This window comes from Haliotis cracherodii, unplaced genomic scaffold, assembly GCF_022045235.1.
Source record: "Haliotis cracherodii isolate W230 unplaced genomic scaffold, xgHalCrac1.p SCAF_22, whole genome shotgun sequence".
NCBI lineage: Eukaryota > Metazoa > Mollusca > Gastropoda > Lepetellida > Haliotidae > Haliotis > Haliotis cracherodii.
Window position 1 is genome coordinate 8,538,177 of NW_027266278.1, and position 144,179 is coordinate 8,682,355.

A 144,179-nucleotide genomic window follows, 5' to 3' on the forward strand; every position below is an offset into this window, starting at 1 on the left:
TGGTCCAGACCCGATTGTTTACAGACCGCCGTCATATAGCTGGAATATTGCTGAGTGCTGAATGTTTTCTGACATGACAAATTCAACCAAGCAACTTTTAAAAGTAAAAAGGGTTACCATGACCTTGAAAATCGAAAATGGTGGAATTGGCTGCACGAAGAATTGTCGTGCTTCAGCAAAGTCATTGGAAACAGGATCCTTGGCCAATAACGCATGGTATTAGCAATAAGTATTATTATTTGTGCGATATATGATAATGGACAAAATGTTTTGAAAAGCTGTTATTGTTTCCTATCAAGGAGGCAGATCATATATGATACAGTCAGAAGCATTAGAACATTACGGTGATGGCATCTGTATCCGAGGAAGTGTTGAATATTACATGTTTATTATCATTATTGACGACAATTACTCGACAATTCAGGTTTAATGTTGGAAACACTGAAACGCGTGATTGAATAGTGTTTAATTATGGTGGATATATATTAATATAGCAAAAATTGGTATATAAAGAGGTCAAGTTGCAAATGTCAATGTGTTTATGAATATTGGCAGCTAAATGTACTTTAGGTACATATTAAGTACTGAATTAAGCTTTTGCGAATGAATGCAAGTCGATACCCCGTACAGCGTTATGTTCTGCTTTAAGTATTAGATGAGAATTGAAAATTCAATTGGGCATCGTATGTGAGACTAATATTAATTTATAGCGGTTTTGCGTAGGTGTGGCTATTCCAAGATGTTGGTGATAAGAACATGTTTTGTCTGCATTTAGAAGACGTTAAATATATATATATATATTTCCAATCATGGTACCACAGTTTGGAGTCGTCTACGTTTTAGAGCATTATGTTGATATAAAATCTCTTCGAATCACACATAACAGTACTCATCAACAAACAATTAGTTAGTGCAATGTGGACATTTCGTATATCTCTTTCGAGTCAACATTATTTGTAACATATCATTGTTATATATATCTCATACAGAATCTATATGTATAGAATGTGACCTTCATGTAGTAGGGGACGAATACCATGCATGTTTTATATGTAAGAAATATGTTCACTTGAGAAATAGCTTTTTTACCTTCTGTGATATTAATGTACTATGCTTGATAGCTTTGTAGCCTTATGTAGCCTTAAGTGCGGACGATCCACCGCAAGATATGAGAGTTTCAAGTTCCTTTAGAACCATAACCAAATCCGTAAAAATAAAAAATCCTCGAATATATTGTCCGCTAGAAAATTTACCGACTCTTATCAGTGTCCGAAGGCTAATAATGACGTATGGAAAAGGTAATGGACTTGCATTAGAGCTGAAGAAAGTGATTTGCCATCAGAAGTGGATCAATGCCTGGTTGTACCTTGAGTACAGTGGTTTTGGCTGGTACATAGTGAAAGACATTTATTGGAAGTGATGTGATGTTTGTGGCATGCTATCATCGTCAATTTTTATTACAATTTGCGTATTACAATTTACGTCAAATTGTATTACAATTTACGTTGTTATTACAATTTACGACAAAATTATTACAATTTGCTGCAAGTATTACAATTCACCTTTTTATTACAATTTACGTCGTAACGGCAGTTAATGTTCAATCACTGTAACACAAAATGTGTTTTGGTTTCTTTTCATATTTTAGTTATTAAAGCAGTTTTTGTAATAACGTAGAAATAACTATGGACCATGTAAAATGTATGTCTTATTTCCATCGATCTCATTCAACATCTATGCTTTGTAATCAACACATTTTGTGAACGCAGCAACGCAACAAAAAGAACCAAAGGAGTTGAATTAATACAAACGCAAGTGCAGTTAGAGGCCAATCAACTACTTTGAGTTGTATACTATTCGACCTCCGTCAAAACCATTGAAAAAAGGCGTAGAAAGACCTAACCGAAAGTGTCATTATGTCCTTGTGTAAGCAACTAAAGTATTTGTCCTGAATGAGGAAAATGATGTTAAAAACTTTTTATTTCATCTCATTAAAGTAGTATAGTTTGCTGACACTTATGATACTATTATATATAATTGACAGCAAAGCTAATTTCGTTTTACGCTACAGTTGCACCTAAGGTTGAATTACATTAACAACACTTAAACATTTCTGTATAATACATGCATGTGTAAGTTACTTGCACTATACTTGATGACACGTGAAGATCCGAGGTAGAATAGATCTCCAGCATTCCATGCTTGCCGCAAAAGGTGACGGTGCTTACCGTAAGAGGCGACTAACTGGATCGGGTGGTCAGGCTCGCTGAATTGGTTGATGCATGTCATCGTATCAAGGCCCGTGAAGATCCGGTGTAAAATAAGTCTTCAGCATACCATGCTTGCTGTAAAAGGCGACTATGCTTGTCGTAAGAGGTGGCTAACGGGATCGGGTGGTCAGGCTCGCTGTCTTTGTTTATGCATGTCATCGATCCCAATTGCGTGGACCGATGCTCATGTTGTTAATCACTGGATTGTCTGGTCCAGACTCGATTATCTACAGACCGCCGCCATATAGCTGTAATGTTGATGAGTGCGGTGATAAACAACAAACAAACAAATACTATAATTGGTATAATTTTAACACTGTTTTGATTCAGATTGGAGTATCGAGGAGTTGCATTCGCACTTGTTGTTATCACGAAATGCATGCTTCACCATGACCGAGTGTGTTCATTTTTCATAATAATTTGTTAAAGTGTGCGTGATCGGCTCGTAGTAAGCATACTGTGGCTAGGTTGGGTATTCATGTTAAACAGCGGACTGTTATCTCATTTGGCTAGCACTGTAAAATGGGGATTTGTCCGGACTGGTACAAGCAGCGTGCATGTACGCCTCTGTATTAGAGCAATACTATTGGACACAACATGAAAACCCGACACAACATTAAAACCCCATTTCAATTGACATCACCTGTAAAATATAAGATAGTCAATAACTAAATGTCTGTTTAAAATGTCCACTAAAATGTACCTCTTTCAGTGTCTGGAAGTGTTGTATTGAGCCCATGGGGTACAGAGAAAACAGGTTTTCTAATACAGCAACACATTGGTAATGTGGCAGATGTCCATGGTATGTCATTGGTTATGTGTATAACGGGCGATGGGTAGCCTAGTAGGTAAATCGTTCGCTGGTTTAGGCCAGGTTTCGATTCCCCAATCGGGTACAAAGTGACGATCCCGGGTAGAATAAGTCTACACGCAGATACGTGATAGAACATGTCTTCAGCAACCCATGCTTGCCGGAAAAGGCGACTATTCTTGTCGTAAGAGGCGACTAACGGGATCGGGTGGTCAGGCTCGCTGACTTGGTTGATGCATGTCTGTGCATCGATGCCCATAAAGTCAATCACTGGACTGCCTGGTCCAGACTCGATTTTACAGACCGCCTTCATATAGCTAGAATAAACAAACAAACAAACAAACGTCATTGGATATTATAATCGTCTTGGATCAGAGTTAAGCAATGACCCTAGACTGAACAAAACAAATTTCATTTATAAGTTTCAATGCCTTCCAAATCTCGAATTTCAACATGACCATTTCAACTTCTTGTTAAAAAAAGTGGGTGAGTTAGTTACACATATGCAGTATTTCAGGAATATTATGACTAAAACATGTCATATTTTGCAATTAAAGTAATAAGGACAGTTCAAAACTGTAACAGATGAACGATTGTCTTTTAAAACAAGTCGGAGAGCACTGAAAAGATTTATCTGTAAACACGACGTTACGAGTGGGTAGGTGGTTGAGTGAGTGAGTGAGGGGATGGTTGAGTGAGTAGCGATCACGTGAGTTTATGCGCTTTAAACAGTGTTTCAGTCATATCACAGTGTGTCAGTTTGATGAGGTTGAGGGAGGCAACCAAAATTAATGCAGGTCTTAGACGGTTTTCCACTGGTGCAACTCACGAACCTGCGCTGGTGCTGAGAAACCTAGAAACCTAGAAACGTAACCAGGACGAATCTGGGATTCGATCAGTGTTGCTGGGATGTCTTAGGGTCGCAACTCCATGCATCGAATTAGACAACCTTAAACGACCAATTCCCCCATGACCCTGTTTGCAAATAGAAGCTAAAGATGTCCCAGTTAATTGACAGTGTTGATCCCTGGTGTTTGATATAATGTGTGGACATTTAATTTTGTCTCCATTAAATATCAAATCTCAATAATATCGTTTTTCTCCATTAAATATCAAATCCCGATAATATATCACTCGAATATAGTTCAAACCAGCATTTAACCCATCGCACTGATACACTCGCTGTGTTGGCTATCTTAGCAAACTTAAACAACGGATAAACAAGGTCACATATCAGGAACTACTTTCAAGCTCTAAAAACCGATGAAGCTTGTTTAATAAATTAGTGACGTATGTTTCCAACAAAAGTTTAGAAATAGGATCTGTATGCATGTTTCTGAAGCTGTTCATGACTGCAAATCACTTCACACAATTTCATCTATTGGGCTGTTCACCGAAACATATTCACATGCCGTTTGGAAAGTTACTTCACTGAGCAAAATTACATGTAAAACGGTCCGTGAAGATTCCAGGATAGAATAGGTCTTCAGCAACCAATGCTTGCCGTAAAAGGTGACCATGCTTGTTGTAAAAGGCGACTAACGGCCCTTTGACTTGATTGATGTATGTCATCCATCCCAATAGCGTGGATCGATGATCATGATTTCAATCACTGGATTGTCTGGTTCAGACTCGATTATTTACAGGCCGCCATCATATAGCTGGAATATTGCTGAGTGCGCCGTTAAACAACAAACCAGACCAAAAACATCTAAAACATCGATTATCTCAAGAATGTCAAAGTCACACATAATTCTATTTGTAAACCTAATATATGAATATTTATGATGTGAAACTCAGATAATACTTAAAATCAGATGATAATTAATATTATAAATTGAAAAGGAAATATCAGCTAGTGCTACATTTTTCTGATTATACACGTCAATGATCGAGTTAATGAGTGAGTTAATATTTACCGTCGTATCGGCAATAGCTCAACCATTAAGTGATAAAAACAAACAATACATACATTGAACCACGCTGATCAAACAAGCAGGGACAATGAAGATATGACAACTGTATTAAATATGATAAAAGCAAATAATTTCAACAAATTATCACAATGTATGATAGAGACTTTTAAATTTCGATGCCAGATTTTCTGCCTAAACTAGGAATCCCTGGCGATCTCCCTCTTGACAGTTCATCACAAGAGTGACATTTAGGAGGTTCTTCCCCGGCACCTTTAGGAGACATTAAAACCGACTGTGGACAATAAGACACAGTCGGAAAATCATCATGCCTTGACTGACAGGTCAAGCTGACTTGCCTAAATTTTGATTTGATAATTTGAGCTGACAACATCTCCAAAGGAGGTCGCGCCACGAGAACTTTGTTGTCAGTCGTTGTCGAGGCTCCTAATCTCTCGGCAAGAGACAGTGAAGTATACTGACGAGCATATGTGATTTCTCTATCTAGAAAACGAATATGATTAGGAAGATCAGAATGTCAAAAATAAAGCCGCCCAAGGTTATTGTTGTGGATATTTGATACATCATGTTGTCTTTTAGTGACATGCAAACCCAAAAGGTTGAACTATCGAGGTTAAATATGTGTGTTATATGGCAGTGTAATATATTGTTAAACAATTATCCTAATTGTTTCACATAGTTTCTGTTCAGATTCCGTAGAAGCTCATTGTATTGTATTTGGACAATGACTAGTTGTCAGGAGTTTATTGCTATTTAATATAAGCAGTGGTGAGGAAGTTATTATATTTAGATATTCGAATTATCTGTAAACCTCCAGAATAGCATGGATTGATGTCAAGCATTATAGAAACATGTCGAATATTCTGTGATATTCTTGTGGCACTGGACTGGTCGAGCACCGTGTGGAAAGTGCTGGCAGCTGGTTAGACTATATAAAAATGAAGCGGGTTCGTGTTTGTCATCTCACATTTCATCTCACAGTTCAAAACCCGCTTTCGTGTGAAGATCGCTGTTCGGCCCGGTATCCAACCTACGCCTATCAAGGAAGCTTGACCAGTGTTGCGAATAATTGTAGTTGAGGCAATTTACATAATCACGACATTGATAAAAAACAGTTGCACATAAGCGAGTGTTAAACAGCTCCATTCACTGTAAGAATGTACATTCGAGGAACATAACCTTTCGTGTTTCACGTCTACCATCTACACATTCTGCTCTCCTCCACATCAGTTACGAACTGTTAAAATCACCAGTTCTTTAGACAAAACTTCATGTAGTATGAAGTCGTTTTTCTAAGTAATATCCTGACCTGTCTCCTTGGCCGTTTACACAGTCTCAGCGATAAGGTAATCCCAAAATATAATACTCCCGTAGACACTGTGGGTGAACCAGAATACTCAATTAAAAGGATAGGCCAGCCAAACTGATGAGCAGGATGGTAGAGTAAACCTCTTAATAATGTATTTACCAACACTTACCAACAGCTCATTTAGTTCATTAAGGCCAGTGACCAGTCGGTATCATAATAACCATTGCATGCTGAGGGACCACGTGCTCTGGCAGCATGTAAACGATTAATGTTTCCTGGTCCAATAGTTCCTGAAGAAGGAATATCCATATGGAAAATATTCCAGTGTTAGTAAGATAGCTGGCTGCGGAATAATATCCTTGGCAAAATATTTCTCTGGAAATTTTGTACCTGAGATGTTACTTCGCCTGGAAAGAACATCCAGGGGGAATATATATCCACGCCCATTTTGGGGCAACGTGTGTGCGTCAAGGTCTACAACAACAACTGCCAATGTGATCAGGCTATGGTTTATGGCGAATTAGGCAGGGAACCTCTACGCATAACTATCTCAAAACGTGTTATTAAATTCTGGCATAACATCGCAGCACCTGTGTGTGATAAGAAACTTTCACAATGATTTATTACATTGTTGAAAGGAATCATGATGTAAGCAATCCCTGGCTAGAATGGATTAAAACTATATTAAATAACTGTGGACTAACTCTCATATTCTATAACTCTTATACTTGTAAAACCACATGGCTGGTTTCAAAGGTAGGCCAGATACTACAGGATCAATTCCTACAAGAATGGAGATGCAATATGGCATTAAGCAGTAAAGGCTACTGTTATCAGTATCTGACAGAAAAACCAAAATTTGAAAGATACCTACTAATGACAAAAAATATGTATATTCCAATCTTAAAATTCAGAACATGTAACCATAATTTACCTATTGAAACCGGCCGTTGGATTAATGTAAAGAAAGAGGATCGTGTATGTGAACTGTGCAACTCTCCTTCAGTCGCAGACGAATTCCATTATCTGTTTAGATGCCAGGCTCTGTCAAAACATAGAAGTGTATACTTACCAACTGCTTACCAAAATAATTGGTCTAATTTATAATACATTCAAGAGCTTATTATCCAGTCAAAACACGAGGTATCTTAAGAACCTATCGAGATTTATTGATGAAATATTTAAAGCAGTAAGAAAACACAAAACAGAAAAGATATAACCTATTCATGCATGACATACTGTCATCTTGTCACATATTAATACTTTGTTTACATGCTTGTACTTTTGTACTCTTTTGTACCACCGACGGTGGTTTGGAGAATAATAAACCTAACTGAGCTAGATCATTGAATTCAGCTTCCATGGTTATGTGAGGGTTATTGACAGAGAATATATTCATATAGCGATTATCAGGACGCATGCGCATGTATTAATCGTTGTGGCAGGATCGTGTCAGCAGCATTATGAGCAAGTTCAAATAATTGTACTCCGAGCTTAAGACGTAGGTGTTGTTTGTGATGAATGAATACACATATGATCTGCAATCAAATAAAGTCTCGTATATGATGACTGCGTACATAAACTGGTAGACTATCAGTTGCAATGTTTGGTATTTGCTACATGTCGAATTTGCTCTCCTTGAGCCTCGCGCGACATCGTTATTACATGTATGTGCTAACGTTGCGATCACTAAATGGTCATTTTTCATTCGGTTTACTAACACACCTTGCAATCATAAGTCCGAAATTATTTTCAAACAAAGCTAGGACAACAGGAGAGCACTGCTTGAGCTTAGCAATGTTTAACTCGAACAACAACTTGTCTCTGGGACCGACCATTTGATAATCTGGTTTGGGCTGGAGTTTAATATCTTGTCAGCTACAGCTTGAAAACCAGGTATTGTTCTAATTAAAACTATGAACCAGAATATTATTTTTAGAATAAAAACTTGTAACAATTGAGTTGTTTTGAGAGAGACAATTGCTTTTTCTTTCAGTATTTCAACATTCTTAAGCATTATGATTTTTTTCACGAATTTTCACGGATAATGTATTATTTTCGATAAAATCCCAACCGTCATTGGAACGTTATGTATGGCGTTAAACAACAAACAAACAAACATGAATTACCACGCTTTTAAATCAATGTGGCATATACATGCCGGAGAATGCAGTGCATTTGTAAATTCCCTGTATGTTGGGCTGGTAGAATCACAAATCATTGTCAATAGAAGCAGAATAATGTGCCACAAGTGACAATACTGAAATAACTAATTCCCATACACTTCAAATATAGCAACAATATGCCTCATCTTGTCGTGAGTTTGAGTGTGTATATATAGCAGTATTGAGGAAGGTTTAATGAGGTGCAGCTGCTTGGCGTGATCTACGAATTATTTTGAATTTCACACTTGAAGCTTATTTGATGCTTATTAGTTTAAAATATATTTGACAGATTACCGGAGATTAATGTAAATATAAAACTCCACCACCAGAAAATAGCGATTCTCGATTATCCTATGAAACAGATTCCATGGGAATGAACTGTGCAATTAAGGTGGAGGAACAGGTTCCGCGTATAAAGCCTTAGGACATGTGCATTGGAAAAATGGACAGAATCAATGTACTCTTGGAGGATTATACTAGTTGTAAGAATAATTATGCATTTCACACCGGTTGGCTCGTTGCATCAGTCATTAATCCCATTGCTAACAACTTTATCAGGAAATCAATGCTTGGCGTTATCTAAGGTCGTCCCAGCGCACCACACGTGTCTAGGGAAGTCAGAATGACATTAGACATGTTGAATGTCATTGGCAGGGGCATGTTGGCTTGGCATCAACATGCACGGAAAGATCCAGTGATGATTTACTTGACAACCTTGTTTACACTTTAATACTGCACCGAACGTTCGTTGACAGTTATGGTAAATTGCTGTGTTTGATCTTGATTGTATTTTTGTAGAAATGTTATATCATAGATACAATCTACAGGGCACTGGTTCCTTACAGAACCAGCTATCTTTCCTGAATGATGCCGCTGTTGGCAACATTAGCAAACATAAAGAGTCAAGCATCAGACTACAGCTACAACAACTTCCAAGTTCATGCAGGGTTTTGTTGCTCCTATGGTTATTGTCAGTGACATACCATGAATTTTTGGCAAGCCGTTGTGTATGTTTTACTTGCTCAGATAACGCTATGGAATCAACGTCCGATTACGCTCATGCTTACGGACCCATTACCACGAAGGAACAATGTGTTCACACATTTTGTTTCTACATTCATCGGGTCCCACACATACTTTGAATATTATAATCACATCAACTGTGCATTTTGTGACCCATAAGTGTACCTATAATATGCCTACCGACAATGACTGAAAAAGAAGTACAATATTTTTGAAAGATATTGGCTTCCGCTGTGATGCGGCCTTCAAATCGGTTGTTTCAATAAGAGGGAGTTATTGTAAATTGATAATCTTTGACTTACCAAGCGCTGTGAGGAGATTGTTAACATTTGTAGATTCTGTACGATACAACTTTCAAGACGGGTACTGTCATGATACATTCAAGACGGGTACTGTCATGATACTTTCAAGACAGTGCTGTCATGACACATTCAAGACGGGTACTGTCTTGGTTGATGCATCTCATCGATCCCAATTGCGTGGATCGATGCTCATGATATTAATCACTTGTCTGGTGAAGACTCGATTATTTACAGACCGCCGTCATATAGCTGGAATGTTGCGACGTAAAACAACAAACAAACCAACCTTGATACATTCAAGAATCAACGTCCGATTACTCCCATGCTTACAGACCAATTACCACGAAGGAATAATGTCCTCACACATATTGTATTTAAGTTCTTCAGATCCTTTGACCAGGATTAAATGAAATTTTCGTATGTCAAACATATTCATGGCCTGGGTTCAAGACGGGTTCTGTCATGATACATTCAAGATGAATGCTGTCATGGTACGTTCAAGAGACGTGTATTGTCATGATAATTAAAGAATGTGGTGTCATGATACATTCAAGATGAATGCTGTCATGATACGTTGAAGACGAGAACCGCCATGATACATTCAAGATGGTGCTGTCATGATACAATCAAGACGAGATCTGTCATGATACATTCAAGATGGTTCTGTTATGATACATTCAAGATGGTTCTGTTATGATACATTCAAGACGAGTGCTGTCATGATACATTCAAGGCGGTTCTGTTATGATACCTTCAAGATGAATGCTGTCATTATACATTCAAGACGAGTGCTGTCATGATACATTCAAGGCGGTTCTGTTATGATACCTTCAAGATGAATGCTGTCATTATACATTCAAGACGAATGCTGTCATTATGCATTCAAGACGGTGCTGTCATGATACATTCAAGATGGTGCTGTCATCATACATTCAAGACGTTGCTGACATGATACATTCAAGACGTTGCCGTCATGATACAGTCAAGACGGTGCCGTCATGATACATTCAAAACGAGTGCTGTCATGATAGATTCAAGAATGGTGCTTTCATCATGAAACACACAAACCGGAACTGTCCTGAAATGTAAGGCGGGCTCTATAATGACACAGCAATTAACGGTAGGATGATGGCACTACAGGATGCGGGTTTTGGAGGTAGGTGAAGTGTTCGTGTCAACTGTAGTACAAGTGAAATAGGTCTTCAGCAACCCATGCTGGCCGTAAAAGTTGACTATGCTTGTCGTAAGAGGCGACTAATGGAATCGGGTGGTCAGGCTTGCTGACTTCGTGCATGCATGTCATGTAGCTGGAATGTTGCCGAGTGCGGCGTGAAACAACAAACCAACCAACCCAATTACGTGGATCGATGTTCATGATGCCAATCACTGGATTGTTTGGTCCAGACTCGATTATTTACAGACCGCCGCCATATACCTGGAATCTTGCTGAGTGCGGTGTTAAACAACAACAACAACAACAAATAACAAACTGGAATTACCAGCTGACTAACTATTATCATTGCAATGTTGTAAGTACATGGAGATATTAACGGGAGACTTGAGACAAGGGGATTAAGCACAACAATTCTAGAAGCATACGATCTTCTTTTGTATATGAGTATATGATTCAACAAGACAGTCGAACATGTGCCTAGACAGTGTCAGCATGTGCACTCAAGAGACACAATATTTCATATGTTATGCTTATAACCACAACAGTATGATCTCCTTGGTGACGTATTATTGCTGCTTAACGTCAAAGTCCGCATCACTGCAGACAGCATGTAATGTAGTATAACGGGTTTTTTTAATTCTAAATAATGTCTTGGCCCGTCTATTCGGCCATTTACACTCGGTGAGAAGGTAATCCTAGAATATATCCACACTAAATCATTCACAATATAAGAAACAATACTCCCATTAACACCGTGAGGGAATAAACAAAGTCATCTATACTCATAAAACCTCCACCTTTATGGTCAGGGGTGGTTACAGTTAGTTGTAAGGATTAGGTTGATTTTTACACTTTTCCGATTTGTTGAATTACAGTGTATGACCACATGTTTATATCTCAAGGTTTGTGCCAATTATGAATTCAATGCATCTGTGTTATTGTTCCTGCACTATTTTCTAAAGGTAGTGTCAACAGCTCGAAATCAATGGCGTCAGTAGTATTGAATACTGAGGACAAAATAATAAGAATTATAGCTATTGTGCAAGTAATACAAAGCAAACAAGTCCTGGGTTTCATTTCTTCAAAAAACTAACAACAGGAAACTAATGATAGTAGAAAAAAAGTTCACGGAACACCATGTCAAAATGAGTTTATGCATTGATGTATTGATGCGGAAGTAATCTTTTAGGCCAATGTTTGCCTGTTGAGTTTAACGGCGATTTTGTTGAAGGACCAGTTTCCCAATAAGCTGCGTGTCATTTGTGGGGGACGAACTGGCTATGGATCAATATACCACTTGGAAATTAGGTGTAAGAATTGTGTTGCATTTTACACCTTGCCATTTGTTGCTACAGTCCATAATCTCATCGCCTACAATTTCAGCAGAAAATCAATGCCTGGCGTTATCAAAGGTTGTCCCATAGTACCCCCCATGTCTGGAAGAGTCGGAATTAATGAGCCGGGGCTTTAGTAATGTTGAATGTCATTGGCAGGGGCATGTTGGCTTGGTATCAACATGCACAGAATGAACCAGTGATGATTTAGCTGACACTGATGTTTACTCTGTATCATTTCACCGCAAATTCGTTGTCAGCTACATGATGAATCAGGGGTAAGCCGCAGTTTGTTATATCAATCCTATTTTTCTAGTAACATTAAAAATATATCATATCTGGGGTTTTCTTACTTTGATTGTTTTTTCATCAATTCTTCGTCATCAAAACTGGAGTGTTGACTTTCGCACATTAAGCGTAGATCGGTGGCGATGAGGAAGACTCCAGATATTTAAAACTACATCTATTCTAAATCCAAATGAGCAATGAAAGTATATAAACCCGAATCCTGCTTGACAGAAATTCCATATGAAACACTGTTTACCCGAAACCTGATAATCAATAAAACCACACGAAACGCTGTTAATCAGTATCTTGATAATGAATAAAAACACATGAAACACTCTTAACTAGAAACCTAATAATTAATAAAACCACATGAAACCATGTTTACCGTGGAACCTGATAATAAAATCCCATGAAATACTGTAAATCAGGAACCTGATAATCAATAAAACCACGTGAAATCATGTTTACCTAGACTTAATAATCAATAAAGACATGTGAAAATAAGTTGTTCCAGGGACATGCTTGTCATGAGAAACCATATTAACCCATAAACTGTTTGGCAGTAAAATCACATAAAACCCTGCTAAGCCAGTATACTGACTTTATATTATCACATAAACTTTTAACAATGGAAGCAATGAACACGTATTTCTACGTCAATGGCCTCGTTATTCCGGAAATCTGAATACCCTTGGTGTATTTTGATATACAATATTTATGTCTATTACAGCTTCAAGGGAAATAGGTTTATTTGTATCTACAATGTTTATATCGGTGACTGTTTCAAGGAAAGGAGTAAACTTTATGAACACCAGTTTTTAGTCGTGGTCATATGCCCAGAATATGATGAGCACAAATACCACATCTTTTCTTGGTGTGCGATAGAGTGAAGCCGAGCGATGAGAACGTTGACATTTCATGCTGAAGGCTGGGTTCGACTGGCTACATCGGGACATTGTGTGAAGTAGTAGTAAAGTCGGGGGAATAATGCTACAATCTACGTATGACCCATCTAACGCACTTTCACTCTCATTTATAATGTAGGGGTAGATGCCGTTGTAGACGTACACGTAGGACGTGTATATAGATGAAAACGTAGGTGAATCTGTATAAGTAGATTAAGATAGAGTCGTAGACGTAGATTTATATGTAAGCGTAGAGGTAGGTGTAGATGGAGATATATAAGTAGACTTGGATGTAAATGTACATAAAGAAACAGACGCAGAAAACGTTTCGGTAGACGTAGATTTAGCTAAAGAAGTAGACGTAGATGTTGACACAGATGTACATGTTGATGATAATAATGTAGAAGCAAAAAATGCATTTCACTGGACTCCTTCCACAACTTAAGGTAAGGAAGAGCTCCTTTCTTAAAAACGGTTCCTAACTTAACAGCTTGACTAAATGCTTTCGTGGGTAGATGTAATTAATAATTAACAGAGTTAACACAAACTACTACATGCTTGTTGAAATGTGGCCCAGAGGGATGCCGTTGTACATTTTCGATGTTGATGTCCAATTGTTGATGTTTACGGATTGGTTGTTATTACACCATACAAATGCAAGCTAAATATGGCTCTTTGTGCTGACGTCGAGCCTTATCGCCCTAAGTTCCAAATAGTAATACTAACGCGTCCGCTATATTAAAAGTTGTAATCAAACATGGCTTGAACGTTTCTGATAAAATGCATGTAGATGAATGTGTACACTAAACATGTACGTCGACGTTGATGTAGGAGTATACGTAGACGTAGACGATAAGGTAAATGTAGATGTTGATGTTTTAGCAAATGCACATGTAAAAGTAGATGGGAATGTAGGCGCAGGTGTAGACATAGACGACGATTAGAGGTAGAGATTGTATCTGGGGGTAAAAGCCAGTGTAGGTTATCGCGAAGGTGTTTGAACATTCAAGCTTAGTTTAACACATTCCGTATCCCAAAAGATATACATAGTTCATGTTTGAAGAATGTGCAGTAAACTTTGAGAACAATTCAAACATAAAAAATAACCCTAAAAGTTATTTCCTGACGTACTTCATCACCTGTGCAGCTGACACTATTGTATATGAGGTCGTACTTCCTGAACCATCTAAATGGTTATGTCATGATAAGTTGAAAATGACATTGAAACATTAACCAGTGATAGACCTGAGATATGAATGTTACTTTTACATGTTTTGAACAAACTGTCTTTGCTTGGACTTTAAAACCTTCAGGTAAAACACTTCATTCATCTGCTTATCGGTTTGGGATTCCTCAACAATGCTTACACATAGATCATGCCTATGAACTATTTAGCAAACTCCTGGCAAAGTTGAAGACGAATGCACGTGTATGAGATTGTAGTGCGAGTTAAACATGACAAGCTGCTCTACAAGCAAGGATGCTTTCAGAGTGGAGCACCGGCAGCCTGACATCAAATGCAAAGTTCCCTCATAAAACACTTCAAGCATTTCTCTCCATCATTCCTATGATACCACACACTAATGGCAATCACGTTGACACTGACATTTAAATGTGGAACGAAATGTTCCAGGCTTTTTTCCCATGGAGCACACACCTTGTCTCATTCTGCGTAATATTTCGACAAAAGGCATTTTATAAAACCTTACTTCCATGACACATTACACATTCACCAAAGGGAATGGCTTTGTGTTTTTGTAAACATTCCCTTTAACTTGTAAGGGGAGGAAGTTTCGCGACGTCGCCCAAATATTAATACTCCCACTGCTCTGTGTAATGTTTAGTTATGATACGTTGAGATTCATTATATCAATATAACCATTGGTCATAATTAGAAACGTGGCATAAGTAGTTTTGTTTTTGTTTGTTTTTTAACGCCGCACTCAGCAATATTCCAGCTATATGGCGGCGGTCTGTAAGTAATCGATTCTGGATCAGACAATCCAGTGAATGACATCATGCGCAACGATTGGGAAACGATCACATGTATCACCCGATCTCGTTAGTCGCTTCTTACGTCGGCATAAGAAGTAATAGTAGTGGTAATAGTAGTAGTAGTAGTAGTAGTAGTAGTGGTAATAGTAGTAGTAATAGTAGTAGTAGTAATAGTAGTCGTAGTAGTAGTCGTGGTGGAAGTAGCAGTAGTATTCGTAGTAATAGTAGTAGGAGTAGGAGGAGAGGAAATATACCCATCTCGAACAGTAGTGTTAGAAGCAGGAGAGAAAGGACATTAGCAGCAGAATGTGTTAATACCAATGTAAATGTTCATGTTCATGTAAATGACGATCTATGGCGATGTTTTCCAGCTGTGTCATTTATCAACCCACACTAAACCCATTATCATGGAAAACGCAAGCCAGGTTCTGCTGGCGCATGTATTTGCATGTGAAGGTATGGAGATGTTTCAAGACCTGTCAGTGAAACACTAAACCTACCTTCCCCGGTAATTCCCACATCAATTATTCAACTGCTCACATTATTACCCCCAATGGATCTCGTGTTGGACACTTGTGACATGTTTTAAATACTTCTGCCATGCATGCTGTGTCATGCAGTTTCTGGCCAGATACGTTTGCAGTTGTTGGACGTCTTGAGTAGAATTTGTTTTAATGTATGTGAGGATAATGGCGTGATGTGGTGGTGGAGGCGGATCTGGGGAAACTGACACATATATACTTGCCTAATCTTCTGTGAGTGTTATGGGGCGATTAAACTTCCATCTGTCAAGTCGTAGCTGAAAGCAAAAACGCAAGGAATCCGTTATGTGTTTTGAATTATGTGATATTCAGTGTTATATCTCACTCAAAAAAAATCATTTTAAGCATAATTTCAAATTATTGTGGAATATAAATCAGATATTTAACGTACCAACAATTGTTTTAACCAGGCATCATGGTACTCTCAGACGTCTAAGGCGCCACAATTAGCTGTGGAGAGCTGCATTGCTACTGCGTGTCAGGAAACCATGATTCTCACTGATTGGCTCTGATCATGTTACTTGCTTTGATAACACCGTTCTCGTGCTCGTGGGTTTCAAATGGAACATACGAGTAGTGGCGGAAAAGTTCTGAAATCAACTATGAAGGGTGTATAGTACACAATGTGCGTGTAGTATCTACAATACGTCCCACACACACATTCTGCATTTGAACCAAGTACACAACCAGACAGCATTTCTTAACATGCATCAAAAAGACTAGGTATTCTCCATTAATGAAAAAGGACAAAACTGGCTACCATTTTGGCATCAAGTATCTTCAACTGAAAGGGATAACTCCAACAGCCATCTATCAGGACGTGGTGTCAACTTTAGGGGATGATGTTCCGTCCTTTGCCACTGCAAGGATGTTGACAGTTCAAGACGGGAAGAGGGAGCCTTGAAGGTGACGAAAGTGGCGAAATATTCATAACATGGACGGGCAATGATGAAGGTTTCAGCAAGCTGGCTAGCAAGGCTTTTCACTTCTGATCAGAAACGCTCGTTTGATAAAGACACAGATGGAATTGTTGAGCAATTTGGGACCATGGATGCGTCATGGGATCACCCCTTTTAGCCAAACAATGGTCAAAGCAGTGAAGATATCTATTGTCTCCAATTCCGAAGAAGCCATCATCTGGCAAGGACATGGCTTCTGTAATCTGGGGCTCCAAAGGAGACCAAGATTATGCTGCTCTGCTTAGGCTTTTGCGTGAGAATATCAACGCCGCGGAAAACTGGCCAATGCACCTGTCCACAAGTTCGTTATCGCCATGGTTACAATGCCTGACAGTGGCTTTGAACTCATTGAATTTCCTCCACAATCACCAGATGCAGCACGGTAAGAAGTCCACTCCTTCCCAAACGTGAAGTAAGAACTATCTGGCAAGCATTATGCACATTTCACTGTGTAAGATTTTTATAAAAGCCTCTTGCGTCAACTAAATAACTCACTTACTCCTCACACCATTGTCTTATAACAGTGCCATATGTTAAATGTTTCATTGATGTTATTAAATGTTAATATTATCTTATGGTGTTAAAGATATATACTCACTGCAAAAAGAGTAATGGGCTTCATACAAAGAAGTGTCAATATCATACTTTTGAAAATAACAACACACTTTTTTTGGTCCTTGGTTTGAAACAATGTTTTATCATCAGAAATGCGTTGACAACACTCGTACCTGTTAACAGGAAACAGAGCCACACGCCCTGAAATAGGGGTGGTGCAACAATTCATTTAACAATGTAACCATTTGCGTTAATGCAAGGGAGGCATAGGGTCCGCATGTTGTGCCAAATGTCTACCAAAGATTTGCGAAATGGCGCTATCGTTACTGGCTCGTTCTGGTCCTACCGTAGCGTCGATCCATCTCATACCAGACATGTTCTATAGGGAAAAGGTCTGAATATACGGCCGGCCATGGCAATACAGCAGTGTGATGCTGGCTCAAAGGGTCTGTTAAAACACCTGCAACATGGTCGGGCATTTTCCTGCTGCAACGCAACGTTTCGACTCTGCATTTGCCCAAAGGGTAGAACATGAGTAGAACAAGGTAGCGTACGTCATTCAAATTGCCATTAACAATGACGAATAGTGTTCTCCCATGAATTGTGATGCCACCCAATACCATTACACTTCCACCCCATAACTGACGACGTTGCGTGACACAAGCGTCTCTTGGCCGCCTGTAGACCCTTCAAAGACCATCAGAAATGTCTAGATGAAACCTAGGCTCATCTCTGAACGGTATACTGTCCCAATCTTGTCTGCTGATCCTCAGAGGTTGTCTCCACTAAGCTATGCATGCCTGGCAGAGACGTAAAGGTAAACTGGGTGTATCGCTGGTCGTCGGGGCTGGATGTTGTGTTCCCTCAACCGGTTGAGTGCGATTCAGTCACTACTTGGTCTCAATATAGGAATTGTATTGGCTGTCAATGTGGCAGTTTGGTATCATAGATGCACCAACCGAAAATGTTTTTCTTGCGGACATTACGTCACACGAGGACGACCGGCCCGGTGCAAGTCATGAGTGATGCCCTGCTGAAGATAACGTCTGCAAAGGGATTGCAATAGTATCTGTATTGGACTTTATATGTAGCACAGTTACTTTAGTATATAAAGTATATATCCGTTAGTATATATCAAGGATATATTTAACTGGTAACTTCAGGTAGCGTAAGCATTAACGTGCTTCGAGTAATGTTCTTCTTGGTCTTCCTGGACCCCTATGTATTGTGAAAATATTATTCCAATGCCAGATATTGACCGACTATATTGCCTTATACACAATCTCAAACGGAAGGTGATAGTTAATCGAGGGTATCACGCGAACGACCGATAATTAAATTTAATTTCTCAGAACCGATATTCTCATTGACACAGTGGGACAAGAATCGGCTAACGACCAAACCGATGACCAGAGGTGGTTTGGTGAAAACACTTCCGCATGTTTGTTTTCAGCGAATGCTTTGTTTCCTGAGTGATGATTAAGTCTTTTACATTGTCCAATCGTTATCTCATCTGTCTTTACACTGAGATGATATTTGCCTAGACCTCTTCACAGAGGAACGTCGGTATGTGTAGTGCTAGGAGAGCAACAGCGATTTTGCTTATTGTTCGTGATAGAGATATGCAATGATCCGGAAATCGTTAAGCGTCGCTGCTTTCTTTTCCTATGTTCCAAATGTATATGTATTATAATAAGAAGTACCCATGCCACCATTCAAAATGATGCCAGAGTTAGTACTAAGCTGAACAAGAGAGATGACCTTTACCCTTCATGTCGAGCAACATAACGTCAGTTCCATTTTTGGCTGTCTACATTTCTCATCTGGAACTTTATATCACAAAAAGACAAATTGTTTATCTATCTTATTATTAGGTGTCAACAATATGAAGGGAATGATACTTATTTCCGATACAAGTTTATATTACTTACACTTTTGTATTGCTTTCTTTTCTAACCATTCATGTACGAGGACGGGTGACATGATCGTGGCAAAAATATGGCTTATTGTCATGAAATATGGAACAAACAATATTTGTTGTACTGATCGATATACTTATATCAGAATATGTCTAGAAATGCCAATATAGTCTTGAAAAGGTTTTCCAGACCTTTTGTCATTTTAGTTTAATACAGTTCATAACAATAAATGTGCAAAAACATAATCACGCATTTGAGAATTGGAACTACAACGCCAGGTTTGCTACCAAAGTGGAAATTAAGTTTTTTGCTGTTTAATGACACTCGGCTCCACACGCAATTCAGAGTTCTCCCGTTTTTACTGAGTTCCGACACGAGTTTCTCACCATGCATTGTGCACAGACACATATAACTAACACGTCGGTCAATAGTGATTTCCTGGTTTATTCGCTCGGTAGTGACGGATTTTAAAGATTTCCTTGTCGACCAGGCTATGAGGTTCAAGCAATATACCCATATGAAGCTACTTTTTTTCAGGAAGAGAAAACAGAAATAAAGAATATATTCAACTCAGAAACTCGCGTCTCCAAAGCTTTTAGCTCTTCTTTGACTATTGTATTGAACAATTCTTCGCAAAGCACATAAGCTTCAGCATGTGCCAGTGTTTTGTCGTGTTGTTTCTTACTATGAAAGAAAATAGAGATGAACAGGATTGCACAAGTTCTTCGCGTTAATGTAAATATTGTTAGAAACGGCTTAAACAACTATTCCTGACAGTATGGCATCTCAGTCGGCAGTCGAAGTGACCTAGGTGATCTGATACGAGTGAGTGAGTAAGGTTTTACGCCGTTTTAGCAATATTCCAGCAATATCACGGCGGGGATGAGGGGACACCAGAAATGGGCTTGACACATTGTACCAACTAGGGTAATCGAACCTGAGTCTTCGTGGAGAGCAAACGCTTTAACTACTAGGCTACCCCAATCTGATATGAAAAAGCCCCAAGGGTTATATTTTTGAGGAGCTAGTTTGCCCTAGAATGGACAATCTATACTACACACACCTATATAATTATCTAAAGGCCAACTAGATATGCTTATACAATTGAACGTATTGCCGTTACAGTAGGCTTAATATGAATCATAATCAATCAAACAGGTCAATGGCAATATTGAATTCCATGAGGACTACCGAGGTCAAGTAGGATTCCTTGGGATCACAAGCTTGTGTCTGTATGGAGGGACCAGAGACTTCAATAACGTCCTTATATTAGCCCTCTCACGTTGGATCGCTGTTGTTATTGTAACTTGAATTGCTACCAAAACCTTAGACAAGATTAACTGAAAGCCTTGAAGGTTGGCATATGAGTACAATGAGACTATACACTCTACTCAACAGTATCATGCCATATCTGAATTAAAAAAGCAATGCCCTCGGCAGTTATACGGTAATACGGTCTCAGCATGTATTTGTCTTTGCAAGCACTACAATAAAGACAATCCTTTTCCACTAAATGTCTCTACTGCACGATGATGCACGCGATAATCTCACGTTTCATGCCTTGTCAAAGAGTCGTTTGTTATGTTGAGAAGTGTTTATAGTAGTCCAAGGCATTCAATTGCACTATTTCAATGAGAACATTCCCGTGATCTGAGCGGTAAACACGACGACCGCGATCAGTCGTATTTGTGTTCCATGGGATTAAGATGGACAAGCAGCCTAATAACATATGTATACACGCTGTTGCTGAAGTAAAGCCCTGACTACGGTTGGTTACAGGTTCCCTGCCATTAAAACATTCTTATCACGTGAAGCAGTCCTTGTTGTAGTTGACTAGTTCATTCATTCTGGCCCGGTAAACTAAAGGCTATTATGCATACTTATAGGGAAGTATATATAGAATTCCTGTATGTTGAATCCGATAACAGAATCATGATTTTCCGATTACGTGCCCACTCACATCAGTTGGTTTGACAGGGATTTTGTTGGAGATAGAAGTTTACATCCGTCACTGCCTAAGACATCCAACTTCCTTGAATGACCTTTTAATACTTCAAATAAACCCTTTATATAATCATTAAAAATATCTTGGACGAATTCCGTTGTTTAGATTTTGCCAGTCCGAAAAGAAATTCCGAAGCAAATGCATAAAGAAGCTGATCGCTAAGGGGAGCACAACTGGTGCCCATGGGAATGCATACGTCTTGTCTTGAAGTCTTAACCCCAAATTCCTCATGATGTTGTCAAGAGAAAGTCCTGTCTATGGTGGCCAAGTTTTTTTGTTTTTTTTATAAGAGCAACAAAACACATTCCGTAATCATAAGAAATACCTTCTAAAAGCAGAGATCATTGTGCAATTCCGACTATATCATGAGCATGTGTTTATGAATCACTTTTTAAATAATGATGATACCAGGTGTTCGCGTATCTTGTCGAACCGGTATGATAGTCGGTATGACATCGAATGGTACAAAACCGAAACTGAAAAAGATAGGCATGTAGCGCTTGTTAATGACACCATGGCTAATAAATCATCATTGCTATTCACGTCAGTATTTCTATGTTAGTGAAACTCTTAGAACCCTCATCAGGACTGCGACCTGTACTAATAACGTGTGCGACCTCCCGGTCTCTGGATGCGAGCATGTACTCTCCGTCGCATCGCGGTAGTCATTGAAGATGTCGCTTGTCCTCGTTCACAGTGTGAATCATGTCTGACTCTTACCAGTTGATTGGAGGATGTCGAACAAGTCGATCTCCATCATCCAAGAGATGTTTAATACAGGCATGGTAGGAAATTATGCTGGCTAATTAAGGTAACGCTTTGACGTGATCGGTTTTCAGGAAGTCATCACAATACGACGTTATCGTGCTTGAAAAGGGTGCGCTCTTTCCTTTTCTGTATGATCCCAACTGGAAATCCAGGATAAGGCAGTGCACAGAATTTTTTGCATTTTTTTGGTTGTACATTCTTTTATACAGATTTGATTTGTTAGAGATAGAGCGGGTGTAGGCACGTTGTGCACGTGCAGGGCATGACGATGAAGCTGACTATGCTCCCGTGGACACACGTGTTGTTCAAGAGACTATAAAGAGGTCAGTGTGACAATCGGTACCAGAATTACATGGGATTAATTCAGGAGATTGTCATTGAGTCAACTATCAATACGATCTCAACCTTCACAGTCGTTGATGAATGTCATGACACTATTCATTATTGTTCTCTGAGGTGAACAAAAGTATTACAGCAAATGAATTCCCTTTTATGTTATCTGCTGTCACCATTTTCACAGTCGTCTGGTACCTCACTTCAGCACATACTTTAAAGTGCTAGTGGACTCGTTGTTGGACGAGACAGGGCAAGTACACGTCCATCGTACGACTTGTCGCAGACCACCCGCTACCCCTTTCTTTACAATGGTTCGCGCCAGTGGGCGAACTTGATGCATATCCACACGAGGTTAATTGTCAGGTCACAACTCAACTTGTCCTGGCTTACCAGTAGTATGGTTTGTTGGCTCTGATATCAAGCATTTAGTATCCTGATTATCGTTTAACGTCTGCCCTCTTAACGCACCACTGTCAGCGATTAGAGGGTGACTGTCTTCGCAGAAAACGGTCTTCTTCTTGTATTGTGACAGGCTGTCGACCCGTTCTCGGGAACGAAGGTCCGGATGGTACCAAAAGATGTGCCTCGCCTGTGCTGTTCTGTTGTTAGTTGTGGCATTTCGGTTACATGTTTTACCAATAGGTATGTTAACTTTAATGATACCACCTTGGTATGTGTGTACCTCTAGCGCATGATCAATTGAAAAGCACGTGGTTTACACATTTTCGCTCTTCACATACAAATCATTTCTATCACAGTTATCATGCTTGGGCATTGTGTTTGTGTTATGTTCAACAACTGGTTGTGTTTGGGTTCAATTGTGTCTGATTATGTGTGGACCATTCCATTTGCAATTCTGTACAGTTTCTTTTGGCCGTCAGTATTTCCATTTTGTCAGTGGACATGAGTATAAAACCGATATTAGTGTGGACTAGCACCCCCACATACACACCCCCACGCACAAAACACATACATACACAAAGACACACTCAAAGACACACACACACACAGAGAGAACAAGCAGACACAGACACACACACAACGACACACACATACTCACACACACAGACACACAAAACACATACACACACACAAAGACACGCGCACACTCACAAAGACACACACACACAAAACACGCAGACACAAAGACACACACATACTCACACACACACACAAAGACATACACACTCAAACCCATTTCATCTCACATCGGTGGGCACGGGTGGCCCAGTCGTCCAAGGCGCCGCGATTCGCTGCGCAGAGTTGCGTCCCTTTGGCACACCAGAAGCCTATGATTGTGGGTTCGAATCTAGGTTCGAAATTATGTTTCTAGATTTGTCAGCACCATACCCGTGCTCGTGGGTTTCACCGAAGTGTTAACGTCTGAGACCTGCATCACTTCGGGCTTTCCTCCCACATTAAGCTGACACGCCGCGATATAACTGGAATACTGTTAAAAGCGGCGTTAAACCCAACTCACTCACTCACTCATCTCACATCGACGGATATAAATATGTCCAGATACCAGACTAAATGTATTATACCGCTGTTTCACCGGACTGTCTCTGAGCAGGACAAGTGAACCTGGAGACATGGGACGGTGTTCATGGCTGCTCCTGTACCGTATGTCTGCGACCTGTCCTTCCTTTGGAGAATTGGTGCACAGGTTGCATGCTGGATCGAATATGGGCGATAGCTTGGATGGGGATTGATGATCACCGACAGTGTACCTAGGTACTTATTGATAATTGTCAGCAGTAAAGTAGCTTCCTGCCGGGCGGTAGTGTTTTTACCATCTTGATTCAGAGTTGAGAGAGGGTTGATTTCGTGTCCGATTAAGCAAGCGATGTCTAAGTGGCTAGGGGCGTATAATATGCCAGTGCTGTGCATGTCTATTTCCACAGTCACATACGACCTAGAAGACATATAGGTCTGGATACACATCACACACAGCTGCAGTTAGATTGCTCTTCCTCAAAGATGTTTTCTCAAAGATATAAAGATATGTTGTCGTGAATCCAGCTACTCTGATTATATCGGCGTGACGTCCGTTCTGTGAGTGTGTCGGTTTATGTCTACTCTCTGGCTGTTGGTGCGACGACAGCTACCTGGCTGTATGGTGCGACGACAGCTCTCTGGCTGTATGGTGCGACGAAAGGTCTCTGGCTGCATGGTGCGATGACAACTTTCTGGCTGTATGGTGCGACGACAACTTTCTGGCTGTATGGTGCGATGACAACTTTCTGGCTGTATGGTGCGACGACAACTTTCTGGCTGTATGGTGCGACGACAGCTCCCTGACTGTATGGTGCGACGAAAGGTCTCTGGCTGCATGGTGCGATGACAACTTTCTGGCTGTATGGTGCGATGACAACTTTCTGGCTGTATGGTGCGACGACAACTTTCTGGCTGTATGGTGCGACGACAGCTCCCTGACTGTATGGTGCGACGAAAGGTCTCTGGCTGCATGGTGCGATGACAACTTTCTGGCTGTATGGTGCGATGGCAACTTTCTGGCTGTATGGTGCGATGACAACTTTCTGGCTGTATGGTGCGATGGCAACTTTCTGGCTGTATGGTGCGACGACAACTTTCTGGCTGTATGGTGCGACGACAGCTCCCTGACTGTATGGTGCGACGAAAGGTCTCTGGCTGCATGGTGCGATGACAGCGCTCTGGCTGTATGGTGCGACGACAGCGCTCTGGCTGCATGGTGCGACGACAGTGCTCTGTCTGCTTTCTGGCTGTGTCTGTGTGAGGTCTGATGTTCTGTGTTGATGTGGCGACTGACGTTCAGACTCTGACTGTGTGATGTCTGTTGTCTGGCTGAGTCGATATGATGTCTGATGTTACGTGTTGATGTGTCGTCTGTGTCGGTATGAATTTTGCTACTAACATTGTGTAGGGGTGCGTCTGCTCTCTGACTGTGTCGTTGTGACGTCTGCCGTTCTGTGTTTGTGTGGCGTCATCTACTCTGACTAATCTGCTCCTCTGAAGGAGGGGGGGCACGGATGTCTGGTCACCGTGGGCGTAAACTAGAACAACACACAGCACTTCCTAGATGTAGCATGCATCAACAGTAATTAATCACAATCAACACTATCGCATGAACGTATAAAGGTTACACAGACGCGACAATGGCAGTCTGAGCTGTGTGCAATATACCTTCATCGCTTTCCTGAATTGGAGACAAAACTGTCCGGAAAACCAAAGGTAGAATGTATTGTTACAATAGTGGCCACTCGACAGAGAAGCAGCCATTCCAAACACAATCTGATAACCATACGTCAGGCTGACATAGTCAAGGTGAGGTGAAATTGGGTAATTGAACTTATATAGCGACGTGCATGTACGTGTATGGGTTTGTGTGGCTGCTTGTACTAGTCCGGACTGATGCCGATTTATAGTGCTAGCTCACTGAGATACCATGCCGCAGTTTAACATGAATATCTCACTCAGACACAGTATACTGACTCCGAGCCGACCAGTCCTTGTTTGAGCCCTTTAATGCCGAGCGCCAGACAGGGTAACAACAAGTACCATCTTTTAACGTCTTTTGGTATGACGCCGCCGGGGATCGAACCCCGGACCTTCCGCTCTCCGGGCGGACGCTCTACGACTAGACCACGGAGGCGGTCCTGACATAGTCGAAATAGTAAGCGGTTCACCATCACAGTTAGGCTAGCAGCTGACCCATATGCTCAGCGAAACAGACGTCTCAATGGCATTGTCAGAATAGCAAACACCAAACACAGCTGCAACACAGTTAGAATATACCCAGCCAGATCTAGAGTAGCTGACGACACAACAATACAGTCATTGTCGTCAAACGTCACACCCAGAGTAGATGACGTCAAACGTCAGTGGGGGCAGATATCACAACACAGAGATGATGACGTCACAGCGAACACACAGATTTACATATTTTACACAGACATGGTCTGACTAGCTGACACAATCTGAACGTAAGCTATCACACCGACACAACCAGAGATCAGACGTCACACCGACACAACCGGAGATCAGACGTCACATCGACACAAACAGAGATCAGACGTCACATCGATACATCCAGAGAGAGCAGACTTCCCACCGACGACTCCATCAGAGGAGTGAGTGAGTGAGTTGGGTTTAACGCCGCTTTTAACAGTATTCCAGTTATATCGCGGCGTGTCAGCTTAATGTGGAAGGAAAGCCGGAAGTGATGCACGGGTATGGTGCTGACAAACCTAGGTACATAATCGGGGCGAACCCGGATTCGAACCCACAATCATAGGTTTCTGGCGTGCCCAAGGGACGCAACTCTGCACAGCGAATCGCGGCGCCTTAGACGACTGGGCCACCCGTGCCCCCCATCAAGTTGAGACGTTGGTAACTGAAATACAGTCAAATCTGGTTAATCCGACACTCGTTAATCAGAAAATCGGCTTTATCTGACACTAATGGTGGGAACCGATTAAATCAGTGCTATTTGGACCCGTTAATCCGACAGTCTCGCACTCCGACTCCGACTCCGACACACTATTTTGCAACAAAATGCTAAAATCACTCTCGTTAATCCGACACAGTCACACAGTGATCATCGTACTCCGTGGTCATCTGCCCGCGAGTGAGTAAACAGCCCTGTGTTTTGATGAGAGACGAGTCGGCGAGTAGCTGCATATTTCAACGGCTGCAGAGATAAACTTGCTTAACAATAAACAATTACTGCTTTAAATATACAAAACAGGATTAATCACATACCTAGATTACCTCAATCTCATTAAAATCGGATACAAGTTCTCACTTCTGCTGAGGACATCCCATTACAGGTCACGTCAGAACGACCTTTCGCGAACTTTGACCGACCAACAGGAAGTCGACATTAGCCACTGAGAAAGCAGCCTTCTTAAGCATTGCGGCACCAGTTTCAAATCAGCGGCTTCCATTCCAGACTATGCTTTAAAAATCAGTCATACAGTCCGTAACAGTAGTTTAGTGTTTAACTTTAATGGTTCTATGATTAGAAAACATATTCCGCTGACAATGTAACACAACAATATGAATATTTCATTTTTTCATTTTCCCACATGTTCATATTGTTATCTATCGTGTAGTAATTTTCGATCTCAAACGTATTGTTCGTAGTAACGTTACCCAAAACCCGTTCACTCCAACCGGAAAAATCACTACTTAAATTAGTGTCGGCACTAGCAGGGAAAATGAGATAGTCAGGTTTAAGAATGGTGAAGGGAATATGTCTTCAGCAACCCATGCTTGCCGTAAAAGATGACTATGCTTGTCGTAAGAGGCGACTAATGGGATCGGGTGGTCAGACCCGCTGACTTAGTTGATTCGTGTCATCGTATCCAAGTTGCGTGGATCGATGCTCATGCTGTCAATCACTGGATTGTCTGGTCCAGAATCGATTACTTACAGACTGCCATCATACAGCTGGAATATTGCTGAGTTCGGCGTTAAACAACAATCACACAAACAAGATGGTGCAAGTTAAAATAAGGTATTGCATCGGACATCATTTTTGTCACCGATGCGTGGAAATGTCCACCACATGTTAAAAACTAATGCCGCCCACAGCACATATGGTTCACAACTGCCACGCCCACGTGTCTAAGTGCCACTAAGATCTGACGCTTCCACAAACCTGTAATTTACGCTTTCTTATGCATAATCGGAAGTTTATATTTTACGATAGCTTCACTAAATTCTCAGCCGAAGAAGTCCGAAACTATTGACCACCAGATATGGGTTTGTATACTTACACAGATAAATGTCAATATATTATTTGTCCTGCAGGCTACAGTGACTGAGTTAAAAATTAACGTCGCGTCGGCATGATGTCAGCCATATAGCGACGAGTACAGAACAATATCAATGAATCACTGGTTGGTAACGTTGTCTGCAGGGAGGAACATTGCATTCATCAGCAATTTCAATTAAACCGTCAGAGAAAACCTGAATAAGATCAGCAACATCGCTTAAAGAATCGGGTTGAAGCCTATTGGTGGATAATGTCTGAAATAAAGACCTGTTTGCCTTTGTAAAATTCCATCTCGTTGAAGCTGGAATATCAGATGCATTTGTGGTGAAAGGATAGCTGGGAAATGGTCACTTCCACAAAGGTCATTGCGTACTGACCATTCGAAATCGTTTAGTAGGTTAGTGTCTGAAAGAGACAAATCTTTGGAAGAGTAGTTGCCGGTTGCAGGAAGCAGATAAGTGTTGGAGTCATCATTAAATATGCATAGATCGTTATTGGAGGAGTCATCATTAAATATGCATAGATCGTTATTGGAGGTGAAATCCTCCCGTATTTTACCTTATGTATAAGTGTTTGTATCACACTAGTGTGGGTTACGGCCACTTAAATCACCCATGATGGCGCAGGGTTTGGGGAGTTCATCGTTGAGAGCTTCACACACCTGAAGAACTGATGAAGGCGAAATATACAGAGAATACAGAATAAAAGCAACTTGCATAGTAAGTCGCACTGCAACGGCTTGGAAATCGGTTTAAGTGTAACGGGACTGTGGATAACAGCATGTCTTATAATGATTGAAGATCCTCTGATGGTCTATCACCTGGAGTAGAAAAAGAATGGTATGCAAGGAACTGACGTAAGTTAAAATGATATGTCTACTTTAGATAAGTTTGGATTTTCTTACCCATTTAGGGCTCTACCACTTTAATAGGATTTGGAAAATAAATTCTGACCTAGGTTTGAGTTTGCTTTTAACATCTTGGTTAACATCTATTCGACTGAGATGATGATTGTTCCTTTGTTAAATCCTCATCGTGTGATGAGCGATTGCAAGAAGCTTCTCTTCTGCAGTTTGAGTGGACGGTTCAGATGAACAAATCTGAGGGGAATCTGTTTTCATCATTTCATGTTTGTTTGACGGTGTATTGAAGATGTGGTTACTGGAGAATTGGTTACTTTAGTGTGTGTTTCAGGTGCTCTGGTGACCTAAGCATTTCTGTTCGTTCTGAGGTTTGGACAAATATTTTGCATTAGAATAACTAATGTTTCTTGTGAATATTTTATTTATTTCCATTTACTGTTTCCACACTGGATAGTCTTTTGAGAAAGACGAGTGCCCTTTTTAAAAGCACTGTCACAATCTCATGTTGTATGTGTTTTCTCACCAGTGAGCCCATGTAACAGGACATGTGCCAGTGTTGACAACATGATCGTACTTAAAGCATTTGAAGCATTTAAGAGGATTGGAAATGTAAGTTTCAACATTGATATTACAGTAACCTGCCTTTATTGATTTGGGAGCTTTGTGAGATGAAAGCGAAAAGAGGTAAGTGTTTGTTTGATGGGTTTCTTTGTGTTTACAGGTTGTGATTCGTTAAGCATCTGTGACACCTTGATCTTTCATTTCAGAGACAATATCTATTTCTAGCGTGTGAGCGAACAACCGATTCCGTTCTCTCACAATTCCTTCGCTGGTGTTCAGGGTTAAGTGTGGAGAGACTGACATCGGGACTCCGACAAGCAAACACATTGGTCGATTGTTGTTTTTTCAAACATATTATGAGTAGAGAACCTGGTGGAATCGTTTGATGTTTCTGATCTCACCTGCTGTGCCATACATACCTTTTGATATTGCAAATGGGTTCGGAGTAAGGGGCGTCGTGTCAAGGGTTTCAATAAAAAGAAACGTGGCCTGTGTGTGATTGATTTGGACGGTCGCTTGTCATCATTATTGTCAAGACGACGTTTAGTTTTCTTTGAGGGTTTTCGTAATCCATGTTGAATTTATACTGATTCGTCCTTCGAACTCCCCACCCACTTTTGGAGTGTCAAAAACACAATTTTGAAAAACAAGTGGAACTCAGACTTGCAGCACTAAGGATACTCGGATGATATACTCAAGCAGAAAAACTAAAGATTATTTTTCCCTTTGAGTTCCCCATGAGCCACTGTCTTCTGAGTGAATTGGCTGGGTGGATGGGCTAGGTGGTTGGACTGAGTGGTTGGGCTGGGTGGGTGGATTGGCTAGGCGGTTGGGCTGGGTGGATGGACTGGGTGGATGGGCTAGGTGGTTGGCCTGGGTGGTTGGGCTGGGTGGATCGGCTAGGTGGATGGGCAGGGTGGATGTGCTGGGTGGATGGGCTAGGTGGTTGGGCTGGGTGGATGGGCTGGGTGGTTTGGCTGGGCGGTTGGCCTGGGTGGATGGGCTAGGTGGATGGGCAGGGTGGATGTGCTGGGTGGATGGGCTAGGTGGTTGGGCTGGGTGGATGGGCTGGGTGGTTTGGCTGGGCGGTTGGCCTGGGTGGATGGGCTAGGTGGTTGGCCTGGGTGGTTGGGCTGGGTGGATGGGCTGGGTGGATGGGCTAGGTGGTTGGGCTGGGCGGTTGGTCTGGGGGGATGGGCTGGGTGGATAGGCTAGGTGGTTGGCCTGGGTGGTTGGGCTGGGTGGATTGGCTGGGTGGATGGGCTAGGTGGTTGGGCTAGGTGGTTGGGCTGGGTGGATGGGCTGGGTGGATAGGCTAGGTGGTTGGCCTGGGTGGTTGGGCTGGGTGGATGGGCTGGGTGGATGGGCTAGGTGGTTGGGCTGGGTGGATGGCCGTCCTATGAATGAGTGAGTGAATGATAATTAACGCATGACTCAACAAAATCAAATAATGGAATCTGACCCAGGCAATCCTGTCGATGATATACGAGAAACGACCACGCGGTATAGTGACAGGCACCAGCCATAGACACCAAGAATGACCGTCCGCTCTAAAAACGTCTTATGTTTGGACAAGCCGTAAAGTTCTTGGAAGAAACAGCTGCACTTGTGTATTGGCAGTAATAAAGCAATAATAATAATAATGGACATTTGTAATACACTTAATACGCACTAATGCATTCTCACATCGCTACATTTAATATTAGCCTGGTCAATGACATTCATATTCAACTCCCTGGGGATTATAGATTGAACCAATTTTTCGAAAAATGTCACTTTGTGGCCTGTGTGCTGTAGACAGGATCGCAAATCATCACTGTTGTATCCATAATGACGTAGATGTGAGATCATGTCTCTGTAAGTGACGCTTTTATTGGAGTTGACAATCAAAATAAGAGGCACTGATACTGGAATAGGATTGATGCCCACGAGAGAAGGTTACAACACTATGGTTGATTACGTTGGGTTTATCACGACGCTTTTAACTGACTTTTGAGCACCCCGTGCTTGCTTCTTGCAGGTTGAAAGAGAAAAACTGGAAGACAGAAGACGTTCACCACCTTGGTGAAACCAATGAGAATGTGTGTTCACAAACCAAGCGTCCAAATAGGGATAATCTGTTTGTTTGTATTTTTGTTTTACGCCGCAATATTCCAGCTATATGACGGCGGTCTGCAAATAATCGAGTCATAAGCCTCCATCCACGCATTTGGGATACGATAACATGCATCAGCCAAGTCAGCGAGCCTGACCACCCGATCCCTTTAGTCGCCTCTTACAACAAGCATAAGCGCAAATATAGGTTGCTGAAGACCTATTCTACCCCGGATCTTCTTAAGACAAGGGGACGCAGCTCCGCACAGCGACTAGGCTATCTGTGAAGTCTTGAAATAATGCAAGTGAACGTGTTTGTTGAAATACGAAATCAGGGATCCAACATGCATTGTAGAGTCGTTATGCAGGGTTTCGTCCCTTAGACGTGACAGAAACCCTGGTTCGAACCCGGTTTTCCCCATGGTTATGTTACAGGGTCTGTCAGCAATATATCAGTGCTCGTGGGTTTCACCTGGGACCTGCGTCACTTCGGGCTGTCCTCCCACATCAGGCTGACAGGCCGTGATATAACTGGAACACTGTTCAAAACGAGGTTAAACCCAATTCCCTCACTCACTCTCTAACCCACACACTCACATATTGGGGACTCTCTTTGCATTGGTAGGAGTTGGTTTCACATTCACTGTCGTATATAAGACTACCATGCCCAAATGTGAATTAGACCCGTGAAGATTCCGGGGTAGAATAGGTATTCAGCAACCCATACTTGCCGTAAAAGGCGACTATGCTTGTCGTAAAAGGTCGACTAACGGGATCGGGCGGTCAGGCTCGCTGACTTGGTTGATACATGTCATCCATCCCAATTACATGGATCTATGCTCATGATGTCAATCACTGGATTGTCTGGTCCAGACTCGATTATGTTACAGACCGCCGTCATATAGCTGGAATATTGCTGAGTGCGGCGTTAAACAACAAACAAAGAAACAAATAAGTGTGAATTAAATGCAAATTATGTATACATGTTGCATATATGGGTTAATGATCACCCCATCGCAGCAACATTATTGTGAAACTATTTTCTAAAAAGCTTTCATAATACAGATATGTAACTACAATGTATTTCGATTATATATATCCAGTGCTGGGACAAAAACAGTTTTATAAGAAAAGAACATATAACGACAATGTTTTGTAACTCCTGTCCTGTCTGTTGTGCTTCGTATTCGAGGTCAACTTAATAGACATCTACATTGGGTACATATTGTGTCCATCTTCAGTTACAATCAATCATATTGTTGCTTCTTGGGTGAACAGCGCCAGGGAATCCCGCCCCTGACTGTGGTCAGGAAATTAAAGCGACACGACTCATGTCAGACAAGAAGAACTTCTGGAAGAAAGGCCTGTCGTGCTAATGACACACTGTAATTACACACAGTTATGTATGAGCGGGTGAGAAGGTCATACCACAGGTCAGCTTTTGCATTTTGTCTTTGTTTGTTTGTTTGTTTTATTTCTTGTATAACGCCGCACTCGGCAATATTCCAGCTCTTTGACGGTGGTCTGTTAATAATCGAGTCTGGACCAGACAATCCAGTGAGTGACATCATGAGCACCTATTTACGCAATTGGGATACGATGACATGTATCAACCAAGTCAGCGAGTCTGACCACCCGATCCCATTAGTCGCCTCTTACGACAAGCATAGTCGCTCTTTACGGCAACCATGTGTTACTGAAGACCTATTCTTCCTAGGACCTCCACGCGTCCAGCTATTATAGGAAGAATGATACACGCGGAGGACATTCACGTGACTAGATTCTGGAGTCCCCTGTAATGATATTGTTGCCATGTTGCGGAAAGCGGCGTAAAACTAACCTCGCTCGCCCACATGACCAGCCACAGAGGTGCTTGCGCCAGATCATCTGGTCCTGGGTTCAGCTCTTACGCCAAGGCCCGGGTACGATGTCCCACTGGAGTACGTGTAAACCCCAGTTCTGATCTCCTTTTGTGTTATTGCAGGACTACTTCTGAAAGCGGCGTAAAACTATTCCCATTCCCATTGCTGAGCCTGCTCCAAGAGTCAACGCCCTTAAATCACCGGGAACAATGACAATACAATCTGTATATTGTAACTATACAGTCCATGACTCATCTCCACCAAGAGGAAAATGATTCTTACTGACATTGGTATCCCTTTGTAGTGAGTGAGTATGGTTTTACGCCGCTTTTAGCACTATTCCAGCAATATCACGGCGGGGGACACCAGAAATGGGCTTCACACATTGTACCCATGTCGGGAATCGAACCCGGGTCTTCGGCGTGACGGGCGAACGCTTTAACCACGAGGCTATCAGACCGCCCCTGTATCCCTTTGTAATCAGCGGTATGTTTGAAAATTCAAAATTGGTATTCTGCTAAGTGCAACTGATATAAAAATTTGATGGATGCTACTTAATTTCCCCCAGGTCCTTGCAGGAAGGCCATTCCAGGTTGTGGAGATCGTTCCATTTCAATGCAATTCATTAAGTCTTCTAACACGCTGTTATTCTTCGCGTACGTCATGAACGGTCGTCCAGTGCTCAGGTTGCAAATGAAATTATTTGAAAGTTTATGAATATCTAAAGTGGGCTGTGTACACAAATAGATATGTCTACATTACTCTTTATTAGACACTGTCATTTGCAGTCTATTGAAGTTCGGTCTCTTTACACACAGAATGAATTTATAAACAATATCATTTCGAACAGGGACACGTTTTAATTATAAAACATTAATGAGAGTAACTAGAAGATGGATCTATAGCTCCGTCTTGGGAGAAGATGCCAGCGGAAACTTCAAAGACATTTCCTAGACTGTAACAGATTTCATTAACCTTTAGCGCAGAATAGTGACTACCACACCTAACATATTGCGTTGGTAATATATCAACGGAGCAAAGCCAAATAAGTTTGAGCTATTTGTATTTTTATAAATGAAATGTCATTGAAAGCAAAGGATGTTTTTAATTTCTCAGTTTTTACGCTCCTCATCACAGACGAGTGGCATAGTTTCAGAATTTGATTTCATGTTTTGATGGCTGTAAAACCTTTTGCATCGGTTTAAATATGGCTACACCACTAAGAGCGGTCAGTCATGTTCTATTTAAATTCGGTAGACGAAGACAGTGAAGCCTTCAAAAAGAAATATGCTTTGCTACGAATGTATAGAGAAGATCCTCAGAATAATTAATTGTATTTCCGCACTCTTTCCAACTTCCCTCGGAAATAATTAGCTAGCATTTCCTTCGCCTTTTCCCATCGACTCAGATGGCGTGCAGACGCCTATAACAAAGGATTCTTTGATAATATATTTACTGCTGTTTAGACAGTGCGCCAAAGCCGAGGATACATGAAAAGCCTCGAGATGAAACTGTATGTAAATTTAAATGACGTCACCGGATGGACACTCTCTTTGATATGATACCATCTAAGCCCGTGCTGATTGGCTGAGAACGGTCACCATATCAGGGATTATACCTTTGCATAAAGCGCAATGCGGCCATATTGCAGTCACTCTTTGAAGTTAATGGACGTAGATTGCAAATTCATAATGAGCCTGTTAAAATTGACGACAGCAAAACGTAGAAGGTCATCCAAATATGATAGATATAAATTAATTAAATTTAGTTGTTAGGAGACTAACTGTGCTACAAAAGATGTGAGGAGCTGCCATAAAGATAACATTCCATATGTTGTCAGGCTCCCTGCAGCGCTCAAGGGCAGCATTAAGCGCAGTCTTTAGACCTGATTATTACTGTTGCTAAAACCTTTTCTTTGATGTCAAACATTTGCTGATATCAAAGGCCAGGCCTTGCATTGTTGCATTGTTCGAGCAGGCAACTGCTGCTAATGCCACCTTCGGCCACGGAGGGAAGGTCAGTCATATACTACTCCACTGTTGATAGGGATATCTTTATCTTCCCATGATGTCTCATTCATTTTCCCTATCAACAGTTGTGTAGTATTTAGAGGTTATTGTGTGGGAGTTCTCATATCATACCCTATATTGACCTGAGACACACACACAGCCCCCCCCCCCCCCCCCCCCCCCCCCCCACACACACACACACACCCCCACACACCCATACCATGTTGAGGACCGAAGGCGAGCTGAGCAGGCGACGCACTAAAGGACGAAAACTCTAATTTCTCACACACACAAACACGCACGCACGCACACACATTCATTCCATGTGAAGATCCAATGCTTGCCGTAAAAGGTGACTATGCTTGTCGTAAGAGGCGACCAACGGGATCGGGTGGTCAGGCTCGCTGACTTTGTTGATGCATGTCATGGTATCCCAACTGTGTAGATCGATGCTCATGATGCCAATCACTAGATTGTCTGGTCCAGACTCGATTACTTACAGACCGCCGTCATATAGCTTGAATATTACTGAGTGTAGAGTTAAACAACATACATACATACATACATACATACATACATACATACATACATACATAGAGCTGATCAGGCCTGTCATAAAATAAAAAGAAAATAATAAAGAAAACGTGGTAATAGGTTCACATGTTTACTAATAACGGTTAATTGACTAGTAGATGACACTAAAATTCAATCAGCACTGACAAAGATCACTGATTAATTACATCATCGCAAATATACAAACGGCTTAACTAAGCAGCTGTAATGAAAAGAGTAGCTGAGACAACACGTTGACAACATGTCGACCAGATGCGTACACAGCCAATTAATCGGCTTCGAAGGTTACACACAACCAAATGTTTTCCCATAGACTTCTATAGTAACGTTATGATTTTTTTTTAAATAACTAAGCATTCAACAGCTATTACCTGTACGTGTGTGCACAGTTTGGCCTTAGAGCAGCAATAAAAAAAATAAAAATGACTAGCTTAGCCAGCTCCTTTTCCGAGTACCGGAAGCTAAACACACCACCCCCAGTTTCGCACCAAATGTCACCTACTTGAAAATAGCTGTGGTCACATTCAGCATAAGTCATCATGTTGAAAAAGACAGTACTAAATATAGAAAAACATGGTCAGTTTTAATAACTGGATGGATGTACATTTGAAAGACATAAAAATCTTACAGAATATCCTCCAATCACAGCCTGCAGATATCTCTCGATCTGCACTGAAAACCGCACTCTCCAAACTGGTACTGATTTGGTGTAGTAGAACCTCGACCATTTAACATCTGAGTCACTGAACTCGGCTTGGGTAAATAACGGGAAATAAACACAGAGGGAAATTCCTAAAATAAGTCACTTACACTTCAAAATAGACAGGGTACGTCTGCATATCGACCAGTCTTAATCGATTAGAGATTCAGTCACTTTGACTGAACAAAGAAATACTAAAATTCCCAAAACAGTAGACAATCATGGGAAGGTTGGTTATTCACGAATTACTAGAAAAACTGAGTATTGCAAACACTAGTTACTGAGTATCTAGACGATCATGGGAAGGATGGTTATTCAGGAATTACGAGAAAAACTGAGTATTGCAAACACTAGTTACTGAGTACCTAGACGACCACGGGAAGGATGGTTATTCAGGAATTACGAGACAAACTGAGTTTTGCAAACACTAGTTACTGAGTACCTTGACGATCACGGGAAGGATGGTTATTCGGGAATTACGAGACAAACTGAGTATTGCAAACACTAGTTACTGAGTATCTAGACAATCACGGGAAGGTTGGTTATTCACGAATTAATTACTTGACGAACTGAGTATTGCAGATATTCTTTGGGATGTAAAGAAGTCGTTGTTGGAGAAGTGCTTCACACCTAAAAAATAGTGAAACTCGTCTCCAACTGCAGATGAATTGCATCGTGTACAGACACGGTCTTCTCTCAGTAGCCCTCGCCATCGGCCGGTTACAATTGGTGATTGGATGTGCGAAATTGTAAAAATGGCAAGTCGATAGTTTGGGATAGTAATAGAACATTTTCGAATTTTGGTAATTCTTTGAAATGTTGGTAGTATAAATGTCTATGAATACTCCTGAAAGTCCAACATCATTTAGTATTTATTTTACTGTTGCTATCCACTTAAACGATTTTGCATTTACATCATAGTCTTTTATCAAATAATTATATGAAATATTAAATAACTTTGTGGGTCCGTTATAATTCGTCAATTTATGCCAGACGGAAATCATCCGTTTCAATACTTTAATTTTGAGGAGTTCCTTGTTAAGTTCTCCATAAATCATAAAATTGGGTGTTTGATTCCTCGGACCAGTTACTATTTTTTTTTAAATTTCAAACGATACCTGGAGTTTGAAGATGGTGATATTGGAGATTTAACGAGCGCTTCCGGGGGTCCTGATTTCGCACCTGGAGGATGAGTGAGTGAGTGAGTGAGTATGGTTTTACGCCGCTTTTAGCAATATTCCAGCTATATCACGGCGGGGGACACCAGAAATGGGCTTCACACATTGTACCCATGTCGGGAATCGAACCCGGGTGTTCGGCGTGACGAGCGAACGCTTTAACCACTAGGCTACCCGACCGCCCCCTGGAGGATGAAGACATCAATATACATCGGAGGGGACAATCTCTGGGGGCAAAGCCAACGTGTGTTTCTACACACGGGGAAAACACTAATAGCAAACTAACTACTATATCTTTTTGGAGATGTATCACATAAAATAAAGCCCTAAACACAAGATATCCAACGGTATCATTAAAGATTTACCAAAAGCTGTTTGCAATTATTGATGAGGCAAAATTTGCCATAAATACATAAAAAATATTAGAGATAACATACATCAAGTCAATACATTGTTTGAGACTGCCATTAAATCACAAGAGAATGAAATAGTAGGGCCACTAAGTCTCTAACACAGAAGGTACTGACTGTTGGATAGCGACCGCCGAACTTTGCCGAGAGGTGCCGGAAATATAGCCGATCACTAATCTGTGACATGAGCACATTCGAGACACGTAACAGAACAGTTGAACATATTTGTAGACACACGCACGCACGCACGCACGCACGCACGCACGCAGAAACATACACACGCACACGCACACACACACACACACACACACACATATACAGTGAGTGAGTGAGTATGGTTTTACGCTGCTTTCAGCAACATTCCAGCAATGTCACGGCGTGGGACACCAGAAATGGGCTTCACACATTGTACCCATGTCGGAAATCGAACCCGGGTCTTCGGTGTGACGAGCCAACGCTCTAACCACTAGGCTACCCGACCGCTTCACACATACATACATTCAGTGTGCGTGCGTGCGTGCGTGCGTGCGTGTGCGTGCGTACGTACGTGTGTGTGTGTGTGTGTGCGCGCGTGTGTGTTCATATGTGTGTGATTTCCAAAAATCTAATCTATACAAATTATACTTGAATTATATTGATCAATGACGTTTTGGAAATATTCCAGACATACAGGCAAACATGGCCGCCGTAAGATCTATAGTGTAGACTTGCCCCTCTGGCAATACGGTTTGATGTGTCAAGTGTGTGGCCGTTGATCCTAAGCCCACACGTCTACACAACTTGTAACAGACAGGCACTTCATCTGCATCATCCACGTGTTTGAGTGTACAGAGGCTAGCTAGCAACACTGAAGACCCCTAGGTGACGAAGATTGGGAGACGCGCCGCTACCCTGCCAGAATTCGGCATCAGTACCTCCGCTCTCCATCACCACCCCCCACCCCCTAGCTTACGTTACCGGCAAATCAACGTCTGGCTTAACGCACTGACGACCCCATCAACTACCGTCTGACCACTTTACCAGGACTAAATCCACTGACCATTAATATGAAGAGTTAGTGAGTGAGTATGGTTTTACGCCGATTTAGCAATATTCCAGCTATATCACGTCGGGGACATCAGAAATGGGTTTCGCACATTGTACCCATGTCGGGAATCGAACCCGGGTCTTCGACGTGACGAGCGAACGCTTTAACCACTAGGCTACCCGACGTCCCCCTAATATGAAGATGTGCAGTTTACGTTGATGTATGGGCCACCCACACTTTATACTTGTTACAGGGCGGTCGGGTAGCCTAGTGGTTAAAGTGTTCGCTCGTCAAGCCGAACACCCGGGTTCGATTCCCGATATGGGTACAATGTGCGAAGCTCATTTCTGGTGTCCCCCGCCGTGATATAGCTGGAATATTGCTAAAAGCGGCGTAAAACCATATTCACTCACTCACTCAGTTATACCTGTTACACTGCATTAATTAAACCGGTTACGGATACTCCTTTGTTCGCTTTTGATTGCCTGACACCAGGAATGCCACATCCCATGTCAATGAACCGTGTCTGATCCGAGAGCGGCACCATACTCACGATTGTCTCTGTCTGTCTATCTGTCTGTCTGTCTGTCTGTCTCACTGATTGTCTGTCTCTGAGTGTCTGTGCAGCTGCAAGCATTTAACAGATAAAGTTGTCTCCCTTGTACGTACTCCTGTTTAGATGGACTATACATCTGAATTATTTAAATATGAGACAATAACTCAAATTGATTGCGTATTGTAATCAAGTACGCGATTAATTTTGTACGATTATATGATTCTTTTTAATTTATAGTCTGTATGCAATTAATAACGCTTGTATAGAAAGTATTTATTTTATTTATGCAATGAGCTGTTCACCCAAAAGATATACTTCAAATAATCCTGAGTTTAAAGTATTTGACATGTTTATTGATGTTAGAGTTTTCAACAGTAGTTTATTATTATTCACATCGCTAAGAATTAAATCATTATTGGACCAACATGAAAACGACGTTTTTCAAATAATATCTTCCAACACTGGACCAACGTTAAGTGTGACACTGGGTCAATATTGATGTCATTATGTCGCTGGGTTGTTCTTTACACATACCCTCTTCCGTCCCAGTCTCGATAATCCAGCGTTTAAATATAACTCTATTTCAACAGGTTATTTAAAATCGAATCGAATGGATAATCGAGGAAGCACAGACGCAGTCACACACGCACTCACGCACGCACGCACACACACACACACAAACACACACACACACACACAAACACACACACAAACACACACACACACACACACACACACACACACACACACACACACACACACACACACACACACCACAACCACCACCACTTCCACTACTAGCATCAAAACACACTTTTAGAAATTGTCATGATAAAACTACAGATCAAGTCTTTGAAAGGCATTTAGAAGTGATACACATGTGGAAGAAAACATTTGGATGTCAACTTTATTTATGAGGAACACAACTTTTCGGAATATATGCTTACTCCTTCATCAGGTACAAGGATGCCATGAGGCATAGAGCATAGAATGTATGCATTCTATGCTCTCTGTCCCACGTCGTTCCAGGATACATGCATGTGTTGGTAGAAGACACACCAAAATCAACGATCGAGTGTCAGGGCCACCGCATACGCTGGACATTATCAGCCAAAGCGGACGTAAAATATCACACTTCTCAATCTGTTACCGTTTTCCAGATTAAAGTGTCGCCATCTTGGTTGCTAGATAAGCTCTGAAGTTGTTTACAGGGTTACAATGTATTTATTCTCTTAAACCCATTCACGGTGGAAGAAGGTGTTAATATATAAGCGCAGTAAAACGTGTGGTTTATTACACTTATCAATCCTTTTTTTCCATATTAAGGCCCATCACCTTGGTTACTGAATTAGTATGAAGACTCTAACAGCCGAATATTGATTACTGGCTTGGCTTGCCATCTGCCTGTGTGCTGGGGAGAAAAGCATGTTTTACTCAAATCAACAGCAGGTCTGAAGATGACACACTATATCATTCCTAATAATTTCCATTCTTGACATCTGTATCAGTAAACACAATAACATGATATAAATACAATACTACATCAGGGTCAGTGAGCTGCTGGTGTGTGGTCAGTACGTCCACTGCCTGCTGGGAATGATCAGTTTCAAGCGTATTTGTTACAGCGCGTGAGTGAGTGAGTGAGTGAGTAGGTGGGTGGACAGCTTCAAGTGGATTTGCTATAACCATCCAGTGAGTGAGTGGATAAGCGTGTGAGTGAGTGAGTGATGCTAGCATGTGGTCAGTAAGTCTACTGCCTGCTGGGAAAGCTCAGATACATGTGCATTAGCTTCAACCATCCATTGAGTGAGTGAGCGAGTGAGCGAGTGAGTGAGTGACAATCAGTGTTAGTAGTAACTTGTACTTCAGGGTGAGTATAACTGCTACTAATAACCATGTACATCACTGTTAGTAGTAATGTGTACACCACTGTTAGTAATAACTTGTATATCAGTATTAGTAATACGGCGTACATCAGTCTTAGTAATGACTTGTATATAACTGCTACTAATACGGTGTACATCAGTCTTAGTAATGACTTGTATATAACTGCTACCAATAACATGTACATCACTGTTAGTAATAATGTGTACACCACTTTTAGTAATAACTCGTACTTCCGTGTCAGTAATAACTTGCACATTACTGTTAGTAATCACTTGTACATCATTGTAAGTAATATCGGGTACATCACTGTTAGAAATAACCTGTATACCAGTGTGATTAATACATTGTACATCACCAATAAAAATAACCTTATATCGTTGTTACAAGTAACCTGTATTCCTCCATTTATAAAAAAACTGCATCTTGCTGTCAGCCAAAAAAAAAACACTTTTAGACATAACATGTATATAGTTGTTTGAAATAATCTGCATATCACAATTAGATTAACCTGGATATCACTGTTAGAAATAACATATATCATTATCACATATTATCAGAGTTTTTAAATAATACATGTGCTGAAGACAAGAAGGAATGGAAACTTGCCTAATTATAATTTGAATGTGCAATAAATTATATAATTTCGTAATATCTAAGTGTTTTTATTTTTGAAAAAGTAAAACCATTGGGTTCACATTTTTTCTATTAAATGTGTAAAGCATAGATTTTGTTATGATAATTACTGCATTGGGTGAATTGTAATTCTTCTCTTTAAATCCAAACAATATGTGTTAATTACTAACTCTGCTTTCTGAATAATCCCCAAACCAATCTGACCGCCTCCGTGGCCTGGTGGTAAAGCGTCCGCCCGGAGAGCGGAAGGTTCTTTGCTCGATCCCTGGCCGCGCCATTCCAAAAGACGTTAAACTATTGTACTTGTTATCCTGCCTGGCGCTCGCCAGTAAGGGGCTAAAATACGGACTGGTCGGCTCAGAGTCAGTGTAATGTGTCTGAGTGGGGTATTTATGTTAAACTGCGGCATAATATCTCAGTGGGCTAGGACTAGTAACAGCAGCCGCACACACGTGCATGCACACATATAAGTGCAACCTTCTTGAAAACAACGTTAAACCCCATTTCACTTCACCTCACAGTTATCACTGTTCGAAATATCAATACATATATACCTATAAAATTATATCACTGAAACATCATATACACCGGGGTGTTATTAAAACATTACAACACTACATATACCTATCTATCACTGGAACATCATATACTCCGGGATGTTATTAAAACATTACCACATTACTTATACCCATCTATCACTTGAACATCATATACTCCGGGGTGATATTAAAACATTACAACCATACATATACCTATCTATCACTGGAACATCATATACTCTGTGATTTTATTAAAACATTACAACCATACATATACCCATCTATCACTACAATATCATATACCCCAGGATGTTATTAAAACATCACAACATACATATACCCATCTATCACTACAACATCATATACCCCAGGATGTTATTAAAACATTACAACACTACATATACCTATCTATCACAACATCATATACCCCAGGATGTTATTAAAACATTACAACATACATATACTCATCTATCACTACAACATCATATACCCCAGGATGTTATCAAAACATTACAACACTACATATACCCATCTATCACTACAACATCATGTACCCCGGGATGTTATTAAAACATCACAACATACATATACCCATCTATCACTACAACATCATATACCCAGGGATGTAATTAAAACATTACAACAATACATATACTCATCTATCACTAAAACAGCATATACTCCGGGATGTTATTAAAACATTACAACAATTCATATACTCATCTATCACTAAAACATCATATACCCCGGGATGTTATTAAAACATTACAACACTACATATACTCATCTATCACTAAAACATCATATACCCAGGGATGTAATTAAAACATCACAACATACATATACCCATCTATCACTACAACATCATATACCCCAGGATGTTATTAAAACATCACAACATACATATACCCATCTATCACTACAACATCATATACCCAGGGATGTTATCAAAACATTACAACAATACATATACTCATCTATCACTAAAACATCATATACTCCGGGATGTTATTAAAACATTACAACACTACATAAACCCATCTATCACTAAAACATCATATACCCCGCGGTGTAATCAAAACATTACAACACTACATATACTCATCTATCACTACAACATCATATACCCCAGGATGTTATTTAATCATTACAAGATACATATACCCATCTGTGACTACAACATCATATACCCCGGGATGTTATTAAAACAGTACAACATACACCCCTGCACACAATGACAACGATTTGTGATACAACACCTGTAGCTATGGTAGATGCAAAGTCATGGTGCACACAAGCCCGGGCCGGCCACACCCTGCATGCCAGTGAGTGCCACCCGTGTACCCTGATTAACGGCTGATCCTACAGGAAAACACTAATGGGGGAGCAGTACTTTACACACACTTGCTCACTGACGCCCTGATGGATTACCACCACTGCAGTGACAGTTAAGCTCCCGACTGGTCATCTTCAGGCAGAAAAGTCACCCTTGAATATGTGTAAATTGCGTAGAACGTTATCACCTAAAATTATATACACGTTAAGGTGTCTAATTTTCTTCTCCTTTTTTTTTAGATATTTTTTTTATATTTGTTTTATTGAGGCTTGTTACCATCTTGATCTGCATTGTATATTATATGGTGTATATATATATATATATATATATATATATATATATATATATATATATATATATATATATACTCTTGTACCAAGGTTGGTGGTTTTTCAGGGAATAAAAACTGAAAGTGAGAGCTGATACTTAATTATTCATAGACATACCTTGCAGAGGGAATATATGGTCAAAGACATATAACCCGTTCCTATTTTTCCCTCTCAGCCCGAACTGCAAAAAACAAAAAGTTGACAGTAAAAGTACATATAACCGTGTCCACAGTAAACAACGTCAACGGTCATAACACACGCGTTCACCCGGACAAATAAGGAAACAGTTTGAGCGTGCTTATTTTCAAGATGCATTTGAAAGGCAAAAGCAAATCTAAATATATGAGATTTAAACCGTAACAATACCCTTTGATTAAAAGTTCAATCGTTGAAATCCTACATGCACTTTAGAAATAGCCGTTTTCGTGTTGAAACCAGGAAATGTTATCATTAATCATAATTAATATGATTCATAAGTGATTGTCAAAGAGCACATATGGGACATAATCTGTTTGCTTTTAGTGAGAAACATGTCTTTTCTCCGATGACAATTGCCGCTTAAAGTACACGTTGATATGTACATCGCTTCCTGATGGCCGACTGATAGCGGAGACCCCCCGCAAACTAGCAGCCTTTGTTGTCAAGATAAAAAGTAAATATTGATATATAAACAATCTTTCGACCACAAGAATGCATAGGTTTGCGGTGAATTAGAAACCAAACCACACGACTGGAATTTACGTTGCAAAGGTACGATTACATGCATGATTCTGTTTTAACAAATTGAAATCAGTAGTGACTGTTTTTCTAACTATTTATTAACACCATCGAGAAATGAATATGATTCTTCTCTAAATTTATGATTTTTCTCTACATGTATTAACTAGAGCACCCGTGAAGATGCGGGATAGAATAGGTCTTCAACCGTTGCTTGCCGTTAAAGGGCGACTTTGCTTGTCGTAAGAGGCGACTAACGGTGGTCAGGCTTGCTGACTTGGTTGATGCATGTCATCGTATTCCAATTGCATGGATCGATGTTCACGATGTCAATCACTGGATTGTCTGGTCCAGTCTGGATTATTTACAGACGGCCGTCATATAGCTGGTATATTGCTGAGTGCGGCGTTAAACAACACGCAAACAAACAATTAATTAGAGTTTTTAACGTTTGTTGGCAGACCATTTTTTAGATATGGTGAGGAATACAATATCCCTGATAAGCCCCAGTGCCTTCATCAACCCTAGTAAGAGTGACCCCGTAGAGCTGGTGAATGCAAGAAGTCTAGGTGAGTACATTGTCTATCTATTATTCCACAAGTAGACATACCCGTGTACAAAACTATGCAATGCAAAATACAGATTTGACAGTGGTGTATATACATATTTATAAAGGCTCCAGGATATCAAATCGTATTTATGTCAAGTATCTTTTCGTGGTGTTTGAAGGAACATACATCTTTTTTGCGTTTTGCCTGGTGATATGAGTTGGGGAGAAATCTCCGTCCATTATATCAACCACATATTGATACGAAACAGTTCTCTCCTATTCCAACGGAAACAAATGGACATTGTCCAACATGTCATCTCATCTATATGTCACTTTAAATGACCAGATCAAAATCTATATTCAATTTCTCTCCGTTGTAAGATTAAGATATATTTAAGGTTGGAATAACTATAAATAATATATATTACTTATTATATCCCAAACTACTCTAGAGTGTACTGTTTTGGAAAAAAATAATGAAAACCACCTGTATGCATATGCATTGTATGTATGCCATGCCACTGTTATCAGTACATTGATAAAACACTCACTAATTTGTATGTTTTGAGTGAGTGTGGTTTTAAGCCGTTTTAAATAATATTCCAGCAATATCGCGGAGGGGCTCACGAGAAATAGGATTCACATATTGTACCACTTGTGGAATCGAACCCGTGACGAACGAACGCTTTAACCACTAGACCCCACCGCCCCGTATATTTATAAGTAATGCAAATAATCAATATGTCAAACCCGACAGTAAGCTATTGCTGACCTGCTGTGAATTATCAGCGAGCAACAGTGTTGTACAAGACCTCGATGTAGTAGAAAATGTCTTGTTGGTATTGTGTCGTTAAAACCCGTACAAGCTTCACTGTAGACAGTGGGGCTGGCAACTTGTTTACTTGAGAAAAACAAATAACTGTTTAAGGTAAACGAACCTTTAACACAAGTGTTGAGCAAGGTCTGTGAGAGCGATAGAGATGGTTAATATCCGACAATGGCCTCACTCAATCGCACATGTCCAAGTGGTTCCCGTTGTATCTGAACGTACGTATTTATCCTGGCCTCGGGGCGGTGGGATAGCTTAGTGGTTAAAGCGTTCTCTCGTCACGCTTAAGATTCGATGTTCGATTCGCCATATGAGTACGGGTACAATGTGTGAAGCCTATTGCTGGTGTCCCCGCCGTGATATTTGCTGGGATATTGTTAAAAGCTGCGTAAAACCATGCTCGCTGACTTGCTCCCGACCGGCTACTGTATGCCACTTCGCTGGCAGCACCCACATGGTATTTACTTCGGGATAAAAGTCGTTGATCCTCGGGTTTAGAGCTACGTCTAGTTTAATTTCTCATATATTAGATATAAAACACAATCTCCAAGAAGTTTTCCGCCTTTCTCGTCAGCACTCATCAATAGCTATAAGCAGGTTTCGGCAACTCACAGTAGTGTCTCAGCAACTCACAGTAGTGTCTCAGCAACTCACAGTGGTGTCCCAGAAACTCACAGTGATGTCTCAGCAACTCACAGTGGTCTCTCAGCAACTCACAGTGGTCTCTCAGCAACTCACAGTGGTCTCTCAGCAACTCACAGTGGTCTCTCGGCAACTCACAGTGGTCTCTCGGCAACTCACAGTGGTCTCTCAGCAACTCACAGTGGTCTCTCAGCAACTCACAGTGGTCTCTCGGCAACTCACAGTGGTCTCTCGGCAACTCACAGTGGTCTCTCAGCAACTCACAGTGGTCTCTCAGCAACTCACAGTGGTCTCTCGGCAACTCACAGTGGTCTCTCAGCAACTAACAGTGGTCTCTCGGCAACTCACAGTGGTCTCTCGGCAACTCACAGTGGTCTCTCAGCAACTCACAGTGGTCTCTCGGCAACTCACAGCAACTCACAGTGGTCTCTCGGCAACTCACAGTGGTCTCTCAGCAACTCACAGTGGTCTCTCGGCAACTCACAGTGGTCTCTCAGCAATTCACAGTGGTGTCTTCGCAACTCACAGTGGTCTCACAACAACTGCTGTGTCCCGCTGCTGAGGCACTGTGCTATGTTGCATCGAGAATCGAGCTTCACTCAACTTGCCATCGGCTACCCTTCTCTGTGATTGAACACCTGACACCGTGTAGTTACCGAGATGACGGGCGTCTCTAACGATGGACATGTGATTTGTTTGTCCCACACCCCTCGCATACCATGATCGCTACCTATTCATTTATTGCATTATTACGTTTTACTATCCTCGAAAAACTCAAGACGGGAGCAAAGCGTTAAGATCATGGCTTTCTGTAACTTATACAAGGATTAAACCCAACTCACACAATATTTTATCCTTTTTGCGAAGGCCTGGTGCCATCACTGAGTTTGTTTCAATGGTCCATTCATATATTCTTCACAGCAATTTGACTTGGTTGATGCATGTCATCGTAACCCAATTGCGTGGATCGATGCTCATGATGTCAATCACTGGATTGTCTGGTCCAGACTCGAATATTTACAGACCGCCGTCACATAGATGGAATATTGCTGAGTGCGGCGTTAAACAACAAACAAACAATCACAGCAATTTTGCCTTTTGCGCCAGAAGGAATCTGTTTCGGAGGAGAATCCAGACATTTTATTCTCTTGCATTGATATTTTTTTTTTACACAAACAGGCACAAAAGATAAACCTCTGAAGTTGAAGCAGGATGGTGAGGAGGTCGATAGCGCCAATGGTGCCGATGACGTTCCGTCGTTCCTGCAGAAGATGACATCATGGCGGTGGTTCACGGCCATATTGACAAGCATGGGCGTTGTCTTCATCATCCTATTGAGGAACTGTATGTCCATGGCCCTGGTGTGCATGACAGGGGGCAGGCGCGGGGGGTCAGGAAATTGGACCCAAGACGGAAATCTCTCTTTCCCTGTCACCTTTAACGAAACGTTCTTCGTAAGTATGCATGGCGTGGGCAGATAAGAAAGGAAGATGGATGTTATGATAACATGTTCCGGAAAATGCATCGAAAACTTATTTTTGGAATCAACTTAAGCACATACTGTCATCGTTATAAACAGATGTATAAATATATGTTTGTTACGCGTCAGAGGAAGAGGTGAGCATCCTGTGTGCCGCGGGCAACAGGGAGCGACGTGGGCATAAGACTTGACCCGTGACACAACATCCAGGGCGGTCACATTTACATTGAGTGAGTGAGTGAGTGAGTGAGTGAGTGAGTGAGTGAGTATGGTTTGACGCCGCTTTTAGCAATATCCACGGCAGGGGGCACCAGAAATGGGCTTCACACATGGTACCCATGTCGACGATCGAACCCGGGTCTTCGGCACGACGAGCGAACGCTTTAACCACTAGGCTACCCGACCGCCCCCATTTACATTGAGACGTTTTCAAGATTTAGTTTGTCCTTTGTTACGACAAAACATGGTTCACGGGGAAGTAGTAGTAGTAGTAGTAGTAGTAGTAGTAGTAGTAGTAGTAGTAGTAGTAAAAGGGGTAGTAGAAGGGGTAGTAGTAGTTGTAGTATTGCAAACACTAAAGTTGGAAGAGTGAGTGAGTTGGGTTTAACGCCGCTTTTAACAGTTATATCACGGCGTGTCAGCTTAATGTGGGAGGAAAGCCCGAAGTGATGCAGGTCTCAGACGTTTACCACTTCGGTGCTGACAAACCTAGAAACATCATCGGGGCGAACCGGGATTCGAGCCCACAATCGTAGGTTTCTGGCGTGCACAAGGGACGCAACTCTGCACAGCGAATCGCGGCGCCTTAGACGACTTGCAGTTGCAGTAGAAACTGTTGCAGTAATGTCGTAGTAGTAGTAGTAGTAGGAGTACTAGTTGTAGTAGTAGCAGAAGTAGCAGTAATAATAATAGGAACAGACGCAGTAGGAATAGTAGCAGCTGTTGTAATAGTAGCAATAGTAGATGTAGTTGTAGTAGTAGTAGTTGTAGTAGTAGTAGTAGTAGTAGTAGTAGTTGTAGTAGTAGTAGTAGTAGTAGTAATGGTAATAGGAACAGAGGCAGTAGGAACAGTAGCAGTTCTAATAGTAGCAGTAGCATTAGTAGATGCAGCTATAGTAGTAGTAGTAGTAGTAGTAGTTGTAGTAGTAGTAGTAGTAGTAGTTGTAGTAGTAGTAGTAGTAGTAGTAGTTGTAGTAGTAGTAGTTGTAGTAGTAGTAGTAGTAGTAGTTGTAGTAGTAGTAGTAGTAGTAGTAGTAGTTGTAGTAGTAGTAGTAGTAGTAGTAGTAGTAGTAGTATATCTGGAGCAGCAAGGTGGTATCTTGGTTCATGTTTATTTATTCAAGGGGGGTGGGGGGGGGGGGGGGGGGGGGGGGGTACATACAATGTTAATTCCATTTACATCGTTTCCACAATATCGCATGATATATACACACTGCAAGGTTTCTACCTGTACATGGATCAGAGGATGCCATCATAACGAGATGCGTATTCATGGCATCTGTCATCTCTACCCTGCAGATGCCCCGCGGGGAGTTTGACTGGGACAGCGAGACACAGGGCATCATCCTCTCAGCAGCCTTCTACAGCAGCTTCATCGCCCCGGCCATCAGCGGCTTCGTTGCCAGGCGATTTGGGGCCAAGATCGTCGTCGGCGTCAGCGTGTCTGCGTCTGCGGTTGCCACATTACTGACGCCGCTTGGTGCACGCGCACATGTGAACTTCCTAATCGGTCTCAGGGTGTTCCTTGGATTCTTCTCAGTGAGTTTTGTTTGTTTGTTTGTTTGTTTAACTGTTTGTTTGTTTGTTTGTTTAACGCCGCACTCAGCAATATTCCAACTATATGACGGCGGTCTGTAAATAATCGAGTCTAGACCAGACCCGGATCTTCACGGGGGAGACCTATTCTACCCCACATCTCAGAAGTTTACCGCTTAGGTAAATAGTGTGTTTGTTTGTTGTTTAACGCCGAACTCAGCAATATTCCAGCTTTATGACGGCGGTCTGTAAATAAACGAGTCTTGACCAGACAATCCACTGATTGATATCATGAGCATCGATTGGGATACGATGACATGCATCAACAAAGTCACCGAGCCTGACCACCCGATCTTCACGGGTCCACTTCGGTAAAACGCAGGAACAAGTAACATAGAATTGCAATATATAACACACGTGGACCGTGAAGATCCGGGCAGAATAGGTCTTCAGTAACCCTTGCTTGCCCTAAAAGACGACTATGTTTTGTCGTAAGAGGCGACTAACGGGATCGGGTGGTCAGGCTCGCTGACTTGTTTGATGCATGTCATCGATCCCAATTATGGCATTAAACAACAACAACAACAAAAAAGAAGAAGAAAACACTAGAAGTGACACGATGACTTAATGTTGTCTGACTGCTGTAGGGCACTATCTTCCCCGCATCCCTGGAACTGTGGTCACACTGGGCGCCGGGCCCAGAACGGGTGCAGCTCGTCTCCAGCACATACACGGGTAGGTGAACGCAGATACTACTATAGCCATAGCAACCGAAGTTTACAGAAGTTGTAGTTGCGGTTTGTTTGAGTGTTTAACGCCGCATTCGGAAATACACCAGCTATATGATGGAAGTATAAGTAGAAGTATTAGTAGTAGCAGCGCTAGCGAGAATAGCAGTGGTAAAAGAAGTAGTGATAGCTGTAAAAGGAGTAATCACAGGTATAGTAAACCTACACATTTGAAGCCACTATATTATTATTAGTAATACGAGTAGATATATTTTGAGGTGAGGTGAGGTGAAATTGGGTTTAACGTCGCGTCCAAGATTATTACACTTATATAGCGACGTGCATGCACGTGTGAGTGTGTGACTGCTTGTACTAGACAGGACTGATGCCGATTTATAGTGCTAGCTCACTGAGATACCATGCCGCAGTTTAACATGAATACCCCACTCAGACACAGTATAGTGACTCTGAGCCGACCAGTCCTTGTTTTAGCCCCTTAATGCCGAGCGCAAGACAGGGTAACAACAAGTACCATCTTTTAACGTCTTTCGGTTTGACGCGCCCGGTGATCGAACCCAGGACCTTCCGCTCTCCGGGCGGACGCTCTACCACTAGACCACGGAGGCGGTCTGGATATATTTTGACGGTAGATGGACGGCAAAAGCAGTAATATATATATATATATATCTGTGTGTGTGTGTGTTCATTCCAAAATTCCAAAATGGTAATCCCCTGGCACTCCTCTTACGGTGGTTCCTGGTGATCCCACTCCTACATCTTCATCCACAGGCATCAACGTGGGCAGCCTCGCCGCGTCCCTCCTCTCCGGCTTCATCTGCACCATCCCCCACGATAACGGCTGGCCCTACGTCTTTTATGTGTTTGGTAAGAGACAAGCCTTGGTCTATGTTCTGTCTTTGTCTGTTGTATAATGCTGTGTACAGCAATACTACATCTGAATGACGGCGGTCTCTAAATAGTCGAGACTGGACCAGACAACCCAGTGACTGATATTATGAGCATCCGTCTTCGTAAATGAGATACGACGACATGCATCAACCAAGTCACCGAGCCTAACTACCCGATCCCGTTAGTCGCCCTCTACGAAAAGCAGAGTCGCCTTTTACGGCAAGCATGGGTTGCTGAAGACCTTTCCTCCCCGGACAACCCGATCCCGTTAGTCGCCCTCTACGGCAAGCATGGGTTGCTGAAGGGCAAGTCTATTTCACGTGGTAGTCAATATTGTATTGCGTTGGTATTGGCCTGCAGTATATAGTGGTCTTTATATAGTATTAGCAGGATCGATTTTACATTACTTGAATATTTCTTTCCTGCATGAAAACTGACTGCTATCGGTGAAATTGATTGTGGGAACGTCCATATACAGTGTTCATGTTTTCTGGATTTTTAACATCAAAATTTGAATGCATAATTCAGTAACAAAATTTATGAAATCTTGATTACGTAATCCTGGGGATCAACGGAGATACTATGTTAGAATCAGACGGGTCAAATGATGGTTGCTGCGCAACGCTTCTACTGGGATCATTAAAAGAAACCGTCTTAACCGATTATCCCTGTACATGAAGCTCGAATCAGTGAGATCTTGATGGTGGTCACATGTTCAGCTCGTATGACAGCTGTCGGAGGCAGTTTCCGTTAGGAGTATCTGGCAAATTTGTAGTTTTGATACGCTCCCCAAAAAGCATGTTTTGTTGTTTTTTTTGTTTATTTATTTGTTGTTTAACGCCGCACTCAGCAATATTCCAGCTATATGACGGCCGTCTGTAAATAATCGAGTCTGGACCAGACAATCGAGTGACAGACATCATGAGCATCGATCCACGCAATCGGGATCGATGACATGCATTAACCAAGTCAGCCTGACCACCCGATCCCGTTAGTCGCCTCCTACGACAAGCATAGTCGCATTTTCTACCCCGAATTTTCACAGGCCCAAAAAGCATGTACCAACGTCAATCAGTGTGGCATCATGTGCATTTGCTATACTCTTATATGAGTGAGAATGGTTTTAGCAATATCCCAGCGTAGTTGTTTCATAGTTTTACCATTCTTATACGAACCTATTGCTTATAAAGCACAAAAGAGTATCAATTGGTAACGTTCTTGTTGATTGTTTTAAATATACGTCCTGTATGAAACTGAAGATTCATTGCAGTTATGTTGTCTTTGATAACGTTACTCGTGTTTGTTTGTTTGTTTGTTTGTTTGTTTGTTCTTAACCATTCCGTTGCTTGAGATTCAACGGGAACGTGCAATAACGCCATGGCTCATGTAGTTGTGCTCTCCTGTATACGGGGGGCGATCGGGTAGCCAAGTGGTTAAAGCGTTCGCTCGTCACGCCGAAGACCCGGGTTCGATTCCCGACATGGGTACAATGTGTGAAGCCCATTTCTGGAGTCCCCCGCCGTGATATTGCTGGAATATTGCTAAAAGCGGTGTAAAACCATACTCAATCACTCACTCCTGTATACGGTTCGCCTTAAGAACATCCTCACGTAGTGAATCTCTCCTGCAGGTGGACTGAGCGCCATATGGTGTGTGGTGTGGTTCCTGTGTATTCACGACACCCCGGAGACGCACCCATGGATCAGTCAGGAGGAAGCCCAGTACATCGCCAAGCACACCATGAAGAAAGAGGACCCACAGGAGGTATGGGGGCAAGCGATACCGGAATCAGTATCATTGATGAGGAGCGTGCACGCAGGACATCAGATTTTGTGCATTCGCTGACCTCATCACTTGTCATTTCTCTTCTCAGTTCACGGCATTGATGCTATAAGAGAAAAACCGACTGGCCCCTTCTTCCTTCTTTACTTCCCAACAGGCCCCTATGCTTCCTTCTTTACTTCCCAACAGCCCCCTATGCTTCCTTCTTTACTTCCCAACAGCCCCCTGTGCTTCCTTCTTTACTTCCCAACAGCCCCCTATGCGTCCTTCTTTACTTCCCAACAGCCCCCTGTGCTTCCTTCTTTACTTCCCAACAGCCCCCTATGCGTCCTTCTTTACTTCCCAACAGCCCCCTGTGCTTCCTTCTTTACTTCCCAACAGCCCCCTATGCTTCCTTCTTTACTTCCCAACAGCCCCCTATGCGTCCTTCTTTACTTCCCAACAGCTCCCTATGCTTCCTTCTTTACTTCCCAACAGCCCCCTATGCTTCCTTCTTTACTTCCCAACAGCCCCCTATGCTTCCTTCTTTACTTCCCAACAGCCCCCTGTGCTTCCTTCTTTACTTCCCAACAGCCCCCTATGCGTCCTTCTTTACTTCCCAACAGCCCCCTGTGCTTCCTTCTTTACTTCCCAACAGCCCCTATGCTTCCTTCTTTACTTCCCAACAGCCCCCTGTGCTTCCTTCTTTGCTTCCCAACAGCCCCCTATGCTTCCTTCTTTACTTCCCAACAGCCCCCTATGCTTCCTTCTTTGCTTCCCAACAGCCCCCTATGCGTCCTTCTTTACTTCCCAACAGCCCCCTACGCTCACCATCCATCTCGCCTCCTGTATGCCTTCAAATCACTCCCAACTACGCTCACCCAACGAACACCCACCCCCTCCATCATTCTGACTCCCTCCCCTCTTCCCACATTTTCATACAAAATCTAACATTCCTCACTCCTGATTTCATCAAATGTCACCTGCCCCCTCCGCCACCCACTCTCTCAAGTCCAATCCCAGCGATATATATATATAATTCTAAAATGAACACCCGTTGTTCGTTACTCGCGAAAGCTTGTCCGCCATTTTGGATGACGCATCAGTACGCGAGTACTTATCAACTTCTTGACATTTCGTAAATTGTTACCGAATTACTTTCGCAGTCTAAAAGATTAATTCTGAGAAATAGTTGTCAAGGAATATTCAACGGGCAGGACTTATTTGAATGCATAACCGTGTATAAAACAAGCCGTTTATACACCCAATCGGGGGCACGGGTGGCCCAATCGTCTAAGACGCCGCGATTCGCTGTGCAGACTTGCGTCCCTTGGGCACGCCAAAAACCTATGACTGTGGGTTTGAATCCCGGTTCGCCCCGATTATGCTTCTAGGTCATGGTGTCAGCACCGTGGGTTTCACCGAAGTGGTAAACGTCTGAGACCTGCATCTTTTCGGGCTTTCCTCCCACATTAAGCTGACACGCCGTGATATAACTGGAATACTGTGAAAAGCGGCGTTGAACCCGACTCACTAACTACACACCCAATCAATGTTCTCCTTCCAGTCCTCGCGTCCCCCGTTCCTGCAGATGTTCCTGTCGGGGCCAGTGTGGGCCTTCATCATCGTCCAGACCTGCCACATGTGGTGCTCCAGCATCTTCTTCGCCTACCTCCCTAAATATATGAGTGACGTCCTCCACTTCTCCATCGAACAGGTGCGACTCCACATACTCACAAAGGGGGACAAACATCTAGTCTCTGAAATAACCATATTTTACAGAGAAAAAAACAGTTGTTAAGTTATCCCCAAAAATGTAATGAAAGAAGCCAAGAGACTATCTCCAGTTTCAGAAACTGCAATAATCTGGACCAGTATCGTTGTTGTTGCTGGTTTAGACGTGTAAAGGTCGCCATCTGCCTTCGGAAGTTTGGCTGAGAATATTTTTTTGGTACTTTCCAAATGCAATTTCCACCATAATCTCGTTCTCCGTCCATAGCTCCTTATTTTTCGTTTCAATATTGATATCGTTTTGGGAGGAGTGCTTAAAGACCAAATATTTAAAGGCACTGTTCTAATTATCGTGTTATGAACATTGTTAACTCTTTCAATAACAAAGTCGGAACTACCTTAATGCCGGTCAGTGGTATATTTGAAATGCCATTTCCTCCTTAATGAAGACTCGGCGAATAAACGATATCTTATGATCCGAACAAGCAAAAAGACTGCTCTACGTGTGCCCCAACTCACACAGTGAAAAATACAGACTACAGAGTGTTTTTATTTATTAATTATTCTAAAAAAATAAGTCAGTTTTGGGAAAGTTGGGATGTTCTTTAGCGAACACCGATGGTACCATCACTGCTTTTCAATTCAATTCTTATAATATCATCGCTATTTAGCCTTTTGCGCCCAGTGGAATCTGTTTCGGCGGATAATCGAGACTGGTTAGTTTCTGGCGTTGTCGTTTTAATATGTTTATTCATTTTTCACGAATTGACAGTTACCCTATGTTCTTCTTAACATTTCCACATTCTTTGATATCAGTTCCTGTAAAAGTTTGAAACTTACATTCACGCGTGCATTCTAAAGACCCGGGAGGACTTTTCGCACATTCCATTACTTTTTTTGTTACAACTTGTGTTCAGATGTAAATGTGATCCTTCGTTTGTTCCCCTGCAGAACGCCATCATTTCGTCCGCCCCATTCGCTACCAGATTTGTCGGTGTGATGGCGTGGGGATATCTCTCAGATCTACTTTTGAGGAAATCGTCCATCAGTGTCACGTGGATCCGAAAAATAGTTCAGTCTTCAGGTAGCCAGGACCCGTCGTCAACTACATGTCTTATCATTAGAGCTAAACAAATTTGAAACATTAGGCTTTGAAAAAATCATAAATTTGATGATTCGTTTGTTGTTAACTACCAGACAATATTCCAACTATATGACGGCGGTCTGTAAATAATCGAGTCTGGACCAGAAAATCCAGTGATTGATATCATGAGCATCGATCTACGTAAGTGAGATACGATGACATGCATTAACCAAGCCTGCGAGACTGACCACCTGATCCCGTTAGTCGCCTCTGACAAGCATGGGTTGCTGAAGGCCCAATCTAGCCCGGATCTTTACGTTGGATGAGACGTCTTTTCTCTGTATTAGTTCTGCATCGGTTCTGCTTCAGCGCTCTCCAGATGCACAGCGTACACACATACTTATCAGCGTGGCCGACATGTTCCCCCGTGACTATCGCATTGTTTACCTCCGACTCAGATCTATGAAGATCCGGGGTAGATCAAAATAGGTCTTCAGCAACCCATTCTTGCCGTAAAAGGCGACTATGCTTGTAAAATGGGACTAACGGCATCGGGGGTCAAGATCGCTGACTTGGTTGATGCATGTCATCGATCTCAATTGCGTGGATCGATGTTCATGATGTAATTCACTGGACTGTCTGGCCCAGACTCAGACCCAGACTCATGTTTACCTGTGTTTACCTCTATGTCATGTTTACCTGTGTTTACCTCTATGTCATGTTTACCTGTGTTTACCTCTATGTCCACCGCTTCAGGGTTCCTCGTTTGTGGCGTTTTCACCGTGGGCATCGGCATGGTCAACGACCAACAGAGAGAAATTGCTGTCGCCCTCTTCCTCCTCGCAATGTTCTGCCAGTCATCTTCGATGTCGTCTTCATCGGTTACTCCCCTTGATATCGCTCCAAGGTCAGTGGACGTTTGCTCCCCTTCGATTCATTCTATAAGCCTCGTAGTGATGTTAACTGATGTTTTATGTAGCTACAGCAAAACAAAAACACTTTTAAAAATCAACTGGGACCATTCAATAATTCATCTCCGCGATTATTTTGAAATTATGGACCCGTGAGGATCCGGGGTAGAATAGGTCCTCAGCAACCCATGCTTGCCGTAAAAGGCGCCTATGTGGGATCGTGTGGTCAGACTCGCTGACTTGGTTGATGTATGTCATCGTATCCCAATTGCGTGAATCGATGCTCATGATTTCGATTATTTACAGACCGCCGTCATACAGCTGGAATATTACTACGTGCGGCGTTAAACAACAAACGAACTAACGAAATGTGAATTTATTCAGCATGTCAAGTCTTTTAATGGCACATAGAAGTCATATACATAAAAGAGAGAATTTTTGTATGTCAACGCTCTTTATTATGTTGCCGTTATATACCTGGAATATTGCTGAGTGCGGCGTCAAACAACATACCAACCAACTATATTTTGAGGAACACAATGTTTGGGAGTATATGCTTACTCCACCATCAGGCGAATGAATCCCGGTGAAGGAGTAAGCATATACTCCGAAATTCTGATAAAATGCATTTGCAAATTATACCATACACTACTGCCTAAAAGTTCATTCCCCTAACACGCGTTGAGAACGCGTGTAACACGCATGTGACACGGGTGCTCAACGGGTTGCACACGGGGTGAGCACCCGTTGGACACGGGTGTGCAACGGGTGTGCGTCGCGTGTGCAACCCGTTGCACACGCGTGTGCCACGCGTGTAACACAGGACCGGGTTCCAGTTGAAGTTGACAAATTTATCAAATGAATAGTGAGATAAAACAAAACAGTGAGATGTGAAATTTGAGTTAATGAGCGGCCATTGAGCTGTGCTCACCAGACCGTAAATACAAGGTCGGCCCATCTTAATTAGTGTTCGGTTGCTAGACTTTTATGGCATGAACCATTCCACTAGGGTCCAGTCTGGCCATTGTGGCTAGCCGACAGTAGAACAGTAGTGAATTTAGATGCGAGTTTATTGCTAGGGGAACCCCCGTGTTGACACGATTGTCGCGGGTTGGTAAATGTTCGCCATTAATAAAATGATTGTTTGTGGATTGCGAACATATTCATTTGCCCACACGAGTCATTCCATTTGATTGCAAATATAACGTTTTTCGTTCGACAAATTTATGCTTTAGACAGTACAATTATGATATAGCCGTCACCACTACTAATGTCTCATTATTTCACGTAGGAATATGTCCCATTTCCCCACACCCCACTTTCTGTGTTGTATTTTGAAAGAATAAATAAAAGAAGGTTTTGTGTGGGACACTTTTATACTAATTATAAGAGGATGTTGTAAATGAATATGAACAGCCATGCTGTCTGGCAGTTGATAGAATTTGAGATCTTCACAATCACCGGGTGTGACCATGTTGACAGAATCTCGTTAGGGTTTGTGATCTTTACATTTGCCCAATGACCATGGTGAGTATTGCTGGGGATACCAAACGTAACAGTTTATTATTAGAGGTTGTGAGTACCTATACCACGTAGATAGGATATCTTTAGGATTTTAATCCTTCTTTGAGAGGCATTTAGAAGTTGGAGTACTACGTTAGGAGAAGATTTATGGGTGACTTTAATCCTTTCTTTCTCTGAGGGTAATCCTTTCATGTTGATTGGAGGAAGTCACTCAACCAGGTCATGACAGGTCGTGAGTTTACTCACTAACTACTGTGAGCGTTTTTGGCATGACATCTTTTCTTGTATAAACATAGAAACGATGCTCACTCACTCACTGTTAATCTTCTGCAGTTTGCTGGCAAAGTGGGGATAAACCTCAGTGTCAAAGACGATCAAATTTAGTTCGAATCCTTGTTTATATGTGACATCTCCCAAATGGGGACATTTTCATAAACTTGGCAAGTGATGATGAATTTCAATATTAATATTATTATAGTTTATGAAATTGTTAATTAAACTTTAATAAAATTGTGCTTCACTCTCACGAAAAATATATTGTCTGTGAGTAAATTTATATGTCTCGTTACATTGGCATTTTTCAGTGATATTGGGACTACATGAAACATGGCTGGTTTTATATTTCTGATACAGGTGCTTGACTGACTGAGTAGTTCATGATCAATAAGATATGTTTAAATCAGTCAAGTTTGCAACAATAGATGAATAAGTTGATACATTTGGACCGCAGTTACCGATTAACAACTTAAGACATAGAGACAGGGAGGAGATATATAACCAAACCTATGGTCCTGTTGAGACAGTTGACAGTTAGAACGTTGGATTAAATGACAGTAACTAATTTGAACATTCCCCAGTTATATCATAAAATACATCATAACTCATAACAGTCCGAGAGACAGCTTCCAGACTTATACTAGTATTGAAGGGACAATAGCTTTTGACAGTTTAAAAGTAAACTCATCTTAAGGTGCTTGGCAAGTCAAAACTTACCTCCCTGTATATGTTTTTTAGGTTTGACAGCAACTATGCTTGTAGATTTCATAGATAGACATGATTGGTTAGCTAGATGTTATTACAATAAGCGAAAATGTCTTAAAAGTCCACAGTTTGTTTAAAAGTACAAAAAGTGTGTTATAGATCTATCAACGTTTTCTTTTATTGAACATAATATTTGCACTATATTGCTGTAAGCTGTAAATAATCTAGCCTCCCCATGTACGTAACTTACATATATTTATGTATGACCAGAACAGCAAATAAAGTTCTGGTAGATAGGTACCTCGGAGATTTAACGTGCGCTTTCCGACTTTAGCCTATCTCGCACACGGGGAAGCACTTATACTATTAGGGTAAAAAAGCGTAATGATTAAATAAAGAAGTGCAAACACCCCCGCCCCCCCACCCCCACCCCACCCCAAAAAAAAAAAAAAAAAAAAAATTAAGTTTAGTCCTTGTAGTAGTCTCTTGGTCAGCTTCTCATCCTGGGGGTCGGGATTCTGGTAGAGACTCTTGGCAAGGAGGGCGGCGGTATTGGCGACGAAGTGGTTTGAGGTCGGTACGCCACTACTCTGGAAGAAGTGGTACAAGTCTGTGTAGTTTGTGATGTCTTACTCGATGTCCTGTCCCCCCTTCTTGTGCACCATGACGAAAGGGACTCCTTGTTTGGCGTAGAGATATTCCTTTGGGGTGTTGATCTGGTCAACCTTGAGATCCGGCCGGGGCTTGTAGTGGTTGATCGGAATGTCTGATTTTTCCACTAGTAAATAAAGTTCTTTGGTATGACCTCTTTTATCCCTGCTGACGTTATCCTAATGTTCAATTTCAGTCTGCCTCACCAAGCGTAAGAAAGCATTGTACATGATAAACCACACTGATGCAGTTTTCTATATATATATTTGTAGATATGAAGCATTCTAGTTAATTGTGGATACACTGGGCAGACAGAATTGTGTTTATTTCCAGGCCATCCTGATCGTCGTTTACTACTATAAGGTGTATGGTTGGAGGCAAGATCAAAGGCGCCGCACAGCATTTATTAGATAACAGACGGGGTCGTCCGTTTCGCTTAGAACAACCACCCCACCTGTCTGTAGGAGTTATATAATCAGTGCGCAAATAACTGTGTCAAGTCCACTGCCGGGCTGATGCGGTGTCAGTGTCAGTGATGAACATGAATGCCCAAATCATACATCTGTAGCACTCACAAGCTGCTTAGCCAAAATATTTGAAAAGTGTATATTCAATTCTCTGATAACAGCAAATATAACCTTAGAAAAAGATTCAACATACAAACAATCAAATGTAGAACACAGACCTATGCTTATTATCATTTCTTCTGGATATGATCAACCTGCGGAACCCTCTATCCGATGAAGTAACTAATGCTCGCTCATTAAAAGAAATCAAATCCTTAATTAATCGTTCTGATGCAATTATTAATAATTTTGACTTCAAATATTTTCATAGATCATGCCAAATTGTCCACTGTCGCCTTAGGCTCGGCTGCAGTGACTTAAACGCTGATAAGTTTAGACGACATGTATCAGACATACCAGACTGCACTTGTGGATATCACCTTGAAGATGCAATTCACTTTTTCTATAACTGTTAAAAAATACGATAATATCAGAAACACTGTGTATTTCTACACACATGGGTATGGTCTAAACATGATATTACATGGCAGTAGTTAAGCAGTTCTACAAACATGACTCTTCTTAAATCAGTTCATGACATCATTGTCAAAAGCAAAAGGTTTGAGTAGCTTAATTTTATGCATGTAGTAAAGGAAAACTGCATTACCTTATTTCACAGACACCACTTGCTTCAGTGTACTGGCTTCGTGTATTTCATTTGTGCATTTTGTATGTTTATGTTCATCACTCTCTTATATATATATATCCAGCTGTTGTTAAGTTGTTACCTGGAGAGGTATTACATAAGCAAGTTTTGCTTGTTTACCGATCCAGATTTCTTTTGAAATAAAAATACGTTTAAGCCAACACAGCTAACCCTAAAACACATGATTGTAAACTATTCAAAAAGGAGCACTAATCTCTGGCTTCTTCTCGGGTGTCGAACTCAAACTCAAACTCATTTATTCTTAGAATAACATGACATACAATTATCTACAATTTTTATTATGTACAATTTAACAAAAATAATAAAAATAGGATACGTGGATACTAATACAAATTACCAATTGTCTTGTACATATTGTTAAGGAATTTAGATAGGCCTTTTAGATTTCTTACACTGTTAGTGGTCATAATTTTCTTAAATGTTTGGAAACTTAAGATATTGCTTATTTAAGAGTTCATATCGCCGTTGGTGTAAAGCTTCACATCGGAATGAATAATGCAATTCATCTCCCACAGCGATAGAATCACAGAGTGGACACTGGCTGTCTTCCCTGGGAATGTTCAGCCATCGACCAGTTTCAACTGGTAATCCTTGGTTAGAAAGTTCTGAATTTTAGTATTGGGAGAAATATTGATTTTAAGAGCAGTAGATATTTCGCAAATGAAGGTTGATTCTTCAGGTAATACGACCTTTGGATTTCCGCTTGGGCTTACTAGCTGCCGTGAGTCAATTTGCTCGTTAACGCAACCGAGCGTGACAAGAGACTGGGCTACCAGTCTGCAAGGACAGCTAAATAAACTTACGCATTTTTGAAAACTGATTGGTTACCCGTGATCTATGAAGATTTCAACAAAGGGCGCATGGTAATTAATTTCTTCAGCCTAAACAAACAGACAAATAACGGCGAAAGCTCATCGGATGTCGTTATTTGGAAATACCCCTGATTGTTACAGATTGATAATAAAAAAAGTATCCCTGAGTGAAAGCATTTGCGGATTTCGGATTGCGTGGATGATACAATTACTACTCCCTTGTTGTCATCCACATTTTCTGGTATAACCCTACACTTCTGTATTTGTCGTAATTCACATGCTGCTCAGTTAATGAATTTATATTATGTATACCCAGTTGTAGCACCACTCAGATTACCGGATAAAGGTTCAAATTTGGTCTTTCTTGTACCTGGGGTAATCATTTAATCTAAATCCAGGTTTGAAGTGAGGTGGAATGTGAATTATGCACGTGGCAGCCCAGCAAGAGATGTATGATCAATTGATTTACTTTTTTTGTAAATCAACTGATCATTCCCAGACATCAAAGGATCAACAGGAAATACGTTGATTGATTAATTACTGTTATCTTGCACAGTGGATATGTCAAAAGTAAGTGTTTACATGTGAAGGTAGGGTTACTAAACCTAGGGAATACACTCATATCATGGCGTGAAGTACAGATGTAAAAACAACATACTTTGTTCAAAGGGTAACCGATAATACACTGACTGGTTGTTCATTGTTATCTAACTCAATGTATGTTTTTAAGAACCGTGGACATTATAAAAATAGTTGTCACGTGGGCTTTCTCAGCTAACTGGGCACCTATGTGAAACAATTGAAACAAACTAAGTGATCAGTTAAGAAACAGACACGGGTTATAATATTCGATACATTTAAATAACGTTTAAAAACGATATATTTAAATATTTTAATATATTTCATATATATTCCAAATATTGTTTCCAAATAATTATTTTTAAAGTATTTGATTCTCACATAGACATTTGACATCGAATAAGTATTTTTGTACAGCTGCAGACGCAATGGATATTGTTCCTTTATGTTGATATTCCCGGATACATTATAACTTTGGTAGGTTGTAATAATGATATTTGCATTTTGTTTTCATTCATTCGCTGGGGCGGTCGGGTAGCCTAGTGGTTAAAGCGTTCGCTCGTCACGCCGAAGACCCGGGTTCGATTCCCGACATGGGTACAATGTGTGAAGCCCATTTCTGGTGTCCCCCGCCGTGATATTGCTGAAATATTGCTAAAAGCGGCGTAAAACCATATTCACTCACTCATTCATTCGCTGCAGCTTTGAACAGAATCATTCTTGTTCCTTTCCGTTTGGTTGGGAAGTTTTTCGATGCGCGATAGACGTTGTTTTCACAAGTATTTTCTTTTGTAAGCGTGTATATGTTACAGTCAATGTGTAAAATATGATTCACTCAGGCAATTTATTAAATATCTAAATATTTCAGTCATTTTACAAATTGACTGAATAATCCATTCATTTATTTAAACGACTGACTAAAAATGATAAAGACGACCAAAAGAGCTTAAACACATCACAATATATTAATTATGCTAAGAAAAGAAGCCAAACAATACAGAACTGTACTTGGTGATGATATTAAACATAAACAAATATTTGGAATTCGTTATCATATTAATAAAGATGGACATATTTTTCAGTTAATTTGTAAAATAAACTGAATATTTAGGCGTTTAATACGTTTCCTTAGTGAAATCTGTTTACATTTTGAATGTAAACATATACACACGGTAAAATAAGCAATGTGCAGATGAAATATTTTCTTTGTGTTGCAAGTCAAAATAGTGTACACGAAGATCGCACAATTACCAAGCAAGTGTCTTATCAAAACTGCATCACCATTACCGATGCTCCCCACAAATATACCTACATTTCAAAAACTGTATTTCATTTCTGTTGATCAGTGTGACCATATGTCCTTCTACTTTCAATAAAAATGCGCTTACGAATGGCGAGCACAGGTCGCGAACAAGTCTAGATTTCTGCTATATCATCCGGGTACTCACTGAGAAAATACAGTAATGCACAGGTAACAACTACTCCCGCGGAATTGCTTTAGATCAGTGCTCTTTTGTACGTTGAAATACTATATATTGTGAATGCCAAAATGATGTATCAAGGATCAAGTAGAAGATACATTGACCGTTGCACTGGGAGTTTATTCAACAGACCGTGAAAATAACACTGCTGTATCTTATTATTTATTTTAGATGACGCAGTCAAAGCTCACTTCTCCTGGCGGCCATTATCGAACGGCCAGCTAAAACACAACCCCGCGCTTACGTCTACAGGTCTCTTCCTGTAGTACGGTAATTAGTATTCTCTCCCTCAAGTGTATCCTCAATGATATAACCCACCCTCATTAATTACATGCTGCTCTTTTCCAGCCTCACGGCTATGGAGCTGTGATAAAGAGTCCAAGTCATCATAAAGTAATTAGGGTCCAATAAAAACAATGCGCCGCCAAACCTCATACATATTATCACTGAAAGTCGTACTACAGACGGTTAATGTCAAATCACAATAAAAGCATTTCAATTGCAATAACATGTTCCAGGACCATGTATTCTCTTAACACCATCGGATTTAGAAGCAATGGTCGTATAAAACAAAACACATCTATTTGATCACAACAGTATTCATGTTATTCCCACAAAATCACATAAAGAAAGGAGACATTAGGAAATACATGTGCATTATCATTTTTCGTCAGGATAACAAAATTTCCCCCCCTTGTTACCACCTCCAGGTTCAGCTTAAGACGGGTCCTCCTTTGGTCAAAAGTTTGTTCCCCCTCTAATGAGTGTGTCACGCGTTGCACACGAGTGGCGGACGGGGTGCACACCCGTGTGCAACGCGTTGCACACGGGTATCACACGCGTGACCAACCCGATGCACACTGGTTGCGTAACGCGTTGCCCATGCGTGTAAGGGGAATGAACTTCTAGGCAGTAGTGTATGTCCAAATAAGAGCACAAGTGGTCCAGTCGAATAAGCCGCCACTGTTCGCTGTGCAGAGTTGCGTCCCTTAAACGTACCAGAAATCTATGATCGTGGTTCCAATATCCTAATTCGCCCTTATTATGCTACACGGTTTGTCAGCGCAATACCCGAACTCGTGGGTTTCACTCACTCACTCATTCACTCCCTCACTCACTCATGCAGGTATGCCGGCATCATCACGGGAGCCTACATGGTGATCGGATCCTTCATGTCGATGTTCGGGCCCATGGCTGCCGCATACCTGACGCCAAACGTAAGTTTCTTTTTTTACTTACATTTCCCAAAGGTTGACTCTGTACATGTGTATATCCCTTCAATAAGAAATCAAAGCAGGAATTTGACTGCATTGGAACAATACGATCAATTTAAATTTGTTTATGCGAACGGTAAACTCTTACTCTCTGCAGCATGACTTTGAGTTAACAGTTTGTGTCAAAAAGACACACCTATGTCTGAAAAATAGTTTTGTTTTTCATGCCTTCCCAATGACGTATTGTGAGTTGTGTGAAGTATGGCACGGCAAATAGGTTTGAAAATAAATAAATTGCCCTCACTTCGTGCATAAGCACTACTGAAAATAATCGAATACCCGAATATAAAACGGGTGGTCACACACACACCCGCACGCACGCACGCACGCACGCACGCACGCACGCACGCACGCACAACATCCCAACCCTTTTGCACACACACCCCAGTTAAATTTTCAAAACAATACAACGTGATATTTTCAGTTGATATGTTTTTAAACAGGGTACGCTGGAGGAGTGGAGGATAGTGTTCTTCATCATCGCAGGGGTGTACGTGGTTGGTGTCACTGCATTTGTGTTTCTTGGGAGCGGCGAGCTTCAGCCGTGGGCCGTGCCTGAAGAACAGAGCTCAAGCGAGGCGACGACAGATCCGGAGCTTGGGGACAACAAATCGGATATAACTTGTGACGAATCGCCCACGTGCGGACGCAATCAAGAAAACAAAGTCGGTGAACATGAGTGCCAATTGAATTATACTAAAAATGGACACGTCAATGCTGCCTTCGAGTTTGATAAAACCGGGCAAGAGTCTCAGCTTGCGATAATTCACGAATCAGACGAAGACAAACTGTCAACAAAACTAACGTCATCAAGTACAAAACTATAGTCTCATTGCGCTCGTCCATATGTTTCAGTATCATTCATCATAACGTAACGAATAATGCCCTTACCTGAAGCCTGTGTAGCTGCTTCAATCGTCTCATCAACATTTTTGTGTGTTTGTTTGTTTGTTCTTTAACGCCGCTCTCAGCAATATTCTAGCTCTATGACGGCGGTCTGTAAATAATCGAGTCGGGACCAGACAATACAGTGATTGACTTCATGAGCATCGATCTACGCAATTGGTTTTTGGTTTGGTTTGTTGTTTAACGCCGCACTCAGCAATATATTAGCTATATGACGGCGGTCTGTAAATAATCGAGTCTGGACCAGACAATCCAGTGGGATACGATGGCATGCATCAACCAAGTCAGTGAGCCTGACCACCCGATCCCGTTAGTCGCCTTTTACGACATGCATGGGTTGCTGAAGACCTATTCTAACCCGGATCTTCATGGGTCTCTTTTACAGACTAATGTTATCATATTCAGCAGAGTGGTGTAGTACATCTCCTGTGACTTAAACTATTACACAATCTTCGAGGATGCTTGTTATGAGGAGACATCATCACTCACTCGCTCACTTAGAATGACATAACGGCACTATTTACTTCTTGTGGTATTCACGTAAATGGCGTAGGGAGGGTGTGTTTACATGCTTTGTTTGAGCGTGAATATAGTCAGTGTACTTAATAAAGATGTCAAGAGCATGAAGATCGTTTGTTTTATTTTCTGTTTTATTTAGGCACCGACTATTTAATATTCGGTTGGTTGGTTGGTTGGTTGTTTAACGCCGCACTCAGCAATATTCCAGCTATATGACGGCGGTCTGTAAATAATCGAGTACGGACCAGACAATCCAGTGATTAATACCATGAACATCGATCCACGCAATTGGGATTGATGACATGCATCAACCAAGTCAGCGAGCCTGACCACCCGATCCCGTTAGTCGCCTTTTACGACAAGCATAGTCACCTTTTACGGCAAGCATGGGTTGCTGAAGACCTATTCTACCCCGGAATGTTCACGAGTGCGGGTGATGAATTCATCAAACAAAAGCATCGAAATAAAGCGACTGCGCTTAGTTGGTTTGAAACGACGGCTCAGAGTCGGTCGAGTTGCGAAGGTGTAGAGGCGTTCGCTTGTCAGCCGAATGTGTTTGAAACCAATCTCTGCTGTCCACCCAGTGATATTACTGGAACATTGTTAAAAGCGGCGTATAACCATATTTACTCTCTCAGTCAGTCAGTATAATGTGTCTGAGTGTTGTGTTCATTTCAATGTCTGAAGACCATTTTCTGGTGGAATATTGCTAAAAGCGGCGTATACACAGCAATAGTCAGTCAGTCAGTATAATGTTTCTGAGTGACGGGCCATATTATACTGTGGCATGCATAACAATACCAGTAACATGAAACTGGCAGGAGGCCCGTGTGCATGTTTTTAATAATATTAAAACCGACTTAAAATCCCTTTTAACCTCACCTCAGCTCATAAAACAACACGTCAGGACAAGGAGAAGTGCAATACAGTCGTTGACTGACGACTGTTGCCATTGATATACACGTGTTGTACACAAGCAGAACCCCACGATGAAACTTTACATAACCACGAGCTGTGTAGTTCACGCCTATCTTTGTTCCACGATATTCGAGTCGATATTAGAGCTGCCAATCAAAGGTTGCCTGTTACTGTATTCGACGTAATAAGCGCCCCGCTCTAATAAGCGCCCACGGTGACATTTGCTAAGATATTAGCTAGTGAACAATCCCAATTAGCACCCCTTCCGATTGATCAATGTGCACAAGACTTATTTATTCGCGTATAATACGCACTCATGTGTTATATGCAACCTTAATTATGGGCAATTAAATTATGGAAAAATATATCTGTCGTACATAAATATTTCAGCATAAATAACGACATTTATCTTTCAAATCTGTTTTTTTTCACCAAAATAATATTCTAATAAGAGCCCCCTATTTCTAAATTTATTACGTCGAATACGGTATTTGATACGGTATATGCTTCGTGTTGATCACGTGACAATTAATAGACTCGTCGAAGGTGGAGTGTATCGCACTGATCGTTGCCATGTCAATTCTTCATCTACACCTTTTATCAAAGACACTCGTCAACAACCGTTCAGACGGTTCCATTGTTCAAACGTAACTTACGTTAACTGCAGCTGCTTGCCATACCTTTGGACCTTCGGAATACTTGAGGATGGCTGTTGTTTCAACTGTCCCGCCTGTCCAAGGACCAGAAGAATGGATAAGGATAGTGTCTCTGTACCACATCAAGCCCCTCGGCGATACAGGATATCTCGCATCAGCTATATACTTAACAATCATAGGTAAGTGCTAGAGTTTCACCATTACGCTACGTAGACTGTAACATAGCAAATGTCCAGACCGATCGTGTTATGCCATTGTCAACAATCAAGGAATGATTTTATGCTTGTAGTGAGTGAGTGAGTATGGTTTTACGCCGCTTTTAGCAATATTCCAGCAATATCACGGCGGGGGACAACAGAAATCGGCATCACACATTGTACCCATGTCGGGAATCGAACCCGGGTCTTCGGCGTGACGAGCCAACGCTTTAACCACTAGGCTATCCGACCTCCCCTTTTATGCTGGAAGTCTTTTGTGTATAATTTCTACCATGATAAAATATTGATTGGACACTTCTCCAGTTCACGGAAGATCTTCTTTGGGGATGGGTGTCGGGTGCCTTGGCGGTACCCAGTGAGCCGGTACACGCCCTGTTTTCTCCATTCCTAATCACGTTCTTCTCATTGTAATTTGTTTGAATTTAAATTTGAAATAATAATGTAAATTTCTTTAAGATGTACATGTTTTTTTGCCAGATTCTTTCTTAATTTATAAGAAGATAAATCCGCATTCAGTAACTTTCAGCCTTTCGATGTTCACGGCGTCCACAGCTTGTTAAATATTTTGGAGAAATTAATTCATTGCAAATGTAACCTGACGAACATGAGGTTCATTCTTATCCATCTCAAACTCGCTCCTCTGCACCTTAAAGTTAGCCATGTGTTATGAAGCGGTTAACAATAGACAATGTTCTTTTGCAAAATTCTTTCTTAATTTATAAGAAGATAAATCCACATTCAGTAACTTTCAGCCTTTCGATGTTCACGGCGTCCACAGCTTGTTAAATATTTTGGAGAAATTAATTCATTGCAAATGTAACCTGACGAACATGAGGTTCATTCTTATCCATCTCAAACTCGCTCCTCTGCACCTTAAAGTTTGCCATGTGTTATGAAACGGTTAACAATAGACAATTTAGACATATCACACTGCAGATCTGTGGCCGTTAACATATAGACCATAACGTGGCATTTCAGCGAGGGCTGACAAAATGTTCAAGGACAAGGGGAGGGTCATCCCAAATTTGACAAGACCCGTGAAGATACGGGGTAGAATAGGTCTTCAGCAATCCATGCTTGCCGTAAAAGGCGACTAACAGGATCGGGTGGTCAGGCTCGCTGACTTGATTGATGCATGTCATCGATCCCAATTGCGTGGATCGATTTTCATGATGTAAATCACTGGATTGTCTGGTCCAAACTCGATTATTTACAGACCGCCGTCATATAGCTGAGTCCGGCGTAAAACAACAAACAAAATAAAACCAGACAAGCATTAGGTTAAGGTCATTATTTCATCAAAAAACTCTTCACTCCCCCCAGTTAATCTTATTGCCTTTCATTTGAAAATGTGATGTTTGTTTCAATTTTTACATACTTGGATTGCTCACTGATTCCTATTGAGACTTAAGCCAGCTCTCCTTTGTCTTGCTCCAAATAGATTAAATTGTTAGTTAAATACCACTTAGCCATGACGGAACTTCTTTTTTTCCTATCATTTACCTTGATGATAGATCGTAGAAAGCATCGTGTATACGGATAACGTTTTACTATATGACCCCTACAGCATTCATGTATAAATTTTATGCTAATGTGTCTCCCATAATTTTATTGAGTGGTTCTGTACATTCTATGTCAAGTTGTACAAATCACTTTATGTATGTACAGATGTGAGACACTAATAAGCTATTATCTGTCTGTCTGTCGGTCTGTCTGTCTGTCTGTCGGTAAGAGTTATCTAATCGATCTACCGCAGTGTCAATGTCGAATGCTTTTGTGATAGGTGGGGAAAATTTCGTTGTATATCGTATGTTTTTGTTGATAACAGCCATCTTATTTGCTGATATTGCTGACAGTAAGTCAGGTAACTGAACGAGCCACTGACTGTTGAATTACATGCATAGGCTAAACCGCCCTGTTCGTGGAATTATGAACTAGAGTGAGAGTGGTTTTACGCTGCTTTTAGCAATATTCCAGCAATATCACGACGGGGGACACCAGAAATGGGCTTCACACATTGTACCCATGTCGGGAATCGAACCCGGGTCTTCGGTGTGACGAGCGAACGCTTTAACCACGAGGCTACCCGACCGCCCTATGAACTAGAAACATGTATAAGACAGTATTAGGCAATGGAACCGAAAATTACTCACCGCCAAAAGAAACGCAAATACCATACATGTTGGTTAATATTTGAAGTTCAATACACAAACGAACATGCTGGTATGTTGTGTAAAGCAATGCTCATGAACGCGTCATAGATCAAGAACTCGGTATGTACCTTTTGTCTCGTGTAGAATTAGCGTGTACAGTTTTGAAATCACGTGCAGCATATTGTGATAAGAATAAAGACACTCTGTGGTAACACTTGACAGATTTGTCATTAATTGGTACACATTGGAAATATCTTTCTCAGCGTACATACTTCTCTATATGTTTATATCGGTCTCGTTTCTTTTGGTGGTGAGTAATTATATATTGTGTCCAGCCAGCATTTGTTGTGTATTGGATGATGGTTGTGTCGTCAAATGTTATAACTTTAGATCGCGAGGGCGAAACCTAATCGTGTTACACACTGGTTGGGGGCACTGGCTGGGTTACACCAAAACATGCGGTTTGAAATCAGTCAGTGAGTGAGTGAGTTGGGTTTAACGCCGCTTTTAACAGTATTCCAGTTATATCGCGGCGTGTCAGCTTAATATGGGAGGAAAGCCCGAAGTAATGCAGGTCTCAGACGTTTACCACTTCGGTGAAACCCACGAGCACGGGTATGGTGCTGACAAACCTAGAAACATAATCGGGGCGAACCGCGATTCGAACCCACAATCATAGGTTTCTGACTTGCCCAAGGGACGCAACTCTGCACAGCGAATTGCGGCGCCTTAGACGACTGGGCCACGAAATCAGTCAGTGACATGAGCAATTAGGTTACTAGCAATTAAACAATATATAATTGTGTAGAAGGTTATAGTGAAACAAAGTGAATTAGCTTTTGGTTGTACCAAACAGCTTCCCTGGGTCCATACGGCGTCCTAGAATACGATATCGCATAGACACTACAAATTTGTTTGACTTCTTTGAGTAGTTGACTGACGAATAACATGCCTTCTTCACCCTACACGTGTACTTTCCTATATACTTTATACCTTCAACAAATTTAAATATGCTACCTGTGTAAAACATTAGGAAGCTGAGAATTGAGGAGACAAATATTACTCGCATTCACACCCAGAAGAAAATTATAGTAGATATATAGTAATGGATGAAACTTGAAACATCTCTAACTTTCTACGAAGTTCCCGTGTATTTTCTGAGGGGGCTTTTCGTATTGCAGCGTAAGTAACAGGAGAGTGCCCACATGATATATACTTTTATTTATTTATATGAACAATAAGCTAATTAATAAGTCCATAGATAATACTTTGTTGCACGTTCATCGTTTTGTTTCCATTTTTTACATTATATACTGTAACAGAGTAAGAGAAGGTTATGCAAATGGGATTCCTCTTGACAAGTACTAAAATAACAACTGTTGTTTATTAAACAGAGACTGTTTTATGTAAAACATTATGACTATTAATTTCTTCTCTCACATTCCAATTTAATTCAGATCCATTTTTTCAGTTCTTCGAAACCGCTAAGAATAACGTTATCATGATCATAAGGTAATGAGCCTGTTGAATGTTACCTTGGATCGATGACATGCATCAACCAAGTCAGCGAGCCTGACCACCCGATCCCGCTAGTCGCCTTTTACGACAAACATAGTCGCCTTTTATGGCAAGCATTGCTTGCTGAAGACCTATTTTACCCCGGATCTTCAGGGGTCTGTTACATAAGTCCTCTGTGCATAATACGCAATTAGACACCCTGAGAAAGAAGCGTAGTTTCGGTTTTGAGCTCATGAAGACGTATTTGCTTTGTCAGTCACTTTACATTAACATAAAAAAATGTCCACTGTCGCCTTAGGCTCGGCTGCAGTGACCTAAACGCTGATAAGTTTAGACGACATGTATCAGACATATCAGACTGCCCTTGTGGGTATGACTTTGAAGACGCAATTCACTTTTTCTATACTTGTCAAAAATACCATAATATCAGAAACACTATGTACTTCTACACACATGGGTATGATTTACATGGCAATAGTTCAGTTAGCAGTTCTACAAACATGACTATTCTTAAATCAGTTCACGATTTCATTATCGAAAGCAAAAGATTCGAGTAGATTAATTTTATGCATGTAGTAATGGAAAACTGCTATATCTTATTTCACAGACAGCACTTGTATTGGCTTCATATATTTCATTTGTGCATTTGGTATGTTTATGTTTAGCAACTGTTTTACATATAACCTGATATATAACCAGCTGTTGTAAAGTTATTACCTGGAGAGGTATTTACATAAGCAAGTTTTGTTTGTTTACTGATCCAGATTTCTTTTAAAATAAAAATATGTTTAAACCACATTAACATTTACTTTGAAACTTCTGTGGATATCAATGCTCCAGCCTCGTAGGTGTAAAATGTCATGAATTTGTTCAGCTGTATCATAAACAAAGACTGAATATGTCATACATACAGTAAACTACGGTTAAAACGAACACGCTTATAACGAACTGACGGATATAACGAACTTACATTTCGGTCCCGACTACTTGCTGTAGTCATGCTGTATATGTTCTTATAACGAACTACGGTTATAACGAACTAAAATTAGGAGTCCCTTTGAGTTCGTTATAACCGTTACGGCAGTTTACTGTATATTTGTATAATACAAAATAGTTTTCACCAAGGTGTTCTGTTTCGGCGGTTAAAAGAGACAGAGATTTCTCCGGTGTTTGTATTTTATACAAGCTACGGAGTACTGAGAAACCACAAACATTCTATCCTCCAGACAAACAATCCAGTTCAGGGTTTTCATCATATGCAGGGTTTTTTTTCAAATTTGTCAACTCTAAAATCAAGTTTTTATAAACTTACATTTCTATGGACAGTTACTTGGACAACGTTTATAGAATTGTCTAAGATTCAATCATGACAACACGTAGCAGTGTATGGCGAATATGTTTAAGTTTGACATCGCATCAGCAATCTTTCAGCTTATAGCGATTTAGGATATATAGTATATTTAATATTGTAAAATATGAGCTCCAATATTTCTACATATTTTTGAATTCATATTGTAAAACAGAGGTTTCAACAGGTTATTGAGGTAAGCAAAGTATCTTTGACATATGCCATAGTTGGTTTCTAGAGTAATATCACTGATTTAATGTTTGGTATAACAACATATATTTTAACTCCATGGTTGGACCAAAAATATTGTCTGTGCTATTATATATCCAGCTGTCTTGCATTTGTCCATTGAAATTTCTATTCTGTTACGTGTAAGGGCTAATTACCCCGGCCCCCCGTTTGTCCATTGTCCTTTACCTATCACCGATCAGTGATAATTTAAGTCCTGTCTTTCAGCTGTCCTTCGTTATTGTATATCACCGCTAATTAACAGTTACGTCTTCGCTTCCATTTGTCCATTGTTAATCACGTATCAGTGCTAATTAACAGTTACGTGTTGGCTTCAATGTGTCCATTGTTATTCACGGATCAGCGCCTATTAACTGTTGACTTCCCTTGTTAAGTTTCCACCTTTGCTATCTTTTCAATTTTGTTGTTCTTACATTTACTTGTATATGTTCTCTGCTTCATGGTATTTTTGACCCGTGAAGATTCGGGGTAGAATAGGTCTTCAGCAACCCATGCTTGCCGTAAAAGGCGACTGTGCTAGTCGTAAGAGGCGACTATCGGGATCGGGTGGTCAGGCTCACTGACTTGGTTGATGCATGTCGGATGACACCACGGATATCTACAAAAGAATTCATTATATCAAATAATGTATTTTATCATATAAATAATCGAATTTGTGATATTGAAAAAATTAAAAGTGGTTTTTGATATCACAATTTGTGAGAAATACATCCGCTGGAGTGTTTTTTCAATGACTTCCAGCATATCGCTAGATATACTTTTATTTGTACATCTATTGCTTTAGGTTTGTTGTTTAGTGATTTTCATGGTGTACTTCTCAATAAAATGAAGCATTAATGACCACAGTAATTGTTCATTATAATATTCTGTCTTCAGTCTTTGTCTCCATGCCATTAGACACATTTTTTAACAGTTCGTGTAGACAGTTGTCGTAATATTTACGTACATAGTCATATTCAGATGATGTCGCTGCATGTATTTTTCTTATTTAATTAAAACACAAGCTTTAGGATAAGAGATGTTTCATTGTATTTTAATGCGAGCTGAATATTATGATTTACCATCTCACTTACGTACATGCTTTACATGAGACGTTTTATGTTTGAATGTCACCATAAATTACAATTATTGCTGGTAAGCTCAACACAATTGACAAATATTCCAATAAACATGATTGTAAACGATTCTTGTATTCATGAAAAAGTGTATGATTTGAAAATGCCAAAATGATGTATCAAGGATCGAGTAGAAGATATATTGACAGTTTATTCAACAGACCTGTGAAAACAGCACTCCTTTATCACTTTTAAGTGACGCAGTCAAAGCGCAATTTTGCCTCTCCTGGCGATCATTATGCAAAGGCCATCTTATACACAACTCCGCGCTCACGTCCACTGGTGTCTTCTTGCAGTACGGTAATTAGTAGAGCCCTCTCCCTCAAATGTATCCTCCATAATATAAACAACTCTCATTAACTAAATGTTGCTTTTTCTTAGTGTCACGGAGAGACACAAAGTGTTTTGACTCCTTGATTCGTGTTTCCTCTCAGAATGATAGTCATGAATTCATTTCAATAGCCAGATATGAAAATATTCTGAGTTGCGTTTATATTTGGTTATCATGGCATAAACAGAGGCAGTGACCCGTGTAGCTTTCATTTCAACCGACATCGTTCCAGGAATCCACACCTTTGACAAAGTAGATATTCGTAAATAACTGCTCCTATATACTTGATCCAAACTGCAATCTTATGTTCTCCTGTACGTCATGAGCTGTAATGCTTATGGAATAACCATTTGATATACGGGGGCTGAATGGGGCTAAGATTTTGTCTATAGACGGGAAATCAAATATATTTTTGATTATTTATTTTTTCGATATTCATATTTTCGAGTATCAAATGGTCGGCCCCTTAGGAATAGAGTACCTTAGAAGCGAAGGCAATTGTCCGCAAGTCACTGAACTGAAGTACGCCAAATTGTGAATAAAGTCTAAAATATCACACTTCAATGCTAAAGAACAATATGTATATTTGTTTTTGAATAGTTATCTATCGTGAAGTTGGCCGATTTTCGGTCACGAAAGTTGATACTACTTAATTTGGTTAATCCGACAAAATCATAGGCAACCAACCATGTTGGATTAACGGGACTTGACTGAATTTCGCTCGTAAACAGCCTAGAAATGACAAGTTCAAAACTTACTGATATCACAAAGCATGTTGTATGTGTATCTGCAGGTGTCATATCGACCGTGGGCAACAGCCTTGTTCTGGCCATCTTCCTCCGGGACAAGCAGCTGCTCAAGAAGCCCCAGAACCTGCTACTGGTCAACCTCGCCATCTCCGACATAGGCATCAGTGTGTTCGGTTACCCATGGACCGTGGCGTCCAACTACGCCAAACGCTACCTCTTTGGGTCGGCGTTCTGCTCTATACAAGGTTTCATGACGTTCACCCTGGCACAGACCGACATGAACACTCTGGCATGTCTGAGTGTGTTCCGCTACATAACCATCTGCTACCCTCAAAGCGGTACGTCGAATTTGAGACACACATCACATCATCACTAACATATATCGAATACAATATTTGTTGGTCAAATTATGCAAGCCGTTTACACATTAACCCGAGCCTCCAAAAGGGTACGACATGTAACGCATGTGCTGATAAGGCTTAGAGGCTTACAGCAGCGTACATCGCAACCCACGCACTTAATATTCAAACGGTATTTATTGGAATACCAGATTATCGCTTTACGCCACACAAATATATGCATCGGCCGTGTTGCAGTTGTTCGCGGCGAAATACCGGAGAAATATACTGCTCAATTAGTTAATTAAATCATGTTTCATAATTCTGTTTCTTATACTTATCAGCTTATTGTTTGAACTACGAAGTCACAAAGTTCACTATTATCTTCACGTGGGCCTACTCGCTTTTGTGGACAACACCACCTCTCGTCGGCTGGAGCTCGTATACCTTTGAACCCTTCGGAACGTCTTGCTCCATCGACTGGAGCAACTCTAGTACTAAAGCTCTGTCGTACACTTGGTGCCTCATCATCTTCTGTTTCCTCATCCACGTTATCGTCATGGTATACTGCTACTGTAACGTATGTAAGAAGATCCGCGAGGTTGACGGCAGGGTGCCCCCCTCAACTATAAGTAATCCCCGGACTGGCGAAATTATGAGGACCTACAATATGAGAAAGGAGAAGAGGGTTACCCTTGTAAGTATGATGTAGTCAGTATCGTTATCTTAATCCAATAGACCGCCTCCGTGGTCTAGTAGTAGAGTGTCCGCCCGAAGAGCGAAAGGTCCGGGGTTCGATCCCAGGCCGCGTCATACCAAAAGACGTTAAAAGATGGTACTTGTTGTTACCCTGTCTGGCGCTCGGCATAAGGGGTTAAAACAAAGACTGGTTGAGTCAGAATACTGTGTCTGCGTGGGGTATTCATGTTAAACTGCGGCATGGTATCTCATTGTGCCAGCACTATAGATCGGCATCACTCCGTACTAGTACAAGCAGCCACACACACGTGCATACACGCTGTTTATTAGTGCAACCATCTTGGACGCGACGTTAAACCCCATTTCACCTCACCATAGAAAATGTTCCACATTGAGGTCTAGATAGATCGGTGGGTCGATGCCAAGATGGCATTTACTGTTACCCACCCTGGCAGTAACCTTCAGAGTAACATTAAGAACTCTCGGCTGGGAGTCAGAATAATGTGTCTGTCTGGGGTTAAACTGGGTCTGGGTCGTTGAGAGGACGTGTTCGGACATGTAGTCAACCTCTTTGACTATTCCCAATGTATGTTAAAACACTGAGGTGAAGATTAAAGGATCTGAATGATCTGGAACAACGCACCTGTACTTTTGCGTCATGGAGATATCCCAAACCTTTTAGCTGGAATGTTGAAGCAATGCTTACGTCAGTGCTAACGTCGTTTCAAGTAATCAGTCTCGTAAAAAACACGTATGAACGTCAAAAAGTGTCGTTCATACTCTTATTTACGACATTTTCGTGGTCATTTGACTTGCCACTGCACGAAAAGCTGTGTTTCGTGTAATTTAACATTGAATTATTGATGCATTCATATTGCAATATCCCATGGTCCAATGCCTAAACATTGATGACATGTTTAAATAGTTCACGTCGATGTCGAGCTATGCTATTAATGGTATCGATAGACCGAATACATGTCAATGTGTTACCTATGTTTTACCTTGGATCCAAAACTCACCACCGACGTTTAAGCTTATAATGTTGATTTTGCTGTTTAAATAGTTCACGTCGATGTAGAGCTATGCTATCAATGGTATCGATATACCTAATACATGTCAATGTGTTACCTATGTTTTATCTTGGATCCAAAACTCACCACCGACGTTTAAGCTTATAATGTTGACTTTGCCATTTAAATAGTTCACTTCGATGTCGAGCTATGCTATCAATGGTATCGATAGACCGAATACATGTCAATGTGTTACCTATGTTTTACCTTGGATCCAAAACTCACCACCGACGTTTAAGCTGATAATGTTGACTTTGCCGTTTAAATAGTTCACGTCGATGTCGAGCTATGCTATCAATGGTATCGATAGACCGAATACATGTCAATGTGTTACCTATGTTTTACCTTGGATCCAAAACTCACCACCGACGTTTAAGCTAATAATGTTGATTTTGCTGTTTTCAGATATCGCTTCTACTGAATGTGACCTTTGTTGTCATCTGGGCCCCGTACACCGTTGTCTGTCTTTGGTCTGTGTATGATAAAGATCTGCCATCCTGGGTCACAACCTTTCCCACATTCTTTGCGAAGGCTTCTTGTATGACGAACCCATTCTTATATTTCCTGACAAACTCAACACTACGACTGAAGGCCAAGCGACTATTCACCAGAAACGTACGACGCGTTTACCCGTACCCTCCTCGGTAAGAACATATCGTAGTGAGTGAGTGAGTGAGTATTGTTTTACGTCGCTTTTAGCCATTTTCCAGCAATATCACGGCGGGGGACACCAGAAATGGGCTTCACACATTATACCCATGTCGGGAATCGAACCCGGGTCTTTGGCGTGACGAGCGAACGCTTTAACCACTAGGCTATCCGACCGCCCAGAACATATTATAACATCGGTAATAAACATAATCTGTCGCAAACGATAATCCCCGCATCAACCCCTTCACCAACCCACCCCATCCAGAATATTTCATTGTCGAACTCTGGCTACTTAAATTACACGTTTGAGAGGATTTTGATTAATATTCCAGCAATAACTGGGCAGGAAAACTCTTCTTCACTTGGATAGAGAAAACATTAGTTTTAATAGAATCGTTGTGAATAGGCATCAATAAATTATATTTGCACCTAATACTTCTCACTTCGACAATAACGTTTTATGAGCTGAGAACACCCATACAGATTCCTTACAGGTATTCGCGGCAAGATTTGTCACATTTTTACATAAAGTAAATTTTAAAATCCCATTTATATTTACTTCTATTTTATTTTTACCTAGTGTATCCCATCGACCTTACGGTTTCGTGAGTTAAACAGCTTCCCCACGCATATAAGCAAGGGGACATTTTTTATTATATTTTTACCTAATATTTATCCCATCGACCTTACGGTTTTGTGAGTTAAGTGCTTAAAACATTTTCGTATATTCACATGCATTAGGAGAGTGTTCATGTTTGTTTGTATAATGTTTCAGTCCATCTCAGCCTGAATCTGGTATCACTAAGGATGGAGTGTACATCGGGAGGGGAGCCTTTATGTCCGAGAAGATGGAGACGTCTCTTATGTGAGATAAGGAGAGATAACAGCTGTAATATTGCACAAGAAAAACATCAGGAAATATCTTCAGTTACAGCACAGTCCCGGAAGCTGTTTTCTTCGCCTTTACAATCTACAATAGTCACAAAGACAGCATGATCAGATCCAATCGGCATATTCCATGAACTGCTGCCGAGATCGTGTTATATGCGCACATAAAACGTCAGATTATCTCAACAACATGACACGTGCTATATGCCGAATGGATTGACTAAATTGAAAGTAGACAATGAAATCTCATCTTTCCTTTCTCAGTATTCCTGATATAACACGCCTTGACAGCTTGTGGGTAGAAGGCCTGATGCAGGTCTCAGACGTTTACCACTTCTGTGAAACCCACGAATACGTGTATGGTGCTGACAAACCCAGAAACATAATCGGGACGAACACTGGTTTCTAGCGTGCCCAACTCTGCGCAACGAGTTGCGGCGCCTGAGACGAGTGAGCTTAAGCATCCCTGACGAATTCTGCGATTCCGCAATAGCAGAAAGATTTGCAGAAAATGTATTTTACCGCAGAAATGCACAATTATCTAGAAATATTGCCTTTTATTTATCAATAAAATTCACAAATTTTCATTATTTTTAAGCTTTTTTTATTGAATTTTACTCACAAAAGATGTCCAAACATTTAACAAGCAACATACAAAATCCTACAATAAAACCAAATTTAAAATAAATAATTCTCACATGTTTATGGTATGGTGACCACATAAATTGTTTTTACACCTCACCATAAATAAATATCAGTTACACTATGCAAATGTATTTACTCAATTTAATGTCCTATCAAATGATAACTGTTTGTCTAATAACAGTTTGTGGAATTATTTCGTTCCGAATTTGGATTCGAGTTTTCGAAAATTGAGTTTGTATTAATTTTTAGAGGATATTCTAATGCATTATCCGCAGAATTTACCACAGAATGTTGTAATTGTAGCAGCAAAACTTGGCAAATTTGATCGCAGAATTCGTCTCGGACTCGGCCAACTGTGTCCCTTCCCGCAACAATGATGCTGATAATCAGCTGGTACTTCATAAATATCAGTGAGTGAGTGAGTTGGTTTTACGCAGCTTTTAGCAATATTCCAGCAATATCACGGCGGGGGACACCAGAAATGGATTTCACACATTGTACCCATGTCGGGAATCGAACCCGGGTCTTTGGCGTGACGAGCGAACGCTTTAACCACTAGGCTACCCGACCACCCCTCATAAATATCAGGATGTATCAAGACCTAGTCAATGTGGTTGAGTAGACAGGTGACTCGATACTGTATACTCGAGTGAGGACTCTGCGCATGAGCGCGAACTTTGAGTGAACTTGGACCAAGCGGCGACCGCCAGTCTTGCAAAACAAGCATTTCAAATGCAGCGCTTTGCCTGTAGAATCTCTTACCGTTTTGTTATCTGTCCTTTGTATCGTGTTTCTTGACGGGCGTTACCAACAGTTCTTCTGTATTAGCAAACGTTCGTTCAATGCGTTTTAACTGCCCAAAATATGTAGATCGTGCATGTGAACAAAACATGTAGTGTTTATATACTATAGTGTTGGTTGGTTTGTTTGTTGTTTAACGCCGCACTCTGCAATATTCCAGCGGTCTGTAAATAATCGAGTCTGGACCAGACAATCCAGTGATTGATATCATGAGCATCGATCCACGCAATTGGGATCGATGACATGCATCAACCAAGTCAGCGAGCCTGACCACCCGATCCCTTTAGTCGCCTTTTACGACAAGCATAGTCACCTTTTACGGCAAGCATGGGTTGCTGAAGACCTATTCTATCCCGGAATCTTCAGGGGTCCTATAGTGTTAATCTTGTCCAGTTTCTCTATGCATTACAAGGAAACTACAAAATTGAATATGCTATTCCTGTTTCACAGGCCTTGTGAGGTTGGATTCCCATCGTAAACAAAAACGGTGTCCCCCAACCCGATATTTAAACAAATACAGGTAATTCCCGAAGTGAATGAAAAGTTGATAAAAAATGATACATCGATAGGGAGGACCACTGGACTAATGACATGCTTTATGAAATGTCGGTTTGTTTGTTCGTTTGTTTGTTTGTTTGTTGTTTAACACCGCACTCAGCAATATTCCTGATATATATGAACGGGGTCTGTAAACTTAAGTCTGGACAAGACTTCCCAGTGATTGACATCAGGAGCTTCGATCTACGCAGTTGGGATACAATGGCAAGCATCAACGGAGTCAGCGACAATCCCATCCCGTTTATCGCCTCTTACGACAAGTTGAAGGTCAATTCTATCCCGGATCTGTACGGAGTATGATGTCAATTACGCTTCGTATATGGGTCAAATTTCGAATTTTATGGAATGACTATTTAGGATAAGACTTTCGATTGTCCTGAAGCTTCAAGTTTAATTAAAAGATGTAAGTAAATTGAATGTTTTGAAATACAGTGTTTATTAAAAAAAAAATTAAGTTCCATTTTAATTGATATTATTTTCCATGTTTGTGTTTTTGGAAAACTGTTCTTGTTGAAAGTGGAATACCAATGCTGAAATATCAAATATCTCCGGAAATGTACATGTGTTGTTGTTTATGTTGATATCCGACATTCAAGCATTCAAGATTTATCGGAGTAAAAGTATTTTTTCTCTCAATGTTGTTTTGACATTTCTTGAGTGAATCCTTTGTATGCAATAGGTGTTGACGTTACCATGGTGCTTAAGCATTGAAATATATTTTCAGCATGGTATGTTTGGTTTGGTTTGTTTGTTGTTTAACGCCGCACTCTGCAATATTCCAGCTATATGATGGTGGTCTGTAAACAATCGAGTATGGACGAGACAATCCAGTGATTGACATCATGAGCATCGATCAACGCCATCGGAATACGATGACATGCATCAACTAAGTCAGCGAGCCTGACCACCCGATCCCGTTAGTCGCCTCTTTCGCCAAGCACACTCCCCTTTTACGTCAAGCAAGGGGTGCTGAAGACCTTTTCTACCCCGGATCTTCATGGGTCAAGAATTTAATGTATTGATATTTAAGCTGCGTATTTGCGAAGATTGCGCAAACAAAATCAACCTATGCCAAATAATATTTAGTTGCTCACGTTTACAGACAACCGTCATATAGCAGGAATATTGCTGAATACGGCTTTAAAGAACAAACAAACAACAAACAAGTACTCACATTTTGACGATAATGGTAACAAACAATACCACTTTTGTATTACCTATCTATGAGCTTTTGTGTACACAATTTCACAACATGTTCAGGACAATCTACATTTTGACTTTGCCAAACATAACCAAAGCCTAAATCATTTCTGAGCTTTTTAACTGATGAAACCAAGCTTTGTTTTCCATTACTGTCACACAATACCATCATTTCATAACACTTTCTTGGGCATCTATCATTTGGCATCCTTAATAACCTTAACCAGTACTTTGTGACTTAAAGCACGTTAACTCAACTGCAGTGAATCATGCACAGATTCTTACTGTAACTTATGAGACATATATAACTGTTGTGAGTTTATACAACATGTTACTTGTTAAAAATAGAAGTTACGTACATGAGGTAAGGTGAAATTGGGTTTAACGTCGCGTCCAAGATTATTGCACTTGTAATTATATAGCGACGTCATGCACGTGTGTGTGTTTGTGTTTGTGCTTGTACTAGTCCGGACTGATGCCGATTTATAGTGCTAGCTCACTGAGATACCATGCCGCAGTTTAACATGAATACCCCACTCAGACACAGTATACTGACTCCGAGCCGACCAGTCCTTGTTTTAGCCCTTTAATGCCGAGCGCCAGACAGGGTAACAGCAGGTACCATCTTTAAACGTCTTTTATTATGACGCAGCCGGTGGTCGAACCCCGGACCTTCCGCTCTCCGGCGGACGCTCTACCACTAGACCACGGGGGCGGTTGTTACCTACATGAACCAGCATAGAAGTGTAATTATTTTTAAAAAGGTCCATTCATCGGTTTACAAAATCCAATAGACTGACACTACCCAATGTGAATGATAAAATGTGAGTAAATTGTGCTCAAAACAGTATCAAGGGCGGATGGGTAGCCTTGTGGTTAAAGCGTTCGCTCGTCACGCCGAAGACCCGGGTTCGATTCCCGACATGGTACGATGTGTGAAGCCCATTTCTGGTATCCCCCGTCGTGATTTTGCTGGAATATTGATCCCTAAGGTTAATGAGGTCATACGAGCCTGGGCAACTGTATCAGTGAGTGAGTGAGTGAGTGAGTTGGGTTTAACGCCGCTTTTAACAGTATTCCAGTTATATCGCGGCGTGTCAGCTTAATGTGGGAGGAAAGCCCGAAGTGATGCAGGTCTCAGACGTTTACCACTTCGGTGAAACCCACGAGCACGGGTATGATGCTGACAAACCTAGAAACATAATTGGGGTGAACCGGGATTCGAACCAACAATCATAGGTTTCTGGCGTGCCCAAGGGACGCAACTCTGCACAGTGAATCGCGGCGCCTTAGACCACTCGACCAAACGTATCAGAACATGTGAAAATAAAGTAACATGGAACTAATATTTAGCACGTTGGAAACATACACAATGTATGGTCATCTTGTTTCAGTACCGGTAATATGAGCAAAAGCTGTTCAAATATATACCCTTGATACATAACTATCTAATGTAGGCTAAATTTTTAAAGATTTAAAATTGAGCGAGTATGTCTATTGGCCCAACGAATTTCGCATATGTCAAAACCTTGTAAACCCAGAAAGAAGTCGAGCATTTCAGCATCTATTACAATTTGAAGATATATACTGGGGTTTCAACTTTTAAGTTTATGCTTACTGCTTATGCGAAATTACTGAAACGCCTGTCATATCATTCATCGCAATATGGATACGATTGTGCACAGGACAATACACGATCATCGTATGTTTCAAAGGTGTATTTCTATATGAAATATACGCCCAAAGTTCGGAAAGTATACGCAATATCGGCCATTGGATGTAAGTTTTACAGTATGTGCGTATTTAATGGTGTTTAATGGCTTTTGGGTCTGGGTTAAGCATACGACCTGTGTAGTACTTGGTTGGTTGGTTGTTGTTTAACGCCGTACTCAGCAATATTCCAGCAACATGACGGCGGTCTGTAAATAATCGAGTCTGGACCAGACAATCCAGTGATTGACATCATCAGCATCGATCCACTCAATTGGGACACGATGACATGCATCAACCAAGTGAACAAGCCTGACCACCCGATCCCGTTAGTCGCCTCTGACGACAAACATAGTCGCCTTTAAAGGCAAGCATGGGTTGCTGAAGACCTATTCTACCCCGTATCTTCATGGGTAAAATAGTACGTACTTGGACCATGTGTTGATCATCCACACCTAGTTTCATAAAGAACGCTTATAAGCATCTGAGAATAAACTTAAATAGGGCCAATTATCTTAATTTCAATGATGACTCATATTTTACGCGGAAAGAACGACGCATACATTTCAATGCCATGGTAACTAAAATACGCATGTGTTAGTGTTGTGTGTTCAAAAATATATCTAAATAGAGTGTTGACCAATGAGATGCCACGGTTAAGATGCTATAGTAAGAAAACCTATTTAGTTGAGTCCAAAAATACATTGTACCTAAATAGCAAAATAGAACGAGATAGTTAAATATAGATCAATCAGCTCTGCGGAGGCCGCTACGGTTAGTTTAGATTTGCGTAGTTGTACTAAGTACTAAGTACGGATATGGATGAACAACACCGAAACGTCGCTCCTAATTGTAGTACAGAAGAATAATATATCTTATCCTTACTTGCATATATGTATAATATGTGCTTTAAATGCAAACGGCAGTGCTGAGAAGAGGCACCAAACTTTAATATGTGGAGCTGGACAATGAGTATCAGTATAGCGTCTGGTACACATAAATATTTAAAAATTAAATGTACAAACTCAATATAATTGCTTCCCGTACTCTTGCCAGAAAACAAGTTTACCCTGCTTGTGTATTTACATATCTGAACAAAATACCCGAGTTCAATTGTTTCAAAGTGGTAAACTTCTAAGATATATATCACTTCGAAATTTCTTTCCTCGTCGAGCTGAAGCGCCGTGAAATTACTGACATAATGATTTCAAAGCGGCGTAAAACCAAACTCACTCACTCACGCACTCTCTCATAACACTATACTTAAATTTTCATTATCACCAAATATCATATTTTACTTATTGTGCATACAAATTTAAGTCCTTTTTCAAATTAAGGATATTTGGGGGGGGGGAGCGTCAAAGAGCATTGACTTATTTTTGATCTACAGTAAACAAGTGTCACACGTACACATGGGGGCTATGGAAGATCGATGGCAACAGGTTCGCATGCCTTGTATTTCACAAAACATATGCAGCAAATGCTTAATTTGCCTTGGAAGACCTTCACGTATATTGGAAGACGTCGTAAGTTGATCGACAGGCGGAATATTTCCACAGTACTTGTCACATATCTCCCTTGTTTGCCTCAATGACATTATCGTCCCCTGTTTTCAATGACTGCTTTTCTTTCAACTCCCTTTCTTCGTGAATAGTGTTATCTGCCCATGGCTGTATATCTCCACTCGCAAACAGAAGAAATGCAACACCGGAAGCTAGAAATACGCCCATATTGAGGTAGAAAAGCGTCCGCCATTGTTCCATGGTCCTCTGAAAAGAAATTACCTCGAATGAACTGGCAAGTTTGGAAAAAAATTATCAGCCCAAACTGGCTTCCCCCGGGGATATCGCTTGGGTGAGATAAAGCCAATTCCCCTTCTAATATGGCTACAATGAATAACATCACAATGGTTTGCAGATGATTGTGAAGTCATCGGTTACCATCATTAATAGGAATTCATCAGATTTACCACCCTGAATGTTTACAAACATCACAGACTTGATCTTTCGAGAAGTTTCGGGACGTTACTGTTTTTAGAAGGCTACATGGACCTGTTTAAGAACGACACGAGGTCCATTGCCACGTGGATACCTATTTGAAAACACCAAATTCCTGCAAGCTTAAAACACTATTTGACCCACTGTATTGCCTTTTGTGATTGTAAAACTAAAAATGTGTGTTCCATTTGGAAATCACCTTGTAATACTACCACGTTTGCTCCCCACCAGAACAACAGGGACGTGACAACAGGTAGTCAAAGTGAAGGAGTAATATTGCACCGAAAAGAATATTTGCCACATGTTATACTAACGTAAGTCACGTGCGTTTTGTCTTCTATCAGTCACAGGGAAATGTTTAATGTCCTCTGTCATTAGCGGGAACATGTTCTCTGTCTTATACCTATCATTTGAAGCATGTCCGTTGTCGAAAGTCACGCGTGATCCTCTGTATTCGATCCTTGCCGTGGCTAAAAGGACAACTTGTCTATACGAATGGTTTCGATGAATGGCTCAGATGTATGGTTTAGATATGTTCTGATCACCACCGTCGTCTGTCACGTTAAAATAGTGTGACCCCCTTGCGCCATCTGTGTCCAGTGATCCTGGCCGTGGCAAAAGGACAACTTGTCTATACGAATGATTTAGATGAATCGAATGGTTTAGATGTTTCCGAACATTACCGTCTTCTGTCACGTTAGTGATAGTGTGTGACATCCCTGCCCCATCGGTGTCCATACTTACGTCACGGATGATGTAAGCGATCACCCCTGCCCCATCGGTGTCCATACTTACGTCACGGATGATGTAAGCGGTGATCAGTGGAGACACGGTGGCACCAAGGTTTCCAACGCCAAACATCAGCCCAGTGAGAATCGATGCAAACCTGAAACATAGGAGAGGATTGAAGCACGTAGAGCTGATGTGTGAATTCCTAGGTTCGATCGTAGCGCCACCAGTTGCTATTACGAGTTATGTCCTTTCTATGCCTCTCCTATGGACCAATCAGATACAACCTCTCATATCACTCTCATATCCATTAGCTTCAAACAAACTGGCGACGCCCAGTCAAGGCGAACTGATCGATAATCAAGATCTATATTGTGATAAAACGAGTCTTACATCGCGAAGTGCATCAAATCACGCGAGCACCTTCATTAGAAACATGAAAAGATTTAGAAAATATCTGTTGATTTCAAATTTTTGGCGCGATTTTGATGGGATTATGCATAGTCTCGTTAGTCCAGCCAAAATGTAACTCCACAATACCAGCCTAGTTCGGCAAGGGTGGTAACTGGACTTTTGAAGTCAGTTAACTCCCTTGCCTCGGGAAGATGACAAAACATGGGATAGAGCAAACATGATTTCTTTTCTAAGATGCCGAATTTAAGACCTTATGTTTTATTGGAGCTGGGTAAAAAATCAAATCCATTATGACCTGAGACGTCAATTGAAAATCCTCGAACAGGGGGAACTAACGGGCTCTTCCATATTATTGTCAGCACCCTTCTGTTAAGGAACTGCTACATTTTGAACGTAACACAACACTACAAAAATGTGTAGTTTGTTATTATTTCATATTTCATTATCCGTTCAGTGTGCAGCTATCCATGATATCCCATGCAGCAATAAGCAGAATTTAAAAATTATTTTTTACATTAATTTGCTTCAAATTAACACGTTATTCGCAACATTCAACAAGGGCATTGCGAGTAAGGAAATGTAAACAAAGCCTGCCGAAGTTCGGTGTCGCTGGGTATTGTGAGTTGAGGTGTTTTCTTCTCGTAAAAGTTGCCTGTTTGTTTCGACCACTCAAGTTAGAAAACTGCAGCAACTGCAAGCTATGAATACAGTGCCTTGGATGTGATATGGCGTCACCGTGGCCCGAACATGGCGGAAAAAGAGCAACATAACGGCCGTTTTGTTTGACTGCAGAATGTGAAATTTTTCAAGCATTGCTCATTCCTTTTGGGTAAACTGTAGTTGACCCATTCCTTTGACCACAGACAGACATAATTTGGAGGCACTCAAAAGCACCAGCGCACGCCACAATTTTGCGACCGTTGTGGCACGGGCGGCAATGTTTTGAATAATATTCGAACATTACACAAGTTTAAAGAAATTATTTTATCCTGCTTGAAGTTAATAAAAAAACGATGTTACCAAGGATACGGTAGATCACGGGATAGGTAATTTGGAACAGCGCCATGAGGTCTGTCTATTATGACGTAACTCAAAAAGTCTAAAGTCGGCGCCTTTGATTTTTCAACAGAGCAGCCTAGAATATGTAATATTGCTATAATATTACCACGGCGTTGATCTAAGGATTGAGAATTTAAACGTCCCCTTTCTATTTCATACGATCGTTTAACATCACCCTATATTAACATTGACCGTATTTTTAACGCCTACTCAAAATGATTTCATTTCAGATGGTGAACATAACCATTTTTTATTTTGACTTTGACCGTAAAATATGTATTTTGGACCTATATGCGGGGACAAGACGTCCTGTAACCTCCATGTGGGGACAAGACGTCCTGTAGCCTTCATGCGGGAACAAGATATCCTGTAGGCTTCATGCGGGAACAAGACATCCTGTAGCCTTCATGCGGGAACAAGACATCCTGTAGACTTCATGTGGGGACACGACGTCCTGTAGCATTCATGCGGGGACAAGACGTCCTGTAGCATTCATGGGGGGACAAGACGTCCTGTAGCATTCATGCGGGGACAAGACATCCTGTAACCTCCATGTGGGGACAAGACGTCCTGTAGCATTCATGCGGGGACAAGACGTCCTGTAGGCTTCATGCGGGAACAAGACATCCTGTAGCCTTCATGCGGGAACAAGACATCCTGTAGACTTCATGTGGGGACACGACGTCCTGTAGCATTCATGCGGGGACAAGACGTCCTGTAGCATTCATGCGGGGACAAGACGTCCTGTAGCATTCATGCGGGGACAAGACATCCTGTAACCTCCATGTGGGGACAAGACGTCCTGTAGCATTCATGCGGGGACAAGACGTCCTGTAACCTCCATGTGGGGACAAGACGTCCTGTAACCTCCATGCGGGGACAAGACGTCCCGTAACCTTCATGCGGGAACAAGATATCCTGTAGGCTTCATGCGGGAACAAGACATCCTGTAGCCTTCATGCGGGGACAAGACGTCCTGTAGCATTCATGCGGGGACAAGACATCCTGTAGCATTCATGCGGGGACAAGACATCCTGTAGCCTTCATGCGGGGACAAGACGTCCTGTAGCATTCATGCGGGGACAAGACGTCCTGTAGCATTCATGCGGGGACAAGACATCCTGTAACCTCCATGTGGGGACAAAACGTCCTCTAGCGTTCATGCGGGGACAAGACGTCCTGTAGCATTCATGTGGGGACAAGACGTCCTGTAGGCTTCATGTGGGGACAAGACGTCCTGTAATCTCCATGTGGGGACAATACGTCCTGTAACCTTCATGTGGGGACAAGACGTCCTGTAATCTCCATGTGGGGACAAGACGTCCTGTAACCTTCATTTGGGGACAATACGTCCTCTAACCTTCATGTGGGGACAAGACGTCCTGTAACCTTCATGTGGGGACAAGACGTCCTGTAACCTCCATGTGGGGACAATACGTCCTGTAACCTTCATGTGGGGACAAGACGCCCTGTAGCCTTCATGTGGGGACAAGACGTCCTATAGCCTTCATGCGGAGACACGACATGTTCCTGTTACCTCCATGAATGACACTACGTAGCCATAAAGCCTTCAAGAAGTGACACGACTTTACCCTGTAACCTTCGTGAAGGGACAAGAAGTAGTCATTAAGGCTGTGACTTTTATCAAGGGCACCAAACGGTCCTGCTAAGACCTGTATCCCCCGATTGTGTCGTTCAATAGTGGCTAAGCGTCAACGGGAACCTACTGTGGAGCTATGTCTAGTGGAAGCTGCGCATTGGATGATAGCGTTGATGAGTGGGAGAACATGATGACAGTGAGCAGACAGACCGCCACCACCCGCGTGTCTTCAGTCACGTAACCTAGTCCACCAGTTAGAGCACCAGCAACACCGAATCCTACAAAGAAGTAACATACGTCCGGTGATAGTGATTGAGAGTCTCTGTTGTTGAATTGGACGGTCATATTTAGAGTCGTCCTATTCGAACTGGTCTAATAACGAAACTGGTGGGGAACCGGCCAAAGATATTTATCACAACAGAACTGAGAAATAATACACTTTCTTATCGTGGAGGAGCGTGTGTTACAAAAACGTTTTTTTTATTTGAATAAAGAAAGAAAGTATAGGGTTTAAAGTAGAAAATTTAATAAGCTTATGGTGTACGCTCGCATACATCAGCAACATTAATATGTACGAGATCGTGAACATGGACACATTGTTTACGACAATGTAGTTATAAAGGCTGTGTTGTAAGTGTATCTATTAAACAGCACTTAGTCCACTTAATGAGCACAATTTGCACAAAATGTGACCAGGCAGCTTGAATAAACCCGTGACACGTTTTGTGTGCGGACATATACCATCAATAACATTTGAACGCATGATCATGTAGGAGATGACGAAGAAAGTCATTTTTTACCGCACGTATTGAGAGATTTGTTGAGTTCGGATTATGTGGTAACATGGTTAATTATGTTGTTCAAAAGCGGTCTTTTACACCTACCTACAACTTGAACGAGTTTCCTGACACTGGTGGTAGACAGACGGGTTCGAAGCTTGTCCGACAAGAACCCCCAGAAGTACGATGCTGTGAAGCGACCAATGTAAGGCACTGCCGACATGACACCACTCTGAAAAACAGGATCACATTAATGGATGAACTAGAAGGTTTTGCATTACAAATTGAGAAACGGAATTAAGACATATATTATATTTTGTTGGTCAGATTTGGAGTACTTATAATGCTCTCCTTTGATAATGCCCCAGGTTTCTTGTGATCCGGTGATTAGGTTCCTTGTATCCTATGATCATTCTCCCTTTGGGAAGTCCGGCACAGGTTATGTCAGTGTTGTCTCATGATCCGTCTCCCTGTTGGAAGTCCGGCACAGAATAGGTCCGCGTTGTCTTTGATCATTCTCCCTTTGGGAAGTCTAGCAAAGATTAGGTTCCTATTATCTTACGATCAGTCTCCCAGTTGGAAGTCCGGCACAGATTAGGTCCGCGTTGTATTTGATCATTCCCTTTAGGGAGTCCGGTACAGGTTACGTCAGTGTTGTCTCGTGATCTGTCACCCTTTGGGAAGTCGAGGAAAGATTAGGTTCCTATTATCTTACGATCCGTCTCCTTTTAAGAAGCCTAGCAAAGATAAGGTTCTCATATTATCTTACGATCAGTTTCCTTTTGGGAAGTCCGGCACAGATTAGGTCCTAGTTATCTCATGATCCGTCTCCCAATAGGGAAGTCAGGCATAGACTAGATCACTGTTGCAGTACGATCTGTCTCCCTTTGGGAAGTCCTGCATAGAAGAGGTCTCTGTTGTCTTAACAAATGTCTCCCCATGGAGAGTCTGGGTAGACTAGGTGCCAGAGTACCTTATTTCAAACCTACCTCAGGGATGCTGTACTTGAGGGCGATGTTCATGTAGGCTGGAGTGAAGGCCACGAAAGTGACCATTGTAAATTGGTGAGCGAACATGACCACCATGATCGTATAGCAAAGCGGTGATGTGGCTATCGCTCGCCATGGGATCTTCTCATCCTATAATAATAATAATAATAATAATAATAATAATAATAATAATAACAATAACAACACATTGTCAATGGGTGCCCAGCTTTGGCACAAACACAGTATCTTAAACGACATGATGGTGTAGCTCGATCATTTTATTACCGTCTTCGCCATGAATGTGACCGTGGTCTTGACACAGAGGTCCATCCATGGTACGACCCGGAATATGTTATCTCATACATGTTTGCTACCTTATTCATGTGTTGAAAATGTTTTTTTGTGACAAGGATTTTCACGCATAAGACGGATAATCCTGTTCTTGTAGATATTGCTCCTGTATTTATGGTCATTTTTGCCACCTCAATAATTGTACATATCTGGTTGTAAATTTCTCTATGTTAAGAAACGCGCTTTGCTTGGCATTCCCTCGGCTGACCAGGAAAGGTTCCGCGCACACGTATACAACCCTTGTCAAAGTCATGAGTCGTGTCCTCCAGGCTTCGTTAGACCGTTAACGGGTCGTCTTGCTACTGGGTTGTCAGTCGAAACTAGGGTTTCGTGCCCTCACCGACGTCCGCGCACACGTATACCACCCTTGTCAAAGTCATGAGTCGTGCCCTCCAGGCTTCGTTAGACCGTTAACGGGTCGTCATGCTACTGGGTGGTCAGTCGAAACTCGGGTTTCGTTCGTAAGCGATTACGGTGTAGTGCTAATCTGGAACTGATTTACTCTGGTTTTAATGATCTAAACGTATTCCCTAGGGTATTTCATACACCGTCTTTTTAGTAATCCGTGGATGATCAACTTTCCCGCGATTGTCTCCCATTGGGAGTCAAGTTTCTCCGTAGGAGGGAGGGTTGGGGGGGTGGCTGAGGGCTGGGATTTTGTATGGAGACGTGATATTCTTTCAGCTACACCTTCAAAAACATATATTATGATGTTAATAATAATAACGATGATTATGTGATGATGGTGATGATTTTGCATCAAAATGAAAATATGAAAATGTAGATTATGTAATGAATTTAATGAGACTGTCCGTCCAACACATTGTCAGTGGATGCCCAGCTTTAGCACAAACACAGTATCTTAAACGACATGATGGTGTAGCTCGATCATTTTATTACCGTCTTCGCCATGAATGTGATTTTGACACAGAGGATTTTGTATGGAGACGTGATATTCTTTCAGCTACACCTTCAAAAACATATGTTATTATTTTAAACTTTGAAACTATTTTATATGAATAACACTGCAATAATGTATTTTTTGCAACAAATATCGTAAAAGCTGTTTTCTGATTGCTAATGATGGATTCCTGGAACATCAAACTGCAATAAGCATCAAGTAACTCCATGGTAACTTTGACATTCACACTATATCGTGTAGTTTGCTATCTTAGGTGTAAATCTATATGTGTAAACAAACAACTTTCGGGAGATAAAGACACGGGAGAGAAATACGTGTGTGTTAATTTTTTTAAAAACAATATTTAGTTAAGTATTTGAGAAATAAAAACATGAGTTTTGAGTAAAGGAAAATATTCTCGCCCATGGGCGAGATGGTGTAAATATTGAGTTTTTAAACTTTTTTTTTTCATTTTTTCTTCCTTATAATGTTGCCAGGAAAACAGCATGCTTATTTTTGTAAATACCTTTGACCGAGAGTGGGAAAAGACCGTAGTTTCTGGACTCTGGGGTTTCCAGAATTAAAATGGGACGTGTTATAAGTATCCGGTATATCTATGCAAATTATTATTTGTTACCATTGATAGCTTAATCCATCACCCCACTCTTCAATAAGTTCCTGCCAAGGGGTCGAGTTTGTTATAGCCCGTTTTGGATGTTCGAAAAACATCATTTTTTAACAGTAAACAATTGATATAAAACCACTTGACTTCAGATATAAGAAAGAAATTATTTTATTCGTGTGACATGCTAGGCACCGTGAACAAAAATGTATTATGTTAAAAACTAACACACACGCACACGCACACGCACACACACACGCGCACGCACGCACACACACACACACACACACCAATAGTTTTAATAATATGTGTTACATACGTGACGTCTGGCCACGCCCACTCGGGTGTTGTTGATGTACTGTCTCTCTTTAAATGAAATTCTCGGGTGAACATCCGGGGAATCAAATACCGTCAGACACCACATGCCACACCACACCACACATGCGCCACCTACAGGTAGAATAAACAATGACCTTGTCAGATAGCAAATGGAATGAAATGAGTACACCGTTCACCAGAAGTCACTACCATTCATGGTGAGTGAGTGAGTTGGGTTTAATGCCGATTTTAACAGAATTCCGGTTGTATCATTTGATGCAGATCTCAAACGCTTATAACTTTGGTATTGTGCTGAAGAACCTAGAACTATAATCGGGATTGGAACCCACAAGCAAAGGCTCCTGACTTGCCTAAGGGACACAACTCTGCACAATAAATTGCGGTGCCTCAGACCGGGTACCTCTTCCATTCATGACTATTGGCAGTAATGAGGGATTCTTTAGATCAAATCTTTTATGATTACACGCGCATTCCGATTGTGTTGTCGAGTGTTCGTACGTAACATTGATTAATAGGGAGACGAGCCTTCTTGCAGAACACGGAAAGTGGCGAGTGGTCACGAATGAGTGAGGGAGTGGGCGAGTTTGAATTTACGCCGCTTTTAGCAATATTCCAGCAAAATCACAGCGGGGGACACCAGATATAGGCTTCACACTTTGTGCCCATGTCAGGGTTCGAACCCGGGTCTTCGCGTGACGAGCAAACGCTTTAACCACTCGGCTACCCGACCGCCCCGGTGACGAATAGGTCACTACATGCCACGTACAAATCTGACTTAAACAAATAAATTAGCAGGAAAAAACATTTAATCCTTGCATTTCCCTATTCGTCTATCTCAGTGTGATGTTTGATTTTAAGAATGTGCGTGCAGGCTCAAAGAACTTAAAATCAATTGGACAAATGCAACGAGATCAGATGCATGTGCCAAATCTCCATTTCCTCCACGAAATGCGAATCCTGGCACGAATAAGGGACACAACACTACACACAGCCTTAGACGACTGTGCCGCGTGTGTCTCCTTGTTCTCACAGTCGAGCAAATATAAATTCTTTACGTAGGACATAGGCTCCCTGATGAGGACGGAACAGCTTACCTGTTACATAAAAGATGAATGGCCAGCCGTTATCAACGGACAGGGTACAGAGGTAGCCGGACATCGTGAACAACACGATCTGGGATAACGTCCCACCTGCACAACAACAACAACAACATTGTACACATTTGCCTATAGATGTCATCAATATATTTGAAGGGTAACGCTGTTTTTCAGGGCATTATCACTTGCAGAAGCCCGAGGTCTTCCATTAACTGTACGACGAAGGAGGGCAGTTGAAAAGACCGAGGGCTTCTGCAAATGATATTGCCCTGAAAAATAGGGTTACGCTTTTTAGCTAAAATGGATAGAATATGTTATGAAATAAAAAGAAACAACAATATCGGTTTAGAAACATTTACTGCAATCAACACGAATGTCAGTTGCCCACTTTTATAAATATGGAAATGTCATAGAACAAAGCAGATGACGTCACTATTGAACGTAGCGTCACCTATCCCTATCCCTATGACGTCACCTAACAACGGGCGTGATAATGGCCCGTCGTCAAGCAATATGAGGGATTTATCAAGTTTGAGTGGCGTTGTAAACTGTGAATCCCTTGATCTGATTAAATTCAGTTAAGGATTGACTGTGTATTTATTTTGGTTCATTGAGGTATGAATCGAAAATCCGATGTGCAATTTTTTGTAAGAATCCGCTATGCGGATTTATACAAATTGCACATCGGTTTTTCGATTCATACCTCAATGAACAGGAAAAAATACACAGTCAGAGCTTATAATTAAATTCGACAACGAAAACATATAATAGTTTAACCAAAAACAGCTGTTTATATAAAAGCAGACAAAAATGACGGGATTGATTCATGGTGTAGGAATACATACTGTGGCGTGACATGAATCAGGTGATTGTTTAATTTATGCACATAACTTGACACGCCCACATTGTCAGTAGCCAATCAACGGAGAGTAGGATTGAAACAAAGTTCATAGGACCTATCAATCAAGGAAAGAGGCGAGAAGAACTGCAACAGTCAGACTGTAACGAGCCGAAACAAATATGTCGGGGATAAGGCGGCTGTTTCAAATGACAAAGTCAGTTACCGCCAGATTCGAACATTAGGTCCTTGAGAACTGGAAGACCCAGTTGGAACAATGCTAGTTAGAAACGAAACCCGAAGAAATGAAAGTTGTGGCACCGAGGCGAGCGGGACAAAAACAGGCGAGCGAGTCTGCACATTTGCTGTTTTATTCCTTCTTGGTCTTCGGTCTCAAGGGTTGTATGGACGAGGGATATGCATGAATTTCGCTAAATGCCCACTGCATAGCGATACACGTGAGCAGAAAGGGAATTCCCTCGCATGTAATATATGGATTCCCCGACATTCCGTAGTAATAAAAGTAGTCCGCTTCGGTGGGCGTGGCTTACTTTTTTATATTCTGAAATGAATGCAATAACACATGACCAATTCAGCTAATCAGAATGCAGGAATTTCAATAAACACAAGGAAAATCTATTTATTTGCTGTTATGAAAACGTGAGGAAATGTCGGACCGCATTTAACATTTAAGTTGATAAAAGAGTATCCTCGACCATGTTGGGTATTCTATCTCAATTCTGTCATGCTACATACCCTGGAACCATTCCCCGCTATACCCCCAATTTCAGCCCTATTCAGATAACAAAACTCAAAACTGGCGTCAAAGCTAATTACAATACAGAGCGAGATATAGTCTGTGTTGTTTAAGTGACGAGAAAGACAATCACCAATCACCCACATATGTCCTTGTATCGTAATATCATCTGTTATAAATGCTGAAATTCACGAAATCTTAAAATTCACCTGACGTGTTATGACTGGAGTCCATCCATACAATACATATCACGTTACACAACACTTAGATCAACTGACATTTCCCACTCACTAACCCATCGGCACTTATGGAATTCTAAACTTCAAATTATTCCAATCACGTGGCAATCGTTGAGAAATCGGATAATCGAAATTGCATATATTTTTTATTTTACCTGGAGCATGATTTTGAACTGTTACTGACACTTTGGTGACCACATCACCGCAGAAGCTATTTTTTCTAGAGTGCATGTTTCGCAAACCTAAATGGTATACAATTTTCAGAGTTTCAGAGTTTCAGAACGTGACAGAAATGCGATAGAGATAGTTTTAGGGACAACAGTCAGCTCTACATGGTGCTCCTTACTGTAAACTATTATGACTTTATATATGTTGCGTCACAATGGCTAGTGAGACGTCATGATAGCACTGAACTTTCCAAGGCTTGTATAAGTTTCTTTATTGCTCCCTCTCCATGGTGGCTGATGAAGTAGCTCTGCTACACATTTTCAACATATATAACACCCGGGAAGATCGGGGGAGGAATAGGTCTTCAGCAACCCATGCTTGCCGTAAAAGGTGACTAAACTTGTCGTAAGAGGCGACTAACGGGATCTAATGTTGTAAATCAAACAGTGTTTCAACATATGGAGTTTCATATGTTGAGTATAATCGTATTTCAGATCGACATCTCATTTTTCACAATGGACTTATCCCATGCTGATTTACTTAATAGCTTCGCTAACATCAAATTGTTTCATTTTGGAATGATGGAATAGAGAAAAACAGCTGCGCATTCGGTTCCGAATTCAATTTAGCGCGATTAGAGGAACAGGTAAGCCAGCTCGAAAACAGGTTATTTCGTAATTATTAGAACACTTTATAACCAGCAAACTTAGGACATATATTCAGGTGACGCCTGGCACACATTTGTGAGGTGAAATGAGGTTTAACGTCGCGTCCAAGATTATTTCACTTATATCGAGACGTGCATGTACGTGTGTGTGTTTGTGTGGCTGCTTGTACTAGTCCGGACTGATGCCGATTGATAGTGCTAGCTCACTGAGATACCATGCCGCAATTTAACTTGAATAACCCACTCAGACACAGTATACTGACACCGAGCCGACCAGTCCTTGTTTTAGCCCCTTAATGTCGAGCGCCAGACAGGATAACAACAAGTACCATCTTTTAACGTTTTTTGGTATCGAACCCCGGACCTTCCGCTCTCCGGGCGGACGATGAAACAGAAAAAGAATAGACTTTGGATACAGTACCTGAAAATCCGATGGAGACCAGTTGTACTTTTTCCCTACCAGGGGTCCATCTTGACCAGAGGTCATTTGTTGCTGGGAAGATCATGTTCTGTATGGAAAGAAAAGGTGTTTGTTAGATGCTGCAAATTGAGGAACACACGATCCTTTCTTGGTAAGACATAATCGGGTGTTCTTTGACTTCTTTTGAGTAGTATAGAAATAACGCCATTGTCAGATGTCCCAAACCACCTCTTGACCTCTGACCTGGGGCGAGCTCCCTCAGAATGGAATAAACTGCCTCTAAGGGTTTTCAACGACGTCGTCATACCGAGGGTCAGATATGATGACGTTGTGGTTGAGTTGGTTTCTGCTCCGAGTTGAGGTTTGTGAAAGCCTATTGTTTTAAGAAGAGTTCAAAATGGGCTTTTCTTCCTCACTGATGAACATTACTTGCCTTTAGTGTATAGATTATTGATAAATTTGTTTATTTATTTATTTGTTGGCCGTTTAACGACGCACACAGCAATATTCTAGCTATATGACGACGGTCTGTAAAATAATCGAGTCACAAACGGTACATCTATGAGTGCAAAAAAACATAAAAAGAGTTTCATGTGATGCATGATATATTATGCACATTTGGCTTGCGATCAGCCAGCTAACATCCAAGCATATAATGTGCCTAGCAGCTCTTCGACTTGATGACAACTGATGTTGAATCATGTATCTTCTTTGTGTCTCTCACATGTCTGTGTGGCCCTTAAAGTACAGTAAACTACGGTTATAACGAACTCAAAGGGACCAGTAATTTTAATTCGTTATAACCGTAGTTCGTTATAAGCACATGTATGGAATATATACAGCAAATAGACAGGACCAAAAACATAGTTCGTTATATCCATCAGTTCGTTATATCCATCAGTTCGTTATAAGCGTGTTCGTTATAACTGTAGTTTACTGTACGAAGGACGAAAGCATATGGGGCGTTATTCTAAATGAAAAGGATGATGCCTTTGATCGAACAATAGACATTCAACAATCAAAATGGGTGATCAAGTCTGATGTAAACTGGGTCAGTTTGACAATATTGATTATTCTTGTTGTTCATGTCAAAAGTCAAATTACAGTAAACTACAGTTATAACGAACACGCTTATAACGAACTGATGGATATAACGAACTATGTTTTTGGTCCTGTCTATTTGCTGTATGTAAGATGGATCCCTCTTATTTGCAATTTGTAATTAAGTTAAATTGTGTCTACTTCATTGATTCCGGTGGTAATACCTATGAGGACTTTGCGAAGACGTTAAATTTTACCATTTCCACAATCTCATTAAAATCAGATCTTAATTTTCGCTACAGCTAAACAAAGATTTGAGGACATCCCGTAATGGGTCACGTCTGAACGACCTTTCGCGAACTTTGACCGACCAATGAAATGACTGACAAGAAATCGACATTAGCCAATCAGAAGGCAGCTTTCTCGAGCTTTACGACACAAGTTTCAAATTGGCGACTACGCTTCGAAACATATTTTGACGTACTCTTGATTTAAAAATTTAAAACTGATATAAAGAACATTCTGGAATGGTTTATAAATGGCCTTGATTGTATGGACATAATCATACAATTCACAACTTTGTGACAATATAAGTAAAATCCCAACGTTCTTACGTCAAATTATTAACCTCCGAAATCTTACCCCGCAGAATCCCTGGACTATTTTTGCAGTGATGAGGAAGGCGAGGTGTGTTCTCGCCGCCAGGGGTGTAAACAGGCTGCAGATTGCGCAGATGAAGTACGTTATCAGCACTACCATCTTGCCGCCGAACCTGTGACAGAGAGCGCCACCTATCGGGGGAGACAACGTAGCCAAAAAGAAATTGGAGGCGAGAATTAAGCCTTGCGTGGAACTGTCCCACTGGAACTCTGGCGTCTGAAATGTAAATGCACATCTGTGTTATGTTTGTTTGTTTGTTTGTTGTTTAACGCCGCCCTCAGCAATATTTCAGCTATATGACGGCGGTCTGTAAATAATCGAGACTGGACCAGATAATCCAATGATTGACGTCATGCACATCGATCCAAGCAATTGAGATACGATGACATGCATCAACTAAATCAGCGAGCCTGACCATCCGATCCCGTCGGTCGCCTCTTACGACAGGCTTAGTCGCCTTTTACGGCAAGAAGGGGTTTATACACTTGATATTAAGTACTTACGCTGCTCTAGTCGCTATATATCTGAAAGATTGCTGATGCGACTTCAAATGCCAACTCACTCACTTGACACGTTGCTAATTTGCTATTCAAGACCTGATGGAGGCAGTTAATATCACAAAGAGAATGGATATGTTGTTATCGAGGGCGAACATGTCTGACAATAAAAGCGACAAAACCCAAGTAAAGGTACATAATTATTTAATCGTGATTCATTATCATTTATTCAACATCCTCGAGGTCCAGCGATCCCATATTGGATATACTGTTAGCATGTATTAAACTGTCTTTTGTATATGACCACTACTTGGCACGTTTAAATTTAGATTAACCAATCTTAGGACAAATAGACATGATATTTATTTAAGACAAATATGATTTGTTTGAAAACAATCCAGGAAAACGGAATATACTCTATTAAATGGACGTCTCCTTTTGATACATTGCCAAATATTTAGTGTTAAATCAAAGGATCTGTTGTCAGCTCAAGGCAGAATCCTTTCCATATTCATATGACATCTCTGTCTAGGCAGGGTTGATTGCCCGATTCCATGTATATGAATCACTATCAAATAGTGATGATACCAGGTGTTCGCGAAAACATGAGCGTGTCCTGCCTTTGAAAAAATCAAATGCGAAAAATTAAATAAGAAAAACATAGGAACATATGGTACAAGTTGAAGTAGGCAATTGCATCGGACGTCATTCTGGTCACGACTGTGACAAATGCCCTCCACATATCTAACCTAAAACTTCTTGAAGCTTAACTGATCTGAGGCCTTGGATGTCGTCACGTGTATGATTGTAGAGGGTTAAAGCCTTCTCTATTTACACCGAGGACCCGTGATCGATTCCATGTTTAGTTGGTTGTTGTTTAACGCCGCGCTCAGCAATATTCGAGCTCTATGACGGCGGTCTGTAAATAATCCAATATGGACCAGACAATTCAGTGATTTACATCATGAGCATCGATCTACACAGTTGGGATACGATTACATGCATCAACCAAGTCATCCTGACCACCGGATCCCGCTTGTTGTCTCTTACGACAAGCATGGGTTGTTGATGACCTATTCTAACCCGGATCTTCACGGGTCAGACATGCTGGTCAGATTACTACGTTAAATCGTACCGGAATTTGTGCCAGACACAATCTGAAATGGAGGTGTCAGATCTTCACGCAGTGAGGTGTCACATCTATGTAAAGATTCTGAATTTCTGGAACATAACTGAAACGGCACAACCACCATTGACTTAATCAATTCTACTGTCAGTGGCAAGCGCAATAGAAGCGTCTGAAACTTACATCTAAAGAGCCATTATTTATGTTTGACATATTGAAACTGTGCGAGCTGTTGAAATTGTAGCTTATTGTGCGTGTTGTCATGCACACGATAGCGAAGCCCATAGCGTGCGGCAGCGTCATGTAGAACAGGTAGGCAAGACACACTTGGTAGGCCAGCACCCACCGGGCGGACGTGTACTTCTGAAGGCAGCCCGGTTGATACGCAGAGTTCTCTCCCTTTGAAACGACATCTCGTGTTACGACAGGTTCGATTTCGTAATGAGGAGATATGTCTTTGTCTGGATATAAAGATAAAAATTATGAATTTTCATCGTCAATACTTCAGAGATCATGTATGCACTACAAAATTTGATATTACACACATCCGATTTGGGGGACAGAAGTGTCGTGCGTGTATTTTTGTCAGCTGATGAAATATTGCCATTAATAACTCACGGAAATCAAATGAACCCTACTCTGTGCGAGACCCGCATTTGCCTAATATCGAAGCAATGTGTAAGATCTGAGTGTCGCAAGGCTGTGTCACATGCAGAGCCGATTGTGCGATGTTATCTTGGCTCTCATTGGTCGGTACAATTTTTGGACTCTCTCTGACCGGAACGAGGCCGTGGCTTGATTCGTTGGTCATAACAGCACCTACACTGCAAATCGGTCGTATCGGTGATGGAGGCAGTTACGGTACACAAACTCGTGAAGTATAGGGAGTGAGTGAGTATGGCTTTACGCCACTTTTAGCAATATTCCAGCAATATCACGGCGGGGGACACCACAAATGGGCTTCACACATTGTACCCATGTCGGGAATCGAACCCGGGTCTTCGGCGTGACGAGCGAACGCTTTAACCACTAGGCTACCCGACCGCCCCCGTGAAGTATAGACGATGGTGCAATTGTGGTTGGTGTGTGAAAGTAATTGGATGGAGCCTGCAATCTCTTTAGCAGCGATGATCCGGGAAATCGTTTCTTAAGACATGGACCTTGTTTGCAAACCTTATATGCAAATATATCCTATATAAATGCAAATAAGATGTAAAACCCCTAACCGGTCAGAATGAGGTTACAAGATTCATATGTGAGAGGTTCTTATCTTACCAGACATAAGTCCCTCATCCCCTCGTTCATACTTATTTTAGGCGATACTTAATGTAAAAGAAATTATAGCACTCAGCTGATTTTATCATATGTTTGATTTTCAATTGAAAATAGCTTAGCGATATTATTTCTATAAAATGAACTGCTCGGCAATTATGTTATGGTAACATAACAAGTCATAGTAGCAGATCGAGTTGCTTAAATTCTCAAAGAGCCGCCATACCAACAGAAGGAATGGTCACTCCCCACGACACCTACCTGCAAGGTCAGCCCTAATTTATCACACTAAGAATGTACATGTATATATTATTTAAACAATATTTATTACCAAAAAAAGGAATGGGATTTGTGAAAAGGTTAAGCCTATTTAAACACCTCTCCCTACTAAGGAAATTTAACAATTAATAAGAGTAAACTGTACTTTAAAATAATATATATTTAGATTAAGTGTACCTACTGTTGCAAATAATATGATGCGAATGTACAAGACACGCGCAAATACACACATACATATATCGGCTCATAAACAAACAGCATACCAGCATATCACACATGCAAACAACTATTTGACTGATGTTATCGAAGACATATTTAAATTTTAAATCTTTAGATTTTGCAATAAACAAATGGACACATTGTACAATAGAAAGGTTAGTATCACTAGATGTTGAAGCATTTCCACATAATACTGAATCCAAGTCATATCCCTTTACATATACATGTATATGTGTTACAGTCCATATGTAAAATCAGTCAAAGTGTAAAATGACTGAAATATTTTCTTGGGCATTTTACAAAACTTCAATATATTTCAGTCATATATAATTTATTTTTTCAATCAGATTGACTAAAGGTTATTCAGAAGTTAAAAAGGGCTTAAAACGTCATATTAGACAAATTATGCTGGTATTAGAAGCAAAATTTCTTTTTTTAAAATAGACATTGACTTTCATTTTCTTTAATTCTATAATTTACAGTCACTGGGTAATGAAATAGACCATAAACTTGTTTAAATTCGTTATCATAACATAAAAGAAGGAAAACTAATTGTAAAATGACAGAATTATTTTGTCGTGCTGTAAGTTGAAATATCAGTTATTTTACACATTACTGATTTTACACATTGACTGTAATATATATAACAACTGCTTGAATTATCATAATCATAAGGGGCGGTCGGGTAGCCTAGTGGTTAAAGCGTTCGCTCGTCACGCCGAAGACCCGGGTTCGATTCCCGACATGGGTACAATGCATGAAGCCCATTTCTGGTGTCCCCTGCCGTGATATTGCTGGAATATTGCTAAAAGCGGCGTAAAACCTAAACTCACTCATTCACTCATAATCATAACACATTATTTTATTGTCCGTCAATATCGCTTACATACTCCAAGAACAGTTACAGGTTTATGCTGTACACCAAATTATATATCCCTAGGGTATTGCTTGAATAGTGCTAAAAGCGCCTAATACACCACTTACTCATTTGATACTCAGAGGTGTTGTTAGTAATTAATTCAGACACGGGTCGGAACATATTATTTTACTTCAATACAGTCATAATCCAGCCACATTGAACCACGGGTACATTCCCGATAATTCAAATGCATGCAGTAGTTTGTACTCTTGCACAGGTGACAATCACCCGATCATGTTTCAACACATTCGTCACCACTCGCCTCTTTCCGTAACCTGCAAGAAGACTCGTCCCCCTATCGATGAATGTTATGTGCGAAAATACGACAAACCAATCAGAATGCGCGCATGATTTCAAGTTCTTCGTCAAAGAATCCCTCAGAAATAATTTTTGATTTTACATATGTCTTGCATCTAAAAATATACCCAAGACACAGTTACATGTGTTCACTCATACTGTATAATTCCGCATGTTCCGATGTGCTTTAAATTGCATTTGAAATATATATAATATATGGGGAAATATATGTTAACCATTTGGCAACGAGATGACAATTATTTTAGGTATGCCCGTTTGCGCTAAGACAGAACCCGGTCGCAAGAATGGCCATGAGAGGGACACGAGTCGCTATTCGGCTTGTCCCGGAATAACACGAGTTGGTCACGAATGGTTTCAACACACACGCCCGGCATCACCCCGGGGATCAAAGACGGGATGGGACATACAAGTTAACCGCCTGTAGTTTGGGCCTGTCCACTCTGAGGCGGACAGACTGTACAAAATGTATATTTAGAACACGCACGGAAAGCGTGGCCTGTTTTGTGCAGCGTCTCGTGAATGGTCCACATATATATAAAAAAAAGCAATAGACGGATCACAAGAAGCACATAACAGGTATTATTAACAATAAAAAAATCTAACAGTTCTCAATTATCATCTGACGGTTATATAGTTCAATGTTATCTTAATATGGCCAAATGTACTTTTAGGCGGCGACTTGACCCGCCAGCAGTGTCTAAGACTTTCACTCCTCCATGACCTCTACAAGCCCAGGATAGATATATGTGCATAAAATGCTACCCCAGTTTTGACAGACTTTAAGTTGACTATATGCATTGCAGATTCATAAACTACTTCAAAATGCCCAGTGGAGGTCTGTAAAGTTACTGAAACATCATCTCACCTGTCTCATCCATTTTGACCTTATGACCGACGCTTTATGCCTGATCGGGGACCTCGGTTAATACAAACGCAGACATGCTCTCCTTGCCGGTGTTATGGCATTAAGTACCCTGTGATATACTGTTCAAGGATAGTAGTGACAAAGGTTTCATATTATAACAGTAGAGGACTTCAGTATGCAGCATGCCGCGTGATGCGGCTGGTATTAATAAGTCCCTGTTCTGAAGAGTAAGTGAAATTAGTATTTAAGTGATATTGAGGTTTTTCAAATAGAACTGACAGATGTTTTGCCGTCGAACACAAATGAGTCTGGACCAGACAATCTAGTGATTTATATTGTGAATAGAAGCGACAAAATCTTTTCCATATTCAAAAGCCGAGATGATTGATCGATTCTGACCACACCGTGAGAATGTGTTTATGAGTCACTATGAGTGAGTGAGTGAGTGAGTTAATATTTAACGTCACACAATCACATCAGCACGTGTACACTCCTCACACCCTCCGTGTTCACTCGTCACACCAGCCCGTGTTCGCTCATCACACCAGCACGTGTTCACTCGTCACACAAGCACGTGTTCACTCATACACCAGCCCGTGTTCACACATCACGCCAGCCCGTGTTCACTCATCACACCAGCACGTGTTCACTCGTCACACCAGCACGTATTCACTCATACACCAGCACGTGTTCACTCATCACACCAGCACGTGTTCCCTTGTTTAATCAACACGTGTTCACAGAACACACCAGCACGTGTTCACTCATCCCATCAACAAGTGTTCACCCATCACATCATCTCATGTTTACTCATCACACCATATTTGATGACACAAACAAAAATTGGTTATTCGATGGTGATGTATTTCATACGGGTATCTACCCGTGGAGATCCTAAAGTACTCACGGAAATGAAAAAAAACTGTTTTTCTCAATTTAAAAATCGACACAAAGTGTTACGTAGCTGTAAATACGAAATAACAAAACAACTCGAAAAGTACTAGTCTGGATTTGCTAGTTTGATCTCAGTGAACAATACAAAATGTATTTTACAGGATGTAATTTGTCGGCACTTTCAACATTCAAAAATAAAACTAAGTCCAAATTGACATAGCAGAAACAGACTATAGGCATTATGCACCTGTTCTCACCTGTCGTCAAGGTGTCATAGGTCACCTTGATCTACTTACACCTGGTTATGCCCTGTTTCACAATAGTCTGTTTTATTCGCATTTTTACACACTTTTACGTGTAAAAAGGCATAAAAACATTTGATACGCTGTATTTGTGCCACGGCCCAATTAGTACTTATTTAGTTGTTTGAATATTTACATATTTTGTATATTAACTGCATTTATTTAAGATCTGAGGTCGTAAAAAACAGGTTTTTTTCATTTCCGTGAGTACTTTAGGTAGAATAGGTCATCAGCAACCCATGCTTGCCGTAAAAGAAGACTACGCTTGTCGTGAGAGACGACTAACAGAATCGGCTCGCTGACTGGGTTGATGGATGTCATCGTATTCCAATTACGTGATTCGATGCTCATGATGTCAATCACTAGATTGTCTGGTCCAGACTCGATTATTTGCAGATCGTCGTCATATAGCTGGAATATTGCTGTGTGCGGCGCTAAAGAACTAACAAACTAACAGAACCTCATACGGGTATCACAGTTGTGTTGTGGACAGTTAACGGTGTTCCGGCGACTGTTATAAATCTAGTAACTTTTTTATAACTTTTGTAATCTATTGGTCACGGTGTTACGATTGTTAAACGTAAAACATAATACCCCAAATTATTGATAGCATCAATATCAATGCAACGCGTAAATGACTTAAAAGTAATATTTATATGACTATATAATACAATAATATGTATCTGCCACATATACGATTACACACGTCAGATTTCATTCCAATTTCTTTGAAACTACTATATTCAACGAGAACGGATTTTTCTCAACACATTTAGAGTGGATCACTTCAATACAAACAGTCGTGTTTTATAATGAATTGGTACCTGTTGATTTCACTGGAAGCGTGCAGCGTAACAATAGGTAAGAGACGCAATTCCAGTCACTATCGTATGAATTGTGCTTTATTTTCTCGAACAGTGAACAAACAACTCACAACAGCCATACCATCTCCGCTTGTGTCCATGATTCGAAATGATATAACGGTTTTTACCACTTATCATGACCTTATATTAATGTTTATAAATATAATCATGATTTCAAATCAATTTTTACAAAATAGATTGTTTCAATACGGTAAAATACATATAAGACTTACAGCGAAAGATACACATGGACCACAGGCGCATGTCTTTCACATTCAATAAATAATGCGGGGCTGACGAAAGGGAGGTAACTCTGAGCCAAATGTTTCAAATATAAGTACAGAAAAGTAGGAACGAGTTCAAATCAGCAAAATAGTTTTTATTATTTTAACTGCTATATTTTCTATTTTTAGTTCTTTGTAAAAATGAATGTGATTAATAATGTGTTATAATTAATAAACTAATGTAAAGTAAATTAAAAAATAACTCATACATTTTGAAAATGTAAGAATTTAGAGAGTATTATTAAAGGATCCTAAACCGAATATATTATATTACATGTTAATATTGTATTTTATTTTTACCCTATTATGGAGTCTGAGGAAGGTGATGCGGAGACAGAAGAGGACGAGGAAGATGACGACTGACTCGTATGCAAGAACGCTTTGAATAACTCGTAGTGACATCCGAGTTGGAACTGGACCTGCACACATGAGAAGACTACCTATATGAAATCTATTATAATCCTACCAACCATGCTAGTGTTTCAGGCCCGACCAACTGTAAAGATGAGAAAATCTGAAAAATATGTCCCGAGTACATACACCGTCGGGATGTGGCTTCAAAGGCAGGATACTCACTGTCTTCATTTGAGAAGAAATTTTGCCAGAAACAGAATTGTTCTCACCGATATAGACGAACAGTGGTCTTGCCGACTTGATGAACATGGTTTAATGTTCTAAGTGTAATGAGGGGTTTACCTATATCCTTTGATGTTTGTCGTGTTCTCTAAATAAGTCTGGCTAAGACCTCTAGAAGACAAGAAAGGCCAGTCTGTGGCTAAGGCATTGGGTAATATTGTCGGAGAAGGGAGACAACTCACCAGAACCGATCGAGTTCAAGAGTATAGAGCTAGAGCTGACCAGTTCAGTTCTAAAGAAAAAAGCAAATTTGATATCTCCAAACCAATAATGAAACGATGGCAGTTGTGGCAAGAAGTAGATGCATTGGCCAGAGATATTTAATTCGTGGATCAAAGCTTGTAAAAGATTGTCAATAAATATATAATTGTAGAAGTAGGCTTTGGATTGATCCCGTGTGAGATGATAAAATGTATATTGAAATTGTATACTCTCGTTGTCTTTTATTGTTAGATTTTAACTGATCACTGCATGGTGATGACGTCATCCGTCGGAGAGTGACAGAACCCCCTTAAGGTTAGCATTGACCGGAAGTGACCTAGAACTGTTGTTTTTCCCACTACTATCGTACACCTGTGAAGATCCGGGGTACAATAGATCTTCAGCAACCAATCCTTGCCGTAAAAGGAGACTATGCGTGTCATGAGAGGCGACTTACGGGATCGGGTGGTCAGGCTCGCTGACTTTGTTGATGCATGTCATTATATCCCAATTGCGTGGATCGATGCTCATGATGCCAATCACTGGATTGTCTGGTCCAGACTCGATTATTTGCAGACCGTCGTCATATAGCTGGAATATTGCTGATAGGGTGTTATAAACAACAAACAAACAAACAAACAAAACAACCATACCCATACTCGTGGATTTCACAAGAATGATAAACGTCTGTGACCTGCATTTCTTGCAACATTAAGTTGGCGTCGTGATATAATTGGAAGACGATTCAAAGCTGCGTTAAACACAATTCAATCACCCACTCTCACTCCCATGCACACCAAGTGGTTGGTTGGTTGGTTTGTTGTTTAACGCCGCACTCAGCAATATTCCAGCTGTATGACGGCGGTCTGTAAATAATCGAGTCTGGACCAGATAAACAGTGATGAATGCCATGCATCAACCAAGTCAGCGAGCCGGACCACCCGATCCCGTTAGTCGCATTTTACGACAAGCATAGTCGCCTTTTACGGCAAGCATGGGTTGCTGAAGACCTATTCTATCCCGGAATCTTCACTGGTCGCGATCTACCAGTCATCTAAACACGATGTACTTGTAATCTGCAAGTGATATGCATGTGAAATGAGTACATGTGATATGTATGTGATATACATAAGATGTACCTGTGATCTAACAATAAAATGTATATAATTTACATGTTATGTACCTGTGTTCTATCAGTGATATGTATGTGATATACATGTGATGTACCTGTGATCTGTCAGTGATATGTATGTTATATACATGTGATCTATCAGTGATATAGATGTGATATACATGTGATGTACCTGTGATCTATCAGTGATATGTATGTGATATACATGTGATCTATCAGTGATATAGATGTGATATACATGGGATGTACCTGTGATCTATCAGTGATATGTGTGTGATATACATGTGATGTACCTGTGATCTATCAGTGATATGTATGTGATATATGTGTGATGTACCTGTGATCTATCAGTGATATGTGTGTGATATACATGTGATGTACCTGTGATCTATCAGTGATATGTATGTGATATATGTGTGATGTACCTGTGATCTATCAGTGATATGTGTGTGATATACATGTGATGTACCTGTGATCTATCAGTGATATGTATGTGATATATGTGTGATGTACCTGTGATCTATCAGTGATATGTATGTGATATACATGGGATGTACCTGTGATCTATCAGTGATATGTATGTGATATGCATTTGATGTACCTGTGATCTACCAATAAAATGTATATAATTTACATGCTATGTACCTGTGATCTATCAGTGATATGTATGTGATATACATGTGATGTACCTGTGATCTGTCAGTGATATGTATGTGATATACATGTTATGTACCTGTGATCTATCAGTGATATATATGTGATATATGTGTGATGTACCTGTGATCTATCAGTGATATGTATGTGATATATGTGTGATGTACCTGTGATCTATCAGTGATATGTATGTGATATACATGTGATGTACCTGTGATCTATCAGTGATATGTATGTGATATATGTGTGATGTACCTGTGATCTATCAGTGATATGTATGTGATATACATGTGATGTACCTGTGATCTATCAGTGATATGTATGTTAAATACATGTGATGTACCTGTGATCTATCAGTGATATGTATGTGATATATGTGTGATGTACCTGTGATCTATCAGTGATATGTATGTGATATACATGTGATGTACCTGTGATCTATCAGTGATATGTATGTTAAATACATGTGATGTACCTGTGATCTATCAGTGATATGTATGTGATATATGTGTGATGTACCTGTGATCTATCAGTGATATGTATGTGATATACATGTGATGTACCTGTGATCTATCAGTGATATGTATGTGATATATGTGTGATGTACCTGTGATCTATCAGTGATATGTATGTGATATACATGTGATGCACCTGTGATCTATCAGTGATATGTATGTTATATACATGTGATGTACCTGTGATCTATCAGGGATATGTGTGTGGTATACATGTGATGTACCTGTGATCGATCAGGGATATACATGGGAAGTACCTGTGATCTATCAGTGATATACCTGTGATCTATCAGGGATATGTGTGTGATACATATGTGATGTACCTATGATCTATCAGTGATATACACGCGATGTACCTGTGATCTATCAGTGATATAGATGTGATGTACCTGTGATCTATCAGTGATATGTATGTGATATACATGTGATGTACCTGTGACCTATCAGTGATAAATATGTGATATACATGTTATGAACATGTGAATGAGTTAACAGTTTACATCGCATCGGCAATATTGCGGCCACATCGCGATGAGAACATGGTAGTTACTATTATTAAAGACCTGTCGACGGAAGGCAAGTAAAACATTAAGGAAAATGTCACAGTTTAGATATAAAACAAACCTATGCAATATTTAAACAAAACAATTTAAGTAGATTAGTTCATATATATTAAAACCTGGCTATAGTCCACTAGCAACCAAAGCTAGACCACCTGACTTGGAGAAATAGGGACTCACAGAGCTTTTGCTTCCTGCATGATTCCCGGCAGGATTTATGCCATCACTTTGGTCACCGGTGGTTGTATGTAATGCTAACCAATGTTAAAAAATAGAAGCACAATCAATACATTAAAACACTCTTTGATATTATACACTTCAACATTGATGGACTCATGTGCCACTGCCAGGGGACAATAATTTTACACTACTTTAACAGCCTTCAATAATCTTAGATGTTAATGACATCTGATTTACAACTATTCAAATTTCAAAATTTATCGACTAATTCTATTTCTTCAAAAAGATCGAGAATTAAACGAGCATTGAAATGTATAAAAAGATCCTTAAAAGACGTTAAATGATAATAGGTATCCCTTGTCAGAGAAAAGTCTATACAGTCAAGAAAAATATGCTTGAGTGCAATTCTCTCATCACAAGACACACAAAACGGAGGATCCTCACCTTTCAATAAATATTCATGAGTGTAGCGACTGAAGCCAATACGGGATTGTCACAGAACAACTTCGTCATGTCTGGATTGACAACCCGATTAGGTGTAACCTAATTTGGGTTTAAATTCATGAAGTTTAATTAACCTACTTGGATGTCCCATTTTTTCAGCATCAAACTACGAATATATTCCTTGATGCGAGGTTTAAAATTATTGGAGGGATGAGATGAGACATTGGTTTGTCAAGAGCTGCTTTAGCTGCAGCGTCAGCTCATATGTTACAAGCAATACCAAAATGACTAGGCAACGAACAAAGGACGATGTCGTATTGGCCAGTAGCAAGATTATTGTCAAGTTCTAAAATATCAAGAATTAACGGATGATTCGAGTTGACAGTCTTAAGTGCCTGTAGGCATAATAAAGAAGCAGAGAAAAAGAAGAAGTGTTTACTTGCAGTTTGTTTCTGAATATATGTCAAGGCTGTTTGAATATCTTTAGCTTCAGAAGTAAATATTGAGCTGTTATCTGGTAATCTGGAAGAAAAAGTTTTTGAAACAATGATAGTGGCACTGGCAACATTGCCGCCATCTTTGGATCCTTCTGTGAAGATGGAGCGGTGAGAATTAAATTCAGGGCGTAACTGGACATATTCTTGTTGAAACATTATTTTTTATCAGATGTTTTTTAAAATTAGTAAGTGTAAGGTCTACTTCTGGTTTGACGAATTGCCAAGGAAGCGTAGACAGTAAACGGTAGGATGCATTGATATCGAGACCAATATGAGCTGCTTTTATTTGTGGTTGTGATCTTATCCCCAGAAGTGGAATCAGCTTCGCTTTAGTTTTCGAATAATTCCTCGCAGAGAGGATTAAAAATACAATCATATGCTAGATTTGATGGGTTTTATCTTAATTTTGTGATATATTGTAATGCAAGATTTAAACGATGTTGTTTGAACGGAGGCTCATTAGCCTCTACATATATGCTATCAACAGGAGAGGTCATGAAATCTCCAAGACAGAGCCTCAAGCCCTGGTGATCAATTGAATCCAATTTAGTAAGTTCCTTTTACAGGCGCCGCCATAAATGATGGAACCGTAATCCAATTTTGAGTGGATCAAAGATGAGTATCAATGGAGGAGGGTTGTGTGATCCCCGCCCCACTTAGAGTGTGATACGACTTTAAGCAAGTCTAATGCTTTCAGGCACTTTGCCTTGAGATATTTTATATGTGGCAAAAGTGTCAATAAGCCCCAAGAACTTTGTTTCCTCAACAACAACTTTGAAGGGTGTATCAGATAGAAATAGTTCTGGGTCTTTGTGCTGTCTATATTTGCTGCAGATGTGTATACAACTAATTTTATTTTTAGAACATTTGAAGCCGTTAGCAAGCGACCATTTGTGGATTTTAATGAGACACAATTGCAGTTGTCTCACAGTAGTGTGCATGTTTTTACCGTGACAAGAAATCAAGAAATGTTAAAATCGTCCACAAATTACGATCAATCAACTGAATCTTTCAACACCTTTGAGAGAATGTGTATCTTGATTCTAAATAATGTAACAGACAAAATACTGCCTTTTCTTAAACACCTGTGGGTGAGAAACCCATTTGAGATAACTGGTATCAAACATATGTGTGAGATCGAATTCAAGGCCCGTGATTGGCTACTCCATGGTGATGACCTGAGGTCAGATGATGACGGACTACTTTCCTGAGTGAAAGTCATTCATAAGTTGCTCGTGCTTCAGTCGAATGTTCACCTACGCCAGTAGTGAACAACAGGACCGTGTAATTAATAATAAAAATAAACAAACTCGTCCTCGTCTGCGAGTTTGTTTGGTATTATTACTAGTTACATTATCTGTTGTTATGTCAACATTATCTTTTTTTCAGAGTGTAATTATACCCCCCTGGATGCCACAGCCACACATATGTCCCTCCTCTTCAACCCTCATTTCGAAATCGAATAAAATTCAAAATACATCACTCAGACTAATACACTTCATGTGCACAGTTTTGAATTCCCCTTTCTGTTTATCATTTACTGTCATTTCATGCAATTCAAAATTACTGAAAGTGACTTCTGAAAATTAGATACATTGTAAACCTCGCCAAATCACAATTCACGGCGTTATATAAATATTTATTGTGTGTTTAGAAATCTAAATATCGGATATTTATTCGAATAATTAAAGTAGAAAAATAGCATATTAGCGATCACGGGTATCAAATCACTAAAGATAATTCTGAAACGTCGCTGATAAGTCCAGAATCGTTTAGAATGTTTTGGAAAATACGCATACACGAACGCCGAAGTGTACGTTCCGCCATATTGGATTCTTTACAAAATGCCGGTTATGAGACGCCTATTCGATCAGGTATATTTCAAACTCAGCTGCTATACATGCATCCCTGAATTCCTCATACATTTCGAAACAATGGCGGGGGCACGGGTGGCCCAGTCGTCTAAGGCGCCGCGATTCGCTGTGAAGAGTTGCGTCCATTGGGCACGCCAGAAACCTATTATTGTGGGTTCGAATCCCGGTTCGCCCCGATTATGTTTCTAGGTTTGTCAGCACCATACCCGTGCTCGTGGGTTTCACCGAAGTGGTAAACGTCTGAGACCTGCATCACTTCGGGCTTTCCTCCCACATTAAGCTGACACACCGCGTCTAACTGGAGTACTGTTAAAAGCGGCGTTTAACCCAACTCACTCACTCACTCACTCGAAACAATTGATAAATGGTCTTTGTCACCAATGCAGATTATCTAGATGAAATCATGCGAAATAAATTAGGTATGGAAACGAAAACTGTGCTCGGAAAACTGTACTTGCTGAAATGTACACAAAGCAAAATTCTGATTTTACACTGTGTAGCATTTGTAGAGGTACGTTCGTCTAATTGGTGCATACATTGGCTCGATCACGCGTTTGAGAATATTCACGGGAAGAGTATCGTTGCACTAATTATGGAAATACACATATACACATTACAATGATGTGGTAAATTCAACAAAAGCCGTAAACTTTTCCGTCCTGTGTGACGCCATGACTGACGCTTAATCAGCACAACGATGACGGTAGTTATCTGCATTTCTGACTAATTATCTTTGTTACATTGGAAAACATGGTAAACAAATAACAGTCCGCAGATTGTCAGAATGTTTCTGATCACTTATGTGTAACATTTATGTGTATACGATCCCTCAATCAACGAAAATCCTCCTCTGGAAATCCCGCGTACTGTTGTTAGTGAACACGCCATTTTGTAAAAGTCGGTCGCCGGTAGTGACGTCATACAGAAGTAAACATTGTTGTACATATTTGGTAATTTCTTTGAGGAGTAAACTTTCAACTTGGCACCCAGCGTGTTCTTTGTTTTTGTCTAGTTTGTATTTTCATCATCGCCTTGATAATCCACAGATATGACGGAAACCTGTTTGTGTAGGGTCACATTATTTATTAGAAGTAACAGCACATAGGATGACGTCACTTATGACTATGGTGTTTTGTATTAATGCGCTACTGCAATTATGAGAATAGACAAAATTCATCGGTTCGATGCTAATCAGTTCGATGCGATTTTAGGGTGTGTAAGAAACAGATTACTGCACTCGTGCCTGTCAGATACCATTGATCTTACAACTCGTTGTTACAAAGCGTATCTAACTCGCTTTCGCTCGTTAGATACGTTTTGAAACAACTCGTTGTAAGATCAATGGTATCTGACAGTAGTGTCATAGGCTTTCTCATGATCGAAAAGACAATGCATGTTGTTTGTTCACTTTTATCAATGGATTCTAATAATAGTAAATGGTCGATAGTACTCCGACTTTTTAGGAAACCACATCGAATATTTGTAATAAGATTATTGGTTTCCAAATACCAAACGAATCTATTATTCACTATTCGTTCCGTGGTTTTACACAGGCAACTTGTAAAAGATACAGGTCGATAGTTAGAGTGACCTGTATGATCCGGGCCAGGCTTTGGTATTGGGAAGACAATGGCTTTATGCCACGAAGGAGGAAAATTAGAGATTGTTTCATCAGCAATTTCATTCAGCATGTCTAAAAACAACTCTGTCGGATCTTTAACATGTCTAAAATGTCAGGTGTTAATTTTTCAGTAGATAATTATTCATATAATTACTAATCAGACTTTGTAAAATTCCACCTTGTTGTTGGTGGATGGTCAGAAGGGTTAAGAGTATTCAAAGGAGGAATATATTAGAAGCTTAAAGTAACTGCAATGTGCAATGTAAGTCGGACAGCCACAGCTTGAAGATTTGTATTGAGGGGAACAGTGCTATGGATGATGCCTTGCTTGATCAATGTAGTAGAACTTCAAACGAATGATAGCAATTGTATTGCCTTAAATATAATACATCCTTGTCTTTAGTATATGTGGGCGGTCGGGTAGCCTAGTGGTTAAAGCCTTCACTTGTCACGCCGAAGACCTGGGTTCGATTCCCGACATGGGTACAATGTCTGAAGCCCATTTCTGGTGTCCCCCGCCGTGATATTGCTGGAATATTGCTAAAAGCGGCGTAAAACTATACTCACTCACTCACTTTAGTATATGTCTCTTGGAGACTCGGTGCTGGTGGTTTAAAGTCCGGAGCTCGCAGTTGAATCTCATTAAAATGTTTCATTAGTTATCTGCAATTCCACTGAATCATATGAGGCGTTTGAGTCATGGTGTCTCAATAAGTGACCTCACGCGCGAGCGTGAAGAAGATGAACTCCTAGCACGGGCCTGTGAAGACGGAGTTACCTCCATGGTCAAAGGTCAAAAGGAGTTATGGACAGGCACTTGAAGGAGAGTGTATCCTAAGATGTTGTCTATTTAGGGGTTCTTCTTTCTCTCTTTGTCATATGAACAATGCCTGGTTTTTCAATAACTGGTTAAGATTGTGAATCCGTCTGTGATTCTGAAGATGATGTACTGGGGTGACAATCTGATTTGTTGGGCTGAATGACAGATGTTGTTTCAACTGCTTGATCAGAGTGAACCCGTGTCAACTCAGTCTGACATTCGATTAATGAGGTGGAAATAGAACGAGGCACTGCAACAGATTAGTAATAGTTGATGGTAACTGGTTAGCTACTTGATTTTTGGCTTCCAGAGACGAAATATTGTTTAGATGTTTCAATCTCAATATCTGGGTTCAGTTTTTCATATAGGACTGGTCTTTGACGAGGCTATATGTTGGCACACTTAACATCTGTCCTACATTCGTTGCTATCATGTTTACCACCACAACGCTGGCAAACACTAGGACGATCACAGGATTTGGAACCATGGTCAAACTGTTGGCAAGTATTACATCGGGGTGGATTGGGGAGTACACAACCATCTTTAACTGAATGAGGAATAGTTTGATCAAATGTGTTCATGGGAGTGATAACACCATCTAACCTTTTGGTAAAACGTTTTACATATGTCACGGCAAGATCTTTCAACTCTGTAACAATTTCTTGTTTAGACATGTCAAAAAGCCATCGAGCTCTGTCACGAACAATGCCTCGACTGGAGTTTAGAGTCTTATGTACTGAAACAGCAACCTCAACATTGGCAAACTGACTGATGGACAAGAGGTGAGGTGAAATTGGGTTTAACGTCGCGTCCAAGATTATTGCACTTATATAGCGACGTGCATGTACGTGTGTGTGTGGCTGCTTGTACTAGTCCGGACTGATGCCGATTTATAGTGCTAGCTCACTGAGATACCATGCCGCAGTTTAACATGAATACCCCACTCAGACACAGTATACTGACTCCGAGCCGACCAGTCCTTGTTTTAGCCCCTTAATGCCGAGCGCCAGACAGGGTAACAACAAGTACCATCTTTTAACGTCTTTTGGTATGACGCGGCCGGGGATCGAACCCCGGACCTTCCGCTCTCCGGGCGGACGCTCTACCACAAGACCACGGAGGCGGTCTGATGGACAAGAGATTTGGAGGTTGCTGCTTCTTCACACACTCTGCAAGAAAGGAAACGGAGTTACAGAGACGAGTTACATGTTCTTCACTTCTCCACATTGTCCATTAATAGCTTTTGAAATAGAAATTGAATTCAAATTTAAAGGCTGCTTGTCAGCAGCCTCGATCACCAGGAATCGAGCCTATGAATCGTATTTCTTGGGAATGTTTTCAGAATCATCATTTTCAAGATGTCTTTTTTCGTCGTTGCAAATTGTTCATGAACCAGATAGATGGATTGACATGGTGAAATAAAGTGTTTTAGCATACCTACTCCCCATCCACCATCGAGTGGCAACAGGGACAATGTTGAAGCGCATCGGATTTCCAGCATGCAAACACCAGGGATACAGGGATGTTATACTCCAGCAAATATCACTTGAATAGCTATACTTGTCTACCAGATGTAGTGCCAGACTGGCTCAGTCCATGACAAAAAAGTAGAGACATACAGAGGTCAACATCACCAGATTGGCCCATGAGCCACCACCCTCTGGCATAAGACTCTAAGCAATTTATTCCATCCAAAATTGTTAATTCATACAAACATGACCAAGACCAAAATATACACTAAAATATAACACACGTGTGCATAAACAATAATACGCACAGGGCTTGGCATGACCAGCCGACTGATAAGACCGGGCCCATCCTACCTCACTCAGGGTCAAAGTAGTGTGTTTATTAAAGGAACACAGTTCCAGTAACTAGTGCCCTCAACTACCAGACTCCCATCCTCCTCCGACACAGGGACGCAACCCACGACAAACAGGTTGCCCAATATGACAAGCGATGGGGTGCTGAGGACACATTGTACCCCGGGGGAAGAGCGATCAGCGTTACCCAGCACTCACCACCTGGAGGTTGCTCTTCATCAGTGCCTGTGATGTAAAAGGCTGGCTTCCACTGCAACATCGTCCTTGTTGACACTCGATGGCGGGTGGGAAGCAGGGGTGCTGAATATCATTATTATACCATGGCTACCAATACATCCACTAGTTGATCTAAAGCAAGCAAAAGAATGCACCTTTCTTCAGCATCTGATGAAGAATTATCTCAAACATTTCCTGAATCTTGGCCAAGATTCTTAGTGATTTCAACTGTTGATGAAAGTCCTTAAAACTCAACCCGTTTGCGATCTCAAAGGGCATACAAAGTGCCTGTGGTGAGGTTAAAAATGTAACACGTCTCCGTGGTGGATCCATCCTTGTGGAATGTGCACGGAGACAACAATCTGTCAATCTGCTTGGTCTTCAGCAGTTTGTAAACACACAGGTTGTTGTCTCAGCGCACAAGACACTGAACTCAAGTAGGGGCATCGTTCATGATCGAGCTCGCTGTCTGTCAGACATGACAGAAGAAGAGATAGCAGCTGAACTTAAAAATCAACGTGTCAGCACTCAAGATGGAACCATTATCGATACAAAAACATAGCTTTTTACTTTTCTGTGACAACTCTTCCAAAGTTCATAAAAGCTGGTTACTTTAACATCGACTGGAGCTTTATGTTCCAGATCCACTCCGATGTTACAAGTGTCAAAAATTCGGTCACAGGGCCAAAACTTGCACTAACAAGGCAAGGTGCTTCCGTTGCAGTGAAACTCACGAGAGTTCAGAATGTACAAATGAGATCAGGTGTGCAAACTGCAATGGAGAGCACTTATCCTCATCAAAATCCTGTCCTTCTTTTGATCAGGAAAGCAAAATTTTAAGAATCAAACATACTAACAACATATCCTATACTGGAGCTAAAAGGTCACAACTTCCATCTCAAAAACCTTCTACTAAAAGATATTCAGCTGCTGTTTCTTCCCTTGTGCAAATTACCAAGGTACCCAGGGTATCCACACACTGCCAGACTTCTAAAGATGATCTCATTACACTTGAGGACTCCTTTCAGATATCTCAGGACCTCCCACTAATATCATCATCTGCCACCCAAACTGAGACCATTCAAACCCCACCTACTGAACACTTGGAGGTGCCTTCTCCTGTGACAACCACTGTAGAGGTTCATAATTCGTTTGAACCTCTGGAGATGGACGTCACTCCCACACCACCAGTCCATGGGAGTGGACGTACCTCCGGCTCAAGATCCCCAGTTGAGCCAGCATGAGCTGCTCAAGCCACATCGTTCAATGGAATTGCAGAGGACTCCGACATAATTATGATGATCTCCAAATTTTACGACAAGATTTTAAACCATCAGGTCTATGTCTTTAGGAAACCAGCTTGAAAAATACCGATCATACCAACATCAGGCAGTATAGTTCCTATCATTTCTTTTCGCCTCCAGGGTCTAAGGCCACTGGAGGTTCTTCAGTTTTGGTGAGGCAGGGTACCATCCACAGTACTGTTCCTCTTGATACTCCTCTCCAACCTGTTGCTGTCCGAATAACTTTACACATTGTTTTAATTTGAGTTCTCTTTATATCCCTACATCTTCGTCTATTCAGCAAACTGATATCCAAGCACTAAATGACCAGCTTCCTAAGCCCTGTATCATAATGGGTCATTTGAATGGACATAATCCACTTTGGGGTAGTGATTATACCAGCACTAAGGGGAAGAGTCTAGAAGATTGTATTTCCAACAATGCTTTATGTCTTTTTAATGAAAACTCCAAAACATATTTACATCCCGGTACAGGTACATACTCTTCCCTTGATTTGTCCATTACAGACTCTGACTCTGATCAGTTCATCATGAACTCTGTGGAAGTAACCACTTTCCAACCATTCTGAAAACGGTTACCCCTTCTGGTACGATGGAACTTTACGAAAGCAAACTGGCCTTTGTTTGAATTATTGTCTTCCAAAACATTAAATCCTGATTTGTTTATCAACGCTCCTGATCCTATCCAAATTTTCTCTGATGAACTTCACACCATTGCTGATCAATGTATTCTGAAGTCTTCTACAAATCCACACATCCGTAAACCATGGTTTAACAATGAATGCAAGCAAGCAAGGAAAGCAAGCAAGGAAAGCACGGAAAAAGCTGGAAAACTATTTCCATCGCCATCATATGGTACAGGACTTAAATAAATATAAAATGTTAAATGCTCAAGCACGACGTACATTTTAGCAAAATAAGCTCCAGTCGTGGCAAACTTATGTCTCAAAAATCAATTCACGTACGCACATATCTAAAGTTTGGAACATGATTCAGAACATTAAAGGTATGGGTTCCAAATCCAGCATCCACCATCTCCAAAATATAAGGGGCGGTCGGGTAGCCTAGTGGAGAAACTGTTCGCTCGTCACGCCGAAGACCCGGGTTCGGTTCCCGACATTGGTACAATTTAAAGCTCATTTCTGGTGTCCCCCGGCTTGATTTTGCTGGAATTTTGCTAAAAGCAGCGTAAAACCATACTCACTCAGTCACTCACTCCAAAATAAGGATGTACTACTAACTGATACATCTGCAATTGCAAACAAACTGGGTGAAACTTTGGCCAAACATTCTTCCTCAACTAACTATGATCCTAAATTCCAAAAATCAAAAACAGCAAGAAAAGAAAGCTATTAATTTTAAATCATATAACGGGCAAGATTATAATGAACTTTTCTCTATTCATGAACTCCATGCAGCCCTTGAACAAGCTCACGATACAGCTGCCGGAGCTGATAATATTCATTATCCATTCCTGAAACACTTACCAGAATCATTTTTAGTATCATTATTGACTATATTTGATCAAATTTGGACGTCTGGGAAATGTCCTCCTTCATGGCGTGATGCTGTTCTTATCCCAATACCAAAGCCTGGGCGGGATCATACAGGCCTTTATAATTATTGACCGATATAACTAACAAGCTGTGTTTGCAAAACCATGGAACGCATGATAAATAATCGATTAGTTTGGTACTTAGAGACCAACAATCTCATTACTAACATACAATGTGGTTTCCGGAAAAACAGAAGTACCATCGATCATTTGGTTCGATTAGAATCATTTTTTTAAAGTGCAAAAATATATAAACAACATCCAGTGTCTATCTTTTTTTTATCTCGAAAAGGCATATGACACTGCATGGAAACAAGGTATCTTAAAAGATTTATATGATTTTGGACTGCAAGGCCGTTTGCCTCAATTCATATCTGAGTTTTTAACCGACAGGCAATTTCAAGTCCGCGTGGGTTCTACCCTGTCTGATCATTATAATCAGGATCCCACAAGGCAGTATTTTGTCTGTCACTTTATTTAGTATTAAAATTAATAGTCTTGCAAAGGTTTTAAAGGGGCACTGATCTAACGCAATTCCCCGGGACTGGTTGTTGCCTTTGTTATTCTTTTTTCCCAGTGAGTACCCGGATGTATAGCAGAAATCTAGACTAGTTCGCGACCTCTGCTGCGCAATTCGTAAGCGCATTAGTCACTTTTATTGGTAGTAATAAGGGCGTATAGTCACATTGATCAACAAAATGAAATACAGTTTTCGAGATAATAAGGAAATGTAGGTATCTTTGTGAGTAGCATCGGTGATGGTGACGAAGTTTTGATAAGTCACTTGCTTGGTAATTTTGCGATTTTCATTTACACTATTTTGACTTGCAACACAAAGTAAATATTTCACCTGAGCATTGCCTTTTTTATAGTGTTACAATTTCAAATTTATTAAACGTCTAAATATTCAGTTATTTTACAAAGTGACTGAAAAATATTTCCATCTGTATTATTATGATAACGAATTCCAAACATTTGGATGTTTAAAGGGGCACTGATCTAACGCCATTCCCCGGACTGGTTGTTGCCTTTGTTATTGTTTTTTTCCCCGGGAGTACCCGGATGATACGCAACGCAACTGAGCGTGACCAGAGACTGGGCTACCGTCTGCAAGGACAGCTAAAAAGACTTGGAGGCTGGAGGCAATATTTGTTTTACGCATTTTTGCATAAACACTGATTGGTTAACTGTGATCTATAAAGATTCGACAAAGGGCGCATGTTAATTAATTTCTTCAGCCTAAACAAACAGACAAAAAGAACGGCGGAGCTCATCGGAAGTCGTCATTTGGAAATACCCCAGATGGTTATAGTTTAATACTAAAAAAAAGTATCCATGCAGTGAAAGCATTTTCGGATTTCGGATTGCGTCGATAATACGATTAATACTCCCTTGTTGTCATCCACGTTTTCTCGTATAACCCTACACTTGTGTATTTATCGTCATTCACTTGATGCTCAGTTAATGAATTTATTACAGGTACAATTAGTGGTAGCACCACTTAGATTACCTGACAAAGGTTCTCTTTTGGCATTTATTGTGTCTGGGGTAATTATTCAATCTAAATCCAGGTTTGAAGTGAGGTGAAATGTGCCTTATGTAATATGCACGTGGCAGCCCAGCCATGGATGAATGATCAGTTGATTTACTTTTTTTTTTTTGTAAATCAACGGATCGTTCCTAGTCATCAAAGGATTAACAGAAAATACGTTGATTGATTAATCACTGTTATCTTGCACAGTGGATATGTCAAGAGTGAGTGTTTACATGTCTAGGTTTACTAAAACAAAGGGAATACACTCATATCATGGCGTGAAGTGCCGATGTAAAAACAACATACTTTGTTCAAAGGGTTAACTGATAATACGTTGATTGGTTGCTCATTGTTATCAAACTCAATAATCTGTTGTGATGTGTGTAGGCTCTTTTGATCGTCTTAATCAATATGGACAGATTTTTTTAGTCAAAATGACTGAAATATTTACATATTTTATAAATTGCCTGAGAGAATTACATTTTACAAATTGACGGTAATATATACCGCTTACAAAGGAAAAGACCTGTGAAAACAACGTCTATCGCGCATTGAAGTATTTCCCAACCAAGACGAAGAGAAACAAGATCGAATCGGTTCAAATGAAGGAAAACAAAATGCAAATACCATAATTACAACCTACCAAATTTATGTGTATAAATTTTAGGCAGCTTCCTTGTTCGAGGAATGTATCCGTGAATATCCACACAAAGAAACAAAATATCCAACTCGTCTGAAGCTGTACAAAGAAACTTATTCGATGTCACGTGTCTCTGTAACAATCAAATATTTTAAAAGATCTATATCGTTTCGGGATGTTATAACCCGTGTTCGTTGATCACTTGTATTGTTTCAGGTGTTTCACATAGGTATCAAGTCTCAAGGGTCGGCTGAGAAAGCCCACGTGACAACTATTTTCATAACGTCCACGGTTCCTAAAAAATCCATTGAGTGATAGATAACAATGATCAATCAATCAACATATTATCAGTTAACCCTTTGAACAAAGTATGTTGTTTTTACATCGGCACTTCACGCCATGATATTAGTGTATTCCCTTTGTTTTAGTAAACCTAGACATGTAAACACTCACTTTTGACATATCCACTGTGCAAGATTACAGTGATTAATCAATCAACGTATTTTCTGTTAATCCTTTGATGACTAGGAACGATCCGTTGATTTTCAAAAAAAAGTAAATCAACTGATCATTCACCTCTTGCTGGTCTGCCACGTGCATATTACATAACACACATTTCACCTCACTTCAAACCTGGATTTAGATTGAATAATTACCCCAGACACAATAAAAGCCAAATGGGAACCTTTGTCAGGTAATCTAGGTGGTGCTACCACTAATTGTACCTGTAATAAATTCATTAACTGAGCATCAAGTGAATGACGACAAATACACAAGTGTAGGGTTATACGAGAAAACGTGGATGACAACAAGGGAGTATTAATCGTATTATCGACGCAATCCGAAATTCGAAAATGCTTTCACTGCATGGATACTTCTTTAGTATTAAACTATAACCATCTGGGGTATTTCCAAATGACGACTTCCGATGAGCTCCGCCGTTCTTTTTGTCTGTTTGTTTAGGCTGAAGAAATTAATTAACATGCGCCCTTTGTCGAAATCTTTATAGATCACAGTTAACCAATCAGTGTTTATGCAAAAATGCGTAAAACAAATATTGCCTCCAGCCTCCAAGTTTATTTAGCTGTCCTTGCAGACGGTAGCCCAGTCTCTGGTCACGCTCAGTTGCGTTGCGTATCATCCGGGTACTCCCGGGGGAAAAAACAATAATAAAGGCAACAACCAGTCCGGGGAATTGCGTTAGATCAGTGCCCCGGGACTGGTTGTTGCTTTTGTTATTGTTTTTTTCCCCGGGAGTACCTGGATGATATAGCAGAAACCTAGACTAGTTCGCGACCTGTGCTGCGCAATTCGTAAGCCCATCTGATCACTTGGATTGTTTCAGGTGTTTCACATAGGTGTCATGTCTCAAAGGTCGGCTGAGAAAGCCGACGTGACAACTATTTTCATAACGTCCAAGGTTCCTAAAAAAATCCATTGAGTTAGATAACAATGAGCAATCAATCACTATATTATCGGTTAACCCTGTGAACAAAATATATTGTTTGATATGATATGAGTGTATTCCCTTTGTTTTAGTAAACCTAGACATGTAAACACTCACTGTTGACATATCCACTGTGCAAGGTAACAGTGATTAATCAATCAATGTATTGTCTGTTAATTCTTTGATGACTAGCATTATGCGAACTGGGGAGCCAAAAAGCTAGTTTTACACGCATTCATACCAGAAAGCAAATTCTATCAATGACGTGTGATCGATCAGTGTTATGTATGCGATATACATGTGATAGTCCCGTGATGTACCATTGACATGTATGTGACATACATGTGATGTACCCGTGATCAACACGTGACATGTATGTGACTAACATGTAACATTCAGTTAAAATTGAAATCCAGAACCTACTAATAGAATTATATTTTCATTACATACAGGGCACTGGGTTTGCATCTGCTATCTTGTATCGACTTTTGTTTAACGCGCTCATTAGAGTAAGAGCCTGAACAATGCCAGCTAATAATGTAAAAAGTGTGTTTGTATCCGAGTTTATAGAGTGCATTTTGGTAACCTTTTAGCAGAAAAAATGCAGTAAAACTTCTCGGCTTCGAATTCAATTTAGAAACCTTCTAAGTCGTGAATATTGCATGAATCTCCGGGGTTGGAGATCCTTGTTTGTCGCAATAGGCGACTATGCTTGTAGTTTGAGGCGACTAACGGGATTGGGTGGTCAGGCTCGCTGACTCGGTTGATGCGTGGATCGATGCTTCTGTCAATCACTGGATTGTTTGGTTCAGACTCGATTATTTACAGACCCCGTTATATAGCTGGATTGTTGCTGACCAACCAAAGCGACACAAGATTGCGGCACATTGCGTTTCAACAGCTCAATCACTGGATTGTTTGGTTCAGACTCGATTATTTACAGACCCCTGTTATATAGCTGGAATGTTGCTGACCAACCAAAGCGACACAAGATTGCGGCACATTGCGTTTCAACAGCAACATCATTTCCAGAGGTGAGGTTAAATTGAATTTAACGCCGCGTCCAAGATTATTGCACTAATACAGCGACGTGCATGCACGTGTATGTGTGTGGCTGCTTGTACTAGTCCGGACTGACGCCGATTGATAGTGCTAGCACACTGAGATACCATGACGCAGTTTAACATGAATACCCCACTCAGACACAGTATACCGACTCCGAGCCGACCAGTCCATGTTTTCGCCCCTTAATGCCGAGCGCCAGACTGGTACTATCTTTTAACGTCTTTTTGTATGACGCGGCCGGGGATCGAACACCGGACCTTCCGCTCTCCGGGTGGACGCTCTACCACAAGACCACGGATGCGGTCTCATTTCCAGAGACACAGGACACCAGCACATTATATTAGCCATTCCCCGAGTTAATATATGAATGTATTATGACACTGAAGTGAGCAACATTACAGCGATAAGAATAACTACTGTGGCTTTCGTTATTCACTCAATTGAAAACATGTGGAATGGTATACACTTTGTATATTAATGTGGTCTTTGTACCCTGTATCGCATCTTCCCGAGGCAAGGGAGTTAACTGACTGTATAAACTCAGTTTCCACCCTTGCCGAACTAGGCTGGAATTACGGAGTTACATTTTGGCTGGACTATCGTGTCTGTGGATAGTCCAATCAAAATCGCGCAACGAACTAGACATCCGATTCGTAAACAACACGGAATTTAAAGTGCAGATTTCGATCCACTCCATTATTTGCAAAGCATGTGTACCGCCAACTGGGCGTCGACAGATATTTTCCAAAAAATATCATGTCTTCAATCAATACGCTCAAATGATTGGTGCGCTTCGTGAGGTAATACTCGTTTGTTTTTAATGACAATATAGATATTGATTACAGATCAGATCGTCTTGATTGGGCGCCGCCATTTTGTTTGAAGCAAATGCACGTGACATGAGAGGTGGAATCTGATTAGTCAATAGAAGGGGCATCACTCGTAATAGCCACGGGTGGCGCTACGATCGTGCCACGAAATTCAAGCGTAGTTCGACAATGGTGGAAACTGGACTTTTAAAGTCAGATAAAACCCTTGCTTCTGGAAGATGGCTATACCGTGGCGGTCTGTTCATCGGTCGTACACTGAGCTTAGAATAACAAAATGGCACTTAACATTAACCAATATTGTAATCATAGCCCAAACACTGTCGGACCTTGTTCCACTGAACCAGTGGTTGACAGTATGACCAACAAAGCAGGCAGTATGAGAATAATGACTCATAGTCATCAGCCAAGATCATCATGTGTGAAAAGGATAGCCTTGTGGTGAAAGCGTTGGCTCGTCACGCCAAAGACCCAAAGCCCATTTTCGATTGTTCCCCGCCGTGATATTGCTGAAATATTGCTAAAAGCGGCGTAAATCTCACTCACTCACTCACTCACTCACGCACTCACTCACGCACTCATGTGTGACCAGTTCCTATTATAATGAGGTGATGGGAATTACGGAGTACTGGTATGTGACGTTGCGCAACAGACAGCTGCAAGCACTTACAATTTCATGCAAATTGTGCGATGTGCGGGTGCAACCGGTAGGGTAGGGCTGCTTATATTACCATTTTCCATTTTTCGCTAACGCTTTCTGTTGTTGCAGATTTTCGGTGGTCCGTTCATGTGTTTTTCAGCACTTTGTTTACCCTTTGCGTCCAATAGGGGCTGTTTTGGTGGGTGATCGAGGCGGATTATTGTCTGAGGTTGACGTTATATATTTGTGTGTCGCACAATAATGCCCACGAGGAAGATACATTCAATATCTAATCATAAAATAACAACGAGCAGTGTTCCATGACACGTCCCATACATTGTCATGGCTCCACAATCAATGGTGCGTCTGTGTTCAGAGGTGAAAAAGTGTGTTAAATCGTTTCCTCGTCAATAAATTGACTACTAATCAATTCCCTTTGTCGGAAGCCTTAATGTTTGCAGCACTTAGCATATTGTTGAATGTCTAATGTACTTAGAGCTGAAAGAACTAGTCGCTTTATGGGAGGGAGAATGCAATGTATGTTTTTAAAACTAGGATTGGTTTTTCCATTGGTCCAGGAAGTGTGTGTCACATGAAGTTTCAGGCTGACGTGATGGAGGCTACATGTTGGTGAGTAGACCATCTTCATCACTGACCTCTGCCATAGTTGGTTCGGAGTACCCGATCCCTGGTGTAACAGTCTACCTCCATCATAGTGGGATATAGTACTTGATCTCTATTGTAACAGTCTAGTCCCATCTTAGTGGGAGAGAGTAACCGATCCCTGGTGTAACAGTCTAGCCCCATCATAGTAGGAGACCGCACCTGATCTCTGCTGTAACAGTCTACCCCCATCATAGTGGGATACAGTACTTGATCTCTGCCGTAACAGCCTAGCCCCATCATTGTGGGAGAGAGTACCTGATCCCTGCTGTAACAGTCTAGCTCCATTATAGTAGGAGAGAGTACCTGATCCCTGGTGTAACAGTCTAGCCCCGTCATAGTGGGAGAGAGTACCTGATCCCTGCTGTAACAGTCTAGCCCCATCATATTGGGAGAGAGAACCTGAACCCTGCTGTAACAGTCTGGCCCCATCATGGTGGGAGAGAGTACCTGATCCCTGTTGTAACAGTCTAGCCCCGTCATTGTGGGAGAGAGTACCCGATCCCTGCTGTAACAGTCTGGCCCCATCATGGTTGGAGAGAGTACCCGATCCCTGGTGTAACAGTCTAGCTCCATTATAGTAGGAGAGAGTACCTGATCCCTGGTGTAACAGTCTAGCCCCGTCATAGTGGGAGAGAGTACCTGATCCCTGCTGTAACAGTCTAGCCCCATCATATTGGGAGAGAGAACCTGAACCCTGCTGTAACAGTCTGGCCCCATCATGGTGGGAGAGAGCACCTGATCTCTGTTGTAACAGTCTAGCCCCGTCATAGTGGGAGAGAGTACCCGATCCCTGCTGTAACAGTCTAGCCCCATCATGATGGGAGAGAGTACCTGATCCCTGCTGTAACAGTCTAGCTCCATTATAGTAGGAGAGAGTACCTGATCCCTGGTGTAACAGTCTAGCCCCGTCATAGTGGGAGAGAGTACCTTAACCCTGCTGTAACAGTCTGGCCCCATCATGGTGGGATAGAGTACCTGATCCCTAGTGTAACAGTCTAGCCCCGGCATAGTGGGAGAGAGTACCCGATCCCTGCTGTAACAGTCTGGCCCCATCATGGTTGGAGAGAGTACCCGATCCCTGGTGTAACAGTCTAGCCCCATCATATTGGTAGAGAGTACCTGATCCCTGTTGTAACAGTCTAGCCCCGTCATAGTGGGATACAGTACCTGATCCATGGTGTAACAGTCTGGCCCCATCATGGTGGGAGAGAGTACCCGATCCCTGGTGTAACAGTCTAGCTCCATCATAGTAGGAGAGAGTACCTGATCCCTGGTGTAACAGTCTAGCCCCATCATAGTCGGAAAGAGTACTTGATCTCTGCTGTAACAGTCTAGCCCCATCATAGTAGGAGAGAGTACCTGATCCCTGCTGTAACAGTCTAGCTCCATCATAGTGGAAGAGAGTACCTGATCCCTGCTGTAACAGTCTAGCCCCATCATGGTGGGATAGAGTACCTGAACCCTGCTGTAACAGTCTAGCCCCATCATAGTGGGAGAGAGTACCTGATCCCTACTGTAACAGTCTAGCCCCATCATGGTGGGAGAGAGTACCTGATCCCTGCTGTAACAGTCTAGCCCCATCATAGTTGGATAGAGTACTTGATCCCTGCTGTAACAGTCTAGCCCCATCCTAGTGAGATAGAGTACTTTATCCCTTGCGTAACAGTTTAGTCCCATCCTAATGGGAGAGAGTACCTGATCCCTGGTGTAACAGTCTAGCCCCATCATGGTTGGATAGAGTACTTGATCCCTGCTGTAACAGTCTAGCCCCATCCTAGTGAGATAGAGTACTTGATCCCTTGCGTAACAGTCTAGCCCCATCACAGTGTGAGAGCGTACCTGATCCCTGCTGTAACAGTCTAGCCCCGTCATAGTGTGAGAGAGTACCTGATCCCTTGTGTAACAGTCTAGCCCCATCATAGTGGGCGAAAGAACCTGATCCCTGGCGTAACAGTCTGGCGCCATCATATTGGGAAAGAGTACTTGATCCCTGCTGTAAGCGTCTAGCCCCATCATATTGAGAGAGCGTACCTGATCCCTGTTGTAACAGTCTAGCCCTGTCATAATAGGAGAGAGTATCTGATCCCTGCTGTAACAGTCTATCCCCGTCATATTGGGAGAGAGTATTTGATCCTTGCTGTAACAGTCTATCCCCATCATAGTGGAAGAAAGTATCTGATCCCTGCTGTAACAGTCTATCCCCGTCATATTGGGAGAAAGTATCTGATCCCTGCTGTAACAGCCTATCCCCGTCATTTTGGGAGAGAGTATTTGATCCTTGCTGTAACAGTCTATCCCCATCATAGTGGAAGAAAGTATCTGACCCCTGCTGTAACAGTCTATCCTCGTCATATTGGGAGAGAGTATTTGATCCCTGCTGTATCAGTCTGGCCCCATCATGGTGGGAGAGAGTACCTGATCCCTACTGTAATAGTCTAGCCCCATCATAGTCGGATAGAGTACCCGAACCCTGCTGTAACAGTCTAGCCCATTCATAGTCGGAGAGAGTATCTGTTCCCTGGTGTAACAGTCTAGCCCCATCATAGTCGGAAAGAGTACTTGATCCCTGCTGTAACAGTCTAGCCCCATCATGGTGGGATAGAGTACCTGATCCCTGCTGTAACAGTCTAGCCCTATCACAGTGGGAGAGAGTAACTTATCCCTGCTGTAACAGTCTAGCCTCATCCTAGTGGGAGAGCGTACCTGATCCCTGGTGTAACAGTCTAGCTCCATCATATTTGGAGAGACTACCTGATCCCGGCTGTAACAGTATAGCCCCGTTATAGTGGAAGAGAGTACCCGATCCCTGCTGTAACAGTCTAGCCCCATCATATTGGGAGAGAGTACCCGATCCCTGCTGTAACATTCTAGCACCGTTATAGTGGGAGAGAGTACCCGATCCCTGGTGTAACAGTCTAGCTCCATCATATTGGGAGAGAGTACCTGATCCCTGCTGTTACAGTCTAGCCACATCATAGTGGGAGAGAGTACCTGAACCCTGCTGTAACAGTTTAGTCCCATCCTAGTGGGAGAGCGTACCTGATCTCTGCTCTAACACTCTAGCTCCATCATGATGGGAGAGAGTACCTGATCCCTGCTGTAACAGTCTAGCCCCATCATAGTGGGAGAGAGTACCTGATCCCTGCTGTAACAGTCTAGCTCCATCATAGTAGGAGAGAGTACCTGATCTCTACTGTAATAGTCTGGCCCCGTCATAGTGGGAGAGAGTACCTGATCCCTGCTGTAACAGTCTAGCCCAAGTAACACTCTCAAGTGTTTATACACCTAGGTGAAAATTTCTGTATTTAATCTTTAGAATCAATGGAAGAAAATATTGTTTATAAACACACCAAGCAGTGTTTGATTAGGTGCTTTTGTCAGAACACTTAAATAAATAGATTTTAGGGATGGTTTATATGGTTCATTGATATGGTCGTTATGGAGACGTTTGAAACTGAGGTGGAGGGGGTTATTTTAAGACACGATACACAAATGCATGTGAGCTTTCAAGTGAGGCCTTATCGAGACTAGTGGGTTCAACGAATGTCGGTTGAAGTAGGGCCTCGCAGTCTGAGCTAACAGAACAATTTAAGCGCATGTTTAGTTTACTGATTTGTCAAGGCGACACAATTTGCTCAATTGACTCAAGTGTTTTGTGGAAAAAAAGTCAACGACATCCGTTTTAAATCCGCAATAAAAGATATTACGCAATACCTTCTTTGAGAGGCCTGGAACTTGAATCTATGACATCTTTTGTCCTTTCAGAGTTTCTTTAGGAGAACATGGCTTATATAAAGCTGGTGTGCTTGCTGGGATTTTTGGGGTCTGCCATCTCAGTGCTACTGAAGAGAGACAACTTTTGTCCGGAACATTCACTGGCTGGGTCTATCACCTCCCTGGGTGCACTGTGGAGTAGGGGTAACAAGCAGCTGGTGGCGGAATGTGCTGGGGACTGCTACAGGGATCCCAGGTGCAAGTCGTTCTTCTACAATACTGTAACCCACACTTGTCAAGGGAGCTCTAACCGGTCCGTGTCAGCTGCAGACGTGGAGCCTGGAGACGCATGGGTATACTACAGACACTGTACTCAGAACGGTAAGATCCGTAACACATCTCTCATAGTCTTGATATGAACCGTCACACACATGTCACAGTCTTGATAGAATGTACAACATCCGTCACACACTTAGAGAATCCAAAACTAAAATATAAGTATGTCTAAGCATAATGTGATGGTTATCAGATTATGGGTAGTCGAATTCATAGAACCGTTGGTTCGAATTTCACCTTCGCTAAAACATTGGGATTCGAACGACGCATCTTAGACACAGGTTCCAGACAGCAGCTCTCACAACCCTTGCAATACCAGGCAACACTGGCGTTTCTGAGAAAAGAGTCCAGTGGCGCATCAACGTTATCCGTCCAAGTGGCCAAGCAGAATTTAAATCCTGACAGTAGATTAATTTTTATATATATCTGAACATAAACGTTCACTTCTCCATCTCTTACACTTTCGGTTGGTGGAGAAGGGTCAGCTTCACTGATGAGGCAAGGTTTTCTTTAACCATTCCCTGATCTGTCACCAATTGAACATATGTGGGATGAAATGGAACGACAATTACGATGTTTTCCAAATCTTGCAACAAGGTTGCAGGAACTACGGCTTATCCATCCACAGATGTGGTGCCATTCCCAAAACCTCTTTATAATGTTTTGTGGCCTGAATAAGGCGAAGGTGTCAGGTCAAGATGGACGCACTCGCTACTGACTGTGTGAATCTAACCCTGAACACCACTCATTGGTATATGGGAGGGGGGAATGAGGGATTATGGTTTTATGCCGCTTTTAGAAATATTCCAATAATATTACAGCGGGGGGATTGGGCTTCAAACATTGTACCCATTCGGGAAATCGAAATTGTATTTTTGTCTTTCACTACAACCTTTGCGTTTGAGTAGAGATATCATGTGATATCTGTTTTCGAATAAATGAAAAAAAATATAATACTAATCTATTTCACTTGGGAAATCGACATATCAGATCCCCAAATATATTACCAAATGCTATGTAATTTTAGAATCCATTTGCCATCACACTTTGCTTACACAGAAATGAATATTTGATCTGGATTATTTGTAACGAGTGAGTGAGTTGTGTTAGTCCACTTATTTGCAATGAACACGTTTCTTTGTTTCATGAAAGATGTGTGAGTTGATATGAAGCATGTAAGCCAAGGTTTCCAAGCTCCAGATCCGGGGGAGAATAGGTCTTCAGCAACCCATAGCCATATAAGGCGACTAAATTTGTCGTAAGAGGTGACTAACGGGATCGGGTGGCCAGGCTCGCTGACTGCGTGGATCGATGCTCATGATGTCAATTGCTGGATTGTCTTGTCTAGACTCGATTATTTACCGCCGCCGTCATATATCTGGAATATTGCTGAGTGTGCGGCGTTAAACAACACTCCAGCCGACCAACAAAACCGGTTGGGAACTCTTAGATCAGCGCTGAAAGGAACATTAACTTTTCGTCAAATTTATTGAAAATATGGCCCTTCTTATATTACAGATACCAAAAACCGTTGCTTCAAACATATCATACAGTCTAAGAAACTTTAGTGTTCCTCTCAGACGATTAAGGGGTTCTCACAGCGTTAAACAACAAAGAAACAAAACAAACAAATCGATATCACCAACATACTACGTTTTATAACATTATTCTGGACATGGAGATATCAATATATTCATTCCAGGATATCAATATATTGCTGTCACACATTCAGAACAAAATCAACGTTATTTATTGCTATCGGTGTATTGAGTGTGTTGTTCTAGATGAACAAATTGCCATTAATATTTAATGGCGAACGTTTGATATCAATAAATGGAATTAATGATGTTCCTAAATTCTTACTGTTAAATTGGCAGGCCTCGTGAGAATGAAGCAAAGGATCCAAGAAGCGTGAAAACAAATGTGTATAATTATGTTCAAAGTAGGAACAAATACATTGATTAATAAATAAAATACTCGCAGCCCTGCATTGTTTTATTGTACGATAAACAACGGCTACGAGCCGTTTATTTCTCATACACTCTTCAAAGAAGAAACGCACAGGTAGCATTTAGTTCACTGAGCTTGACTACACACAAAAATCCCGCATTTAATTTGGATATATGTTATTGGAAAATGTTGATGGCCTGATATTCGACAAACGGTGCGACAAAACGCAGCCATTGTCGATTTACAATGTCTTAAACGGCATTGTTTTCAAACTTGTTCAAAAATGTCATGAAGGAAAACAGTGAAGCAAAATACACGCGCAAGTTATAGCATTCGCAACTCGTGGTAGTGGCGATAAAAGGCAAGCATAAGCTAATAATTTGTCATTCAATTGTCAATACCTTTTTAGGACTATATTTACTAAAAACTACCTGTGCGTTTCTTCTTCTTTTTTAGAAGAGTGTACGATATTTGAACATTATGTACAGATTCATAGAAACATGCTTATGTAATCCTACAAAGGAGGGGGAAAATGCATTACATTTCATTTAGTGGTACATGTATAGTGTTGGACTGCCTTAACTAAAGCTTCATTATCTGTAACGATAGTATTTACATTTTATATACGTAACAGTAAGTTGATATCAACAGGTAGGATAGGATAGGATAAGTTTTATTCCATACTGAAAGGCCTCAGGCCCATAGTACAATTCTGTTTTCGGGAGTGGTTACAGATCCGTTTAACAGGTCATATTCTAATTAACATAGCATGATAAATGAACATTGATAGATTTTTTAGAGTATCTTTATCGGTTGTTGACATGGTCGTTGTAACTTTTTGTAGAGTGGGATGTACATACCAAGGCAGATCAATATATTTTCTTCTAAGGTGGTCGTATTTTGGACAAATTAACAGAAAATGAAACTCATCTTCAATCACATTTAAATCACATTGCTCACATATTCTCAATTTTCTGGCTATGTTTCTATGCCTGCATACTTCGATCCTAAGTCTATGAGAGCTGCATCTAAATTGTGCTAAACTTATTAAACCTTTTAAAGTTGATGTAAAAAAATTAGTATTCTGGGGAAATTGTTGTCTTGAAAAGCTTGTAATAATTGCATTTTTCAGAACTTTAAATATGCGATGCCCATAACATTTTGATAAATATTGTATAATAATTTACCCATTTTATTACACACACCATTTGAAAGAAACAATGACCACATTATATTTCTGTTTACAGAATCAAACGCTCTTTTGAAATCTACAAAAATTGCATGAAATTTTCCACCTTTTCTCTGCATGTATTTGTGAATAATCGCATTAAGTACGAAAATATTATCCGCGGTTGAGTACCCTTGTGTAAAACCTGCTTGTTCTTCCGAATTTTATCTAATGAATCTGACCAAAAAGTAAGCCTTTTATCAATAATAGAGACAAATATTTTGCTAAAAACACTCATAAGGGTAATTCCTCGATAATTTTTTGTATCGGTACGTGATCCTGATTTATGTAGTGGAACAATCACACCGATAGTCAACTCTTTTGTGAAATAAGACGTTTCTAAAATCATATTAAAGAGTAATTCAAGGTATGGGAGTAGAATATTAAAAGAATGTTTAAAAAACTCTGGAATTAAACCATCTATGCCGGAACACTAGCTGTTTTTCAAATCGTAGATAGCTTTTTGATTTCCTCTCTTGTGATTGGCGAGTCTAGAATCGTAGTAGTTATGTCATTGTCACATGTTTCCTGATCTGATAATTCAAAGAAGGTATCCTCCCTAACACCATTTTTTAAATAATCATACCATTTATCAATTTCAATATTATTTTTAAACTCATAATGTGCATTTAGCTTGTGGAGCCTTGTCCAAAATTCTTTCGACGACTTAATGTTATCTTCCAAATATTTTTTTTTCTTTTCAAGAAATTAAATATGATCAATTTAATCAGGTACATTACAGGTAAGTACATAACATGTTGCTCACTTAACAATGAAATTTCATTGTATAATGTCATGCATTTCGACATGTATTTGAACACGCACAGTTCGGGTGTTCTTTTGTACCTGTTCTATGTAAATCATAATTCTAAATTTTTTATTTTTTTTTGTTTAAGGCCCCAAGAGCCCTTTAATCGTCTGAGTGGAACACTAAAGTTTCTAAGACTGTATGATATGTTTGAAGCAACGGTTTTTGGTATCTGTAATATAAGCAGGGCCATATTTTCATTATTTTTGACGAAAACATAAAGTTAACGTTCCTTTCAGCGCTGATCTAAGGGTTCCCAGCCGGTTTCGTTGGTCGGCTGGAGTGTTGTTTAACGCCGCACACTCAGCAATATTCCAGATATATGACGTCGATCGGTTAAAAATCGAGTCTGGAACTGACAATCAAGTGATTGACATTACGAGCATCAACCTACGCAATTGGGATATGATGACATCCACCAAGTCAGCGAGCCCGACCACCCGACCCCTTCAGTCGCTTCTTACGACAAGCATAGGTTGATAAAGACCAATTCTACACCGGATCTTCACGTGTCCCAACTAAATAAGAACAAAGTTCCATTTGTTCAATCATTTTACTTGAGAAAATCAGCGTGAAATGACAATAACTAAACAAGTATCGAACAGGTTGAAACACGGGCGTGTTAATAATTATATCTGGTTCCGGCTCCGATTGCGCATGTGCACTGGTACAAGGGACCGTCTATTACACAGGGGCGCCGTATAGTAACAATGTTATCTATCTCCCTCCAAGTCTTTATCATGCTAACGGATAAAGGCTAAGAAATTATAAAGTTTTATGGATGTGAACGAACGTCTACATAACCCATCATATGACTATTCCATGGAGTAGTCTTTGTGCCAAGTAGGCACGCTGGTCGCTCTGAGGATCTGCGTACTCCCAGGGCCGATGATGGCTACTGAAGGATCCTGCGCCTCGGTGTGCCTCGCCCTGGTGCTGCTGGCGTGACTGAATCGGGTGGTGTCTTGCGCCGGGGTGTGCTTACTGACGTCTGCTGTCGAAGGCAGGTAGCTGCGTTGTCATGACGGGTGCTGCTACAGTGATGCAGGTTGCTATGTTGTAACAGATTGATCAGGGTGGCGGCTGGTCGTTGTGAACTGGGCTGAACTTGCGCAGGAATTTCCTATTTCGAAGTGTGACTGAGCCGTCAATGTTGATCGCGTATTGGTCGTGTTGGCGTACCTCCACGATACAGTCCGTCTTGTCCCATTTGTTGGTGTGGGATCCGGTCTGGTTCTGTACGCGGACGAAGTCCCCTACCGCGAGTGGCGGAAGGCGTTAAGTATGCTCCGCCCTGGTGTCATCTGTGCGGATGTGGCGTTTGCGGAGGGCTTCCTCCCTTGATTTGAGAGCCTTACGCCAAGTCTTGTGTGGTCTGTACTTCCCGGGGATAATCAGGATGAAATCGCGTATCGGGCGGCAGAAGACACACATTGCCGGGGAGATCTTCGTGTCAGGGTCAGGTGTGTTACGATATTGTAGTATCTCTCTCTGCACATCGTCAAGTTCTCCCTGCGGGCCGTTGTTGTCAGTGATAAGTCGTTTCATCGTCTTCACACCAATCTCCGCACGACAGTTGTGGTGGGGGAAGGCCACCAAAGATAGGCGGTGGTGTACACCCCATCTGTGCAGGAGTGAGGGTGGTATGACTGCTCTGTCCTTGTATAGGATCACTCCGTCTGTCGAAGTAATGTACTGGTGAAAGTCTCGAATTGTCTTCGGCATCGCGATCTTCGAGTCCGGAATGCCGTCCACTGCCATTTCCTCCAACATGTGCACATCGCTGTGGCTGCTGTTGGCCTCCCTGACGCGGTCCCATGTCACTGATTGCAATGATTCAAGGCCCGCAGTGAACCATGCCAGAATGTCCTTCTCTACGTTATCGTGGTCTTCCAGCTCGTCTCGGCGTAGGAGAGATAGGAAGGCGTTGTGCGTGCAGGGTGAGGGGTGGGTAACTATGGCGGCATTGTCATCCGGAAGGTTCATGAGTGATGGTCGCATGGTGCTGACCGGCCTACGTGACATGGCATCCTGTGTTCTTCATGCCCAGGATATGTATGATACAGCAGCGATAACGCAGGGTTTCTCCTTGAGGTGCCTTAGGCAGGGGTTTGGTATGTCACAAGTGCTCTGTCCGCAAGAAGTTTCAGCAGTGGCTTTTGGTATACGGCTACGATCAAGTTCTCGCAGCCCAGCACGAAATAGCGTGCCTTGTCCAAGAGCGAGAGCCTCGCCCTCTGTGGGCGCCCATCTGGATTCTGCCGCGTGTGTGAATCTGCTGCCGACCAGGGCACAAGACAAATAGCGTCCATTCCATTCGGAATGAACGTTGGAATGCTTTGGAAAGATCGCTCATTCCAAACTTTCCAAAGCTTGGAAGGATCGATCTTTCCAGAAAATCCAAAATTGGAATGGCAACATTTCCAAACATATTTCCAACACAGGAAATGTTTGGAATGACTTGGAATGGTTTGGAATTGTTTGGAAATATGGTTAGAAGGAACAAATTAAAATATGTTGTATCAGTAATTTGAACAATAAAAGGACTATGAATTATTTATTGAGTTTAGGGGTTGCTCATATAATAATTTTGAAATTTTGAGATATGGAAAGAATGCCAAGAGTGGTTGGGGGACGAACTAAGGGAGCTGTGTGTGTTGGGTGGTTGTTAGATAAGGTAGTTTTGGTTTTATTATTTTATTTGGGGTTTAAATGCGACTGATTAGTCCTGTTTTAATTAGGTATAAACCTAAGGCTTTGAATTTTTCTAATTTATTTTGTGGATTTAGGATTGATTCTAGTGTCAGTCCGGTTTTAAGATTTAGGGTGGTCTGTAGTGTTGTTCGGTGTGTTTGGTAGTGTGTGCAGTGAATGAGTACGTGTTCTGGTGTTTCTTGTTATTTGCAATGTGGGCAGTTTCCTGTTGTGTGTAGATTAGCTATTTAGTTTAGTGTATGTAGTTTAGTAATTATTCTGTCGATTTTTTTGGATGGGTGTAGTATTTTTGGTTTATTTAGGGGTTTTTTTAGTACTTTCCTGATTTGGCTATTTAAGTTTTCGTATATATTTTGCCATTTTTTGTTGATTTTTTGTTTAGTGAGACTTTTGATTTCTGAATTTGAGCTGGGTAAGTTTAAGCTTATTTCTCGGAGTTTAAGGGATAATTTTGCTGCTTTATCTGCCTTTTCATTTCCAAAGACTCCTACGTGGGCGGGGGTCCAAATGAACTCTATTTGTTTACCTGCCCTAGTTAAGTTGTTTGAGCTATTGAGTATTTGATTTATTAGTTTGGGGTGGTTTTTAGTGTTTTTATTTTTGAGGGCTTGTAGTCCACTGATGGAGTCGGTTAGGATGAGGATTTTTTGTTGTTTTTTAGATTGCTGATTGTGTAGTGCTGAGACAACTAAAAGGTCTCAAGATTAAGTATTCGGCTGGATGGCAGTTGCCATTTAATTACAAAACAGACAGTCGTCCAGACGGCTCACATGTAAGTGCCCCGACATGTGCCCAAAATCATAAAATGGACAATCTTTGGTAACATCTAATTTATTGTTGTCTCACGCCAGAGCTATGTGGAATTCAGGAAATTATCAATAATTGTTTTACTTAACATAAGGTAAGATAAGTTGTTTACCACATAATATTATGATGTCAGGACGTACTACAGTCAAAACAATATATTTTAAAATCAATTTAATGACAGACTATGATTTCCAAGTCCCGATTAGCAAATCAGCGAGGTATCAGTTTCACCACATGTGCACAGACCGCCTATACTTATATATATATATATATATATATATATATATATATTTCATAACTATTATCCAGTTAAAGTCCTATCCTCTTATCAAAAAATCTGTGAGAGTGATCATCATTAACGAAACTCATTCTCGTCAAAGAATACAGAACAAATGAAGAATCAGATGCATACATTTATTGCCATGCTTCATTCATCACGAAGTAGATTTACATACATTTGTGAATAGCACTTAAACTGTGATAATAAATTTTACCATTGTCCATATTATATTATAAATATTAACCATAATATGGATTTCCGAATATATAAACGACTTCAACGTTGATATTTCAGACAAAAATAAAGTCAGCTGTCTTTTAACGTTTATGGGAAAAGGGTTTGCTTTCACAATTGAACATTTGTTTTCACCAAAGGACAAACAAATCAAGACAAAAACACGAAAAATACACATATATGGTTAGCGACCCTCATTATACAGGGAGGGGGGAAATTCGTCTGCTCTAACTGCCTTCACAAAAACATTCCAGCCCTTAATTACCGAGGCAGCTGTGACGTAGTAGCATTACATTCGCGGGGTTTGCAGCATATAACATGTGCAATCTGTGGAGTGACTAAAGTAATATTACGGCTGAAATCTTACTTGCATGGTTGTTTTAATAGAAAACTTACGGTTTAAAAACACAATTGTTCTTATAAAATGTTTTTAGGTTTGGTTTATAAATACAAGAGAAGATTTTTTATACATATAAAACTGGTCGAAAATACAGCTGAACAATAGAAAAATAAAAATAGGAGTTGTGAATAGTGACAAATTTTAATTACTTCACCGTGTCAATAATTATTGATTGATTCCGTCAAACAACTGTCAAACCATTTATTGCCATGTACGTACATGTACACAGGAAGTCGGCGCTGTCGGAGGCTCCAGGTAAATAAACATCGTGGTTTTATGACGGGAGATCAGACGAAGCGTGAACCAGGGGCATGCGACGTAATTACACCTAAAGGTGGTAGAACCAGGGTATTGGACTGGCTAATTGACCGTACGTATAATTGGTGTATATATTCGTTTTGACACCCGTGTTTCATGCGCATCCTGGCTCATAAGCAGAATACAGACAAATGAGGCCCCGTGATCAGCGGAGCTTGAACAACATGGATGCCGCCTTTCGGCCGTACCGAACAGTCAAGCTGCGATCTCGGAACTGAATCCAGTTGCAAGCGGAGACAAGATTACTTCCCCTACCCAAACATGATCGTTGCTCAGAAATGTTCAAATCTATCTTCAGTAAATCATGAAATTAATGCGAGCATGACATTTATGCGAAAAATGCGATCGTCAGTCCCTCTGATTATTTTAATATGTTTCATTTCATCATGATAAAAACGTTAGTCACTTATAAGGCTACCACGTTGAAAATGGAAACGATCGTTAACAAAAACAACAAATTGTATTCTCTCATCACTCAGCCTAACAGTGATATAACTGCAAATTAAACAATCAAGTACGCTAAAGTATTACACATGGTGGGTGGAGGACCAGGGGCACTCTGAGTTTGACATGTGTCATCAACTGGTCAAGTAACATCACGGTTTGTATATTCACTTTGATTGGACAGTCTAGACTGGCGCCAACTAATCATGACGGCGTCTTCAGAGCAGAACAGAACTTTATTTCTCCCAGGTTTAGGCTTACGTGGATAACGGAAAATTTTGTTTTAGTGATAGCACATTTGTAATTCAATCTAATATACTTTCCTTGATTGATTATATAGCTGCGGTCGTAGATCCGGATGTATCTAAATATGCTCAGTATATACACAGGGTTTATTGTTATACTATTAGGATTAATAGATACAATTGAGTATTTATACCCTTGATCATAAAGTTAGTCACTACTTTCACATTTTGATTTGTATGATTTGGGTTATGATTAAATTGACAAAATAAGAAATCATTCCGTGTATATGTGTATTATATAGTGTACTCCAATACGTAATTAAATTGTGTATAAATAAGGACACTAGGTTAATTACTGTAATTGATTGTTTGATAAACATATTCACATTTAGTTGCGTGATATGTCACAGAGGTAAAGTTTATTCATAACAACTAATTGTCCCATTTATTTGGCTTGTATCTTTTATATGAAACAAATGCTATAACATGGGGTGATAAACTTCATTGGCATTAGACGTAGCATATAATTGTCCGCATGAACAGTCTACTCTGTTCCAGATA

General features: G+C 40.9%; 5 protein-coding genes across 5 annotated transcripts in view; 3 read left to right on the forward strand and 2 right to left on the reverse strand.

The window, feature by feature from the left end:
* Positions 1–24,669: 24,669 nt before the first annotated feature.
* LOC139471465 (uncharacterized) lies at positions 24,670–27,490 on the reverse strand. Its single transcript, XM_071253826.1, has 2 exons — positions 27,443–27,490; positions 24,670–25,437 (listed from the first exon to the last, which is right to left on the reverse strand). Exons 1-2 carry the CDS (start codon positions 27,488–27,490, stop codon positions 24,670–24,672), a joined length of 816 nt encoding a protein of 271 aa, XP_071109927.1.
* Positions 27,491–46,103: 18,613 nt separating this feature from the next.
* Positions 46,104–67,370, forward strand: LOC139471151 (uncharacterized transporter slc-17.2-like). The gene is made up of 11 exons (XM_071253418.1): positions 46,104–46,197; positions 48,829–49,103; positions 50,648–50,887; positions 51,532–51,619; positions 52,402–52,497; positions 54,152–54,285; positions 55,850–55,999; positions 56,965–57,097; positions 57,854–58,004; positions 66,396–66,486; positions 66,987–67,370. Exons 1-11 carry the CDS (start codon positions 46,104–46,106, stop codon positions 67,368–67,370), a joined length of 1,836 nt encoding a protein of 611 aa, XP_071109519.1.
* Positions 67,371–69,591: 2,221 nt separating this feature from the next.
* Positions 69,592–80,850, forward strand: LOC139471466 (visual pigment-like receptor peropsin). The gene is made up of 8 exons (XM_071253827.1): positions 69,592–69,721; positions 73,371–73,425; positions 74,008–74,080; positions 76,440–76,443; positions 77,268–77,561; positions 77,906–78,258; positions 79,736–79,974; positions 80,757–80,850. Exons 1-8 carry the CDS (start codon positions 69,592–69,594, stop codon positions 80,848–80,850), a joined length of 1,242 nt encoding a protein of 413 aa, XP_071109928.1.
* Positions 80,851–87,348: 6,498 nt separating this feature from the next.
* LOC139471159 (uncharacterized transporter slc-17.2-like) lies at positions 87,349–106,996 on the reverse strand. The gene is made up of 11 exons (XM_071253427.1): positions 106,947–106,996; positions 103,258–103,535; positions 101,434–101,667; positions 99,751–99,838; positions 96,658–96,753; positions 95,544–95,674; positions 93,351–93,500; positions 92,467–92,593; positions 91,710–91,860; positions 88,576–88,666; positions 87,349–87,552 (listed from the first exon to the last, which is right to left on the reverse strand). Exons 1-11 carry the CDS (start codon positions 106,957–106,959, stop codon positions 87,349–87,351), a joined length of 1,563 nt encoding a protein of 520 aa, XP_071109528.1. The 5' UTR covers positions 106,960–106,996.
* A 26,919-nt stretch (positions 106,997–133,915) lies between these two features.
* The window catches only part of LOC139471305 (microfibril-associated glycoprotein 4-like), a 23,882-nt gene continuing 13,618 nt past the window's right edge, over positions 133,916–144,179 (forward strand). Inside the window, exon 1 of the mRNA XM_071253613.1 lies at positions 133,916–134,234. Coding sequence (XP_071109714.1) covers positions 133,922–134,234 — 313 coding nt within the window. The 5' untranslated portion in view covers positions 133,916–133,921. The remainder of the gene's footprint in view (positions 134,235–144,179) is intronic.

Excerpts from the sequence above, each read along its gene's own strand:
- LOC139471465 (XM_071253826.1), bottom strand. The coding sequence starts at position 27,490 with ATGCTTAAGAAGGCTGCTTTCTCAGTGGCTAATGTCGACTTCCTGTTG. Across the intron at positions 25,438-27,442 it reads CTAATGTCGACTTCCTGTTG|ACATCATATCGACTCAGCCA; the intron begins GTCGGTCAAAGT and ends ACGTAACATCAG.
- LOC139471151 (XM_071253418.1), top strand. The coding sequence starts at position 46,104 with ATGGTGAGGAATACAATATCCCTGATAAGCCCCAGTGCCTTCATCAAC. Across the intron at positions 49,104-50,647 it reads CCTTTAACGAAACGTTCTTC|ATGCCCCGCGGGGAGTTTGA; the intron begins GTAAGTATGCAT and ends TCTACCCTGCAG. Across the intron at positions 57,098-57,853 it reads AAAAATAGTTCAGTCTTCAG|GGTTCCTCGTTTGTGGCGTT; the intron begins GTAGCCAGGACC and ends CCACCGCTTCAG.
- LOC139471466 (XM_071253827.1), top strand. The coding sequence starts at position 69,592 with ATGGCTGTTGTTTCAACTGTCCCGCCTGTCCAAGGACCAGAAGAATGG. Across the intron at positions 73,426-74,007 it reads AACGTTATCATGATCATAAG|TAATGGAAAACTGCTATATC; the intron begins GTAATGAGCCTG and ends TTATGCATGTAG. Across the intron at positions 78,259-79,735 it reads AGGAGAAGAGGGTTACCCTT|ATATCGCTTCTACTGAATGT; the intron begins GTAAGTATGATG and ends TGCTGTTTTCAG.
- LOC139471159 (XM_071253427.1), bottom strand. Across the intron at positions 101,668-103,257 it reads TAAATAATGGCTCTTTAGAT|ACGCCAGAGTTCCAGTGGGA; the intron begins GTAAGTTTCAGA and ends TTTACATTTCAG. Across the intron at positions 91,861-92,466 it reads GAAACTCGTTCAAGTTGTAG|GATTCGGTGTTGCTGGTGCT; the intron begins GTAGGTGTAAAA and ends ACTTCTTTGTAG.